Genomic DNA, 144,179 nt, shown 5'->3' on the forward strand with positions numbered 1-144,179 from the left:
AGTAAGTAATGATCGGAAAGGTGTCCGTCCATATATCATGTCTATATACTGGTGAGTGTGCGTGTATGTGTGTGCACGAAGGCACATATGTGCACGTCAAGGGAATTTAGTAATTCACAATACAGTCCAAAAATCTTTGCTGTCTTTGCCTTGCTCTTCCCTTGAGTGACACACGGCGGTGGTGAGGAGGCTAAAGGCTTCTGAGGCAGGGTCCTCCAAGGCCTGGAGGCTCTCTCTAGCTTCCTGTGTAATTCTCACCTCCAGACAATCCTGTTTTCATGGTTCCTTTCAACCCACACGGACATGAAAGAATGGGAAGTCACAGTCACTTGGAGAGACCACGTCAGCTTCTTGGTTCTTTTTTTTTTATTAATTTTTTTTAATTAAAAATTTCTGCCTCCTCCCCGCCTCCCTTTTCCCTCCCCCTCCCTCCCGCCCCACTCCCCTCCGCCTCCCTCTCCAGTCCAAAGAGCAGTCAGGGTTCCCTGCCCTGTGGGCAGTCCAAGGTCCTCCTCCCTCCATCCAGGTCTTGGAAGGTGAGCATCCAAACAGACTAGGCTCCCACAAAGCCAGTACATGCAGTAGGGTCAAAACTCAGTGCCATTGTCCTTGGCTTCTCAGCAGCCCTTATTGAACTCCTTTAGTGATGTGGCAGGATACAAGATCAACTCCAAGAAATCAGTTGCACTCCTATATACTAAGGATAAGGATGCAGAGAGGGAATTCTGAGAAGCTTCTTGGTTCTTACTGAGTAGAGCCTCCATCTCTGTCACAGTTACCGTTGCTGTGCTGAAATACCCCAACAGAAACTACTTCAGGGAAAAAGCATTGTTTTAGCTCGCAGTTGGAGGCTAAAGTCAATTGAGGTGGGGAAGTGATAGCAGCAGACTCCTGAGACCTCTCCAATCAAGAAGGCAAAGCTCTGGATGCAGGCACGGTAGTGTTCAGCTCACTTTCTCCAACAGTGTAGGATTCCCTTGCCCAGGGAAAAGTACTGCTGGTAATTTATATAGCTCTTTATTTATATAGCACAGCCCATAATTTATATAGCTCTTTCCATGCCAATTAAAATATCCAAGATAATTCTCACAGGCACATTCAGAAACCCATCTTCCAGAGGATTCGAGTTTCTGTAAAGCAGACAATTAAAAATACCACCCCCACCCAAACAGGCTCATCTAGCCTTGTCATTAGGCATGTGCTAAAGAAGCCATTGGAGGATTCTAGCCCCAATGATGGAGAGTGCTTCTTAGCTGAGGTCTCAGTTACCCTACACAGACTTGAGATGTCTAGACTGAACTGTGTGCAAATGGACTCAGAGAAACCATGATCACTATGAACTCACAGCTGCCTTATCACAGCAGGAGTCCAAGCAAGGATGGCCAGGGCATGCAGACTCTGATCACTGCTAAGGGCATGGGCTTAGCACTTGACGAGAATGTCAAGTCTATAATCAATTAGAATCATGCCACTTAGATAGGCAGTGAGGGAAATTAGTTATGCCACTTACATATCTGGAAAATTCATTTCTGTGGGCAACACTAATAACTGAAAGCGCTCTTCACAATGTTAACAATAGCCCATCAGTGCTTGCGAAAGAGTCATTGAAGCAAAACAAAATCACTCCCCCAAATAAACAAACGGTAAGTGGCTGTTCTGGTAGTCACATGACCTGGTTTGCCCAGGGTAATTCCACTTATTTCTACTGTCAAAATATCTTTTGTTTCTTAGCATATATCCTGTATTTCTGTTTCTTTATGTATTTTAAACAAAAGCATTAATATTAATATCAAATAAGCTATTCTGTTTGGCAGACCTTTGCTTAGGGTTTCTGGTGCAGTGAACAGTACTGACCTAAACTTGTGCTTTATGCGAGTGATTGCCATCTGTTCATGTTTTCAGACAGAACACACAATTACTCTCTTTGTCTCACAATCAGAATGAAAGACTCACTGATAAAATAAAGCGCAATAGGATATGAGCAGCAAAAGACAGCTTAGCCTCAGGGTGGAGTGGGACAGAGAGCGTGTGAGCCTCTGCTCTGTGGTCTATTGGCATCTGAGCCCACAGTACCCAGCTTCTGCTTCAACCTTCAGAGGCACAGACTCTCAGAGCTGATAATCTGCTGTGTTCCTGGGAAACAGGAAGTTGTTAGTTACTTGGATGAAGGAACTGGAAGAGTGCCTTAGGGATTTCATTGCTGTGAAGAGACACCATGGTCACAGCAAGTCTTGTAAAGGAAACATTTAATGGGAGTTACTTGTTTACAGTTTCAGAGATTCAGCCCACTATCATCAGGATGGGGAAAGTGGAAAACTGCAGGCAGATGTGGGTGCTGGCAGTGAGAGTCCTACATCTTGACTCAGAGGTAACAGAACATGGACTGACTGTCACACTGAGGGAAGCCTGAGAAAAAGAGACCCCCAAGTCTACTCCCACAGTGATACATTTCCTATAACAAAGCCACACCTCCTAACAGTGCCACTCCCTTTGGGAATCATTGTCTTTCAAGCCATCACAGCGAGTCTTAGCTGTCTACAGAAGTCAACTGAATGCCCTTGTTATAGTAGCTTTGTTATTTGTTATATAAAAACCAATGTGGGAATTTATTTATACATTGTATTCTAGTTAACTCTTTTGAATTTTTCAGTAAACCTTTCTGACATCAATAAGATCAAGATAAAACAAATAAATAGCAAATAATTGAGTTGGGCAAAGTGGTGCATGTTTATAGCTACTTGGGAAGCTGAGTCAGGAGGATGGCAAGTTTGGGAACAGCTTGGGCTACATACCAAGACACTGTCTTAAAGTAAAATAAAAATTAAAGTGAAATAATAAAACAAATAACTCGTTTGGAATCAAATAATAGGGTATTTACCTAATTTGGAAAAGGCCCTGGATTCAATTTTCAGTATCACACAAAGAGGAAAACAGGAAAACAAATCAAAGCCCATGTGTACTGGCTGGTTTCGTGTGTCTACTTGACACAAACTAGAGTCATCTAAAGAAACCTCAGCTGAGGAAATGCCTCCTTGAGATCAATCTGTAAGGAATTTTCTTATTTAGTGAGCAATGGAGGATAGCCCAGTCCATCGTGGGTGGTGCCATCCCTGGACTGCTCCTGGGTTCTATAAGAAAGTTGGTTGAGCAAGTCTATGGAAGCAAGTAAGTAAGCGACTCCCCTCCATGGCTTCTATATCAGTTCTTGCTTCTGGGATCCTTTTTGAGTTCCTGTCCTGAGTTCCTACAGTGATGAGCAACAATGCTGAAGTGTAAGTCTAATAAACCCTTTCCTCCTCAGCTTGCTCTCTAGTCATTGTGTTCCATCAAAGCAGTAGAAACCCTAACTAAGACAACATGTTTAGTGGAAAGGTAAGTAATTAAATCTGTTTGTCAATAATGATGAGGATGAGCATAATGTGTAATTCTTGAAGATGTTTATCATCAACCTTAGATGCAATTGCAGCATCACTGATTATGAAAATCCAGAAGATAAATATAGTCTGAGGATACATCAGTGTCTACTGGAGTCGTGGCCATCTTAAAATAGAGTACATAGCTGTCACCTAAATCAAACTAATCCCTTGAAATTAGTTCCTCTATTTTTTTCCCTCACAACATAGCCTACTATGTAGCCTAGACTGAAATATATTGCATATCCCATCCTGGCCTTGAATTGTGATCTTCCTCTCTCGCCTCTTGAATGGTGAAACTGTAGGAATTACATGAACCACCATGACCAGCCCAGTTTTCACATAGGCTATTAATGTGCTATCCCCATTAGACCATCAAAATCCCTGAAGCTTGCCTATATAGTTGGCATCATATATGTCACATAGAAGTTCAAATAAATAAGTTCTAATGGTTTCATTGCAAATCATCTGGGTATAGTGCCACTTGCCATTAATCCCAGTACTCAGGAGGCAGAGGCAGGCAGATCTCCAGGAGTTCCAGGCCAGCCTGGTCTACATAGTGAGTTCTATGACAGTCAAAGCTACAAAGTAAGATCCTGTTTCACAAAACCCAATAAGTAAGCAAATAAAAATAAATAAAAAATTTAATCCAACCCACAGGATCAGTGAAAAGCTTTTGGAATTTAATTTGTTAAAACTGAAATATCTTACTGCATTAAAGTTAACCCCATAAATTAAGTCTAACATTTAACATTAAGGATGTTTTATATATATATTGATGTGGATAAAATATCTGTGTGTTGACAGGGTCATAGGGAAATAAGGCTGTCACTGCTTCAAGAAACATATGGATGCTGTAGGAAAATGCTCTTGTACACTGTAAAGATTTGGTTTAATAAAATGCTGTTTGGCCAATAGCCAGGTAAGAAGTATAGGCAGGGCAACCAGACTAGGAGAATTCTTTGAAGAGGAAAGGCAGAGAGACAGTTGTCAGCCAAATGCAGAGAAAGCAAGATAAGAATGCCTTACTGAGAAAAGGTACCAAGCCACATGGCTAAACATAGATAAGAATTATGGGTTAAGTTGTAAGAGCTAGTTAGTAATAAACATGAGCCAAAAGGCTAAACAGTTTGTAATTAATATAAGCCTCTATGTGTTTCTTTGGGGCTGAATGGCTGTGGGATCAGGTGGAACAGAAGCTAACGTCTACAAATAGCACTCATCATGGGGCTTGAACCCACGATTCTGAGATTAAGAGTCTCATACTCTACCAACTGTGCAATGAGGTGCATTATATATTTGTAAAGACTTATGAGTTGCTGGTGCCTAATATGATTATATTTTCTCATCACTAAAAAACTGAAGCTAACACAATTATGACAAAGTGTTGAATGAGGAGTGTACATCACCAAGGAAGTGTGTGCCTCCATCCTGCTTATCATCAGTGAGACTGATCATCCTCATAAATCCCCTTCAGTACTTTACAGTGTTTTTAAACTTAGAAAGATGAACCTTTTATTTTTTTATACTTCATTCAGAAACCATTGGAAATACTTAATGGAACAATTACATAGAATGCCAACAATCTCTTGACATTTTTTTTAATGCTGCAGTATCAAAAATTTTTCCCAGTTTTAGGTCATTCTAATTATAAATTCAAACTCTGCCAAGGGAAAATCATTGAACTTTAATATGACAAAATAACTACAAAAGAAAAACTGAACGAAGTCAATGAAAGAACCCATATGGTGTAAAAAATGTGAAATTCTGTGATTTTGTTTTGGAATATCTTGGATATGGCTTAACTTTTGATATTTTTGGTCTGGAACTCCTGTTAAATTCATCAGTATAGTTTTTCCACCCCAGGTATTACATTTTCACTTTTTAGACATTCACTTTGTGTCTTGCTTGTTTTAAAATCTTCCATAACCATCTTTGGGGTTTCATGATTTCTTTTATATTATTGAACAATAACTACATACATGTGATTTTGGAGACTGTTTCTATTGACTTAATTGGACAGTTTTGCTTGGAAACCCATATTAAGAACTTTAACTTCTTGGATACTTGATGCTTGTATACTGATGATACTAATAAGCTATATTCTGGGGCTCTGTTACTTGGAGAACATATGAACCTTTGGAAACTTGTTTTTATAGCTCTCTAGGAAAGGCCAGAGCAGGTTTTGTTCTAAACCTGCCCCTACCCCTCTGTGTTGAAAGAGAAGTCACAGCCTGGTAACTCCTCTGTACTTTGAGTGTTAAATTTGTTCCAAGGTTTTTCTTCCAAGTAGGGTTTTCACACAAACTACCTGAAGGCCTGATGTGAAAACTGTGGATCTCTGGAATATTCTCTTGTATGACTCTTCTTTCTCTTCATATTGCTTCTTTTCTTTTTATATTGAAAATTGTACGGCCGGGCGGTGGTGGCGCATGCCTTTAATCCCAGCACTTGGGAGGCAGAGGCAGGCAGATCTCTGGGAGTTCGAGGCCAGCCTGGTCTACAAGAGCTAGTTCCAGGACAGGCACCAAAGCTACAGAGAAACCCTGTCTCGAAAAACCAAAAAAAAAAAAAAAAAAAAAAAAGATAAAGAAAATTGTATTCCCTTAGCCTCCTCCATTCTGATTTCTAACTAAGCCTCCTATTATTCTCATTCAACTAAGCAAGCCTGCCACTCTCTAGTTCTGGTTGTCCCTCCCTGGAAACTCATCATAGATCGCATACAGGTTAGTCTTATATCAACTTGACACAACCTAGAGTTATCTGAAAGGAGGAACCTCACTTGAGAAAATACTTCCATAAGGTTTAGCTGTGGAGCATTTCCTTCATTAGATGAGCAAGCAAGTTAGCAGTACCCCTCCATCAGCCTTGCACCAGGCCCTGTTGTCAGGTTCCTGACCTGGTTGAGTTTCTGCCCTGATTTTCTTCCATGATGATCAGTGATATAGGAGTGAAAACAGAATAAACCCTTCTCTGCCCACTTTACTTTCGTCATGATGTTTTTATCCCAGCGATACCCTAATTAAGGCGGTAAGGCTGAGCAAATGTATTTCATCTTACCTTGAGCTCATTTGTTCCTCTTCTCTGTTGCATTGTTGTCCTGGTCTTATTATTGTTCAAAGTTCAAAATCTTTCCATCATATATTTTGTTCATTTTGAAGTTCCTTAATGTACAAGTAAATGTAGTTGTTACAAATTTACTGGGGCTGGAAGCAGAAGTTTCTGTAAATGGCTTGTAAACAGAATCAGTGGTATCCCAACCTTCATATGATCTTGTCATCAATTAGCGAGTTACCATTTAGGTTATTAATATTTTTATTTTTTAATTTTTTTTACTTGAAAAATATTACAGTTTGATTGTCTCACTCCTATCTTTTTTTTTGTCATTATGGAGATTGAACCCAGGGTCTTGTGCACGCTAGGCAAACACTCTAGCACTGAGCTATGCCCACAGCCTAATTATCCCGGTTTGGATGAGAAATTGTCAGTTACTCTAATTCTAGTATTTGCTAATATTTATTTATTTTGTGGTTTGTGTGTGTGTTTGCATATATATACACACACATAAAAGCGTGTATATACATGTGTGCATGTGTGAATGCATGCTATCTGAATGCCTCAGAGCTGGAGTTATAGGCAGTTGCAACCCATCTGATATGGGTGCATTCAACTCAGCTCCTCTGCAAAAAAAGTATGGGCACACACACACATGCATGCACACACACACACACACACACACACACACACACACACACACACACAGAGAGAGAGAGAGAGAGAGAGAGAGAGAGAGAGAGAGAGAGAGAATAGTATGTGTTTTTAACCACTGAGCCTCTCCCTTGCTCTAATATTTTAGTAATGTATGCTAATGTTCTTGATGTGGGAGGCCCTTCTGTATATGTGTTGCTTTTATTAGTTGATAAATAAAGCTTTTTTGGCCAATGGTTTAGCAGCACATAACCAGGCAGGAAATCTGAAAAGAAATATAGAGAGAGTGGATTGAGTCAAAGAAACACCATGTAGCTGCCATAGGAGAAAGGCACCAGAACTTTGCCTGGTAAACCACAGCCTTGTGATGATACACAGATGAATAGAAATGGGTTAATTTAAGATATAAGAGCTAGGTAGAAATAAGCCTAAGCTGTTGGTCAAAAAGTGTTGTAATTAATATACTTTCTATGTGATTATTTGGGTCTGGGCGGCTGGGAAACAAATAAGCAGTCTCCATTTACATGTTCTCTTCAAATAATTCATAGAATTTTAAGTTAAATTCTTTCTTTATTCAAAAAAATGATAATGTGTCAGATTTTTAGTTCTTTTCACCAGAATTCAATAATAACTTCAATAGTTACATTTTCCAATATCACCCTCAAAATGTTCCCAATTGAGTAGTTTTCAAAATGATCTTTGGGAAAATCTTTATAAGATATAAGGCAACTTGCTGAAGGCTCCACATAACATCAGCATTGCTCAGCTGCAGTCTCCTTCCCAGTACCACTTCTGTAATGTAGTAAATGCTAGGTGCAGGCTGAGAACAGCAGAGGGCAGAGGTAGATGCTGTCAGAGGGTCTTGAACCGTCTATGTGTATGTCCATCAAGAATGGCTATGTTTCATGTCTGACCATAAGTCATCAATGGGTTTACATACACAGCCCTCTCTGCCTCCGCATAGCACCTTCCTTATTTAAATGTAGAAAACACTTCAGTGTGTTTCCCAAAGGTTTTTAGTCTGTCATTGGATGCTTCTGTATTTAGTAGAAGGAATTATCACCTAAAACCCATGCTGGATACAATCCTGGGAGCTCTTGAGAAACTGCATTCTTTGTCAGGTTGTACAAAGTTACCTGAGCATGATAGCTTACTGGTTTTTCTGACTTGAGTACATGGTATGTACCAAGCACCAAATGAGGAAGTTTAACCTGTTATTTTATTCAGTAGTCACCAAAACTCAACAAAGTAGGCACTTTTGTTCCTCATGTCAGAATACTCAAATGAACAGAGGAAGCATTAAATAATTTTCAGCTCCTAAGAAGTAGGTCAAGAGCTTGAACTTAGCCAGTTGTGTGGTTCTGACTATAACACATATTTTCTTTCGCATGGCACTTGGTGGCGGAGCAACATGGGAAACTCTGGAGTTGTGGAAAGAATCCTAGGAACTTCAGACAAGTCTTCATGTCTGAAGTTTACCATGTGAGGTAGATGCACAGAAATTGGAGCTGGAGTGAGTGAATAAATAAGAATAGAGAGAAAAGATGGATGTTGAGGGCCTAAAATGGATTATTGAGACAAAAAGCAGCCATCAGAATGTCACGGTGAGATTTAAGTTGCACTGGGCCATCATATTTGGAGAGGAAGTGCCCTCCCCCACCCTTCCCCAGGCTCATGCATTAAAGCTTGGTTCCTACTTCTGGCAGCATCCAGTGTGGTGAAATGGGGGAAATGCCTGCTTCTGTAGGAAACTGCTTTCATTTGATTCAGATTAAGAGTAGACTATCGGAAGGTGGTGAACTATGGAAGACGAACGAGGCTTGAGGGAGGAATGAGGTTCCCTTTGAAGGAGCTCTTTCCCTGAACCCTTCCGTTCTTCCTTCTCTGCTTCCAGACCACCATGAAATGAGCTGCTTTGCTGTGCCATGGTTCTCTTTTAGTGATGTTCTCACTCACCTGAGGCCTAAAGCAATGGAGTCAGCTAGCCATGAGTACACGGTATCAGTCATACCTCTGAAACCATGACCAAAATACAGATTTCCCCCCTTTTAAGTGTTTTTTTTCGTTATTTTTTTTATCAGAGATCTATCATAACATTAAAAACCCACTAACATCTGTGTGAGTCTGTAATTAGTTTGAGAAAAGGGTTTGTCCTTATTAGTGTTTATGTTTCTAGGGCTTAACTCTAGTGGCTCTGACTGCGGAGAAGAGAGTGTTTCCAAGGTCTCCATCAATAAATGCTGTCTGATGAATAGATGGCTCGTTATGTGATTTTATTTACAAACCTAATTTTATATTCACAGAACTCACAGTGCTAATCCAGAACTGATGTTTTCCAGTCAGGTTAGCAGCTGCACATGAATCTACTGATATGTTAATTATCATCTGTGACCCCACAGCCTTGCAGTCAAAGCCCCTCTGGCTACTCAGAGGATGACCTGGAGGGCCTTCCACTGTAAACGAAGTCTCCATCGTTCTGTTTACCAACAAAGATTCAGTAGTCAGATGTGGGTGGGGCTGAAAACCCACTATATCAAAGAAGCAGAGAAGCAAAACCAGCTGACCTGGCTTTTTTGGTCACAGACCCAGCAAGAGACATGTTTCTTCACTCATGCCGAAACCAAAAAGACTCCCCAAACTCAAGTCCCTCCCCTTTCCATTCTGTGCGTCTTGCCCATCCCCATCGCTGGTTTTTCTATGACAAAGTCCAGTCGGCTAGCCCCTGGCTCCAACCTCTGATTGAGGATAAACTTTATTTAACAGTCTCAGAGTGTTACAGTGTGATCAAAATTCCCACAACATAGATTCTGCCTTCTGTTTGCTCCCGCAACCCCCTCTTTTCCATTTTGTTGATCTTTGAAGTCCTTGATGGCATCAGTATCATCCAGGCAAAGAAACCTCAGATATTCAACCATCTCATGCATCTGTTGGCTGCTACACATTGTAACTGATGCTGTGGTTTTGGGTAGCTTTTATCCTCCATGAAAGACCTGTAGTCTTGATGGAGTCTCACACTCTTTCCAGCCACACGAATCCCTGAATATTCTTCATTCTTATTGAACCCCTCCAGGAGTATGATCTGCTGTCATTTCTCTTGTGTCTTCCCAGGAGTCAAAACATTTCTGATTTTTCCTTAACACAACTGTAGGCAGCACAGACTCTGTGGGGCTTTCCTCAGGTGCCACAAAAGAATCATCCTCGACTGTCATCCTGACACCATGCTTCCAGAATCCATAGGCTATAGATACCCTAGGAGACAGAGCATCTTTGTCTTTGTTTAGAATCACATAGACTTATTCAGAGTTAATGGAAACCACATTCTTCAGTTTGAGGATTCTCTCGACTATTTTGCATGCTGATTTTAAATCCACAATGATTCTATCTCTTTCAGGTTTTAGAGGCAAAATGATAAATTCCTATTTAAGTGTGATAAAACCTTACTTTTTAAACCCCTGTATTGGTATTTGCCTATCAGTTGGAACTTGTTTTATTTAACTTCATGGTATTGTCATTTGTATGGTATGTATGCCAACATACATAACTTATTTTCCCAATAGCATACATTTGTTTTATCTTTTTAGCTATAGGTTATTTTTGAAAATAAGTTTTAGCAAGTGCAAACCGCCTATAAATGCTAGTGCTCTTTAAACATTTACATATATCCCAACAGTGTATATTGGTTTTGCGGCCTTCCATCAACCTTTGCCGTGAACAGTTTCTTTGTGAATGAAAAATAGCAAATTTTATGCTAAATCCTTATTTTGTAGGAAAACCATTTTCCCCAGAGCAATGATAATTTTAAAAATGTCAAGAACTATTGTTCAGCAATAGGCATGACCTACTTCTTTCAAATATTCTCGCTACTCTAAGATTCTAGAATGACAATAGAATTGGGACAATCTTTAGAAGTTCATGGTAATTAGGTTGCAGATGCCTTTTTTTCTTTAAACACAATGGGGAAAAGAGTTAGATGCTATGTGGCATGTGTCAGTTAGCTCAGCTACATTGTAGAACAAGTTTAATATCAAATTACATATGCTGCCTACCTGTGACCTTATCTGACTATATAAAATAGTCCCACATTTGGTAAAACAAGGCTAAGTTAAAAGATTGGATACAACAAACTCAGATTTGATAAGTAGTAACATGTGACATGTCTTTGTCTAATAAAATTTCTGAAAGATCCACACACATGCTTCAGAGATACAGCCTTTCTTTTCTTTTGTTCAGACTGTGCTGTCGAAACCTTGCCTCTGTTACTGTGAGGTCTGTATTGTCATTTCTCGACACCATTCTCCTTCCTTTCTAAGTTTCTTCTTTCCCATGGGTTCTACATGTCTTATTTTCACTTCTGATCCAAGATTGATATTTTCTCCAATTTTCTAAATGTTTTAGAAAATCCAGTGTGACCCATATGGCTTATTAAAGCATAAGAATGAACCCCCCCCCCCCACACACACACAAGTTTTAGGTACTCTGGGGATAGTTAACTTACAAATTGATTTTGAAGAGTCAAATGTTCTCCAGATTATAACAATTTAAGAAACTCATCAGAGGTAAATTCATCCGAGGTAAAAGGCAAAGGAATGAATGGACTGAAAAGCCGTAAGAGGTCTCGAAATTGGAGCCTAAAAACTAGTTTTTCTATAAATGGTTTATCAGTTGACTGTCCTGTTTAATGCATAGGAAAGGTTTAGTAATGGAATATTCTGACATACTACAATACAGTTGTCCCACTTCCCTTTTTCAGACAGGGTCTGTGCAACAGCCCTGGCTGTCCTGGAACTCACTTCGTAGACCAGGCTGACCTCGAACTCACAGAGATCTTCCCAGGTCTGCCTCCCAAGTGTTGGCTGCCCTACTTTAAGCAGGTGCTTTCTGTATATCCAGTATCTTAGACTCCTTCACCTCCAGTCTTTCACCACACTGCTGTCCTGTCAGGAAGGAATGTCAGGTATAGTTGAATGGGGTTGAATGTTGTCCTCAGGATTTAACCCACTTCCTTTTTCGCCTGTGAAGTTCAGTTTCTGCTCCATATCAGACCTAGCATCAAATTTACTTGTCTTGCTGTTTCATCACTAATTATTTCCTTTCCCCGGAACTGTTAACAACTGAGAGTTTCCAATGGGGTAACCATCCTTTCAAACTAAAATTGCGATGATAGCAAAGCATTAGGTAAACAAAAATCAAGTAAGCTTACCCATATTAGAGAACACACTTAGGGAAGTTAGTGCTGCCTCAGAGAGCCAACAAATTGCCTGGCCATTACCTGAATAGCTGAAGGTGTACCAAATGATAAGCACAGTTCATAGGGTATTACTGAACATTGCTGGTACTTCGCTGGGTTCCCTTTGGCCCATCCTTTAGCGTGTATGTGCTAAGTTCTACCCACTAGTTCCTTGTGATCTTGAGAACACCCCTGGACTCTTGGCATACTGTTCACTGGAACTTTGACATGGCACCCTGCCTACTTCAGACTACATGTAGGTAGTTGGGAGAATTGGGCCAAAGTTGAAGTGTGGGGATTGCAGTTGTTATGAAAATTCCGGTCAGCCTCTCAGGAACAATTTTAAGTAGGAAATGATGTGATTAGATTCTTAATAAAATAATATCAGCGTGCCTTATTTTATAGAACCCTGGAAATTTCCGAGACTTTGAAGTCAGTTTTTCTCCAGACTTATCCATATATGTGCCTTACTTAGAGAAAATCATAGCTTCACTCTGTTTTTAACAACAATTTATGGAGTTTCATGGGATAAAAAATTCCATTGTCCTTGAAATTCCATCTTTTCCTACCATGAAATTAAAAACAAAATTTTAAATCTCATGCTCAGCAGACTAAACCCTGCAGGTTTTGTTACGTTTCCTTTGGCTTTATTTTATTTGGAAATAGAGAACAGTCTGTCATCGTTGTCAGGATAATGGTCTTTCATTCCCTGGAAAACTATTATTATGTTGACTTCTCTTGAGTTGACAAAATAATTCCCTTTGTGTAATTCTTTCCTTTCTGACTATTTAATCATCATGCTATTTTCAGATTCTTTTCAAATCCCCTTTCTTTCTTACTATACACCCTAGAAAAACATATTAAGTGCTTTCCATACCCTAAATCAGTAACCAGAGCTTGTATTTGCTAGTTCCCCTGAACTCCCTGGAAGGTTCCATTCTGCTTTCTTCTGAAGAGGTGCATTAATGCCTGTGTTTCAAGTGTCTACTACTCAGTGAATGAATAGCTGAGGGAAGAAACACAAAAGCGGTGTGCATGCATAGCTATTTTGCTGAATATATTTTCTGACTTTCAAAAAGTAGAATTGACCTGAAAATAGTGTTGCACACACTGGCACTAGGGAGGTGGAGGCTGGAGGATCTGGACTTCAAGGTCATCCTCAGATACACAGTGAATTTGATGTTACTCTAGGATAATTTATCAAAAACAGAAAAAAAGCACCATAAATATACCATTTTATCTTTGAACTAGTAGAATCATGGAAGGAGAGGCAACTTAGGCTATTGCAAAAAGCATTCAAGATTCAGGTTTGGATCTTATCTCTTCTTTCTTCAACCTTTAGTAGGGTCTTACTCAAGTGCCTCATTTTGAAATTTCTCCTTTTTGCTAACAAAATGGATATCTGTGGAAGAGTTGTGGAAACTGTTTTGAAGATGAATATCACAACTCTATAGTCTAGACTTTTACCCAATGTCATCAAAACTTTCAGTTTCAGGAGAACCTAAGATAGTTTGGTGGTTTGAAAGAAAATGGCTACCAAAACAAGCGGCACTAATTAGGAAATGCGGCCTTTTTGGAGGAAGTGTGTCACTGGGAGGCAGGCTTTGAGGTCTTTTATGCTCAAGCCATGTCCAGTATCACAATTGCTTCTGCTGCCTGTAGATCAAGATGTAGAACTCTCAACTTCTTTTCCAGTACCATGTCTGCCTGTGTACTACCTTGTTTCCCACCATGATAATGGACTAAACCTTTGAAATTGTAAACTAGTCCCTATTAAATGTTTTCCTTTATAAGAGCTACCATGGTCATGGTTTCTATGCACACCAACAGAGACCTTACCAGTCTAGGCAGCAAGGCTTTGACTTTCTGGAGAGGATGATGTCTCAGTAGTGGCTCTGATTGAGAGCTCATTGACTTCCACAAATTTACTAATTCATTCATGATAATTTGTGCAGTTAGCTACTGGGTTTATACACTGTACTGTGAATATCTCTGAACAGATCACAAACAAGTCCTTTGATCTCCAAGAGCTTCAGTTTCTATATCATTAACAAAATGAGAAAGGTGGAACAGAGGATACAAAGGTCACTTTTAAAATTTCGTGATTCTGGCATTTATTTAGATGAGATCATGAGAAACTAGGGAAAGGAAGTAAAAATACTTGCAATAGCTGAGATACAAAGAAGGAGCAATGAAAGTACGCATTTAGGGGTTGAGATGGAGCTCATTTGGCAGAGTGCTTACCTAGTATACATGAGCCTCTGAGCTCAGTCTCCAGAATAAATTTGGTATGGATCAGGAATATCATATTGCAGAGGAAGAAAGCCAATGGACCAGTAGTCCAAGGACAGCTTTAGGTACATAGTGAGTTTGAGGTCAGCTTGAGCTACATGAGACTCTGTCTCAAATATAAAAGCAAAAAACAAACATAACAAAGTAAGCCCAGGATAACTTTCAAGAAAGATTCCTATAGTTAAACTCAATTTGAAAAATAAGGAAAAAAATTTTGTTCTTTTAAGATATCTTGGGAATTTGGATTTCCCCAGAACAGTCTACAAAATACATTGGCATTTCAACCCACCCATGCACATAAACAGCATGCTCCTACAATTACTTCTAATTATGCTTGCCTGTAACCGTTGAACTAGACATTTGGTTGTAAGAAGAAAGAAAGAAGGCTGTACCTATAAGGCGGATTCAGCTGGGGATTGGAGAAATGACTCGGTGGTTCAGAGCACTTGCTCTTACAGAGGTGTAGCATGATTAATAAAAAACCCGGAACAGAAATTGGGGCTCAAAAGAAGGTCAGAAAAGCAAAACAGCCAGCCATCGGCTCTTACTTCTACCTCAGTCTGAAGTGGTGATCCTGCCTCCAGGAATTTCAGAATGAGATTGTGTGTGAGAGCTGTCTCCTCCTGTTTTACATTCCTCTCTAGGGCTGGGGTTAAAGGCATGCACTACTATCGCCTGATTTCTATGGCAAACCAGGGCGGCTTTTGGAATTAAAGGTGTATGTCACCACTGCTTGGTCCATAAGATTGATCAGTGTGGCTGTTTTACTCTCTATGAACTCTAGGCATGCCCATACATACATGCAGACAAAACATACATACGTATAAAATAAATTACGAAATTAAGAGGCTCGATATATGACTTCGATGTTAAGAGGCCTGGCTACTCTTCCAGAGGTTCCGAGTTTAATTCCCAGCACCCAAATGATGGCTCACACCCATCTGTAACTCCAGTTCCAGGAGAGATGACCTCCTCTTCTGGAGTCTGTGGGCACTGCATACACATGGTGAACAGGCACACAGGAAAGCAAAACACCTATATGCATAACATTCAAGACAAAACAAAGGCAGATGACAGTTGATAGTGGCAGTACATGCCTTCAATCCCATCCCATGGGAGGTAGAGGCAGGCAGGTCTCTGTGAGTACAGGACTAGCCTGGTCAACAGAGCTGTTGTCAGGACAGCCAAGGCTACACAAAGAAACCCTGTCTTGAAAAATTAAGCAACCAAACCAAATATGAAATTAAGAAAAAGAAAGGTTCAACAAGTTGAGATGAAGGTGATTAACAATGCTACTTCTTTTCTTTTTGTGCTTATGTATTTTATATTAGATAGGTTTATTTTCCAAGAGTGGGATTATTTTCTACAAAGATAGATTCGCCGGGACCCCTGTTGAGAGACAAAGCATTAAAACCCGTAGTGTGCTTTCTTTTACCTTCTGTACAGCTTAAACAGCCAAGAGAAATTGCTTCATTTTATCTCAGTCTACTATTATATGTTGTTAGACAGAAAATGTACTTCTACCTAAAGGGGACCCACCTTTCCTTTTTCGTTCACTGGTAATACCCATCATTCAAATATACACTAATTCTCAGCAATATGACTATTAACCCAAGAACTTCGTTTTCCTTCTCTACAAATTTGATAATCACACTGTGAGAAAATACTGTATACATTGCACATATAAAAATATTGCGAAACTATCAATGGTTACAACATTTATGATGATATAGAAGAAACAGAAAACAAACATTAAAATTAAGAGTATGCTAAGACTTTGCTGAAGTAGACACCTACACTATTTTCCAGGGCATGTTCTGGCAGAGAAGGATGTGGTATTATCATGTAGCAAGTGTGAAATCTCTACCCTAAAACTGAGTAGATTAGATAGTTCAGCAGGGCAGTCTAAGGTAGCTGAAATTCATCTAACAATCATACAAAGACTTACTTACACATTCAAGGCTCGAATTCTGCCTCCTACTCTCATTAGATACGCTACCCAGACAAGTTTATTTGAAACCTCTGTCCCCTAGACTTCTCACCAGGAACATGAAGACAATAACACATAGCTTATTTGGGGGATTAACTAAAACGACACACACAAAACCTGTGGCTTAGGTCTGCCATGCATTCTGTGTTCATTTGTATGCCCTGCTCCCATTCTAAAGTTACACTGCAGAGGAAAGGTCACCCATTTTTCTAACAAAGAGATTCAATTATGCTAGTGAGCCTATCAAAAAATGTTATTTTTTAGGAATGGTGGAAGCTTATTCATGAGTCTATTATTTCTCTTACCAAGAACTATCCATGAAACTTGGGGCTGAAGATTTTCCATCAGTTTTAATTACCAATGAAACAATGTAATAGGAAAAACCAAGCTCGGAAAAATGTGATTAGTGAATGCCCTTCCCCCCCCCCCCCCCCGTATTGTCACTTTTTCCTGAACACAATAGTCCCTCTGTGGATTTCTCCTCTCCTTTGCTGCCAACCGATTCTTCTATGTCCCTCCTTTTCTTCATTCATATTTTCATTGTTCCTGACCTCCTACCCCTCGAGCTCCATCACCAACAACTCTCTTGAAGCTTTATTTGTACTTCTTATGATGAGGTCCCACGACACCTGTAAAAGGGTCTGTTGCCTGGGTTTCCTTTGCCTCAGTGTTCGTCCAACTGTGTGAACTGGTAACATGGAGAAAAGCAGAAGAGGATAGGGTGGATGGGAGGAGGGCAGGGGATGATAGAGGAACAGAAGGAGGTATAGAAGGCTTGCCTTTTCATGTGTAAACTTCCTATTCAACGAATAGGGGCAGTAAGAGATATCGGAGACTTACATAGCAAAGAAACAGGAAGCTTTTAGCTATAATGACAACTGTCTGATGGCCCTGTTTGAAGGGAGCTAGAGAATATGTTAAATTACATGTTATCTAGAACCCATTTCCCAGTAGACGTCAGTGGTGGAAGTTACCAACACCTATGTCCCAGTAGCGTGAAACCATCTTAATTCTCCAAAGGAGAATTTATCTCATTTCCAGACTTCCACACACGCTACTGCCTTCACCTGGTGTCAAGGAGGAGCTGGAGTCAAAGGCCCTTCAGGGTCCCATGGGTTGGAACAAGAAGTGCTAGACTTCTGTTTCCTGTCAGGGTCGTGCTCAGTGAGGCCATCAATGGACTGGCACCAGGGCTCTCAGGGGCCTGAGGCTGGGGAATAAAGCCTAATAGTTTCCCTATAAAGCTATGGTCAAATGTTCCAGACAACGAGATGTGAAATGCTTTGATTACTGTACCGGCATTTACCTTGCAAAAGAGAAGTGAGAGCTGCTCGGAGCACCTGCTGTCTGATGCCCTTTATTGACTTGTTTTCTTCTTCTCATTTGAGGTGCATATAGGGAACTATGATAATAAGAAACTTGTAGGCTTGAGTCACCAGCCCTTGCAGCACTCCAGACCCATTTTTTTTAATGCCCTGTTCTCCATGTTGAGATTCCAGGAAGAACAGCTTGTTTAGTTCATTCTGGAGTAAACCCTTTCTGTGTGTGGCTATTACCCTTCAGACTTAGACCTACACAGCATTTCTCTGGGATAATGTTTCTGTCCATCCTTCAAAGGTTTAGGTGTTGCTGCTCTGTCCCCATTTGGCCTAGCACTCTGTATAGTTCTAGTCCTGATACTTACTGCTTTTATGATAATTGCTGGTTTTATTGATTTTCTTCTCTGCTTGCCAGCAAGCTCTATGAAAAAAAGAAATGCTGTGTTTTTTGTATCATCTAGAAATATCCCTATATAAATATATGAATATATAGTAACAATTATAAAATTGTGCATTGTTCCCCAAACCCAACAACTGACATTAAATAATCAGAAAAGTAGAGAAAATCAATGGCATTGTAATTCCCTGAAATTCACTGACAAATGTGTTTTTCCAAGGAATTGCTATAGTGTCAGACACTAAGAGAGGTCAGGAAGGCAGAGAACTGTGGGTATATATGGCTTCTGGCTTTGGAATGAACAGGGTTTCTGAGGAGAGTCATTAATGGCTGTGGTAGAACAGGGAGAAGAGTCCAGAGGGAGAGGAGGGAAGGGAAGTGACCCACCAGGTTAGCCCTGTGGATCCCTGTTTTTTCAGAACCTGGAGCTAGATGATGAGAGTCGTGAGAGTAGTTGTGGGTGTGTCTCCATGTGTGTTTGTCTCCATGTGTCTGGGTTATGTCTATGTACCAATTTATCTCTATGTATGCATGTATGAGCCCATGTTTCCCCATTCATATTCTCTCTCTCTCTCTCTTTCTCTCTCTCTCTGTGTGTGTGTTTGTGCATGTGTGCATAAAATGCTTAAGTAGAACAGATTTTAAATATATTCCTAATTCAAGAAAAGAATTAGTAGAAGGATCTTTAGTCACACCTTGGACCTAGTGGGAAGAAGAGAAAATGAAGTTTCTATTTTTTGCCTGTGAGAGTATATAGTAATAATGTCTTTGTTGTCATATTTTATTTCTACCTCCATGTGTTGATTAAATAGATTAGTTCCCAAATTACTGACCATATCATTCCCTTGCAACATTCTTTCCTTTCTGTAGCTCGATTTCTAAAGATTTGGGAAAATGAGGCAACATTTCAATGCCCGTGATATTCTTTGAGTTTCATAAAGACAACAAATTAACTTCTCCATTTTTACATGAAACAATTTCCATACTACCTGGTAAGAAAAATCTTAAGAGAAACTTGAACAAGTGATCAAGTGATACATTCATGCATTGGAAGTAGAAGTCCACTCAGGCATGCCATAAATAAATTTAGAACAGCCAAATTAAAAATGTATAAGATAATAAAGTTGAAATGTGTGCTCTTGGCTTGAAACTTTTGATATTGTTCATTTAAAAGAACCTTGGCAGGATTCATCAAGAACTGCTAAAGAATCCATATTAGAAAGAGTCAGTCAATCTGTGTTTCATCACTGCCTAAATTGCCTGGTGACATGGAGACTTGCTGAATTTATATTTGTTAGAATACAGTGCAATAAAAAACCTTTCGAATAATGTCTTTTGTAAAAGAATATCCCTGCTCTGAAGAAGTGATTAACCATGAAAAGGAGAAAAAAGAAAACCCTCTTCTTATTGCCCTCCATTTGAAATACTTTCTCAGTGGAGCTAATAAAGACATATAGGCAACAACTTCAAAGTTGGGGAATTAGAAGTATTTTCACTGAATAGTCTTTCAAAACATATATTGAATAGAAAATATAGGCACATGCAAAACACTTAAACTATGGAGAATAAAATTCTTTTGAAAAGAAACCTTCTGTACCTCTCTTCCCAGTCAACAACTTCTCGTGTTGGAAGTAGCCTCTTACATGAATAAGTTCCTTGGGGTCTTTCTGGAGACATGTTTTGCCCTTGAAAGTATTTACATATTTATAATTTCTCTTTCATGAAGTAGATTTACTTTGATTTTCCCCCCTCCAGAATGGCCTTTAAGTTTAAAGATTATATGCAAGATAATCGTGAGCATCCTTTGTTTTCAGACCAATGAGTCAGAAATGACCAGTGGTACATGTGCCCTCCCTTGCCTGCCATCCATCAACATGTGTGGACATTTCTGTTTTCTGCTGGGCCGAGAGGAAAAATAAGGAAGGAATTTGGGTTGTGGAGGCTGTGGCTGTGGGGAGCTAAGGATAGGAGTGGCTTTGGCCCAACACTAAGTTGTACTACCCATGCCAAGAAAAGGAATGGTCAGGAAAATAATGGCGCTCTTTGAGATTTTGCTTTTGAAAGGGGAGGGTATTAAACTGATTTGAGGGATTATGAAAAGTAGGAGATGTCCCAAAGTTAATTTCTGTGAAAGAATCACTTTAGAGGCTTGGTTAGCAGATGCAGCATGCAATATGTAAGGAGAAGACCATTTCCTCTGTTTCCCCTTGGAACCCAGCAATGATCTGACACCCTTCAAATCTGGAAACAGAGAATTTGGAAAATTATAGGTGAGAGCAGGAAAGGACGGAAAACACAGACACCACACAGTTATAGACCGGGCTGTGGCCATGTGTGAGACACCGTTTTTGGCTCCCTAAAATATCTTGGGGACACTTGAGGTTTTGAAGCTCATGCCAACATAATTTAGACATAAGTGGAACGCAAGTGTGTTTTAGACAATTGGGTTTATATAAAAATGGAAACTATTAAATATAGAACATATGCAATATGTTATAGAAAAGTTTGTATAAATAGAAGTTTAGGTTTCAAAACAGTAGACACCCACCTATTTTAAGTTGGAGTCATGTAACATGGCTTCTAAGTAAGAATAGGAGAAGCTCATTCATAGTCTCCTTATCTTAAGCAGGAACATCCAAGCATGAGAAGAGGGTTGCAGAGTGACTTCTTAAGATGCTTTTTTGCAGAACTGTGCTGAGGTCCCATCACTCCTATAAGGGCAAGTTCTGACAGATGCCTGCCCCCCTCGTCAGGATGGTTCTTCCGCTGGCATACTTTCATAGCCAGATAAGTATTTCTTCAGGTTGAAGTGGACCAGTGTCTGAATCTCCTAAGGAATCTCAAGTGTGAAAGATTGTCAGGGCAGCTGAGTCAGAGTGGTTATATTTGGGACTCTTCCAGAACTCTCAGAGTTGGGCTAAGATGAAGTATGCATTTTCTGTGAATGTGTTGTAGGCCATGGATACAAGGGTCAGTCTTGTATTTTTAGGTTCTTATAGATGATGAGTTGAAAGTATCGTTACATTGCGAGAGGTTAAGAGAAGTGTGTTACTAGGTAGCACCTGGGGCCAGAGATAGTCAGGTGTTTACTAAATAAATAATTATCTTTAATTTTGTGTGTATATGTATATGTTTGTATAGTTTATATGTACAACCTGGGTTAAGGAGTCTGTCAAGGCCAGAAAGGGTCTTGTATCCCTTGGATCTGGAGTTACAGATGGTTGTGAGCCACCACATGGGTCCTCTGTAAGAGAAGAAAGTGCTTTTAATCACTGAGCCCCTTAGGTGGGTGTTTTGTTGAGAAACAGGATTTGCAAGATAACTCTTAGTACTATCAGCTGTAAATGAATGCTAAGCCAAGGGTGTGCTGCTGTTCTACAAACACAGAACCTCTGCTCTCTTAATCCTTGTTATCACTCTTGGCTGCACATCTGGAAGGCCAGAAATTTTGGAGGCTCTCAAACATGATGGAGTGAGGGAAGAAGAGGAAGGAAATCCCAGGTGAGAACAAGAGGAGCTTGCTACAGTCCATGGTGAGGGAAAGACTTCAACTGCATGGGAATAAACGTCGTAACTGTTGCGCAACTAGTAGTAACTGCAGTAAACAGAAGTTTTTATTTTTCGCTTAGCAGCAGGGGGAGAAGATAGCTTCACTAAATACATCAGGGCAGTGCTAAAGGTGCACATCCCTGTGAGCTGTCTGTGACAGGTGGTGCATGCCTGTTGACAAAAAGAGAGACAACACAGAGGAAATCCTTGTCATTGTCAGTGCTTCTATTCTCTTTTCACGGGTCCTTCACTTAAGAGCTTTTCTTTTTTTGCACTGACCATTATGGCTTCCATATCATTTCTTACCCGAATGCTGTCAGACTTCTTTAATTCTCTTGGGTATTGTCCTGGCCAGTATTTCTGCTTTTAGCAGGCTGCTTTGCTCATTATTCATGAATGACATTGGCACTAGTTCTCATATCACTGTTTTCTTCTTTTCAGGAAGTACTTCATGAAGGGCAGGGTAAGAGTGCCATCCTCTGGGTTCCATAAATACCAGTGAGTCATGGTGGCCATATTCTGACTGCTCAATAACTTTTAATTCACTGGAGTTTTTTCGGTGACCCCTGGACACAGAGAACTCTTAGTTGACAGTGTCCAACAAGAGTCACTGTGGATCACAGAGCTAAAACAGGTCATCAGTTTGGCAGGTTTTAAGGAACCACATTAGAAATCCCTGGGAACTTATGAATATGAAATCATGGTTCAAGAATCAAGTTTTAGCTTTTCATCTTGACTTCTGGGCTTTTGTGTTTGTGTGTTGGCTTCGCAAAATGACTTTATGAAGTAGGACAGTGATGCCACCCACCCACTACTGAAATCAAAGGAATAACATTTAGCAAAGTCCTGGTGTCAACTAAGTACAAGTCATCATCATCGTCATTGTAATCCTTACAGATTTTATTTTAAAAAATTCTTTTTTTTTTATTTTTTATTCAAAAAAAATTTTCGCCTCCTCCCAGCCTCCCATTTCCCTCCCCCTCCTCCTGCCCCTCCCCCTCCCCCTACTCGTCTCCCCCTCCCTCTCCAGTCCAAAGAGCAGTCAGGGTTCCCTGCCCTGTGGAAAGTCCAAGGTCCTCCTCCCTCCACCCAGGTCTAGGAAGGTGAACATCCAAACTGGCTAGGCTCCCACAAAGCCAGAACATGAAGTAGGATCAAAACCCAGTGCCATTGTCCTTGGCTTCTCATCAGCCCTCATTGTCCGCCATGTGCAAAGAGTACGGTTTTATCCCATGCTTTTTCAGTCACAGTCCAGCTGGCCTTGGTGAGCTCCCAGTAGATCAGCCCCACTCTCTCAGTGGGTGGGCGCACCCCTCATAGTCCTGACTTCCTTGCTCATGTTCTCCCTCCTTCTGCTCCTCATTGGGACCTTGGGAGCTTAGTCTGGTGCTCCAGTGTGGGTCTCTGTCTCTATCTCCATCTATCGCCAGATGAAGGTTCTATGGTGATATGCAAGATATTCGTCAGTATGGCTATAGGATAGGGCCATTTCAGGTTCCCTATCCTCAGCTGCCCAAGAAACTAACTGGGGACATCTCCCTGGGCACCTGGGAGCAACTCTAGATTCAAGTCTCTTGCCAACCTTAAGGTGGCTCCCTTAACTAAGATTTGTGCTTCCCTGCTCCTCTATCCAACCTTCCTTTCTCCCAATCATCCTTTTTCCCCAAGTTCCCCCCATCCTCCCCTTCTCACTTTTCTTTCCCCATCTCCCCTTACCTCCATCCCACCCCACCCCCAAGATCCCAATTTTGGAAATCAGTATGGCTGTTTCTCAGGAAATTCGGGATCAACCTACCCCGGGACCCAGCAATACCACTCTTGGGAATATACCCAAGAGATGCCCTATCATATGACAAAAGCGTTTGTTCAACTATGTTCTTAGCAGCATTATTTGTAATAGCCAGAACCTGGAAACAACCTAGATGTCCTTCAATGGAAGAATGGATGAAGAAAGTATGGAATATATACACATTAGAGTACTACTCTGCGGTAAAAAAACAATGACTTCTCGAATTTTTCATGCAAATGGATGGAAATAGAAAACACTATCCTGAGTGAGGTAACTCAGGCCCAAAAAGATGAACATGGGATGTACTCACTCATAATTGGTTTCTAGCCATAAATAAAGGCCACTGAGTCTATAATTTGATATCCTAAAGAAGCTAAATAAAAAGGTGAACCCAAAAAAAAACATATAGTTATCCTCCTGGATATGGGAAGTAGACAGGATTGCCGGGTAAAAAATTTTTATCTGTGTTCTAGGGCTCTTAAATGCCTCTTCCTCTCCTTTTTCTTTCTTTCATCTTACCCTTCCTTCCTGTCTTCTTTCCTTTTCTTCTCCTCCTTTTTTTTTTGGTCAATGATCTTTTTATTTAGAAGCATTTTTCTTTCTAGTGCAGTGGTTATCATCCTCTCTAACACTGTGACCCTTTAATACAATTTCTCATGTTGTGGTGACCCCCGACATAAAATTATTTTCATGGCTACCTCATAACTGCAACTTTGATACTGTTATAAACCATAATATAAATATTTTTGGAGATAGATGTTTGTCAAAGAGGTTGTGACCCACTGGTTAACAACTGCTGTTCTAGTGCAGGGATTTGCCACAAACCATCCTTAAAGACAGATTAAATGATTTTCAAATAATAATACAGAAAACTGTCCCCTGTGACACACAGGATCCAACTCCCTTCCTATTACTTTAATAGTAAAGCTATAAAAGGGAAAGAACATGACTGGTGTGGGGAGTCCTTCTGCATGTGTTGCTTTTATTGGTTAATGAATAAAGAATCTGCCCTGGCCTGAGATAGGGTAGAATAGAAGTAGGTGTGGAAAACTAAACTGAATGCTGGGAGAAAGAAGGCGGAGTCGGAGAGATGCCATGGTGCTGCCAGAGGAGAAATGCAAAATGAAAGTTGGAACCTTTCCGGTAGGCCATAACCCTCATGGTAAAATATAAAATAATTGAAATTGGTTAATTTAAGAGATAAGAGTGAGCTAGAAATATGCTTAAGCTATTGGCCAAGGAGTCTTTTAAATAATATAGTTTCTGAGTGATTATTTTGGATCTGGGCAGCCAAGAACCAATGAACAGCTTCCTACTACACATGACTGAGTTCTAGCATATTACATCAGTAGGATGTCTTCAGATTTCAAACTCTCATTTCACATACTTGGCTCTTTTTCATTTTGCCACACTTTCTTACGGATTCATTTCGGAGCACATGGAGAGGTTTAGGAGACATTTTTTTTAGATTTTTTTTTATGGTGATAGTAGTTTTGGATTCTTGCTGAGAAGCCTACACTTCCATGGGAATCCTCAGTCTTCTCCAAAGTATGTTAGCATTAGAAGCTTCTATGTTTCTCCTTCTTTCAGGTAGAACTGGGATGCCTAGTTTGCATATTATTGATGTATTTTAGACCCTGATAATGGGATAGGATGAAAAGTAACATCTAACGGAATAGTTCCTTGTATCATCACATTGGTGAATTGAGTCTTTGGGAGGTCAGATGTGGACCATGTCTTTCACAAGGATTTGAAAACATATAGTGAAGAAATGCAACCTTTTTGGAAACATGCCAGTCTGTTTCTAACTTGCTTTGGTTTCATGACACTAAATTGGAGTGTCTCATAAGGGGAAATGAATATGTTGGGATCAGTACTTTGAAATTTTAATAACTTAGTCTTTTGGTTATAGGTTCTATCTCATGGACTTAGAAGGGTTATACCATTTAGGAAAACGGGATAAATGCATTCAAACTTTTTCTCAGTTTGGTGGGTGACTGTCAGAACTTGTGGATAGATGGGGGACTGTGATAGATTTTTGTGTTAACCCAATAGTGCTGCTCCTCTGCTCGCCACTGCTTTTAGTTTAAATTCTTGTTTGGCAAGTATAAATTAAAGTAATGACAATAATGGTTATAAGTTCTCATTTTCACTGTGTTTCTCAAGAATAAGGATTCTTGGGTTAATCAACTTGCAGTTTTGAGACCTATCTCTCATCTACCACATGTGCTATAACAGGAAAGAGCATCAACATTCAAGGGCTGAATACTTTTGCTTTTGAGCGCTTCTTCCTACTATTCAAAGATTTCTTTGAGTAGCCTTTTTTTTTTTTCAATTCAAAATCTGTTTAGTCATTCATGCATGAGAAAGAATGAAACTTTCTATGGTGTTTTAAAAATTTATTTTGTATTCAAGCATTTCATTGTGCTTCTTTAAACCCCAAAGAGTCTGCAGGAAATTTTTCAGCAGCAGCAGAAACATGTATACATTATAAAACAATGAGACCAACTACAAGGCTGTCAGTACCTAGTTCATTACCAGGACTGATGGGCTGGCTAAATTAGCTTCACAGAGAGTTTATGTGTGGGCAGACGCAATACTTTATAAATGCTCTACTAAAGTAGGAATTTAAATAAATGAGCATTGAGGTAACATAGTTTTAAAATTAAAAGATAAATGCTATAAGCAAGCAAGCCTAAAACACTTTTGTAGCTAACAGAGGAATTTCAGAAGATTTTTTTTTTTTTATCCCTAATCAACTCATAAATACCAACAGCACAAGGAGAAGTTCAAGACTCCACTCATGGCAAAGGATAAAAAGAACCATGTTTAGGTATAAAAAGTGATAGTTTCTCATAATCCTTATTGTACACACAGAAATAAACACACACACACACACACACACACACACACACACACAATGTCCCCCAACAACATCCAAATAAAAGGCCATGCCACTACAATATAAATTGTAGCCCTTTCCGTTGTTAAGGAGCCAACTACAAGACTTTATTTCTTAGTTTTTATTCTGGGGAAAACAGAAAACTCCATACCTCCTAGAAAGGGAGTTAATTTAAAAAATAAAACTATTATATAAGTTTGTCAGGGAAGAGAGATGAGGCTCCATTGAGGGATTGCTCAGATCTGTGGGAGACCATCTTGATTGTTAAGTAATATATGAAGGCTCAGCTAACTCAGTACATCCCTACGCTGGTGATCTTTGGATATATAAGAAAGATAGCCAAGAATGATCTTGAAAGTGAACCACAAATAATGTAATGTCTTTCCACTTTTCTTTCAGATTCCTGCTTGAGTTCCTGCCCTGACTTTACTCAGTCATGGACCAACATATGGACACATGTAGGCGTAGGCTGCTTATTCATTTCCCGACTGCTCAAACCTGAATAACAACACAGAAACTATATTAATTACAACACTAATAGCTTATGCATATTTCTAACTAACTCTTACATCTTAAATTTACCCATTTCTATTAATTTGTGAATCACCACAAGGCAGTGGCCTACCGGTTCTGGCTGGCTTCTGGCTTCTGTCTCTTTCGGCAGTAATAGGGTGTCTCCCTGACTCTGCCTACTTTCTCTCTATATCTTTGTTCTGATTTCCTACCTGGCTTTACTCTACTAAGCCATTGGCTGAAACAACTTCTTTAATAACCAATGGTAATAAAACATATTCATAGCATACAGAGGGGAATCCCACATCAGACATATAAGCCAAATAAGTCCTCCCGTAAGTTGTTTTTGTCTATCCATGGTGTTTAATTATAGCAACAGAGATAAATAAAGACTATTTCCACATAGGCCTCATTTCATAATCTCATCCAAAAATCCTCCTAAAGGTTTATCTCTAAATGCTTTCACTGTGGGGTTAAAGCATTGACATGTAGATTTTGGGAGAAATAATCAGCTTCTAGTCCCTTACCTTACCCTGACTTAACTGTCTTACCTTTGATATGAGAGATGAAGTATTCCCTTTAAGCAATAGCAGGGATTCTTGTGTTTATAATTTTGAAAGGGAGAATGGTAACTGGGGAGAATTCTCAAAGCAGGAAAAGCCAAATAGTGGTGCAGTGTAGTAATAGGGGCGGCGGGGCCGCGTTCCCCCAGCACCCCGGCCGCCTGCTCGGCTAGCTTATGCCCCGAAATAATTACACACAAACTGTATTCATTTAATCACTGCTTGGCCCTTTAGCCCTAGCCCTTACTGGCTAATTCTGTTATCCCGATCAACCCATCTCTAATAATCGGTGAGCACCGGTCTTACCGGGAAAGGTTCAGCTTGTCTAACCTGGCGGCTTGCTTCATGGCGTGTGTCTGCCCGGGAGCGGGGCATGGCGTCTCTCTCAGGCGTCTGCTCCCGAGAGCAGAGCTGTGGGGTCTGACCTCACTTCCTCTTCCTCCCAGTGTTTTGTTCTGTTTACTCCACCCACAGGACCAAGCAGTTTCTTTATTGGCCAATGACCTTCCTCCATCATTTCCCCTTTTTCGGTTTAAACAAAAAAAAGGCTTTAACTTTAACATAACAAAATTACATATAACAAAACTGTTATCAAGTAAAAGTTACAATAATCTTTATCATAACTAAGGAAAACTATAACTATAACTAACTATTCTTAATTCCATCAAAGACTCCAGAAAGATACAATACTACCTAAGCAAACAGGAAAAAAGCAACTTTTAAAACTCTAGAAATGACAGAGACATCTCGCTACCTGGACAGTCACCAACCCCGAAAGATCTCACCTTAGGCAAGTTCAGTAGTCCTCTCTCTGCGGGTTCTCTGTGTCCAGTTTATGCAGTAGTCCAGGCAAGAGCAGTTTCTTGCCCAAATGGCTATCAAACTCCATAAGGTGCCTCTTCGAGGCCCATCTTCCTCTTGAAGTAGATTGGTGCTGCCAGGAGCAGTGTCTCATTGTCATGAAAAGTCCTCGGTTATTAAAACATTAAATGTCCTATTCTGTAATCTTTGAAAGACATGAAGAATGTCTATCTAAAATATATCTCTATATATCTAGAAAATCTAACTAACATGACTACAAGCTTTACTATTATTGATGATTATCCATTAACAACCTACATTTCTTAATTATACAGTACATATTTAAATGAACTATACAATCACAATACCTAAATCAAAATCAGAAACACTTATATATATAACAAAATTGACCTTAAATCTCTATCAATAAAGCAAAATCTATACTAATGTAAATTATACATATCTATATCATATACCCCTTAAAATGTAAAAGAACGTTTATAAACCATATTTGGGAATATGGGCGCAGTTTTTTCTCTCTAAACTGCTTCCTGCTGAATGGGGGCGTCGTTAATTAGGTCTTTCATGGTATAACCTGTGTGCTAGTTTCATCTCAGTTGGCAGTTGAGCGAAGCAATTTTTTGAAGGCGTTCACACCAACCCTTCAGGAGGGCGTGGTCCATCATACCAAATCGGAATAGAAGAAATGAACAGCGTCTCATCCTCTGTGAAAACAAAATAAGAAACTCCTTTCCAAAGTATCATGTCCTTAGATCCAAATTTTAAAGTCAAGGCATTTTCACAATATGTATGTTGGATTAGTTCAGCAGCATTTATAAATAAATATCTTTTAGCATCTGTTGCTCCTTCCTCAGCATTTAAATAATTCAAAGGGAGCATAATAGCATACAGTATCAAGATTCTTTGTGTATTTTCCATCTTTGTGCAGCTTTGTTTCAACCTCTATTTCGTTTATTTTTTCTTTTAACTCTTTGCTTTTTGAGACAAGTTCTCTGTATCTTTGACCTGAAGTAACTCTGTAGACCAGGCTGTCTTTGAACTCTTAGAGATCCGCCTGTCTCTGCCTCCCAGGCATTCGGGATTAAAGGTGTACACTACTACACCTTGAACTCACAGAGATCTGCCTGCCTCTGCCTTCTAGGCACTGGGATTAAAGGCATGTGCTACCACACCTTGAAGTCACAGAGGTCTATCTCCCTCTGCCTACCAAGTGTTGGGATTAAAGGTGTGTACCACACACAACAACTCTCTTCCTTTTTTTTTGTTACTTTAAGAACTTCAACTTTTAGTCTGCATGTATTTTTAACACACTGTAAACCATTTAAAAATTTTCTTTGTCTTTGAATCTCTCTTTACTGTATATCTCTCTTTTTCTGACCACATGAATCTTTAATTTACCAAGCAATATCAGCAGGATTAAAGGTGTGGCTTTGCCAGCTAGATCCAGTCCATTCCTTAGCTTTCCAGCCTCATGGCGGATATACAGGCTGTAGCCATGTTTACTGCAACAACTGTATGGCATTTTAAGGTCCCTGCCAGCAAGTGAGCTACAGCAGACAACACTCAAGTCCTCTCTCGGTAGCCAGCCCTCCTGCCTCAAACAGTCAGAGTTTGCCCTGGCAGGATGGCCCAGAAAGCCGGCATTTTTAAATGGCGCAGCTTTTTTCCTGCTAAGGCTGAAAACCGAAAAGCATGCGTTCAGCTTTTCGTCAACACCGTTTAATTGTTTCGTGGCAGGCCCTCTTAATGAGCTGCAGGCTTTGCAGCTAAAGCTGAGTCAGGAAGCCTCTCTTAGATGAGGCGCTTGCTTGCCTCTAACAAGCAGAGTAGAACCGAGAAATTGCTGCTACCAAGAAACCAGGCACAATGCTTTCATTTTGTTCTAGAATTACTTCCCAAGCTGTCTCAGGCTTTATGTGGAAGCAGTTGTCCACGTGGGCACTTCCTCTTCCTCCCAGCGTTTTGTTCTGTTTACTCCACCCACAGGGCCAAGCAGTTTCTTTATTGGCCAATGACCTTCCTCCATCAGTGCAGTTTTGAGAAAATTGCCCAGGCTGGTTAAGGGACCCCCAAGCCATAGTTTCCCACGTGAAGAATCCTGCATCTTGTCACCAGGAAGACATATACCACACTCATGAATCTCGAGGAGGTCAGGTGAAATTCATACATGGTGATGGTGGTAGGAGACACAGAAGGGCTGCCTCTGGGCTGTCAATCAGCTCTGCTACTGCAGAAGATTTTCTTTTAAATCCAAGTCACACATTTCCATGGATGCCACACTGCGCTTCCTATCCTGTGCAGATATACTTGACTCTACAAGCTTGGAAGCCACTTCCCCATGTTTCCAATGGGCTTGTCTTTGAGAAGAAACCCAGAAGAGGGACGTTAGCGGGGTGAGGCAGAGCACAAGGCTCCGCAGTCGGTACATTGGTTCACCTCACTAACTTCATTTTCTGGTCTGCACCTTCCCCAGGTTTTCTCATCATTCCAAATCCACACTCACCCCCCACCTCAGCTTGAACCGTGCAGGTCAATGATTTATCTGGTGGAGGAAGTCTTCCTTCACTTGAAAGCCTTGGTGATCGTAGTCTTCCTACAGGGTGACTGTGACTGCACATTCAAGGCTATAAAAGATAAAGGGGGTGTCAGGAACACCTGCGGAGGTTGGTCCTAGTTTTGTGATATTTGGAAATCATGATTAATATGGGATTCTAAGTGTGTGAGTGAGTGGGTCTCTGATAGCATCTTCCTTCTCTTGGTTTGTCCTGTCCAACTTTAATGTGATAGTTTTCTTTTATCTTATATTTTATTTTGTTGTATTTTAATGTATCTCTTTGAAGCCTGTTCTTTTCTAATGAGAGACAGAAAGGGAATGGATCTGGAAGGAAGCATGTGTTACAATCTACTGACCTGATCTGTGGCCTGGTTACCCTGTCCCTTTAAGAGATAAGCCCCATCCACTCCCAATCTCTTGCTTGGATCTCCTGCCTCCTCTCCACCCTGCTTTTTTTCTGTCCCTCTTCTGAAGAGGTAACTACTGCTTCTCTCTCTTCCCCCTCCGTCTCCTCTCCCCATCCCTTTCTTTTTCCCCTACATTACACACTAAATAAAACCTATTTTCAAACTCTCTCTGCATGGCCTGTGTGTCTGTCTGTGAGTCCACCCACCAAGGGAACCTCCGAGGCCTCAGTTGACCTGCCACCACCTTTCACCCCTTGTGGGACCAGCCTCGGGTCATTTACATTCCTTTATAAATGATAACATTGGTGCACGACACAACCAGGTTCTCTCCACATTTCCTTCTGCCCGTGGGTGGGCGGGCTGGCTGAGAATGCGTGGGGACCCTGGAAGCAGACCATTTTCCAACATTCTGTACCTGCACCATCGCTGCAAATGGTAAGATTCCCTTCTCCAAGTTGGCTTTTGCTCACATTCATCTCTGGTTGTTCCCCACGACTAAAGACTGAGATTTGGCACCACTGTCACCGCCACTGTTTGGACATTTTGTCCTCTATCCAACCACTCAGAAGTGGTCCTTTCTGGCCCCCAATACCTGTACCGGCAGATCTAAGGAGAGATGGGGAGAGAAACGTGAAAAGGGGAGGATGGGGGGAACTTGGGGAAATGGGATGGTTGGGATAAAGGAAGGATGGATATGGGAACAAGGAAGCATATATCTTAATTAAGGGAGCCATCTTAGGGTTGGCAAGAGACTTGAACCTAGAGTGGCTCCCAGGTGTCCAGGGAGATGTCCCCAGTTAGTTCCTTGTGCAGCTGAGGATAGGGAACCTGAAATGGCCCTATCCTATAGCCATACTGATAAATATCTTGCATATCACCATAGAACCTTCATCTGGCGATAGATGGAGATAGAGACAGAGACCCACACTGGAGCACCAGACTGAGCTCCCAATGTCCCAATGAGGAGCAGAAGGAGTGAGAACATGAGCAAGGAAGTCAGGACCACAAGGGGTGCACCCACCCACTGAGACAGTGGGGCTGATCTACTGGGAGCTCACCAAGGCCAGCTGGACTGGGACTGAAAAAGCATGGGATAAAACCGGACTCTCTGAACATGGCGGACAATGAGGGCTGATGAGAAGCCAAGGACAATGGCACTGGGTTTTGATCCTACTTCATGTTCTGGGAGCCTAGCCAGTTTGGATGCTCACCTTCCTAGACCTAGATGGAGGGGGGAGGACCTTGGGCTTTTCACAGGGCAAGGAACCCTGACTGCTCTTTGGACTGGAGAGGGAGGGGGAGAGGAGTGGGGGGAGGGGGAGAGGAGTGGGAAGAGGGAAAAGGAAATGGGAGGCTGGGAGGAGGCGGAAATGTTTTTTTCTCAATAAAAAATAAAAAAATAAAAAATAAAAACTGGCTTGGACTATCACTCAACCCTCGCACAATTCAGGAGATGTCCCTGATTAGTTGCCTTTGGGTTTTCGCCTTTTTCACATTTTTAGCCATGGAAAGCAAACCATCATAAACTATCCATCCAGCCGCCCCCATGGTGTCTTTTACAGACCTTAAAACCTCTGCCTTACTTACAGATTCCTAACGTTACCCACCTTTGCCCTAACAAGTGACCTATGTGCCCTTAAATGACAACCTAACAAGGGAGCTTTCTAATTACTATCAGCAAACAGGACTGCCGGTGTCCCGCCTGCATCTCACGCCTGTCTGCTTTTTCTATTGCTGGGCTGCCCCATTCCCACCCACCTCAGAACGCTCTTTTTCTTGCTCATATTTCTTTTCTTGTTCCTATTCCTTCTATTCTATCTCTGCCACCATTACTGCTGGTCCTGCAAAAACCGGCAAGATTAGTCAGATCTGCAAAGCAGCTGTTTCCAGTTCCAGCCCTCGCTCCCAGTTGCATCTGGCGGCACAGCGGCTCATGTTGCTGAGTAATTGTCCTGTCTACTTCATGTATGAAGGAACGTTTGAATGGTGTGGCCACATGGAGGTAATTCTGTTTTAAATGTGTGTTCAGCACGGCCTCTATGTCTCTCTTGTTAATTGTATCTGTTTAAAATTCCCTCTGTGGCTCTGAAAACATGGTTTCTCTATACAACACATGACCATCGCCATTTTGACTAACGTCAGGTGACCTCATCACCATCTTGATCAAGGGCTGGGCAAATGATCAAGTCCCACCATCTTTACTAAGGTATTCATTCCCTAGACTCAAAGTTTACTTATGTTTCTGTCTCCAAATTTCTCTTATTAGCTCTGCTACATATGTGTTTTGTGTAATGGCATGCTTTCGGTCCAGCCCACCAGAGCATCCACCTCTCCCAACTCCAGTTTTATATGTGTGTGTATATGTGTATTCATGTGACTTGAGTTAACTGTGTATAAACAGAAGTTGGCTTTAACTCTGTGGAAGAGTAAAGAAAGGAAAACCATAATCAGAATATTTTATGTGAGAAAAAAAATCCAAGAAAATGAAAACAAGAAACACACACACATAATACCACAACCACCACCTCCACTATCACCACTACCATCACCAAGCAAACCTATTTATTCAGTAGAGGTAAGAATAGTCTATTTGAAATCTTCCACACTGTAGCATACCCAAGACTTCATCTTGACAGAAGGAAAGGATTCCTGACAATGGAGCTCAGCCATTGAAGGCCATGACAAGAATCTTTTGGACAGATTTTTTTCACTCTAAGTAGGTTAGTGGGAAAGGTACTCAGCTTCGTCTTCCGACTTTGAGTTCATCATGGAAGCTCCATTACATCTCTGTACATTTCTTTGTACTAATTATTTGCTGAAGAAAAAAAAAGACTGTAAAAGGTAGTAACAAATGTTTGCATATGGGAAGACCATGGCGAGTCTACTGTTCTTGTAGATGACCACGGAAATCAAAGCATGTTCATTCTTGGCCAGTGTTACAATGTGTCTGGCCTACTGGGATGTACCATGTTCAGCACGTGCCATATTACCCATTAAAAAGCCCTGCTTCATGATGGCCCCTTACGTCTGTTCCCAATAAGCTGCTGAAGACGCATAAGCCGAAGGTCTGACTACATCACTATTTCCGGAAACCACAGTATATTTTCTGGCAATTAGGCACACCCCATTCATGGAGGCTGAACCCCAAATCAGCCTCAGGCCGTTGCTGTAGAATTGGCAAAAAAATGTCCAAGGAGCTGAGGTTTTGTTTCAGGGCCTTCTTTCCCATCTCACTTGCTTCTCTAATCCCCTTTCAGAGGGAGGTGGTGCCAGAATGCCACTTCCTCCACCACACATTGGAAAGCAATGAACTTCTCCGTGTTTATCCTGTGTCTTCCGAAACCAAGTAGCTCCCGTTCTAAGACTTTCAAACAGAATTCAAAACAGTGCTCTTGGAGCAGAATTTCAAGGGAGGCCCCTGCTCAGTCCGCCAGCTTCTTGGTTTTCAGTCAAAGGAACTCCAGCTTTAGCCTTTTGAAATCTGGTTCAAGGAAAATACCAATCTCATACTAGTTTGAATCGCATTTCCTCTGTCCACACAGCTTCTATAGCCTTGCCAGAAAGAGCACTTACCCCTCTACTTCCTGATTAAAAAATAAAAAAATAAAAAAAAACTGGCTGGCCTATTTTAATATGCTAATTATCTCCATCTGTAAGTGCTTCCTAGCCTTTTTAGCTTTTTTTTTTTTTTTTTTTGGCTCAAACTTAAATCCCATCAATTCTTCCAAGTGGGCGAGGGTTAGGGGATGGGGGAAGGATTACAGCCAGAAACCAAGGTGCATAAAGATAGAACGGAACCTTTCGATGGCTAAAAATGAATGTGGGCATCACACTTTGATCAGAATTTCAATCCTAAGTATTTTTAAAGATAATGAATTTGTGTGGACTTGGTTTTTGAGCTATGAAGGACGAGGCCCAGCATACTTAAATCAGGAGAGCCTTTCTTAGTCTCTCCCAGACATGGAAGAAAAGCAGCACGTCATCCTGGTTAAGACTTCGGGCTTTGTACGGACCACAACTATATTCTGCCCTCAGACCATGTCTTTAGCTGTAGAAACTGCATGGGCTACCACATGAAATCTCATACTGTGTGAGGCAGAAAATAATAACGTCCTTGGGAAATGAACTACATTTTCAAAATAATATGTTTTCTTTGGCCGCTTGGAATTTGTTTTTAAATTCGAGAGGCAGGATTCAGGCAAAACTCCATCCTTCTCAGCAGAAGCAACACTTCTTATTTCCTGCTTGGGCTGGAGAAAGATAGACCAAACAAAGATTGGCATCCGCGATTGACATGTGTGTGAGCATAGATAGCAGTTTCAGAATATTTGTATTTTATCTATTTAATTTTTATTTTGAGATAGGGTCTTACTTCGCAGCCCTGGCTGGCCTGGAGCTCTCTATGTAGATCAGGCAAATGTTGAATACACAGAGATCTACCTACCTGCCTCTGCTTCAAGTGCTGAGGTTAAAGTCTTGTATCCACTGCCAGGCCTGGCCCAGGTTCAAAGTCCTTGAAGCTGTTTCACAAGAAACAAGCTTTGATTTTCTTGTATTTAAAAATCATATAACACATTTATTCCCACTGTTTTATAAAATTAAAAATAAATCTGTTTTTCGCCAATAGTTAAAAGCATAAGAATTATATATGCTAATGAGTATAAAATAATGCATTGATAAATCCATACATTAAAAAATGTTTGTGTATGGTTAAACATGTCTGTCTCTTCAAACTGTTGTTGCTTTATGGTAAAAAAGTATTCAAAATCCCCACCTCTAGTTTTTTAAGATGTAGTACGGATGTAGTTTTTCTGTAGATTGAGTTACCTTAATGTTGAACAACACATCAGAATTTCATTCTTTTTGCAAACTGTAGCTTAGTACTTGTTGGTCAGTCTTTCCATGGCTTAATCTCCCTTTATGCTGCCCAGCCTTTGATAATTATCATTCTTCTCAAAACACCACATGGAAGCGAGACCATGTGTTCTTTGTCTTCAGTGCCTTGCTTCTTTCATTTACTTACCATAATGTTTTCCAAACCCACTCACGCTCATGCAAATGACAGGATTTCTTTCTTTTCACAACCGCTTAATCTACCATTGTATACACGCGCTGCATACATGCCCATTCCTTAATATACTTTGAGGTTGTTTCTGTTTCTCCGTTATTATAAATAGTGTACTGACTACTTTTATGTCTACTTAGCACAAGCTAGAGTCCGTTTTGAAGAAGGAGACACAGTTGAGAAAATGCCCTTTCCAGACTGGGTTGTGGGCAAGCTTGTGATGCATTTTCTTGATTGAAAATTGATGTGGGAGGTCTCAACTCACTGTGGGTGGTGCTATCCCTGGGCTGATGGTCCTGGATGCTATTAGAAAGCAGGCTGAGCAAGCCATGAAGAGCAAGCCAGTAAACAGTGTTCCTCTGTGGTTTCTGTGTCACCTCTCCCTTTCAGGCTCCTAGCCTGAGTGTCTGGCCTGATTTCTCTTCTCGATGACTTGGACATGTGAGACAAAATAAACCCGTTACTCTCAAAGTTACTTGTGTTCATGGTGTTCTTATGACAACAGCAGAAAGCCTAACTAAGACAAGTGCTGTTGCAGTAAGCTGCACTGAGCTGCACATATTTCTTTCTGATCTCTTTCTTTATTCTCTCCTTCCTTTATCTCCTTCCTCCTTCCATGATTCTTCCCTTCTTCCCTCCCTGTCCCTATCACTTGTTTGTATACCCACTATTTGAATTGCTGGGCACAGGACATACATGGTAGTTTAATTTCCATTTGGGGGAGGAGCTTGCTTCCATACTGTCTTCTATAATGATGCTATGAACTTAGCTACCACCCACCCATCAGCACGTGTCATCTGATACAGAACGAGGACAAGGCTGTGGTGATATCTCATTTAGTTTTGCTTTGTATTTCTAGAATGGTTAGCCTCGTGCTGTGTCTTTCTTTTGTTCAAGATGAACTGGCTTTTTAGACTTTTTGTGTGCTTTTATACACATTTTTATTATTTTTCTAGTTCTGTGAAGAACATCATTGGAATTTTGATAGGGTTTGCATTCACTCTGTGGAAGACAGGTTCTACCAGAATCTTACTACTTATTCTCCTTTATATGCAGGGCATGGCTTCCCATTTGCCTGTAAACTATCTGATTTCTCCATTGATGTCTTATAGTCTTATTGGCACAGAGATTTTGCCTCTTTGGTTAAACTTATTCCTAGGTATTTTATGTATTATGAATCTGTATTTAGGATTGCTCTCTTTTTCTCCCCCTACCCTTCTGTGTATATGTTTATGTGCATGTATGTGTATGTATGCACACATGTAGAATCTGAGTGTCTTCCTCTGGCTCTCTCCCCTTTATGTTTTAAGATAGGGTCTCTTACTTGAACCTGAGGATCACCATTTTGGCTATACTGTCTGGCCAGCAAATCCCTGGGATATGCTGCCTTTTTCCTTTGCCTAGCACCAGGGATGTAGGTGCTGTCACTCCTAGAGTTCACAGAATCTGGAGTTCAACAACTGGACACAAATATACTCAAATATATTATTATTTTTAAAGCTCAAAATATATAAAAGTAAGTACATGGAGTAAAGTAAACTAGTTTTTATTCCATTCCCAGAGATGACTATTGGGAACAACTAGGCAACCTTCAATTTCTGCATTTCAAATTATCCATCTATCATCTACCTACCTACCTACCTACCTACCACCTACCTACCTACCCATCTACTTTGCTGTTTAGTATAAACAGTGGGCTGGACACTATCTCCTCTGAATATAAAGCATTTTCATTTTGTCATATATTTTTGGAAGGTTTATTTTGGGAGGTGGGGAGATGGCTCAGTTGGTTAAGTGCTTGCTGAGCAAACATGAAAATCTGAATTCAATCCATGAGAATGCATAACAAAATCAAGCATAATAGCATGAATCTGTAATACCTGTGTTGGGAGGTGAAGGTGGTGAGCCTCGAACTCACTGACCATCCTGTATAGCTGAATTGTTGAGTTCTAGATTGAGTGAAAGACCATATTTCAAAGAATAACATGGAAAGAAATTGAAGAAAACTGTTAAATCTGACCTCTGACCTCCATACCTACAAGCCTGCATGTGTGTGTGTGCACTCATGCACGCACATACACACACGGCAGGAACATGTGCATGCTTATATAGGGCAGAAAGAATCTACTGTTTTTCAATTGTATTTATAAATTAAAAAAATCTTCATCAGTAACAGGCAAATTTAATGAAAAGTCAAATTAAAACCCTAACAGAATACGTACAATCGCAGGCGTGTACTCCCTCCTATTGAGGAAGTCTTCAGTCCAATCAGACAGCTGCTGCTTAGCACCAAAATACAAGGGCTACCTTTGTAGCTTTGGACATATCTTGCCATGTTGGTTATCTTTGCATTTTGTAGGTATCACCGCTGGGCAGGAGTACAGGTTGCTTTCGTGCCTTGGCGGATTGCATAGCACTACACAGTGCTACAAGAGCTAGTCCCCGGGAAGGAGGCTTTCACGTAAGGTCCATCTTCATTCCTCCAATTCCTGTATCTCAAAAGTGTGGTGTCGTCAGCAAAACAGATTCACTTTCAAATTCTGGGAGGCAACCAAGGGCAACTACAATAGTTTATTGTTTTAAGGGGTCTCGTGGACTCTCCTGACCAACTGCTTGAAAGGAGGTTCCTCGTGCCTGGTTACTAGGGTTTGTGTTGTGTAGACTATGGTTCTTGGAGGGAGTATTAATATAACGAGAGGCACAATTTTGCTAAACTGTGTATACTCATACCCTTCGATATGTTATACATAATTTTAGGTAAATATAAAAATACAATTTCCTGTGCTTTTTCAGACACCCTTAGTGTTATTTATATTTTCTCCACCCCCTGTGTATTTTCCATTCCCCCTTCAGGGTTAAAGCTCCCCCTTTCTATTTCTCTCATTTCTCCCTTGATAGCACCTGCAGCCTGCTGTTCTCCTCTCCAGAGTCCCTTCTCCCATTCCACAAATCACATTATAAATAACAAAATGCTCACTCTTGGGTGATAAGTTCTGATTAGTCTAAAACAGCTGTGAGCTATGGAATATTATTCCTATGTTTAAGTCTGTGACCTAAGAGCTGGCCTATCACATATAGGTATCTTCTGAGGGTTCTAGCAAGATGTTGTTTCTTCTTAAACAGCATAGATTTTAGGAGGAAACCTTTTTGGTGGCATCCATTTTGCTTTCTTCTTTGACCACAATAGTGTGAGTGTGTAAGATTCAGAACTGTGAAAGGCCATGTTGAATCATCAGGCAACAATGTGAAGGACAAAGACCACACACAACAGAACAAAAAATTGAAAATAATTTTATTCAAGGACAGAGCTGAGCTATGGAAGTAACACTAGTGGTAGCCTGAGACTTTCTGCCCAAATAATTGCCGCTATCCTGTTTTCAGTGGCTTTAACTCAGTAATGCTGATTAACCTTAAGTCATTCAAACTGATGCCAATATTAGGTATACTTTTAGTGTACTGAAAATATATATTATATACATAATGCTTATATATAATGTTTTACAACATTATAATAATTTAGATAGCATGAAATGTACAGTTTAAAGTCTGATCAAATTGTGTGGCAAGTCCAAATGTGAGTTTTTCATCAAATACAACCTCTCAGAGCTCAGGGAATCCCACAGAAGAGGAGTTGGAAAGATTGTAAAACTCAGAGGGGCTGGGGGATACCAGAACAAGTTCCCCTGACTCAACTAAGCAGGGTACATATGAGCTCATAAAGAAGGAACCAGCAAGCATGGGGCCTACCTGGGTCTGTACCAGTCCTCTGAGTATATATTATAGCTATTGGCTTAGTATTTTTAGGGGACTCCTGATGGTGAGAAAGAGTGGGTCTCTGACTCTTTTTTTTTACATTATCTTTCTTTTTAAAAAAAATTATTTATTTATTGTGTATGCAGTGTTCTGTCTGCATGTATGCCTACTAGTCAGAAGATGGCAACAGATATCATTATAGATGGTTGTGAGCCTCTGGAAAGGCAGCAGGTGTTCTTAATCTCTGAGCTATCTCTCCAGCTCAGGTCTCTGTTTCTTGTGCCTGCTCTTGGGACTCTTTTCCTCCTGTTGGGCTGCCATGCCCAACTTTGATATGATAGCTTTTGCTTCATCTTATTATATTTTATTTTGTTATGTTTGGTTGTTATCTCTTAGAAGCCTGTTCTTTTCTAATGAGAATCAGAACGGAGTGGATCTACAAAGGAGGATCCTAGCGCCTAGTCTACAGCTGAGCTATATCTCCATCCCTTTATGTTTGAGAAGGGTTCTCACTGTGTAGCTCAGGTTTTTTTTTTAAATTTATTTATTTATTAAGGATTTCTGCCTCGTCCCCACAACCGCTTCCCATTTCCCTCCCCCTCCCCCGGTCAAGTCCCCCCCCCTCATCTGCTCGAAGAGCAATCAGGGTTCCCTGACCTGTGGGAAGCCCAAGGACTGCCCACCTCTATCCAGGTCTCGTAAGGTGAGCATCCAAACTGCCTAGGCTCCCACAAAGCCAGTACGTGCAGTAGGATCAAAAACCCACTGCAATTGTTCTTGAATTCTCAGTATTCCTCATTGTCCGCTATGTTCAGCTAGTCCGGATTTATCCCATGCTTGACTTTTATTCTTGTTCCTCCTGCCTTCCTCCTGAGGATGGGGATCACAGTGTGTATCACTATGTTTGGCAATAAATACATTGATGAGAAAATAATCGCGCTTTGGAGTTTTTTCTTTAGGAAATATTGGGAGCAAGGTTGCTGCTCTGTACCTCTTAAAGTACCTTCTTTCATGTTGTCTGAGAAGGAGCTAATCTATCATTTTCTCTTACCTGCACAGTTATGTGCACCCCTGGGCAGTTCTGCAGTCAACCATATTCACAGCCTCACAATGCAGCTGCACTTTGTGTTGGAAAACCAGCATCAGGTTGAGCAGTCATGCCTCATGGGGGCCTGAATAGCATTGTTCATTACAACAGGTCTTGGGTAGAGGCTGTGCTATCAAGGTACTGACTGATCCTCTGGGAGTGTGCACTCAAGTGTTCTCAAATGCATTTATATTTTTGCTTGTCTTGTATTATGAGATCACTTAATGTGTCAGGTCTCTTCTGAATAAGGCACCTGTGATCTAGGCGTAAGGGTAGACAACTCTTACCTATGCTTCAATTTAGTAAGACCATACATTATTTTCCAATGATGAAAACATTTTAAATTTGTGCTTTTTATACATGCCTTTGTTACTTTTCTTAATGCTGTGAGAAAGTATCTTACAAAAGCAACTTAATGAAGGAAGAGCTATTTTTGCTCTCAGTTTGAAGGTACATGCCATCATTTCTGGGAGGTCACCGTGGCAGGAGCGTGAGGCAGCTGGGCACATTTGTTCACAGTGAAGAGCTAGAGGGAGTGGAATGCTTCGCTTTTATATTTAGCTTTGTACCCAGCCCATGGAAGACTACCATCCACATTTATGTGGGTATTACTTTGTAATTACTTCAGTTAACCCAACCTAGAAGCTACCTCAGCGCCATGGTGAGAAGTTTGACTTCTGGTGACTTGAGAGCCTGTCAGGTTAGCAATCAATATTAAGCAGCAATTAGGCAATCTTTGTCTTAACAAATTTTGCCCATGACTACATTAGTGTAGAGTCTAATTCAGCTTGAGTTTGCTATTCTCTCTGATAGGAAAGGCTTCCTGCATGTTTACCCCTCTGAGATGTTTGGCAGGAATGCATAATATGTTCTCTTGATAGATTCTATTTGTATTGCAGAGCAATTTAAACATACATGTGGATTAATATAAAAGAAAGGGCCATTGTGGACTCAAACACCAGATGGATTCTATATAAAACCTCATCCTACAAGGGATTTGTTTTGGAAAGATTCAATTATCCAAAGCATGGTGACACATTCCAATTTGTTGCTAGAGCTTTGGTTCTCATAGAATTTGTTGCTTTCTTTGGTGCCATTACTCAGTACACAGGATGCTATTAAATTGAGCACAATGTTGTTATTCCTATTTTGTATTATTACACATTTTATATGACTGCTGAATAAATTGAAATAATATTTTAGCTATAGAATGGCTGTGTTCCTGGCAGTTTTGGTTGGCTTGTAGAAAAAAAAAAGTCTATATTTGCCACCAAACTCAATCCTTCAACTGCTAATAGATTCCTGGCTATTCATCTTAATAGAGTTTGTCCTGTATGCTCAGAGAAAGGGTGAAGGTGTAAAGTCTATGGAGCTGGCTAAGCTCAGCATCAGGGAATGATAGTTCCTGTTCCACCTCTTGTGCCTTGGCCTACGTCATCCCTGCTCTCATCCATATGGTAGGTTTCTGGAAGATTTCCAGGTCATCTGAGTAACTGGGTCATTTGGGAAGGTCATGGAAGTAAGCTGGACACTGTCACCAGGTGATGTACTGGGATGTGCCATCATTACCAGATGCTGTGCTCTGTAAAAGTTGTCAAGAAGGACAAAAATAACAAAAAGAAAACAGAAAGAGAAAGAGAGAGAGAGAGAGAGAGAGAGAGAGAGAGAGGACGAGGAAGAAGAGGAGGGGAGGAGGAGGAGAAAAAGGAGGGAAAGAAATAAATGAAGTCAACATTCCCCCATTCAGAACTCTTACTATTGCCTGTTTATCCAGCAAAAAATGAAATCTAGGAGTCTTTTTTATATACTGATCCTATTTATTTTGTATATAAGCCAGATGGTTTCACACCATTTTAATATTACCCTTCCCCTCAAAGATGAATGGGTCAACATTGTGGTTTGACTTGGTATATTGGTTACTAGTCTCCTCAGTAAAACAGACTCCTTTGGGAGCTGGAGAACTGGCTCGGTGGTTAAAAGCACTTGCTGCTCTTTTGGAGGATCTGGGTTTGGTGCTTGCAGAGGACCTGGATTTGATTCCACATGACAGCTCATAACCATCTGTAACTTCACTCTCAGGAGAGCCAATGTCCCCTTCTGACTTCCTCAGACACCAGTATTCACATGGTACACAGACACACATGCAAAGAAAACATTCATACAAAATTAATAAAATAAGTAAATCTAAAAGAATAAAAAATTAAAATCTTTAAAAAAGACAGACTACCAAATAAAAGCAATTTAAGAAAGGAGGAAATGGATTATATTGGCTCAAAATTTGAGAGTATATAATAAATCACAATGGGAAAAATTTGGCCAGAGGGGCGTGAGGTGGCAAGTTATAATGTATCTGCATATGGTGTATAGGGAGAAGAACATTGGAGCTTAGCTAGCTTGTTCCTTTTCCATCTTCAATTCAATTTATAACCTTACTTGTGGGATTATGCCACTCCGTTAAGTCTCCCTGTAAATGCCTTTACAGATTCATCCAAATATGTACTTCACTAGTCTTTCCCTCTCTCGCACCCTCGCTCCCTCCCTCCCTTCCTCCCTTTCCTCTTCCTTCTTTCTTTCTGAGAGGAAATCATGTATCTCCGGATAGCTCCAAACTAACCGTGTAGCAAACCATGACCTTAAATCCTTAACGTTTTAACCCTCTTGCTCCCACCCCTCTATTCTTGGATTATAGGCACGTGCACCACAGCTGTGGAACTGAGCCAAGGGTTTCATGTGTGTTCTGTAAGCACTTTACCAATGGAATTTCCTTCCCACTCCCTACCTGGTCCTCCATCTCAGTAAATCAGCAGTGTAAATTATCCATAACACTTAGTTTGGAACAGAACTCTGAAAATTGGTAGAAATAATATTTACACATTGGAGATAGATGGCAAAAGGCTAGCCGGTGGTGCTTAAATGGTTGTATGTTTGATTTTGCTAGAGAAAGTCAATAACAATTAGTTTTAAAAAAAAAGGAAACTAAATTAAAAAGCAATGCGTATGCTCTCATCTTTGGGGAAATGTGAACGACATAAGGCGAGAAGCAGGCATTTTGTTTCAACGTGCTGTTCATGGTGCCACAGGAGGTAGAGAGGCTGCCCCTGCACAGCAGATACACAGCACAGCACAGATACCTCTGTGTGGCACATCACAGTCTGAAATCTGAGACAGCAGACCACTACAGAACATTAGCCTATTCCAGCGTCACACAGAGCCACCACACCTACCTTCTGAATAGGTTCCCTTTCCTCTCTTGTGTGAAAGTTTTGGTAAAAACAAAACAAAACAACAAGTTGACTAAAGACAATGATGCTAACTAACTGTCAAGTTGAGACTCAAATTCCCAATTAGATATTCAATAGACCTTTAGTTCTTTTTTTTTCATGTTCTGTGTTTAACTTCTTATTTTTTTATTGAAAGAAAAAAAAATTCCCTTCTCCTCCCAGCCTCCCATTTCCCTCCCGCTCCTCCCACTCTTCTCCTCCTCCCCCCACTCCTCTCCCCCTCCCTCTCCAGTCCAAAGAGCAGTCAGGGTTCCCTGCCCTGTGGAAAGTTCAAGGTCCTCCCCCCTCCATCCAGGTCTAGGAAGGTGAATATCCATACTGGCTAGGCTCCCACAAAGCCAGAACATGAAGTAGGATCAAAACCCCGTGCCATTGTCTTTGGCTTCTCATCAGCCCTCATTGTCCGCCATGTTCAAAGAGTCCGGTTTTATCCCATGCTTTTTCAGTCCCAGTCCAGCTGGCCTTGGTGAGCTCCCAGTAGATCAGCCCCACTGTCTCAGTGGGTGGGTGCACCCCTTGTGGTCCTGACTTCCTTGCTCATGTTCTCCCTCCTTCTGCTCTTCATTGGGACCTTGGGAGTTCAGTCCGATGCTCCAGTGTGGGTCTCTGTCTCTATCTCCATCTATCACCAGATGAAGGTTCTATGGTGATATGCAAGATATTCATCAGTATGGCTATAGGATAGGGTCATTTCAGGTTCCCTATCCTCAGCTGCCCAAGGAGCTAACTGGGGACATCGCCCTGGGCACCTGGGAGCCCCTCTAGGTTCAAGTCTCTTGCCAACCCTAAGATGGCTCCCTTAATTAAGATATGTGATTCCCTGCTCCTCTATCCAACCTTCCTTTCTCCCAATCATCCCGTTTCCCCAAGTTCCCCCCATTCTCCCCTTCTTACTTTTCTCTCCCCATCTCCCCTTACCCCCGTCCCACCCCACTCCAAGTTCCCAATTTTTTTCATGGATACTCTGCGCTGTCTTGTATAGTGTGATACAGTGTTTACCGTTAGTATATATTGACTGATAATTGCTTCTATTCCCAGGTTCCTGCCTCCATATTTTATTCACTGTCCACCTCATATTCACGAACAGAGAGTGTGGCACCATTTATCTAATACTCATGAGGGCAAACAGGGACTGCTCACCACTCATAGTCCTATAGCTCTTCCCTCCCATGACCGATTTTCCCCTTGTAGCTATTATTTGCAAAAGCATTATACTTGTACTCCTTAAACATTAGGGTGTTAGCATTAATGCCAATAGATGATTAGATAATCCATAACTTGAGAGAGAATAAATGTTTGGTAAGACATGAAAAAATAGAGGTTAAAATTTTGCCCTATGCAGAAGATAATAAGTTGACAGTTAACCACATTGCATGGACTCAGGAAGAAACTGAGTAAATGATGTAAATTTGTAACCAGGGACGCAGATGTCACATAACAGAAAGATGTTGTGCATATCAGAAGACCATATCACTTTGAAATCTGCACCTATACCTCAGCTTCCATGCTTTCCAGTAATAACCATTTATCTTGTTCTCTAAGAATTTATTTTTTCTTTAGAGATTTAATTTATGTTGCGTGGAAGATTTTTTTTAATGGTTTGTGTTTATATCTTCCAGACTCTTTGATGTGTCGAAACCAAATGTGTCTGTCTGGCCTTTCGGCAGAATTAGAATTATCCTCAAGAAAATTTAATGATTCAGGTTTGCTTTAATACAAGAATAATAACATTTTTCATCTACCGCCATCTGCTCCGCCCTTGAGCTTTTAAACCCATCTGACTCGTGTACCTTTAGTCCTCTGGGAAATAAAAGCCTCTTCGTTTGCCACAGTGGTCCTGGCTATGGCTCCATCACCAACTGTGAACATGGGATGACTGCTTTGGTGACTTTTCTTCTTTGTCATCCATCACTGGTTTCATCATCTGTCCTTGGTTTTGAAGGTCACTTAAAGGAATTTGGACTTCAGGTGTTTTCTACAAGCTTGGCTTCCATTCAACCAAGATCTTCAGCATCTGGGTCTTATAAGTATAGCATCTTGTCTCTTTTAGTTTCAATTTTTCAAGACCCAAACTTACCATGAACATCCAAATAGGACACTGATGTTTTTACCTGAAGAATATCATACCAGGCATTTTGGGGGAAGGGTCACTTGTTTGTTCCCAGCCGCCCGGCTAGCTTAGACCTAAAATAATTACACAGAAACCATATTAATTAAATCACTGCTTGGCCCATTAGCTCTAGTTTCTTATTGGCTAATTCTTAGATATGAATTTAAACCATTTCTAGTAATTTGTGTATACCACATGGCAGTGGCTTACTGGTAAAGTTTCGGCATGTCTGACTCTGGCGGCTCCATGGTGTCTCCCTGACTTTGCCTTCCTCCTCTCTTGCTATAGGCCAAGCCAGTTCTTTATTCATTAACCAATAAAAGCAACAGATAGACAGAAGGGCCTCCCACACCACAGGCAATTCTGAGGTAATTTGTGTTTGATTCCGGGTTCAGAATAATTCTGTGTTTGTAAAGTGGTGAAGATAACTTTTCCAGATGGGAAAAAATTCAAGCTTTAAAAAAAGCACGATGTTGAATAGTGAGATCGAAAATTGTAGAAAGCTTTATCAGAAATAGTTACAAAGATAAAGAATGTGGTCCATTTTCTAATCTTTGGAATGGTACATTGCATGGTCAAGAAAGACTGTATTTTCTGCTCTGAATTCATAGGAACAAGTACATGATTTTACCAAGAGATGGCATATGTGTTCACAAGGTACTTATATAGCTCAGTTTTCTCACTTGAGTTCAGGCACAATGTGCAAAGGCTTGGCTGATACTGTTTTGCATACAAACCAGAGAATGCCAGTGGTTCAGAGACACCAATCCCGACACCTACTGAGGTCTCTGCTACTTCACCATCAGACAAACAGAAAAAGATGCTAATGCTTAGACTGCATTAGGGCTTGAGATGATTTCTACAGAAACAAACAAGAAGGGAGCAGGCTTTCCGAAGCTTACGAAGCGTGGTTCAGAATAAAGGACAGGAAATAATGTTTGTTACTATCCCCAGGGAATGACTGGCGAAGTAAAAGAGCTGTGTGTGTGTGTGTGTGTGTGTGTGTGTGTGTGTGTGTGTGTGTTGGTGGAGGTAGAGAGAAATAATACCCCTGCATCCCATTTTTCTCATAGGAGGCATGAGTTCCACCTTGAAAGTTTGAGGGACCTATAGTTCCCTTGGGTTCTAGGCAGGCAGGACTTCTGTAATAGTATAAGCAGGACTTCATGGTAAACAGGTCTTCTCCAAGAGGGCTAGCTGTCTAGTGCCGCAAGGGCTTAAGGATTCTCCGAAAGGGCTAATTTATCCTGCTAAGACAAGGTAGTGCCAGTCTCATAGAAGGCTGAAATTGAGTTCCTTTCTTCAGATAGCCAAAAGACTCAGTTGATTTTCTAGGCTACCTCAGAGAGATTCCGAGTTATTTTCAAGTAACCTTGAGTGTTACACCAGATCTCCTGAGTTGAAAGAGCCAAATGATTAGACTCACAGAAGCTCATGCAGTGGGGCTTTGTTTTGCTTTAGCTTCATACATGTATCAGTCTTATTTCCCCGCAGGAATCAGGACCTGGAAATCCTTTGTGCGATTTGTGGGTGGATTATACCATCATTGCAGCGCTGGATATAGCAGCTTGTGCTACTAGGACGTCACAAATTGTACAGAATATGAAAGGGGACGATAGCACATAATTTTGGTTGTTTATTTATATTTTTTTTCTCTGACCGATCCATGACATGCTTCAGTCAGACTCCACAAAACTCGGTACTTTTTAACTGCAACCATAACAAAGTAACTTAAGCTTCTGCCCTAAAGAAGACTTTTTTCTTTAATTAGGAGGCCAACTAAATAGTATTAAAACCTTCTGAGAACCATATAGGACTGAACACCACAGGGACTGTCTGTCTCTGTAGTTCTTCCCTACTCTGTATATTGTGTTTATTTCTTCAGTAGAGTACTCTGTGTATGAAAATACATCTTCCCCAAGATTCACACTGGCATCATTGCAGATTTCTCCTCACTGAATAAAAAAAAACCCAAAACAGAAAAAAAGCACTTTTCCCTTTGTTCCAATAAAGGAATAAATTTAGGAATGGATTCTAACTGACACACATGGAAATTAGTGTCCATATAGGAAAAGTAACAAGGAAAGATGCTGGTGTGACAGGAAGTATGTGTCTGGCGCAGGATGGAGGCGCACAGGGGAAGACAAAGTGGAAACCCTGGCATCACAAAGCAGAGGTACCTAGCAGGGACCTGGCACAGTCACTGTGTTGTGTAGCTGTTTAAACTCTTCATTCAGAACCCGCCTCCACAGTAACAGGAGCTTTGTCTATCAAGTCCACACACTATGCTTGCGTTTGTACAAAGGCAGAAGCCCCAGAAGAAGGGATTCTCAAAGCAAGACCTTGCTATCATTGAGAAGGCTTCCGTCTCCCCTTGGAAGGCAACATCTCTTAAGGGGTTAAATTTTTCTGCATGGTTTTCATTTTCCAATTTTGTCTTCTGTTGGATGGCTACAGCTTTAATTTTATTTCTTCGGAGTGCATTTAAATGTCCATGAGCTCAATTAAAATTTCTTTCTTTAATGTTTCAAAACAAACTTCAATCATATTTTTCCACGAAGACAGTTTTCCTAGCAGTCCCTGAAGCTAGGCAGTGTTTTTCATAAAATATTTGAATTGCAGATGAAGCTATGACACAATTCTCTGAAACATTTGGATTCAAAAATGCTCACATGTAAGCATTCTGCTAATTTTTTTGAACTTGGGGGTGTGTTAATTAATGAAAAGGAACAAGTCCCTGTCCACTTGAGTGGTACGAGGTATGAGACTGAGTGAATGGTGAGTGAGAAAATAACTGCGAACTTGAAACCAAATCACCGTTTTCCAAACTTACCTAAGCCACATTCACATAGAATACCAAAGCTCACATATTTTGGGACCCATAAACAGAAACAAGGACCCAGACCTTGGATAAGGCCTTCTTCGGTACCACTTGGGCACAAATTTCTTACAAGCTTTAAACAACGTGCTTACATTCCGGATGACTTAATTCTCTCGTGAGATCCAGAAGAGATTTGGAGCTAATAGTGTGAAGAGCCAAGTCTATACATGTTTACAATGAGAACAAAAGGGATTCAATTAGGTAAGACCATCGTGACCATTGTCCAATTTCCCCTTCCCCCCCCCCTACTTTCTGATTTAAGGGGCTTGGTATGGTTCATCCGGGCACTTTGTTAACAATTTGCATTTTTTTAAATTTTTTTTATTTTTATTTTTTTTGCAAAAACTTCTGTCTCATCCTCCGGTCTGTCGCATGCGGCAGTTAGAAAAGGCAGATGCTGCAGTCAGGGCTCTGCCGCCCTGCTGTCGGGAGTTGGCCGTATGAATGTAGGGGCCAGGCTTTCCTCGTCAGTACTATGACAAGCAGCTGGGCGCTTGCCTATCAGCCCATCTGCCAGCGCCAAGCAAAAGCACATAAGTATTTCCTAGGCAATGCAGGGACCATGACAAAGATAATGAGCTTGGGTAATGAGGTGCTCTTTCCCCTCAGATATTTTAGCTTTGCGGAATATTTATTAGTAAGAAAATACCATGAAAGAAATTTGAGCATTTCAACAGACGTATATGATTTTTTTTTATTTTCTTTTTGGGAAGGCTGGCAACTTGTAGTAGAAAAGATACCTTTCAAAACTGGAAATGAATATTAGGAGTCATTTGATTTCTCCTCTTAGATGTATGAGCTGCAGAACATTCCAGACAAGTGTTATCCAATTTCGGTCTGAGCTCCTTCTTGTGATAGAAAACAAGCCTTTTTGGTAACAGCATAGTTAGGAATGTTAGAAATGAAGTTTAGAAAACAACAACCACACTTCCCAAAGGTGTTTCTGGAGAAAGATGGCTAGAGGAAGTCCATCACAGCCTCCACTTTGCTCTGTGATTCAGTCAGGCTCTTCTTTCTTTGATGGGGATACTTCTTGGAACATAGGTTGTTAGATCAATTTAGAGATCTTCCAGACGCTATAAGATAGCTAAGAGCTTCTCTTTGAGAACAAATTTGGGAACTTTTTTAAAAATGTAGATTCAAAATTGGATGGGGTGGTTTCAACCTATAACCACAGCACTCAGCAGGCTGAGGCAGGAGGTCATTCATGGGTTCAAAGCTGGCATACATGATATAATAGAAAGTTTTAGGTAGCTGTAACTACAGAATGATATCATGTTATGAAAAGCCAACCAACCAACCAACCAACCAACCAGCTAGCCAGACAAACACCAAAAGAAAAAAAATTTGTGGATTTAAATACCTCTAAAAATGGCATTAAAAAAAAGTTTCCATACTAGAAAAAGCTGCTACCTCCTATGAGTATATAAGTAGTAGTTGAAACCGAGAAATTATAGACTCCAACTTGTTTCTGATGAACATTGAAAGGAAGAGACTATAGTTCTACATTGTCCTTTCCCATTCATTTGCTATTTTCTCACCTCATTAGCCAACATTTACATATGGCACCTTCCTAATTCTAAAATACAAAATCATTTGAGATGCCCAAAAATCTGGAATATTTTTGGCACTAATAATTCTTCATGTGGAAAATTCCATGATACTAAACATTGCTTTATGTACCAACTTATTTAAAATATTATATAAAATTACATTAAAACTATGTATATAAAGTACGCACAAGACTTGAATGAATTCTTTGTTTACACCTGGGTCCTAGTCCCAAGGCATCTCATTATATAAATGAAAATAGTCCAGAATCTAGAGAAATAAAAGTCCCAAGTGTTTTATATAAGAGACATTCACCCTCTAATGAATTATCCTTACTTTAATACTTAAAATCCTGACTTGAATATTGTTTCAGAGTCCAAAGCACAACCCATGGGAACTGCCTCTTGATCATGTGGACATTGGCAGTGTCGCTGGACACGCTGACTTTCTTGTGCACTCTAGCTTACCTGAGGTAGCAGATGCTGTCATGCTTCTCATGTTCCTCGCACTCACCTTTAGAGCCATACCCAGAGCCTGTCACTGGGGACACCCTGGCTACACATACCTAAGAGTGGCTAACATAGGTTGCTGAGGCCAGAACATCATCTGGGGATGATGGGAGATGAAGATTAGGTATTCCAGTTGCCCAACTGGCAGTCAGTTTGCAATCAGATTTCATGGGTTGAACTGGGTGAGCAGTTTGTTGGATCTCTCCTCTGATGCCTCGTTCCCCAACCAATGACCCCAACACCTGCTTCTTGGGGAGCTCAAAATAACACATCTAGAATAACCTGAAAACACAGAGACTGTATTAATCATGATTTTCCTTCCTACTTCTTAACCGAAAGGAATTAATGTGTAGTGTGTTTACATTCAGTTATAGGTAGAGTTTGATTAAAACAGACCTATAAACATAAAAAAACTGGGTCAATAAATCTATGCTCTCCACTCTCAATGTGATGTTGGCCACTCTTTAAAAGATTCATAACTTTGTTGAAAACATCATGAAGAGAGAATCATTGCTCGGCTTCTGTGGTGTGGAATGGCATTCATTACATTATAAAGGGCTATTTGCCACCTGCTTCCCTTAATAGTGGGTAACTCAAAGTCAACTGTGATTAGTAAATACATAGTGAATGTCTAGTCTGTTATAGGCATGGTGGACAGAGTCAGCTCTATTCCTGCTGCCACACGTGGAAAGAAAGAATCTAAGTTAAAGAGAAACACAAAATGCCCTGAGTTCTGATTAGAGAATGTTTATTTATGGGCCAAAAGTAAGAATAAGAATCAGCTTTGTCAAGAAGGGAAATCCAAACTTCTCGAGGATCAGGAAGGAAAGGTGGGTATGGATGAATGTGATGCACGCCAACACTAAACTATTCAGTATAACTAGTGTGCCAAAGCTCACTCTTGGCTACAAAGGGGTAAAAGGTGATCCATAGGAAGGTATAGATGTATTTCATTGAGAGAAGAGGAGGGTTTTATTAGGCCTCTGTTACATGCTGGTAGTCAAAGAGGAATGATGAAGAGATAGCTATGCTTAAGAATTGAGAAAGGGGACATCCATTGGACCAGGTCCAAGAGAGCAACCTCTGCTGGAGCAGGCCTGAGACAGCCACCTCCGTAGGATCAGGCCTGAACCAGTGACCTCTGCAGGAGCCGGCCAGAGTCAGCGACCTCTGTGGGAGCAGGCTTAAACAACATCTGTGATTGCAGAATGGCCTCTGAGAGTGAGGAGCAACCTCTGGGAACGCCGAATGACCTCTGTAGTGACTGGAACCGTGGCCCTGACTCCAACATGAAGAGTAACCATCTGAGCCTTGTATCCACCAGAGAAATGTCCCCAACTTCACCAATTAGAAGAAAAAATGGGTAGAGAAGGTAAAACACATTCAACACCACAAAGAGCAACATGACACCAACAAAAACTAGAGACCCTAAAACAGTAAGACTTCAACACAGTAAAACAGTGAACACCTCAACACAGGTGAAACCAAAGAAAATGACCTAAAAAATAACTTTAGGAGGATGTTTGAGGCCCTTAAAGAGGAAATGAAATATTCTCTCAAAGAAATGGAGGAAACCACAAACAGCTTCCATCAGTTTTAGACAGGCACCACTTGCATTACATGGTTTCAATTGTTGTGTTAGTCACGGTTACACTTGACTCCATCTGACAGATTCCAAACATGTATGTGATTTATCTGACTCAAATAGAGATAAGGATAGGAAAATCAAATCCCCATGGTACTCCAAAGCCTGTTCAGATTCTTGTCCCATCATCCTTACTGGGAAACTCATATTTACAAGATTCCCATCACACTTTCCTTATTCTTGATTACAGTCCAGATGAGAGTAAAGGGAAACTTGGTTTACACAAAATTAGCAATATCATCGTCTTGTTCAATATCTTGCTTGTATCTTGCATTGGTAGACTCTCATACCATTGATTGTCTCTGTATCACATGGTCTTTTTCACTTCAAGGAAACCCAAGACTTTGAGAGTATAGCTGCAAGGATTAACACTCCCAAATGTAGAGAATTTCAACGATACTGAAAGGCAGCAATCAATGCACCTATAGACATCTGAAGAAGTATCATTAGACTAAAGAATGTATGAAGAGAACAAGTTCAATAATATTCAAAAATGTTTTCTGAAAACATTCATCTATGAATTAATATAAAATAAGGAAAGCAGGAAGAAATTCTGGGACTGTGTCTATAAATTCAACAGCTGCTAGTGTTATTGAAAGAGACTTTTGCTTGTGTGGCTTATGAAGTCAGAGTTGAGGATCCTGAAACCATCTCATTTTATTCTCTCCCAGAAGCACTACAATTTGACTTCAATTTCAAATGTAAATTTTAGAATCGGGGTCAATTAAGCTCTGTAACTTGCAATTCTGTGTAAAATGTGACGTATTTAGTGGTGCTATTAAAAATATTTAAAAACTGATACAGCCTGGGCATTATCTAATCAAAATACATGTCAGATGCTAAATAGAAAAAAAAAAAAGACATGTTGGCTGGATATCACTTCTGGATCTAATGCATTCACCTTTGAATGTTTTGAGGGTTTTTTTTTTTTTTTTGAGGTCCCAGAGTCAGTTTTCCTCCATCGCTTCTCAGATGATTCTCTTTTTCAGTCAGGATGATAATTCATTTGTATAAGACAGGTAATGGAACAGGTGAGTGTCCCCTGACTTCTGTGCTGTCTCTAATACACATCAGTCATAGGGAGTTCAGTCGCAACATTTTTGTAAAAGCTACAAAGTAATTCATCCCACCAAAGCAAATGTTTTTTTTTTTTTGTAGTGATATTTGTTTGTGTATTAACAAATAAGCTTGCCTAAGGTCGGAGTGCAGAGATAAGTCACTAAAGGCCAGGCAGTGGTGGCACACACCTTTAATCCCAGGACCTGGGAGACAGATGGATCTCTGTTAGTTCAAGGCCATTCTGAGCTACGTGAAACTGATCCAGTCTAATAGAGAAACAGCTCACACAAAGGTGATCCCAACACTTGTGAGCCAAACATTAGAGAGGTGGAGACAGGAGTGATATGGCGGGGCTGAGAGAGGCATATAAGGCAGGAGGAAACAGGAGGCATATAAGGCAGGAGGAGAAAGGAGCGCGATACGGTCTGAGGAGGCAGGCTGAAGTCAGGGTCACCCATTCGTTCTGGACATTAGTAGAGGTAAGAACTCTAGTGGCTGGCCTCTCTGCTTCTCTGATCCTCCAGCTTTCACCCCCTGAAAGCTGACTCTACTACTAAGTACTCTACTACTAAGGCCAATTGAAATTCATGCTACAGTTCTTAGCTTGGTGTATTTAAGTATTGGCGTGTCAGGGTGATAAAAAAAACATGTATTTAAAGCATTTTTATTGCATGTCTAATCAGGAAGTACAAGCTGATTTTTAACAATGATATCCAAAGGCATCAAATGAGGTATTTTTAGAAAACAGCAGGACAGTTTTTATGTGAAATCATTAAATCATACATTCTTGCAGTCAACAGGCATTAAGCTAATGACTGTACTAATTTACACAATAACCTCTAAGGATTGTGAAAAAGTGGAAAACACAAATCTCCGAAGCTTTTGCTTATAGCATGCTTGGAAATATCAGGAATTTAGGAGGCTAGAATAGATTAATGTGGTCAGATGTGATCAATAGTGGAACCACAAGGAAGGAGACACAGGCAGCTACTAAAACTATCAATGTGAGGTCGCCTGGAATCCTGCTGATGTGGGCAAATTGGTTATTTTAACATTGTTAGTAGGTACATGACCAAGCATGACTGATTAATTTTCAGAGAATCTATACACACACCAACACACACACACACGCACACTCTCTCTCTCACACACAAAAGTCAAAATAAAATATAGTGTTATAAACGTGGCCAACAGTCCATAACAGACGCCAGCATCCTGGTCATTACACTATACCCCAATTTTTCAAAACTTTTCTCCTAGAAGAATCATGCAAGTGGTCTCTGTATTATTTCTCATGACTGATTTCCAGTGGACACAAGTGGTCTCTTTGTTACTTCACACAACTGACTGCCAGTGGTCATCTTTCTTAGTAAAATTTTCTATTAAAGAATTCTAAGAAGTCAGGCAGTGGTGGTGCATGCCTTTAATCCCAGCACTTGGGAGGCAGAAGCAGGTGGATTTCTATGAGTTCAAGGCCAGCCTGGTCTACAAGAGCTAGTTCAAGGACAGGAGAAGCCCTGTCTCAACAACAACAACAACAAAAAAGAATTCTGAGAGCCTGTGTTAGGAAAAACACAAAGTAGACACAGAAAAGATAGGAAGAAATTTCTCAGAGATGATAAGAGAGGTTAGAAAGTAGGGAAACAGCCGAAAGACCTGAGATAGTAAGGGACCCTGGGCACAGTGGGGACAGCAGAAGTCAACAGTGCTCTCCAAGTATTAGAAAGTCATCATGAAGCTGGATACCTCAGATTCTGGAAGAGGATATATTGTATTTTCTTTTTGTAATATCCTTTGATTGATGAATTTAAAATACATGCTGACATCACAGAAGCCACCTCAGGTATGCCTCTGTCAGTACAGATTTGACTTGAAGACAGGCTATATTTTGAAGGTCAAGATAAATAGAGAAAAAAAATTTATCAGTATGTATTAGTTACATTTTTTGTGATTGTGATACAACACCCACAGACAACTTAAACGTAGGGTTTATTTTATTCTTCATAGTTTCAGAGAATTCCGACAATGATCACTTGGTCCCTCCACACATAAGCAGGACATTATGGAAGTAGAGCAAACTCACTTGGTGGATAGGAAGCAGAGAAAGGAGAAGAGCCAAAACAACATGTATCCCAGGGACACACCCCCAGTGACTCACCTACTTTCTCCAAAGGCCCCAGCTTCAATTTTTTTTATCACTTTTCTTTCCATCTGTCTGTATATTGTAGGACAGACTTAGGGGAAGACTCTAAGACAATCCTTTGATAATTTCTGCATCTGACCAGAAGAGGTTTTTAATGAATTAATTTTGCTAATCGGGCATGGCTAGGACCAATGCTGTGGCTAACAGGCTCTGCCTCTATGAGCCATGCTCACCACTTCAGTTCCAGGGATGCAGCAGGTCCATGTTGTCATTAAGCAAATTGTAGCACTCTGCTCACAAACCCTATTTAATTGCTTTGTAGCCAGACCTACCAAAAGATCTAGAGTCATTCATGCCACCAGCATGAACCAGGAAGCTGAACAGCTAATAAAAGAAACAGACCTCTGATGGCCGCCAGCAAACAGAATCTATCTGAAAATATGTGGCTACCAAGAAGCTCCAATTGATTCCTGTTTTTGTGGGTCAAGAAACTCTCTGCCTTTTTTACTTTCTTAGTCTTTATGTAGATATATGCTGCTGAGTGTCGAGTGCCATTATATAAATGGAGACTGTTCATTCATTTCCCAGCTGCCCAGACCCAAGTAATCACATGAAAACTATATTATTTACAACACTGTTTGGCCAATATCTTAGGTGTATTCCTAGCTAACTCTTGCATCTTAAATTAATCCATTTCCATTAATCTGTGGCCTACCTGTAAGATTCTGGAATCTTTCTTTTTTGACAACTACATGGCCTCTCCCTGACTCGCCTCCTTTCTCCCAGCATTCAGGTTAGCTTCCCTGCTTAATTATATTCTGCCCTGTCATAGGCCCAAGCAGCTTCTTTATTAACCAACAGTAATAAAGCATATTCACACTATACAGAGGGGAATCCCACATCAAACTTCCTCTTATTTTGAGCAATAGAGACACCAGCTGCTTTTTTCTCCTCCCTGTCTCCTCCCTTTCTTCTAACCTGTAACAGATTCTGGGACACTGACTGCTCTCATCCCAAGATTTGTACATTATCACCAGAGAAACAGATCCAATTCACATTTTGTTCTTTTATTTTCCCCAGACAAGGGTCCCTGAGCACTGTACTGACTGGAGGTTGAAAGGGAAACATTCTCATCTCTCTCCACTTCAGAAGCTGGGGAAGATGGATATCTTATTAAGTCATATTTCTACTACTATCCAAATCTTTCAAATTTTTGACACAACCTTGATAAGTGTGATGGCTAAGAGTGATGTGTATTTTAGAACTCTTGCAATTCTTGTTGCACAGTCTGACAATTGACAAATATCCACTCTACTCTAGATCCCTCAGTACTCTTGGAAGTTTTCATGGTCATGTTGTTCCTGAATGGCTGGAAATCTTTTTTTTATCCCCTTGGGAAACATCCTTTTAAAATAGACAGTTTTCTTTTCCAAAAGGTTACATTAAGAAGAGGGTTTAGGAATGATGATGAAAAAAAGAAAGAAAAAGTGCACAATTATTTTTCTTATTTTAAAATTGACATAAAAATGTAAACTATTTTCCTTTGGAGTCATTATACATCTTATAATACTTCACGCTACTTGGCACTTGGCACCCATGGGTCTGGATGTCACACAGTCTGTATGGGACCTCAGGCATGGCTGGAAATCTTAAGAAACCTCCAAGATCATCGACAGGACTGAGAAATGGAAACTAGAAGGGAAAGCGCAACAGAATCTCTGCTAGGTCAGCTAAAATGGCATCATCTTCAAGCAGGATCCTTTCCACACTGTTAGATGCTGTCAGTACACAGATATGGATCAGATATTAGGAGAGAGTTGAAATTTATAACAGACCCCCAATTGATCACTTGGATATTTTTAAAGCATGAGCACATCTCCATTTCCTCTCCGAAGCATTTACCTTCTGTTGTGTATGCAGGAAAGTATGAACAAAACACTAGTCTTATAAATAGCTTTTTACATTTGATGCACACTGCCAGCATTTGCTTCACACAGATTAGCATAACAATCTTTAAATAAAATATGCAAAATGGTGTTCTATTTCATATGTCATGTTAATTCTGATCCATCACATCATGGTAATTATAGGTTAGCAAAGAGGAGCCGTGAGAGTAACTTAATTCTACGTTTTATACCGCATCTATTGCATCTCTGAGTTGGCCTCCCGGGTTATGCTTGGACACTTACTGCACAGACCCTGGTCACCATGTCATCAAATGGAGGAAGGCAGTTTAAGCATTAGATGAGTGATTAGATTAGATAGATGGCTTTTGTGCTGTTCTACAGCTATGAAATCTACTTTTATATCTTTCGTGCTTCCCATGCATATTTTGTTAATGAGAAAGAAGATTATCTTCCATCTGCTTGTCCCATTTTGTACATTGCCCTTGATGGTTTTCTCCTGAACTGTACTCTCCAAATGAAACAACTAAAAATTTCAAACTCACAGATCTGAAGTTATCGGCTATTATTCGACAGCAAGCTCTATCTCTGTGTGATCATCCTTATAGAGACCCTGTTCATTGATGGAAACTATTAAATTGCAGGTATGCCATCTTCGAAAAGTTTCACGTATCCCACCTCCAAGATTTGACCTTTTGTCACAAAACATTTAAATTTCTGCTAAAGGAAGTATGTTCTTGGTTCTATTTCACATACTTAATAAGGCAAGAAATATATATATATTTTTTAACCTGAACAAGAGTGGAACTTCCAAGACAAGTTCTAGGTCACAGAAAAGGAGAGCAGGAGAGAGCGAGCGATAATTAGATGACGGCCCCAGGATACTCCCCACTTTCACTACTTCTACACCGCTGTGTGTCTACCCACCTCGCCTCAGTCCATATCAATGTGCATATACATTCTGATCAGGAAGTTAATCAGAATGTATTAGGTACGATAAAGGCAGAAAAAAAGGATTGGATCATTTATGACATCATTCTACTTGTGCAGTAAAATGAAAGTCATTTTTTTCAAAGCCACCTTTCACAAGCCCTAAAGTTACTGTATAATATAACTATTAAAAATTCGCTTTACAGTCAGATTGTGGTGCCCTTAATCCAAGTACCTGGGAGGCAGAGGCTGGTGGATCTCTGTGAGTTTGAGGCCATCCTAACTTGGTCTACAGAGTTGGCTCCTGGAGAGCTAGGCTGTTACACAGAGAAACCCTGTCTTGAAACCCCCCCTCCCCAAAAAAAAATCCTTTACAAATTTAATGTGTGGTTCTTATTACACATTTGTGAAAGCATAAGCAGAAAGGGTGAGACACGTTCTATTAAATTATTGATGTAATTCAATAGAATTTTTTTGTGCAACCATAAACATAAATACTAAAGTAAGAATGAAAACAACATTTACAATGTGACATTTTAAAAAGCATCATATAACATTGAGGGCCATCATATCTTTCTCATTAAAAATTAGGCGAAATTACGCCTGACAATATTACCATAGTAAAGATTTTATACTTGGAGACCTTACAAGAATCCAGTAGCTAATTCAAAAGGGCAGCACTAATGGAAATAATAATACTGGTTTATTGTTACTCTTGATCTGCAAATTTCAGAATATTGCTAGATATAAATTTTTGATTAACCCTAAGCACTGTCTAAGGGCTACACATTGTAAAATGAAAGCAGAGCTGACAGTTCTCATGTTAAAGTGACATGGAACACACACTATAAAGTCAGAAGGTAAAAACACACTTTAATGAGTTTAAAACAAAACAAAAGGAAAAGGCAGAAAAAAGCCCCAGTGTTTTGTAAGGATGAATATTTTGACTTCATCTTTCTGCAGGAAGCAAAAGAATGATATGGTTAGGAAGCTTTTACATTTAAACCTAATGCACATAAATATACAATAAAATTATTCAAGTTTGGGAAATATTATATATGTATTTTTACAGTGAAGGTATTTTAAAATATTTTTATTATATACACACACATGCAGCATGTGTGTGTAGGGGTGTCAGCATACCTACTATGTGTGTATAGGTCTGAGGACAGCTGTGGAAATTTTTCTTTCCATTCATTATATGGGTCCAGAGACTGAACTCTGGTGTTCAGATTCTGGGCATCACAGCACCAGCTAACTGATCCTGAGGATACTTGAAAAACCCAAGCTTATCTAAATTTTTATTGTAAATTATCAGAAAACTCAAAATTGCTAATTATGAGGAAGTCGAGATTTTTCCATAACTTTCAAATTATCATTACTGGCAAAAGAATATTATGGTGCTTCATTTGTATAAATTTGTTTCACATTCAGTAATGATTAGTAAATAACTCCATTTTATATGAGTGAATTCTAAAAAGTTAATTAATTTAATAAGCTCTGCCTTAGTATTATTTTCTACTTTAGCTGTTTATAGTTAAATAATATGAAAATTTTGTTGATAAAAAGAGATTTGCATTCAAAAATATTTAAATATATATCCTGTTGGTAGCACAAGGGCTTGCTGATGAGATAAGCCTCTGACTGTGAATTACTATCCTCTGCTAGGAAAGGTGATGCTTGCTGGGACTCCAGGAGACTGGGGAAGGAGGATCTAGAGCAGTTTTTCTTCAAGATGTGACCAAACGAAAACACAGATATTTACATTATGATTCATAACAGTAGCAAAATTACATTTTGAAGTAACAGCTAATGGTTTTCTTCTTGAGGATCATCACAGCATGAGGAACTGTATGAAAGGGTCACAGCATTAGGAAGTTGGGAACCACTTCCCAACTTTTGAGGCCAGTCTATCCTACACCATAAGTTCTAAGCCAGCCTGAGCAACGTAGTAAGAGTCTATCATTTTTCTTTTTGAGATTACAATATAATTACATCATCTCTTACTTTTTCTGCCTCCAAACCCTCCCATATATCCTTCTTTGTTCTCTTGCAAATTCATAGTCCTTCAGTCATTAATAGGTGAATTGTTGTTACATGCATACATACATATACATATATATGTATTTGAATATATACTCATGTACATACACACACACACACACACACACACACACACACACACATATAGTAAATACACCCTGCTCGGTCTGTATAATGTTACTTGTGTGAATGTTTTCAGGGCTGACTATTTGGTATTGGATAACTACTAAGCAATTGACATGCTCTTCCCTGGGGAAGACTGTTTCTCCCATTCTTGGGTATCTGTAGTTCTTTGTGTAGTGTTGAGACTTCATGGGTTTTCTCACATTCACGTTGGCATGCCTATTGCTATTGTTTTTGTTCTTCTGATGTTTAGAGAGTCCTGTTGGTGACAGCTTATGTTTGTAGCTTCTGATGTTACTAGGACACACAATTAAAGAAAACACCCTGGTCCTCTGGTTCTTATACCCTTTATGCCCTCTCTGAAGCAAAGATCCCAAAGCCTTAGGGAAGGAATGCTTTGAAGATGTATCCATTGGGACTAGGCTACAAAACTCAGCATTTTAATTGGTTGTGGTTTTCTTTAATGGTCTTCATCTATCGTAAAGAAAAGTTTCCATGATGAGGGGTAGGACTATACTCATCTGTGAGTGTAAAGACAAATGTTTAGAGCGTAGCTAAGAAATCTTGCTAGTTTCGTAAAGTGATGGTTGTAGGTTCTTCTCAAAGACCCATATCTGCAGTTCTCCAACAGTACTTCCCTTGGTTTCTCTGGAATCTGATGGTATCCCTGTTTATTTTTTGATGTGCTTGTTTTTCAGTGGTGAGATAGATGAAGAGACTGAACCCAGACAAGCTGTTGTTCAATCCAATTCCAGGTTAAAAATTATGATGTAATAGTTATCTCAAAAACATTACAAAAAAACACACCTAGAGTGATTTTAGAACCTGTTGTCCACTTTTAAAAGTTCAGAGTGGTTTGATGTGTCTTAACATTCTGGCATTTGGAGTGGGGATTGAGGACCACTGAGGATGTGGTGATGAGGAGAGAGGAGTGAGGGATGTTTAAATCAACAAGTGAGCTCTGATTTGATGGAGCAAGTGATGTAGGGGAAGTATAATAAGATGACCAGAAAGCAGTCTGAGTCTCGCTTTTGTAACCCTGGTCATATATGCATCACCATCCCTCCATGTTTGGTAAACAAGGATCTATTTGGAAAAAGCAGTGGCAAGCACTCTTGAAAGCAGCCATGGGAAAAAGTGCTACTCACGTGCTCCCATTTCTGAGGAACTTCTTTCAACATGTGAATGTTTTAAGTACTCAAATGGTATCAGTTTTACTTTTAGAGAATACTGGATTTTGATGCCATTGAGCTATGCATTCAAGTGACTTGGTGGCATTTGGTATTTGAGTTGCTGAGACTGTGATTCATCTGTTAAATATTTAGTAGACAGGTCTAGACTAAGATCATGAAAGCAGACTTTTGGCTCCATTGGACAATAACAGAAATAGAAATTCCAAGGCAGTCACTTAGAAATTTGTTTAAAAACATTCTCCAAGAATTACAGCCTCATTATGAGACAGCTAATCCACAATACCAACAATTCAGAAATTTTAAGAGAGAAAAATTTATTCAAACTTATTTAAATGAAGAAATTCTGCCCTGAAGCAAATGAACATGAAAAATACAGACAAAGAACAAAAGTCCAATGGGAAATTAAGCTAAAGAAATGAGCAAGGGATTTTCATTCAGAATGCACATGTTAAAGAGCCCTTAAACATGCAAACATAGTAAATTTTATTCATAATGAGATAATTGTAAATTTAAAATACACTGAAATAACATGTGTCAAAGTGTTTAAAATTCGTGTCTACTTGCGCACTGAGTTGACAAGGCTGCAGACAAATCAATGCCTCTCATACTCAGCTGGAGGGGGACACAAAGTAGAGCAATTCTTATGGAGAAAAATCAGTAGTAGTTACTTTCATTATTTTCTCAATTATTTCACTTTTGCTTTGCTTTTCCCTTTCTGCCATAACTACTATTACTAGCTCGGTTTTGGTCCCTACGTTTCCATAATCTATCTATATTTTATACTTTTCTCTTTCCACTTTCTTTGAAAACTGTTTTTCTGCTGTATTTAAAAAGTGTTATCCTGTAGGCTTATGCTGTGATCAGTGATAGCCCCCGAGTTCCGACCACCTTGCTTTCCCCAAAATTTAGCCATAGGTTTTGGTTGGACTGGGGGAGTCATAGTTTCTGGTCTTCTGTGCTTTCTGTCTACTGTGGCATCATGGTGACTTGAGAGGAAGAACTAGAACATTGGAAGGGTACAGTACATAATTAAGGTCCAAGTGATTCTTTTTTTTGTTTGTTTGTTTGGTTTTTTTTTGGTTTTTTTTTTTTTGTTTTTTTTTGTTTTTTTTGGTTTTTTTTGAGACAGGGTTTCTTTGTGGTTTTGGAGCCTGTCCTGGAACTAGCTCTTGTAGACCAGGCTGGTCTCGAACTCACAGAGATCCACCTGCCTCTGCCTCCCAAGTGCTGGGATTAAAGGCATGCGCCACCATCGCCCGGTGGTCCAAGTGATTCTTAAGTCCACTGAAAGGCAAAAACTCCTATTCTAATTTAGACCATTGCATGAGTCATAGATTCACAGGTTTTTGGATCCACGTTCAAATCCCAACTCTGTCAATAATTCATTGTGTTGGTCTTGACATTCTCCCTCAAACCTTTCCAAATGTCTTTGTTTGTCAAGCCAATGAAAAGAATAGATTTTTTACTTGCCTCATGAGTTACCATATGGAAAAGCTATGAATTCCATAAAACATTAATAAAAATAAGGTGGGTTGCTGTTGTTGAGACTGAGAGAAGGACACAATGGTAACGAAGAATCGAATGAGTGCTATTCCCATATAGACATCCTATTTTTTTTAAAATTGAGTTTCTCTCAACAGTCGTTAGCATGAGTCAAACAAATGTACTATCCATGCACTGCACTACTCTTTGTTCTTGTGGAGTCAGCCACACATGAGCACAGGCATAGCCACAAATAATCAAGGAGTTTGTCAAGGTTCTCATCCCAAACCCAAACAACTGCACAGGGTTATATGTGGCTAACTAGTGTACCTGCAACTACAGGGTTGTAGAAGGAGCTGTGAGCAGGCCTGCTTTTTGTCCCACCCAGCTCCATATGGCTAGCTTAGCCCCAGAAATAATAACATGGGAACTGTATTCTTTTAAACACTGCCTGGCCCATTATCTCTAGCCTCTTATTGGCTAACTCTCACATCTTGACTAAACCATTTCTAATAATCTGTGTAGCACCACAAGGTGGTGGCTTACTGGGAAAGATTCAACATGTCTGACCTGGCGACTGGCTCCATGGTGGCTGTCTCATTGCTTTCTTTCTCCCAGCATTCTTTTCTGTCTATTCCACCTATCTAAGCTGCTGTCCTATCAAAGGGCCAAGACAGTTTCTTTATTAGCCAATGAAAGTAACACATAGACAGAATATCCTCCCACATCACAAGGTAGTCAGCCAAAGAATAGGATGCAGTAGAGAATGTGTTGCAAATGAAACCAGAAGGGTTAGGGCCCTTGAGTGACAATAGACATTGATTTGATGGACACTGACAGTACTGGAGATGATGCCGCTCCAGCTCTCAAATACAGCAGTGACTTTAAAGTGATTTAAAGTCCAGTAGTATTTCTGGGGAGGTCAAAAAGATCAAGACATTGCCTCAGAGGTAAGGAAAACTGTCTGGTGACAATTAACTTTCTTAGCAGACTTAATAAATAAAATAACAAACTCACATTAAGGGAGCAATTAAACATTGTGTGCAGAGTGTCCCAGATATATAAAATTCAAAATAAGCACTACTCTTAAAGATTTCATGTTCTAAATATAAGACAAATCAGTTCAATATAGTGCTTCCTGGAGCCAAATGCAGAGCTAAACTGAAACAGTGATAGCCCGTTGTAGGAAGATTTCTACTGTTTATATATAGTAAATCCAAATGTTCCCCTTTCTTCAGTTCCAACCATTTCGATTCCTACACAGGCGTCTGAGTTTATCTCCTGCCAATTTTTAACAAGCCTAACAGTCTAGCAGAGAATGCAGACAGTATCAAGTCCATCCGTTGGCTATGTGAGTATAAGCTCAGACCTTAGCAGAAGATGAAGTCTCACAGTGCGGAGGTCCCTCTACCTCCTGCCTGCTGTTTCTGTCAGAGCGTAATGCAAATTGCAGAGAATGCACTCTCTAGGAAATGATCCCCAGGGTTCTCACTCGATTCCTTAAACTACTGCTTTAGAATTTAAATAGTGTGTCAGCATATGTTTGGACCGAAAGAAACAGCCAAACCTATTTCTACTGAAAACACTAGTTGTGCACGTGTGTGTGCACCTGCACGTGTGGTGTGTGTGTGCATACACTTGTATGAAAGGAGGTGAGGGGTCAGTTTACAAGATTATTTTTCAGGATGGCCAGTCCATCTTGTATTTTGAGGTAGACTCTCCTTTATCCTGTAGCCTGTCAATTATGCGAGGCTGACTGGCAAGAGAGCCCCATATAACTTCTTGTCTTCACCTCCCTCATGCTGGAATTCCAAGTGTGGGCCATTACTGGGCTTTTAATGTTTCAGGGACAGAACGTATGCATACATGCCTCATGTATGCATGGCAAGCTCTTTATAGTCTGTGCTGTCTGCCCAGCCCTTATCTGAGTATTCCTTTAGTTAAAAACTAACATAAAGCGCCAATCTTAGTTTGTTTCCTGGGTTGCTAGGGCAGAGTTCCTTTCCCCCACTTTGTGGGGATATTACTATAAGGGCACAGCCAAGGTCTGCTGCTGTCCATGGAAAATGCTTAGTGAGTTGACATTGTGAGGATTTGCTGAGCCTGTTTTGTGGGGGTCATCTAGTTCTTGGCGTAAGACTTCTGGGAACCAAACCCTTTATATCTATTTGATAATGAATACAAAAAATCACCAGCCCAAAGCATCAAGACTGCATTTTATTAGTACAGCTTTCTCAGAAGATACTCTGCTGCCAGACAACCACTGGTACTGTTTTTTACATTCTAAGCTGGCTCACGTAACCCCTGTGTGTCCCGGGTGTGTTATTATCTAGCACAGCTCTAAACTCGCTGTATCAAGCAATTTTTAAAATCTATCTCAGCAAAATGTTTCAGTTTTCATATCAATTGCAGATTACTTCTAAAGCCCCAAAGGAGAACTAGAGTTCTCAATCCTGCGAGAAAGAGCAAAAAAAATTGATGTCAATACAATGAAAATTATACTTATTGTCAAACATATCATGCACCGTGGTCTTAGAAAATCTCACCCCTATTCTTGTATTTATTGATGCTGTATTATAAGGATTTGAAGTCCTCTATGCAACAAAGCTGATTGTACTACCTATAGCTAATATTTGTCAATTAGCAGGTTCTGGTCAACAGAGTAAGGCTAAACACGGGAACTCATTTTATCCTTTTTTAATTTTAAATAACTGAGGAATTTGAAAAATAGATAGGACTGGCAACTTGCCCAGTAACACAAGTAAGAATAAGAGAGGCTGATGTTTTCAGGAGTCAGCAGAATGTGTTACATTTGCTGGTACAGATGGCTATGAACCACTGTGTGATGCTGGGAATTGAACCCCAGGTTCTAGATCAGCAACTCATCTCTTTTTTTCTTTCAGACTTTTTAAAATTGTTGCTTTCTTGGTGTTTTTGACTTTAGCCATTCTGACAGGTGTAAGATGATATCTCAAAGTTGTTTTGATTTGCATTGCTGGAGAGGCTGTGGAGGAACGGGTACCCTCATCCATTGCTGGTGGGAATGCCATCTTGTGCAACCACTGTGGAAGTCAGTGTTTCGGTTTCTCAGGAAATTCGGGATCAACTTACCCCTGGACCCAGCAATACCACTCCTGGGAATATACCCAAGAGATGCTCTATCATATGACAAAAGCATTTGTTCAACTATGTTCATAGCAGTATTATTTGTAATAGCCAGAACCTGGAAACAACCTAGATGCCCTTCAATGGAAGAATGGATGAAGAAAGTATGGAATATATACACGCTAGAGTACTACGCTGCGGTAAAAAACAATGACTTCTCGAATTTTGCAGGCAAATGGATGGAAATAGAAAACACTATCCTGAGTGAGGTGTCCCAGACCCAAAAAGATGAGCATGGGATGTACTCGCTCATAATTGGTTTCTAGCCATAAATTAGGGCCACGGAGTCTACAATAGGTGAACCTAAAGAAGCTAAGTAAGAAGGTGAACCCAAGGAAAAACATATAGTTATCCTCTTGGCTAAGGGAAGTAGACCCAATTGCCGGGGAGAAAATTAGGATCTTGGGGGTGGGGTGGGATGGGGGTAAGGGGAGATGGGGAGAGAAAAGGTAGAAGGGAAGGAGGGGGGACTTGGGGAATCAGGAGAATTGGGATAAAGGAAAGGTGGATAGGGGAGCACGGAACCACAATTCTTAGTTAAGGGAACCACTTTAGGGTGAGCAAGAGATTTGACCCTAGAGGGGCTCCCAAGTGCCCAACATGAGGTTCCCAGTTAGTTCCTTGGGTAGCTGAGGATTGGGAACCTGAAATGACCCTATCCTAGAGCAATACTGACGAATATCTTGCATATCATCATAGAACCTTCATCTGGTGATGGATGGAGACAGAGACAGAGACCCACACTGGAGCACTGGACTGAGCTCCCAAGGTCCCAATGAGGAGCAGAAGGAGGGAGAACATGAGCAAAGAAGTCGGGACCACGAGGCGTGCACCCACCCACTGAGACAGTGGAGCTGATCTACTGGGAGCTCACCAAGGCCAGCTGGACTGTGACCGAAAAAGCATGGGATAAAACCGGACTCTCTGAACATGGCGAACAATGAGGGCTGATGAGACGCCAAGGACAATGGCACGGGGTTTTGATCCTACTTAATGTGCTGGCTTTGTGGAAGCCTAGCCAGTTTGGATGTTCACCTTCCTAGATATGGACGGAGGGGGGAGGACCTAGGACTTACCACAGGGCAGGGAACCTGGACTGCTCTGTGGACTGGAGAGGGAGGGGGAGAGGAGTGGGGGGAGGGGTAGAAGGGTGGGAGGAGGGGGAGAAGGGTGGGAGGAGGGGGAGGGAAATGGGAGGCTGGGAGGAGGTGGAAACTTGTTTTTTGTTTATGTTTTTTTTCTTCTTTTCTTAATAAAAAAAAATTATTAAAAAAAAAAATAAATAAAATTGTTGCTTTGTGGATTTCACCGCATGCATCCCTGTATTATTCATCTCCCCATCCCTTCATAGCCCCACCCTTTGCCCTTGCACCCCCAATAAAATAGTTTAAAAGAAAAATAAAACAAACAAAAAGAAAATAACCCCCCAAACAAAGACAAAACCAAAGTAGCATTAAAAAAAAATGTCTCAGCCTGGAAGCTGTCATGTGACACGTGATCACATAGTATACCCTTTAGTCCACACATCTCTCTTTGCAGTGAGTCACTGGTCTGGTACAAGGCCACTGACTTCTGCTGCACCTTCGATTTTGGTCCCTCCCTGGGACTCCTGTTGGATATCTATACTCTTCTTGCCTTGTGTCATGGAGATCCTGCAGCTTTGGATCTACAGGTGTGGCTCTTTCACATGCTCCAGCATATCATAGATGGGGTGGATGTTGGCGTGCGCCAGCTCCTATCCCTGGTTTCGGGCCTAGGTGGTAGCTGGATCGGTCAGCCTGCCTGCCTCTGTTTATTGACGCCATCGGGACAAGCTTTCCAGTACTGCCTGGGCTAGTTCGCACAATGCAGCAGCAGGAAGGAGTGGGGACAATTCTGCTCTCTTGCCCTCAGGGTCAGCTCACGTGCACCCGTACTACCATGCCAGTTCTACGCCCCTCCCCCCCCCCCCCCCCCCCCCCCCCCCCCGTGGTGCAGTAGGTGGGAGGAAGGATCCTTTCTCCCTGTGCTGCAGCCAGTGAGGAGCGGGGCCAGTTCTGTGCAGTTCTATCCTTATTATCTTCAGTGGCAACAGGAGTCACAGATATCAACACAGACCCAGAGATGGCCCTTGGCAGTAGCCTAAGCCTGGATGATGCCATGTGATGAGGGACTGCCCTCTGCATGTTATGAATTTGCTTTATTACCATTGGTTAATAAAGAAACTTCCTTGACCTATGGCAGACCAGAATAGAACTAGGTAGGAAAACAAAACAAAGATAGAGAGAGAGAGTAGGCAAAGTCAAGGAGATGCCATGCAGTTGACAAAGGAAAAGGACACACTGGATCCTTACTGTTAGGTCACAGCCTTGTAGTGATACAGAGATTAATATAAATGGGTTAGTTTAAGATGTAAGACTTAAATAAGAAGCCTGAGCTAATATGCCAAACAGTAGTGTAATTAATATAGTTAATTACTATATTATAATTAATAGTTTCTGCGTGATTATTTGGGTATTGGTAGCCAGGAAATGCAAGAGCAGTTTCCGCTTACACAATGGCATCCACTGTCCGGGGTTTGTATCCACATGAGACCTATAAAAGCTTAAGAAAAAAAGAGAGGGCTTCTAGACCCACAAAACCCAGAGCCAAGCAAAGTTTCTTGGTAGCTGCATTTTTTAAAAGATATTCTCTATTTGCTTGTGGGAGCAGAGGCATGGCTTCTTTAAGAGCTGTTTTCCTGGTTCATGCTGGTGGAAAAAAATGACTGGCTCTTTTGGGAGGTCCCCTACAGAGTACAGTGTTACAAATTGCTTAATGGCAACATACACCCATTGCTGTGTCCCTGGAGCTGGGAAGGTGAGCGTGATTCAGAGAGGTGGTGGACATACCTCTGCCATGTTGGACTGGGTGGAGCCAGCAGGCAGGACTAAGAAATTGGTCCTTGCCATGCCCACTTAGAATTCTTAAAAAGGTGCTCATGGTCAGAAAATGATTACAGATACAATAAGAGAGATTCAGATGACATGGGCTTAAGAGAGAGAAGAAAGAGTACAGAGAGTCATAGATTAAAGGAGTAAAGATAAAATAAGTATTAAAAAGTAATAGGAGAGGAAGGGAGGGGAGCAGAGAAAACGTATAGCTCAATAAAACCAATAAAAAGAAATATATTTAGAAAAAAAGTAATAGTAATAAAATAAGCCACATAACCACAGGAAATACACAGAGAGTCTGGGTTATGGATATTATTGTGTTTTCTTTGAAATTTTTTACTGAAGAGAGACATTTGATTCTGTGGCTGCTAAGTTATATATATTTTAAAGGTATCTTGACTTCAAAATTTGAGTCTAAGAGCATATTACTTTGGAAAAGAAGTTCTGTTTTTGCTTCTACAAAGGACTAAAACCTGTGGATTGCTTCCAGGCTTATGTAATTTGATGGAACAAGACCTCCCTGGAAGGTCTCCATGAACCCTAAAAATACTTCACCCAACACACAGCAGGAAGCAGTTTGGAGAAAATGATACCCAGTTTCCAAAATGATTGTTTATAAATTTCAATTTTTATTTAAAAGGGATTGATTATAAGTGATTAATGGTCACAACTATTTTCTAAAAATAAATACGGAGATATGATATGTAAAGTGGATCTTGGTCTATTGACACAAATTTAAGGTCAATTTTATTACACTGTGTATAATTATTTCTGCTCTTATTTAAGGTTTTATATTTGTGTAGCTCATTTAAAAATGTAATTTATAGTTCAAAATTTAGAATTATAGTCATCTATAATAGTCAAACTTATAGTCATGTTGGTTAGCTTTCCTAGGTATATAGAGATATATTTCAGTTAGATATTTTTCAAACCTTTCAAAGACTTACAGAATATGGCATTTTAAATGTTTTAAGAACTTAGAATTCTTTCAACAGTAAGGCATGGCTGCTTCTAGCACCAATTACTTTAGAGAATTTGATGGACATTGAAGAAATTTGTTATTAAATTTGCCTTCAATGTGACAAAGCTAGTCATTTGAGCAAGAAACTGCTCTTGCCTGAACTGCTTGACAGTATGCTGTATAAACTGGACTTGTAGGACATCCAGAAAAATGACTGCTGAATTTGCCTAAACAAGATGAAATAGTCCTTTAGGGTCCCTGCTTCATGGAAGAGTTTGCCAGACATTCTGCAGGACACAGAAGAAAGTGACTGACAAACTGTCAATATAAGTGAAACAATCTTTCAAATTTCCTGCTTCATGGAAAAGTCTTTTGGATATTATAGGTCTGTAGGCTTAAGATGGATGCCCCAAAGTTACAGAAAAACTTTGGATAACTGTCCAGGCAGCAAGATATCTCTGTCAATTCTAGAGTTGTAGCAGTTGCTTACAATGCATGTCCTGTTTACTTAGGTTATATTATATCCTTCTGGGGTCTTTGAAGATTTGAAGACAGATAGTTATAGTTTTACTTAATTATGATAAAAGATAAATTAGATATAAAATTTTAGACCTACAAAGATAGATGATAAAGTACTTTTGGTCTTAACTTACAAAATGTAAATGGACTAAACATTGTAAATATGATTCTTGTTAATACCTGTTTTTATATGTATTCTTACTATGTTAAAGTTAAAATCTTTCTTTTTATTTAGACAGAAAAGAGGAGATGACGTGGGATTTCCCTCTATATACTATAAATATGTTTTATTACCATTAGTTTATAAAGAAGCTGCTTCAGCCTATAGCAGTCCAGGCAGAGAAACTAAACAGAGAGAGAGAGAGAGAGAGAGAGAGAGAAGGTGGAGTCAAACAGACAACATGTAGCTGCCAAAGGAGAAGAACAAGCCAGAATCTTCCTGGTAGGCCTCGTGGTGATACACACATTAATAGAAATGGGTTAATTTAAGATGTAAGAGTTAGTTAATAAGAATCCTGAGCTAATAGGCTAAAGAATGTTGTAATTTATTTAGTTTCTGTGTGATTATTTGGCTCTGGGCAGTCAGGAAATGAACCAGCAGCCTCCACTTACAATCATGGCCTATGGCACCAACACAAGCAGCTCAGATATGTATGGCCCCAGCAGTAGCACTGCTCTCAGGCCCTAAATGGCCCTAAATGGCCCTAGGTAGCATCACAGACCCCAGTTGTTCCATGGCTCTGGGCAGCAACACAGGCCATGGATATAAACACAGACCCTCACTGTGGTTGGACCACAGACCCAGACATTGTCCTTGTCCATAGCCAGGACCAGGCTATCACCATGGCCCACGATTGATAGAGTGGGTCACTCAGTTCAGCATGGATCCAGTGACTCTATGGCCCTTGAACACCAACATGGCCTCAGGTGGTGGCCCACATCTTGGATTTCTGCACAGCCCTCAACAGCAACAGGCACCTTGGATATCATCATAGACCCTGGCTGTGGCTGAGCCGCAGATCCAGGTATTGCCCTGCTTGCAGCTTGGCCCATACAAGGCCATGGCCCCAGTTAATAGCATATGTCACAGTTGATAGCAGGTCTGTATGGCCCTGGTAGTGGCATAGCCCTTGACAACAACCTTGTCAGAAGTGGTGGCCCAGATCCTGGGCATTGTGTGTCCTTTTGTGGCAACATGAACTACCACAGACCAGAACATGTTCCCTGGCAGCGGGCAGGGCCAGGATGTCAACATGGCCCTAGCTGGCATCACAAGTCACCCAAATTGGCACGGCCCCAGTATCAGTGTGGCACTCAAGCACAACAAGTTCCCCTAGTGTCAGCTCAGCCCCCAGGATCTTCTCAGTAGTTGATGGCAATAAGAGCCACCAACATCAACACAGACCCTAGCTGCAGCTGGGTCACAGAACCAGACATGTTTCTCAGCCACAGTCTGGGTCCCAACATCCTCATGGTCCAGGTCGCAACACAGGCTGCCCAGATCTGTATGGCTCCAGCAGCAGGCAATGCTCTCAACCCTTGAACAATTTCTCTATGCTCATACATTGGGTTTGATACCAGACAATGCAGTTACATATGTGTTATAATTTCTGCTATAAGTATGTTGTATAATAGTAGCTCAACATGCATATATTAAAATATGTAATAGAAATAAGGTTGTCACTGAAAAACATTAACTAGTTAATGTAACTAGTTACGTAACAGTAATAACATAAAAATTATTTAACATGCTTTCTTATGATGCTAATTTTAAAATTATTTCATTTTTTAAAATGTGAACCAAATACAAACTTATAACATAGTTATAAGTCCAACATGAAGACTTTTAATTTTCTGCCTCTTTAAATGACTTCATTTGGAATATATATTTTGAAAAGTTCAGTATCTACCTTAGTCTTTGGCTTATGCACAATTCAGGCATCACAATATGTAAATTCAACTGTAAGCAGATGCTTTACTGTGATATTCTATTGACCTCATTCAAACTTTGATAGTTTATCACAAAAGAACAATGCTAAATTTATTTCTGATATCTCTTTCCTATGGGATTTCTAAATATATATCTACATAGGAAATTGGATTATATTGTTTTTTTCTCACTTCCCACATTTTAATGTTAAGTACTAGAATTACATAATAAACACGGTTGTAGGTCCTTCTTGACAGTTAGCAGAATCACCACAGAATCACCTGTGAAATCTTCTCAGCTTGTTTCAAGACTAAGTTTTAAAAACATTGTTGATATAATCTTTCTGCTCCTACATCATTGATTACTGTACTTCATTACTTCCTTTTAAATACATTCCTTTGCACGTTTTTGTTTTTGTTTTGCTTTTGGACTAGGGTGTTTAACTTGCTTCAATTTTTGTTTCTTCTTTGGAGTCCATCTATATATCCCTGGTTGTCCTCACTGTGTAGACCAAGCTGGCCTTGAACTCAGAGATCAACCTGTCTCTGTCTCCCAGGTGCTAGGACTGCAGGTGTTCACAACCACACCTGCTACTTCTCACTTTTTAAAGTAAGCGTTTGTGTCTACACCTAGCTGTAAATACGATTTGTACTTTAATATGTCTGTGTTCACTTGCATGAGATTAAAGATTTTGTCATTCCCATTGTAATTTGCAGTAAAATTACCTGAAAGTGCATTTGTATTACTCTAAGAATGTTTGTCTTAATTTAAGTAGCTTTCTGCTGTTGATTTTATTTGAATTCTGGTCAGATGGTGTGCTCTACTGTAGATGACATTGATTCTTCCAAAATTACTAAGAATTTATGACCTAGAAAATAGTAAGCTTTTGTAAGAATTTCTTCAGATTTATGAGAGGAACATAGTTTCTGATGTGACATGTCATGTGTATATGTGCGGCATGAGATAACTCATGGATAGTGACTCAGTTCTGCTGCGGGAAGTCCTTCTGTCTATGTGCTGTTTTGCTCTGGCGGCACAGCCCAGGAAGCCTCGTTTTAGAGTGGCACAGCTTTTTTTTTCCTCCTATGGCTGCTGAGTCAGGAAAATTTCTCTGCAGCCGCCTGCTAGCAAACAGCAAAAGGCTGTGTTAAACTCTATCTTTGTGTCTAGAATTCCTTTTTAAGCCCTCTCAGTTTTTATGTGGAGTCAGTTTAGCATGTTGGGTGCCACTGTGTAGGAGGTCCTTTTGTATTTGTGTTGCTTTCGTTGGTTATTAAAGAAACTGCCTTGGCCTAGTTGATAGGGTGGAACTCAGGTAGGTGGGGAAGACAGAACAGAATTCTGGGAAGAATGGCAGTGTGGCAGATGGCATGGTTCTTCTGCCAGAGATGGATGCTGGTTAGACTCATGCTGATAAGCCACAGTCAAGTGGCAATACATATAAATGGAGATGGGTTAAACTAATATGTGAGAGTTAACCAATAAGAGCCTAGAAATAATGGGCCAGGCAGTGATTTAATTAATACAATTTCTGTGTGATTATTTTGGGGGTTAAGCTAGCCGGTCAGCAGGACTCGGCCCCTTTCATACCACAACACTGCTTTGGTCATATACTTATTAGATTTCATTGAACGAGTTTTTGTCATAATGCCATTTATTTCTCTGTGAGTTCAAGGTCATCCTGATCTATGGAGTGAGTCCCAGGACAGCCTGGAATATACACAGAGAAACTCGGCTTAAAAAAAAAAACAAAATAAAATACAATTTATTTGATATTTGTCAATTACTACTACCAATTTTATGAGGTTTTGTTTAGTATTTTTCAGGCCTATTTTAGAATGCCTTTAAGAATCAACATTCTTCACTTTCCCCTTTAAAATTTAACATAATTTCTGTTTTAGCTCAGTCAGTAGAGCATGAGACTCTTAATCTCAGGGTCGTGGGTTCAATCCCCACATTGGGTGCCATTCTGTAGTAAATGAGCTGTGGGCCAGCCTGTTTTTTGTCCTGCCTGGCTACTGCATGGTTAGCTTTACACCCGAAATAACAACACACAAACTGTATTCATTTAAACACTGTGTGGCCCATTAGCTCTAGCCTCTTACTGGCTAACTCCCACATCTTGATTAACCCATATCTAATAATCTGTGTAGCACCATGAGATGGTGTGTTACCAGGAAGATTCTAGTGTACATCCATCTTGGGCTGGAGCTTCATCGCGTCTGCCCTGGAGAGGAGAGGCATGGTGTCTGCCTCACCTCCTCCCAGCATTCTGTTCTGTTTACTCCGCCTACCTAATTTTCTGTTTTATCAAAGGCCAAGGCAGTCTCTTTATTAACCAATGAAAGTAGAAGGCCCACCTACATCACAACTGTGTGTTTTTGTAATTCTATTTTGAATCTTTCTATGTGGCTTTTATGTATGTCATTTGGAAACAGAATATAGAAGGGCTATTTTCATTCAGTTTGATAGTTATTATTTTTAGGGGTAACAGAAACACATATATTATGCATGTATATCACATATAAATATGAGATTATTGTTAATACAGTTTTACTCATTTCTATAATTTTAAAGATGTCTTAGTTCCCGTCAATTTCTATGTATTTCTTCCCCCCAATCAATGCATTTCCTTTGTTTACATTGTATCTTTTTCTTTACTCTCTAGAAGGCCATGGATGTCATGTAATTAAAAATTGTTAGTTTGTGGGCTGGAGAAATGGCTCAGCCAGCAAAGGCTAGACTCACATCCCAAAATTGTTAGATTTTAATTCACAATGAACTATATTCACTGACTATAAATCAGTAGTTTTCAATACTGTGTGTTCTCTTTTTACCAAGACAAAACACTAATCACTTTAGCTAGTTGCATATACATATATAATTTTAAAGTGAAGTTCCATATATAGACGTATAACAGGGCCGCAAAGCTTAATAGGTCCCCAGACCTTGGCACACCTAACTCCATGATGGAAATGATATTCAGTCAATTAAACAGAGCACAGATAGCACCACATGTGAAAGGAAAACAAGGCTAATCTATGAAAGTCCACATTATGGGAAAGTCTCTAAATATACCAACCTTGCTTTTTAGCTTCTGTAGTTCTGACTCCAACTAACAGTTCTTGTTAATTAAAGTATTAACCCAGAACATGTTTTGTGTGTGTGTGTGTGTGTGTGTGTGTGTGTGTGTGTGTGTGTGCTTAAACCCTCACCCTAGCTAAGACTCCTAGCAACAGTGGAAAGGGTGCCTGAATTGGCCTTCTCCTGTAAATCAGACCAGTAACTACCCTAATTGTCAACAGAAAGCCTTCATCCAGTAACCAAGGGAAGCAGATGCAGAGATCCACAGCCAAGTACTGGGCTGAGCTCCCAGAGTCCAGTTAATGAGAGTGAGGAGGCACTGTATTAGCCGGGGTGGGTGGTGATGGTTGTGGTGTCAAGATCATGACAGGGTAGCCCACAGAGACAGCAGACCTGAGCTAATGGGAGCTCAAAGACTGGACTGACAGCTATGGAGTCTGCATGGGACTGACCTAGGTCCTCTGCATGTGGATGACAATTGTGTAGTTTGATCTGTTTGTGGGGCCTCTAGCAGTGGAATCAGGACCTGGTTAGCAATGGGATCAGGAGCTGGCACATGGTTGTCTTTTTGGAAACTACTTGCCATGATGCCTCACATAACTTTGATGCAGCGGGGAAAGCTTGGTCCTTTATCTAGATGATATGACTTGGTTTGTTGACTCCCAGAGGAGGCCAGCCCCTCTCTGAATGGAGGAGGAGTGAATGGGTAGAGGATAGATGGGAGCAGTGGGGAGGGAACAGAAAGACAGGAGGGAAAGGAAATAGTGATTGGAATGTAAAATAAATGAAAAAAATTTAAAGAAAGAAAGAAAGAAAGAAACCTCACCTTGATAAGGACTGAGATCATGGGGATCCTGAACAGCCAGTATAGTTGCTGACTGACTGAAAAAAAGACTTTCTATTGGTTTGAACCCATGTCTGAGCAGTCTTTTCTGGTGAATAACCCACAACAAGAGAAAATGAATGATATTTATTCTTCAATCTGATTTCTTTCTCTTAACAAGTACATATATGTGTGTGATTTATGCGTATTCTCTTGGCTATAAGTAAAGGAATACAAGTTTCTAATCCTTGGAGTTAACTCTTTAAGTAAAATAAAAATGGTGATGCACAAGTGATATTAAAAAAAAACAAAAGCAGAAAGAGAAATTGATAGTCTTTCTTCCTGAATTCTGTTTTCCACATGTACTTTCTACCATCCCCAGCTCCGTACAGAATCAAAATTAGGTCAGTGAAAATGTTGCCATAGCATCTAAATTTTCTCTCTTAAGATGAAACCAAAATACTGACCCTTCTTAATGATCAAGGCATCACCTACCTATGAAATAATCATAAGATCTCAATTTTTGGACATGCTAGTAGAGTTTTCTGACAACTAGTTGTTCCTGGTATATTTAAAGAAATAACATTTATAGACATGTCAACTACTATATGTATGTTTATTAAAATCAACTAAACATAACCATCCCTTGAGATCCATGGGGGCTTTGTTCTAGGTCCCCTACAGATAGAAAGCCTATAAATACTCAAGTCTCTTATGTAAAGTAATATATTATTTGCATATAGCCTATGTATATCCTTCTGTATACTATAAATAATGTCTAAGTTGAATTTTGTTATAATGCATTGCTAAGGGAGTAAGGACAAGAACAAAATTTTTTACATGTTCAGTGAAGGCATTTTTTCACAAATATTTTTGGCTCATGGTTGGTTGACTCCATGGTAATTGGAATTTAGAGATCCTTACAGTATCTTTTTTTTCTTTTTTTGTAATATATATATATATATATATTAAATATATAATAATAAACAGACAATCCTTCACAGACTATGCATTTCTGAGTTCAAGAGAAGTTTTTTGACTCTTCTCTAAGTTTTTTATTTCAGTTTGTGATCAATAATGTTCCCCAGTATTCTAACCAGATAGTTATAGAGTTTATGAAGTATCGTGAATTTTTTTTTTGTGGAAATTGTTGAAGTCTCTGCTGTCCCATGAGATCTTTTTTGTGTATGCTCTTAGAACTTCTTTGCATTTATTACCAGCTTCTTTATTCCCTTTGAGCTAAGATTTGCTATGACAAGTGTGTTTTCATAACCTGACATTTAGGAAGGATGAAACTGTAAGTCCCTGCAGACTCAATTTCTCTGTCTTTTATTAGTCTCACTGGGGCTACATTAGCCAGTCAGAATCAGCTGTACTGAGAAGTAGGTTAGCACAGCTACTAAACATCCTTACACTGGTGACTTACTTTCTCTAACTGGCTCTTGTGTGGGGTCAAAAGACTTTGTTAGTCTGCATTTGGGGGGTAAATCTCTCAAGGAGGTCATTTCAAAATATTTCCTTGCTATTTAGGTTAGTTGAAGAATAGCTCACTATAGGACTTTGGTGAATCCAGGGATAGTGTGTTTTGTTGGTTTGTCATTTTCAAGATATTCCTTAAAAGAACTTTTAAAAGATATTTTTTTCAAATTGCCATTATCACAATGTTTTTTTTTTTTTTAGAATCTTTATATGACAGTCATGAAAATGACTACTGTGTCACCAGTGTCCCCAGTGACACCGCCCATTTTCCTGGTTTCAGAAGGGCACTGCAATCTAGTGGAAAGGATCAAAAAATCAGTTTCTCTATAGTTAATTCACTTTCATTACAAAGAACCCCATCCCTGTCCTTGGTGATCTACTGTTACTTTGAGTGACCACTAAAATTGTGGAGAGAAAATACATTAAGTTTTTGTTCATTCTATTTTTGAGACATCCTCTTGCTATTCAAATTATTATTTCCAGGGAACATTCATGGAAAGTGAACCAATATTTATTAACTATAATAATTTATAGTTAATAATTTATAGATAATTTCTTAACTGTATGGTGTTCAAACTTCGCCATTTGGAGAGGCAGTTCTAACACTTTTTTATTTATTCTCTCTCTGTCTCTCTCTCTCTATCTCTCTCTCTGTCTCTGTCTCTCTCTCTCTCTGTTTGCCTCTTCTGTCTTTCCTTGTGTGTACTTATGTGCCAATGCACAAAGGTGTAGGTCAGAGGACATCTTGGAGGACTGAGCTCTTTCTTTCAGCAATGTGGTTTTTAAGAATTGAATTCAAGTCTTCAAGCTGGGCATGTGACTTTACCAGATGAGTCATCTGCCCAGCCCTGCTCTAGGTTGAACAATACATGTCACCCATAGGCTTGTATACTTGGACACTCGTTCCCCAGTTGGTATTGCTGTGGTGGAGGTTATGAACGTTTGAGAGGTGCAGTGCAATCTTGAAGGAGGAAGTACATTACTGGGTGGTGTAATTTGAGGCTTTAGAGCCTGACCCAATTTTTACTTGCTCTTTGCTTCTTATGTGCAGCTGAGATATGATCTCTCAGCTCCCTATGCTGCCATGCATTTCTCACCAGTATAGATTTCTTCTCTAGAACTATAAGGCAAAATAAATTATCTATAAGTTGCTTGTCATCATGATATTTTATCACAATAACAGAGAAGTAACTAATATCAGCTCATAACAGTTCCTGAACCAAAGTTACATAACTCCTTTAGCTAGCGCTGACATTCCTGCAGCATGCTTATGAGACTGTCACATCAGATGACCAGACCACAATTTCCTGAATTCCAAGGATTCAAAACCTCCCTCTTCATATTGAGTGTTCCTGATGTATATCCACCCTCACTTGTGTGCTCAATTGTAGTGATATTTAATTTGCATTTTAATAAATAAAGTTTGCCTGAAGATCAGAGAGTAAAACAGCCCCACTGCTCAGCTTTACAGATCAAGCATTGTGACATACACATTAAAAGTAGCTTAGTACTTTGCCATAGAAACTTGGCAGTGTACACCTTTAACCCCAGCCCTAGAGAAGAATATAAAACAGGGGGAGCGGAGGGAGAAGAAATCACAAATCAAGTTCTTATGTTTGTTTTACTCTCTTCGTGGCTTTCTGTTTCTTGGTGACCTGTTCAGAATTTCATCCTCCTCTGCTGTAGGGTTTCTATGTTCCTCATCTTGACTGTGAGTGCCACCATCTTCTTCAGCATGGCTTTTCTGTTTCTCTTCAAGCTTCTCTTCTTCCTCTTCATCTACCTTGTTCTTTTGACAAAGAAGCTAAAAATATAAAATGGAAAAAAGAAAGCATCTTCAATAAATGGTGCTGTTGTAACTGAATAGCAACATGGAGAAGAATGAAAATAGATCCATATATATCACCATGCACAAAATTCAAATCCAAGTGGATCAAAGACCTCAACATAAAACCAACCACATTAACCTCATAGAAGAGAAAGTGGGAAGTACACCAGAATACATTGGTACAGGAGACCACTTCCTCACCATAACCCCAGTAGCACAGACACTAAGAGAAATAATTAATAAATGGGACCTCCTGAAACTGAGAAGCTTCTGTAAAGCAAAGGACATGGTCAACAAAACAAAACAATAGCCTACAGACTGGAAAAGACATCAAAATAACAAATAATCCAATAAAAATGGAGTATAGATCTAAACAGAGAACTCTCAACAGAGGAATCTCAAATGGATGAAAGACACTTATGGAAATGCTCAACATCTTTAGCCGTCAGAGAAAGCAAATCAAAGAAACTCTGAGATTCCATCTTACAGATGGAATGGCCAAGATAAAAAACACTTATGGCAGTTTATGCTGGAGAGAATATGGGGTAAGGGGAACACTCCTTCATTGATGGTGGCAGTGCAAAATTGTACAGCTGCTTTGGACATTACTATGGTGATTTCTCAGAAAATTAGGAAACAATTTACATCAGGACCCAGCAATACCGCTATTGGGTATATACCCAAAGGATGCTCAATCCTACCACAAGGACCTGTGCTCAACTATGTTTATAGCAGCATTATTTGTCATAGCTAGAGCCTGGAAACAACCTAAATGCTCTCAACCAAAGAATGGGTAAAGAAGATGTGGTACATTTACACAGTGGAAAAACAATAATGACATCTTGAAGTTTGTGTGCAAAGGGATGGTTCTAGAAAAAAAAATCATCCTGAGTGAGATAACACAGACCCAGAAAGACAAATACAATATGTACTCATTCATAAGTGGCTTCTAGATATAAAACAAAGAAAAAAAACCTACAGTCCATAACCCCAGACAACCTAGACAACAAAGAGTACTCTAAGAAAGACACACATGGATCTACACAGGAAGGAGAGAAATACAAGATCTCCTGAGTCAACTGGGAACATGGAGTCTATGGGAAAATGTAGAAGGGTAGGAAAAGGAAGGGAGGGGAGCAGAGAAAAATGTATGGCTCAATAAAAACAATAAAAAAAAATAAAATCCCCAAATCTGGCTATGTAACTTGCTTCTTTACTCTTCCTTTTCTGGATCTTTATAATTAGGCTCCATTCAAATCAGTTTTCTAAATATTTATTAAATTGTACAGCTTCATCCTCACATCTACTTTGCATTTTGAGAACCACAATCTTTCACACACATTGCTAAAAAGTCTTCTCAAAGTTATTTCATCCTTCAGCCTTCAATTTATCCTTTGTGGAACTAGACAAATGCCACAACACAAAATTGATGTTATCTAAAGATGTTCCAAATTCTTCAGGGTAGGTGGGCACGGTAACACCTACTCGTAGTCCCAAAACTCAGAAAACAGAGGGAGGAGAATAAACAGTTCAACGTTCTTAGCCACATCACAAGTTCAAGACCAACTTTGGCTCCATGATAACTTGATCTTAGTTCCTATTCTTTCCGATGAAATCCTTATTTCTCTAGAATTACCTTTAATTTTTTGTTATTTCTTCTTCCAGGAATTCAGTTTCTAAATTAAGTCCTTGACATCAAGCATCTACAATATTATCTCTGTTCATAGTCTGTCTGACCCTAGTGTGACATATGGAAGAGAGGTCTATGGGCAGCTTGCTTGGTTTTCTGGCAGTAATGTCCTGTGGCTTAGCAGAGGGGATTCCTGGGGTTGGGAACTGGATAATGGGAAGAGTGTGGGAAGGGAGGTTATGAGTGGATGGTCTGTGGAATCTATAGTTAATATGGGGGAGGGGAAGGGAAGGCTGTAGTTGGTGTTCTGTAATGAGGCAATGGATGAATCTGGGGGACTGGGTCTGGGGGAACAGAGAGAAAGCACATAATCTGCAGGCAGCCTACCAGGTTTTGTGGCCTTGTTCTTTTTTTAATGAGAGTAGTTCTTACTATTAATAAGAACTTGTTCTTGTTTTCATATTCGTAACAGTAGTCTGCTGTTCTATCTTGCTATTTAAACCTAAGCTTAATTTTTCTTCTTTTCTGAAATTCAATTTAGGCTCAGATAATACCCAACACTTACCAGACCTCTATAAAATCAGCAACTTATTGTACCCCTAGGGGAAGGAGTTCATAACTTAGCCTTTTAAAATATTTATAGTAGCATAAAAATTGTAGAAGTTAATACTCCAAATACTTGAGTTTTGAAATTACAGCTCAAAGGTCCTCTTCTCCCAAGAAACTGTCCTTGTGGGACTTTGACTGAAAATACAAAAATTCAGATATATAGAGAAGAAACATGATTCATTGGGAATGGAGATATTTCCTAAACATTTCTAAGAAACATTTTGTTACATTCTAAGAGTGAAGACAACTTTACCTTTTACTGTAGCTCACAGCAAAAGCTAAAAGTGGCTAAGTTAATATGTGTGGTCATGATTTGTGACTGCATTTGCTAACTAGCCCAGATTTACATCAGTGCTCTTTATACCAGCAGTCAAGTAATCAGGATCATTTCTATGGTGGGTTGGTGTGCTACATTATCTGTCTTAAGGAATCAAAAGTGTGCATGGAATTAAACGAGAATAACTTGACAATGAACATTGCTTTGGAACTAAATGAATATGCACACAGAACTGGCCCAGAAACAGACAGCATAGAGCAGAGACCTCTGAGAGGCAGAGATTCTTATATTCTCCTTCTTTTTTTCTCCAACCTTTTAAAAAATGTCTGAGTATAATCTGTGTTTCCTGGGGAGTCTGGTAGAGAAAACAATTACTCCTTTACTGACCATAGGATAGCCATCCTCTCTTATTAGTCAGGGAGATTCTCTTCAAATGAATAGGAGGTTTACGAGAGATGCAGGGCAGTCATTAACACTGCTAACAATGAGATGCAACAGGTGAGTCGGTTGATCACACCTGGGTTCTCCTAGGGCTGTGTGAAGGGATGAGAGGAAATACAGCAGGTGAGTTGGTGGGATCACACCTGGGTTCTCCTAGGGCTGTGAGTGTGGGGGGATGAGATGCAGCAGGTGAGTCGGTGGGATCACACCTGGGCTCTCCTAGGACTGTGTGAAGGGATGAGAGGAGATGCGGCAGGTGAGTTGGTGGGGTCACACCTGGGTTCTCCTAGGGCTGTGTGAAGGGATGAGAGGAGATGCGGCAGGTGAGTTGGTGGGGTCACACCTGGGTTCTCCTAGGGCTGTGAGTGTGGGCGGATGAGATGCAGCAGGTGAGTTGGTGGGATCACACCTGGGTTCTCCTGGGGCTGTGGGTGTGGGGGGGAGGAAATGACAGGCAGCAGGTGAGTTGGTGGGATCACACCTGGGTTCTCCTGGGGCTGCGGGTGTGGGGGGAGGAGATGACATGCAGCAGGTAGGTCATGTGCCAGTTGTCAAGTTATTGGTTTTGAACCCTAAATCAGTCTTTTTCCTGCTTTGTAGTACTGAAGACCAAGACTTGACATAATAGCAAATGAGATATATGATTGACTTCTGTCAATAAGCATGCCATTAGTATAAACAGAGGACACTGGGGGAGATGTCTTCCTCCTTTCCTGAGTGTTTATCGGAATATTTTTTCCTTCCACATCATCTTGGGTAAGACTGGCTGTGGATGGCACTCACCCTTCCCCATATCCCCATGAAGCTTATTAGTACCCCAGCTGGCCACTTCACAGGAAGTCAGGGCCGCACTTCAGAACTTAGCTTTTCGTGGACGTTCTGGAAGTGACTTCCTTGCAACTCTCCAGCACCTCCACGAGTGACTTCCTAGGAGGGGGAAGTTTGTCTTTATCTGGCTCCTCTGCTGCCTTCCCACCTAGTCTTGTTGATGCTCCAGTGAACAGTCTCTTAATGAGCTTCCCTGGCCTCCCATCAGCCAATCCCATGCTGGGAGCATGTCAGCAAGCCACTGTCACTCAGTAAACACACAGCTCCGCGCTGAGGCTAAAGTCTCAGCTGAGGAAAGGGGATCTTCACCTTCTGATCCTTTCTTGAGTTTCTGCCTCCATCTTTATAGACTGGATGTCCTGTTACAAGTCCATCATTCTGTTCATTGTAATTCCCTGTTCAAACTGACTGTAGAGTCTCAGATACAACAATTCCGGGGAGAGGGGAGGTGGGTAGATCACCCTTTCAAGACACCAACTCTTTTTCCTGCAATGCAGTTTTCGATGTGGTGTCTCTGCCTACCACAAAGACACCACAGACCAGAGTCAAGGAATTAAGGCTTCATCATTAGAGACCAGTTTTGCACTTTGCTGATGGGAGGGACAGGTGTTCTTTCAGAGAGTGTCTAGATGATTCTTCGGTGACCGTGGAAGACAAGCAATATAACCTACCAATAAGGAAAGTCCCATCCTTACAATTGGGATGGAACTAGACTAGAGAGGTACGACCATCTTTCAGCAAAGTCACTCTGTTCATGCCAGAACCACTGAAATAGAGAGCAAATGGGTGTCATTATGGAAACAAAGTAGAACAGTGACCTAGGGAATAGAAAACAGTACATTTCAAACCTTGCTGTAGTGGTTAAGTATCATTTACTTGATAGCAGTCATTTTAGGCATTTAATTTAAAAAGTGCTTACAGGAGGCAGACTTTTCAGACTAAAATAATAGAAACGGACCGTGTTTTGCCCTCTGGTACATCTGAAGCAATAATTAGGCCATGCTAATGAGTGAAACTCAGAATGGTCCCAAAGCAATTGATAGTACAATGTGCTCTGAGTTACTTTATTTATTAACAATCTCACGGAATCTGTTTCCCAGGCAGATGAAATTCTGAAGCATCGTGTTTTGTTATGTTTCCCCAGTGGCTTTTAAATGAAACCTTGCAGTATGTCACAGCCATCAGCGTCCTCACCATTACCATTATCAGCAAACATTCTGTGAACACCCGCTGGGTACACAGCACAGAGGGACTCATTTAGGGCAAAGAGCAGTAATTTCCTGCCCTTGAGACAGTAGAAGGGTAATTATTTATTCTGTATACTGCAGTCATGTACTCATGAAGGGACAGGAGGTCTTGGAACTGAACACTCTGACTTTTTCATGCAGTTTCATCCCCATTCAACAGTAACAGCAACATCAATAGATTCAGTCTTCTTTTTAAGGTTATAAAATAATGCAACGTTGATGCATTTCACAAGCGCTAAATAGAACATCAATTACAGGATGAAAACTAATGCTCTCCTAAAAATATCAATGAACATCTGTTTAATGCTTGCTAGTTGGTGTAGGGATAATTGTGTGCCGAGTTTATTCGAAGCCGTACTCACACGAATACAGTATTTCAAAGATGCAGACCTTGGAAAGGAGGCAGTTAAGTGTTCATGCCATGATCTAAAGCTTGGTTTTGCTTCAAAGTCTATGTCATTCACTGCTGCATATGGTACTTCCTAGTCTTGATCTTTCCATGTAACTCTTCTAGTGGATGTCCCTGACAACAAGGGATGGATTCTTTAACACCATGTTTCATATTCTTTCGTGTGTTTAACAGACTTATCTTTTAAAAACATAAATGGGTCTGGATAGGGTGGTACAGGTCTATAATACACACACCTGGGAGGCTGAGGCAGGGTTATCATGAGTTCAAGGCTGACGTGGAATATACAATTAAACTTTGTGAATGTACTCCTTAATGTATATCCAGGAAAGAAATGGTAGATAGATATTTTTGAATTGGCTTCATAAAAAGTCCTAAATATATTGTTATATGTGTGTTGTCCACATGTTTGATGTATGCCTATTCCATAAGTCAGAGACTTCTTTTGAAACATTCTAAAATTATTGTTCTAGATGGTTCCTTTGCTGATCTCATTTATAATAGTGTAGTAATCATACTTATATGTGTAAATTTTTAGAAATATGGAATTTGAGGAAAGATCCTTAGTATTGAATATATTCGGTGAAAAGTTATGTATTGCAATCTTTTTTTTTTCTGTACTGGAAAATGAACTTAGGGCCTTGCATGTGCTAAGTGAGTACTCCCCCACTGGATGGTACCACCACTCCTGCAGTGATATTTTTTGATACTTCTTTCATCCCCTAGAAGGCTATACTCTTGTCTAGGTGTTATTCCATCTTCAGTAGATATGTGTAATGTCTACTCAGGATGTGTCATTTGATTGTCATTTAGTCAACCGAATCTGTGTCAGATATGTAAAAAAAAATGTTATTTATTTTTTTTCTTGGTTTAGGACAAAATCAACTTCCTAAAACATTTTTCTTGTATCCTATAATAGCTTCTTCTCACAAAGACAGAGTTCAAACAGTCATTAATCTTATCTTTAGTTTTTGGTTCACTTAATAAGATAGCCACAGATCTGAAATCACAGTGATTTTGTTTTAAGGATTCTGGTAGTCACCTCTACTTTCCTTTGTTTAAAGTAAACAAACCTGTTGCACATATATTGATTCGCTATGTGACATGTCCTTGTGGCTCCCATGTATGGAAGGTTCTGAATTTACATAACACTTTCTCTTGTAGCAAAAATTATTGCACAAGATAGATAGTGACGAGTGGGCCTTTGTCAGATTCTTCCTGGATTTCTCAGAGTGATGCATTCATTGTTTCTTTTCCCTCCCACGATCCCTGACTTCTTCCAAGATAACTCCTGAAATAAAAGAGGTTGAAGAGCTGGAGTTTGGATGTTAGTATATCACTGCCTTTATGTAGCTATGGAGTTACTTTCGGCCTTGAGCAGCTGTGGAGGCGGGAAGTAAAACTTCTCTCGCGCGGCTTGGTGTATGGTTAACATCTGTCTCCTACATTTTTCTCAAGCATATATAAGTATTTGGAAATTAACCATAATTCCTTGGACTAGAAAGCATTGTGCTTGACATTTATAAAATTCAGTCATTCCCTTTGAAGTAGCTAAGAATAATAAGGAAGGACAATTAATTGGCTTTTTTTGCTCACTAGAAGGAACAGGCTATGTCAAATAGCAGGCAAATGACAGGTGTGTACAATATTATCCTTGCCTAGGGGACCAGCCTCCAGCAGCACAGGGATCAAAGGGAAATCCGTAGCTTGGACAAACACTAGGCTTTTCTATCTGAGGGGGTTGGGGGAGAAGACACTCACACTCTCTCTCTCGATGGTTTCCTTTATTCTCTACTCGTTCGTGTTCTGTGTTCTTTCATTGTCAGTTTAATAAAAAAAAGGCACTCCAAGATGAAATTTTTGAGGCCTATGTGACTGCAGGAAGGTCCAGGTTCTTCGGATGCACTGACCTAAACCATACAAAGGCATATCTATTGATTGTTACACCAAGTATTTCCTCACACCAAGGTCCCTAGCTTTGACTTATGTGTCTCACTGAAGGAGACCATCACATGCCACCATGACTCTAGTCCTTTATTGTGCCCTGTGTGCAATACACAGTAATGCAAGGGTCTCAGGTATGCCAGAGGCATCTTGTGATCAAAGTCATGGGATGACCACAAGGCCCCCTCAGGAAAACAGCCACTGTTTTGTACAAGGATTCTTCAAGGTCAAGGTCCTTTTGGAAAAAAAAAAAAAAACAACTGCTCATTCCAATATCCACCCCATACAGTGACTCTGCTAAATTCCCACAGAGTACAGGGGAAAACATATTTTTCATCTTTCTTACATGATTAAACACAGTCACCCCAATAACCCATATACATTTGCATCTAAGTACCTTTTTACAGATTAACAGAACATGAGCAAACAGGAAAGCATTTTTCTTCACAGTCATCTCTGTTGACAGGCTGCATATTGGGGTTACAGAGAAAGAATCAATCATTTTACTATTTATTTTGAAAGTTAATATTATAAGGAATCTTAAAGGAATCACAAACATAAACGTTTATACATTAAAAAAAAACCCAAACAATCAGTTAACTACTTTATATCTTTAGGATCAATACCCACTCTTTAATAGATTTTTATATCAGGAGAGCGAGGTCAGAAATGGGCACAGGAATTAATCATCATCTTTGATCATCAACCAATCCTAGCAAGGAAAGTATGTCAGCCAGCAACCGTTGGGCTGCTTTGTATGTTTGACCTCAGCTGTGTGTCCTTGCGAACTTTAGATTGTTTTCTGGGGTTTTCATCTTAAGGATATGATCAAAACATCTAATCTAACCTGAAGTCATTTTAAGGCCTTGTTTCAGCTAATGATGCGCACTGAAACCGGTGACTGCATCTTTAAGCGTTAACGTTAAAAGAATTTGAGTCAGCCTGTCTCTGGGAACAATTGTTTATCTCAATCATTAACTTGAGCTGTAATCTATGCAGCTCCTTAAGTGAAATTCGTAGGCTCTAGCTGTGTAGCATTTCCTTGTATTTACTTTTATTCATCAAAACTCTGTATAAGCTAGCATTATTATAAGTAGACAGTACAGTTTAGGGAGGAATCATCTTCATAATAAGTCACAGGTAAAAATGCCCAGCAGAATGGGATGTTTCCATGAGACACACCACACTACATTACAGGTAGTAGAGATCTCAGGACACCCATTTACACCATGCCAGACACCAGAGACAGATAGCAGCAGCAAACATGTAAAAACACAGCAGAAGCAAAAGACATTTAAGGGTCTGTGGTCTCAAGGTCTTGTCTGTTCAAGACTGACCAATCAGAGAGTTTCCTACTAGTGGGCTGGCACCTTGAACTTCAGTTGCCACATGCTGCTTCTCTGACATGGCCACTGACATAATATCACAGATTTGCTTATTGTTTCATAAATTACTTTTTTCAGGCTTATATATACACATAGTTTAAAGTTTTGTTTTGTAGCAGCACACTCTCTTTTTTCTATTTTTATTAAACTTTTAAACTCTCATTTTATATACCAAATTCCAGTTCCCAGTCCCTCCCCTCCCCCATACTCCACCCCCCATCCACTCCTCAGGGAGGGTAAGGCTTCCCATGGGAAGTCACCAAAGTCCAGCATATTGCTTTCTCTACTATATCTAAGCTAAGCAAGGTATCCCTTCAAAGGGAATGGATTCCAAAAAATAGTATAAGAAGTAGGGATAAATCCTGGTCTCACTGTAAGTGATCCCACAGTATGCCTTAGTCATAAAGCTGTCACCCACATTTAGAGAGCCTAGTTTGGTCCTGTGCTGGTTTTCCTGCTGTCAGGCTGGAGTCTAGGGGCTCCCATTAGCTCAGGTAAACTGTTTCAGTGGGTATCCCCATCATGGTCTTGACCCCTTTGCTCATATTCTCACTCCTTGTCTTTTCAAAGGGACTTTGGGAGCTTGGCCCATTGCATCTGCTTCCATCAGTTGCTGGATGACGGTTCCATAATGACATTTAAGGTAGTTATCAATCTGACTATAGGGCGAGGCAAGTTGGGGCACCCTCTTCACAATCGCTTAGGGTCTTAACTGGGTCCTCCATTGGGAGTGTGGAGAGGGGTGCACCTGCCAGGATCCAGGTGTGAAAGTTAGAGAACAACGTTACGCAGCGGATTCTCTCTCATCTTTATGTGCACTAGGCATTGTACTTGAGGTGGCAGGTCTGGACAGCAAGTCTGTTCACATACAAGACATGTCGTGGACCAATATCAAGCTCTATAAGAAAAACAAGAACAAAAAAACAACACAGATTTCTCAATTTTTGGAAGCAATCTTCGCATGAAATTTGGTAGTTATTTTGATATTTTCTTTTCTTTTTGTGCCTTTTCAGGATGTTTGTCCTTCAGGCTGCATTTACTGACTTCTCTGTTTTTTTGTTTTGTTTTGTTTTTCGAGACAGGGTTTCTCTGTGGTTTTGGAGCCTGTCCTGGAACTAGCTCTTGTAGACCAGGCTGGCCTCGAACTCACAGAGATCCGCCTGCTTCTGCCTCCCGAGTGCTGGGACTAAAGGCGTGCGCCACCACCGCCCGGCTTTACTGACTTCTCTGAATGTCTCTTCATGCCCTGTCCCTTCCATCCCTTAGTACCCTTTCACTGCATCAGCACAGCTGTGCAAACAGACTATAATAGCAAGGTAGCAATGATTCGGCTTCCTTTCCTGGGGTTTTATTTATTTAATTAATTAATTTATTTTGCTGTTGTTGTTGCTTCTGCTGCCCTTTGCTTAATTTTCTATGCACGTTCCTTGTCTTTGCTACTAATTCAACCCCACTGCCCTTGGCATATATATTCCTCTTTACATTTGGATCCAACTGTATCCTGTCCATTTTATCTTCCCTAAGAAGTTGCTTCTACTTGCTCCCCAAGTAGATGGTTGATTCAATTTCACAATGCCTCTTTGTTCTGGACCTTTCATTTCCTCGAGGTAGGCTGTCCTGGACCCGAAGAGCTTCCTTCCTTTTCTTCTACCCTGTTCTGTCAAGTGGAGCATTCAGAGCGGGGCTTTTTGAGGTAGAATGCTTGGGGAGTCAGTGTTCTGAAATTCACTCTTCTGAGGGCATCCTTATTCTCTTCTTGCTCTCAGTCAATAGTTCGATCGTCACATTTTAGTACTTTGTAGATGTTAGTGATGATTCTATACAATTTAAGAATATTTTGATTTTCATTCATTTACAAATTTTTTCTTTCAAATACTCAGCTCTTCTCTTCCAAGTTATCTGCAGTGTGGGTCTGCTTTTTTTGTGTTCCGTGCAGCCTTTCAATGGGCTTTCTTAATGGGAAAAAGTTCATATAGCACTCTTCTAGAGATGATTTGATTTATTGGCCATTTGTTTCCTTTTGAGTCTGTGTGTCATTCAAATATTTAATTTTTCAAGTCAGCACTCAGCTTTCTTTTATATTCTATATATATATATATATGCCTTTTAGCACTAATCTTAGATTTACTCAGCATTTATGTTTCCATGCATTTTATGTGTTACAATTATTATGTAATAGTATATATTATATGCTTATTAAAATAGTTATATTTAGTTGTTAGCATATTGAACGTAGTCTAGACATAATTTTTTAAAAAAGCCTCTTTACTTTCAAAATATCTCTTTTCATGACTAAAACACATTCTGGAAGGAGTACAGAGGGAGTGAAATAAGATAAAGTGGGTGGTGAATACTATAAAAATACAATAAATATTTATGAGATTTTCAAAGAATAAGTCAGTTAAAATGCAGATCAACAGAAATAGAACCAGAAGATGGCTCAGTGGATGAAGGCCCTTTCTGTCAAGTCTGAGGACTGGATTCAGTTCTCACAGCCCACAGGGTAGAAAGGAAGAACCGGTACCCAAATTTGTTTTCTGAGCTCCATACACATGCTGTGACACTTGTGCACATGTATGCATGCATGCATGCACACACACACATGCACACACACACACACACGCACACACACACGCACGCACACACACACACGCACCCATGCACACACACACACCGACAGTAAAAATTAAAACTGTGTTCTGCTGCTGATTTGTGAGTAGGTAATGCTTGTGCTTGCTTTGTTTCCTTCGCTGCTTGAAGATCTTTATTTTATTCACTTTTAAAATTAAAAAGAGATGTATACTTCTCTGTTCTGATCTCAAGATTTTATTATGCACCTTTTCTCTGATGCCTGCCAGGCTTCATGTATATGTATCTCCATGTGGGCAGCAGAGAGCTGGTTGGCAATTCTTCCATAGTGGGAGAAAATGGTTTTCACTAAATTGTCAGGGCTATGTGGTTGGAAAACCCCGATGTCACTAACTTTCTCTTTTCTTACTACAACTGTGATCTCAGAATCACTGGAGAGGAGTCTGCGCCTCCTCCTCACAGGTCTGAAGCCAGAAAAGAAGGTACACTGGGTAGAGAGGATGCGTATATTTTAGCACACAATGTACAGACAACAGCTCTCACTTCTCTGGATTTTCTCTCTCTCTTTGCATCAGTAATCTGTGGAAAAATTGTGTGGCTACCTCATAAAACTAGGGCAATGTAAATGAGTCAACATAGGTAAATACTTAGAAAACACCCAGCACATAGTAATTACTACACAAGTGTAGCTGTCATTATTTCCCCTATTTGAAAACCTACTGATCCTACAGCAAAATAAATAAATAAATAAACAAATAAACAAACAAATAAATAAATAAACTATTTATTTGTTTTTTTTAATTTACATCCCTGGGGATGATGTTTATGAAAGCATGACTATTTACTAACCAAGCAGACTCTCCTACTTTGTTGGGGAACGGACAGAGAGGCTTGGGATTAGGAGATTAGTGTTCCATCTTCCACACAGGCACATTGCTCTTCTGTACTTCCACGAAATGTTGCCATTTATTCCTGAAACTTTGGTAGATTTCAGGATTGTTCTTGGTTTTCCATGCGGTCAGCTTAGATTTCATCTTAGCGACAGTTCTATTTTCTTTTTCCTCCTAAAGTTGCATTACTATTTTCTTTTCCCCCATTTTTCACATTTTTTATGAATATGCATCTTCAAAATTATCTTTATTATTGCTTGAATGAAATCAAGAGGAAATAAAAATAAGTGGTACGTGACACTTTTCATCCCTGTAACAAAAGTATCTGTCATAAACTCCTTAAGAGAGGTTTATTTTGATTCGGTTTCAAAGATTTCAGTCCGTAGTCTTTAGCTTGTTGACTCTGGACCCATGAAGAAACAGAACAACATAGTGGTGGGAATATGTGGTAGAAGCTGCTCACCTCATGGTGGACAAGAAGCATAAAAGACCACATTATAAGAAGCGCTCAGAAACATACCCTAATGATGTACTTTATCCAGTAAACTACACCTTTTAAAGTTTTTCCACCTTCCAAAATAGAGTCATCAGGTAGGAATCAAGAGTTAAATATACAAGACCCTGGGGGACATAGCATGTCTAAGTTATAATAATGTTTGTGTTCCATCACTATTTTTATCCCAAAGTGCAACATTGTGTGTGTGTGTGTGTGTGTGTGTGTGTGTGTGTAATAACTCCAACATAAATGCTTTCGACTTACTCATTTCTGTTGACTGTTTTCAGATTGTAGAACCTGAGAATGTAAGGCTGTACAACCACTTCTATGACCAGCATCTTGTCGGATTCAGGCTATTCTTTTGCTTGCCTTTCCATTTGCTCCTAAGAGATAGTGTAATAAATGAGGGGTTGAATATGGTAATAGGAGTAAGGAAATATATTCCATTCTCTCCAATATCTTCTAATATTTATTGATACTACATTGCAGTTTTGCCATCATTGGAGAGGAAGTTTTCTCTTGTCATGTCCTATTTAGTTGAATGACAGCTTCCCCATGGTTAAGGTTTTTTTTTTCAATTTTTTATCTTCTGAAACTTTTACATTGACAGGCGGATAGATTACCCTGAGTAATGATGAATGAAGAATACTGAATTGTTCTCATTCCCATAGATATCACTTTCAGGGTACATTAAGGGCTGTATCATACTTTAAAGAAATTGGTTAGTAGGTATTGATCTTGGCAGTGCTAACATATGCTAAATATGTGACCTTGATTTCACCTAATTTCTTCACTTCAAACTAAAATAGCTGTGATTCACTCCATGGCTGATTCTGATATGATGAGTAATTTTTCAGGTTGCAAAAACTTGCTTGAATCGGAGACTGAATTCAGAGTTTAAGGGAAAATCATTCATTTAAATATATGGAGGAAAATTCTCAGTATGACCCGAATCCTTGCTCAGCTGATGATATTTATTTCAAAACAAAGAGTGGTTATTAGAAAAGAAAATCAAGAGACAAGACATTTATAGCAGGGAAAGGTAAAATAATACATGAGCAATAAGTTGCAAAGAAAATGACAGAACTACAGTATACATTTTGAGAAATAGAGGAACAAAGTTACTGCTGAAAAAAATGAGCCTGTTTCCAAAATTAATTTTTTCTTTCTAAGGTTACAGGGGATTTAAAGAGAACAGTGTCTAAACATCAGATATGGAAGCAGACAATATATAGACCTTTGTCCATGCCATATTTTGTTTAACACTTATGATTTCTTGATGGCATCATATGATCACTTTGTTCCTCTATATCAATAATATTTCACTGTTGCATTATGCTTTTTCACAACTAATGGGCATTTTATTTTCTTTAGTTTTTTTCTGCTAATGATATTGTTATGAGCACTTGTTTTTGTATGAATGTATAATTTCTTCAATTTTCAGCATTTCCAGTAAAATGTTTGTGTACTACTTGGAAGACATTTTCAATCTTTAGAATGGATAATATCTTTTTAAAAGATCATAGTAGCTTTCCCAACCAATTATGTTGCTTTTTTCTATCAACTGAATTGACTATAAATGTGTAGGTTATTGCTGGCGATGCTCTAAATGCCTATACTCACAATAGCACACTGCCTTGTTAGTGCAGTTTGCAGTTTTGAAGTCAGATAAGTATATCTTCTTTATATTTTTTTGGAATCATTTGTCTACTTTAATTGTTTTTAAAAGTCTTTGTAAGTATGTGATGGTCTGGGCTGTTTGTTTACTTTTTAAAAATTAGGTTGAGCTTAAGTAGGTATTCCACTGAATCTGTAGATTCATTTGGGAAGAATTGCCACGCAAAACACTATTGAGAATTCCATTCTATAGGCAAGGTCTATCTTCATCTTTATGCAGTGTTTCTTAAAAACTTCCCAACAATTTTTTGTAGTTTTATTGAACAGGATTTGTGAACATTATGCTTGTTCCTAATCTGTGTATGATATAACTGATGCACTCTTCAACCCACAGAAGCTGTGGTTGCCTGCCTATGATCACTCCAGTCAAAATGAAAACACGGATGGAGGAAGGGCTCCATGGGACTCATCCTAACAGAGTCAATTGAGAGCTGATGGTCTCTGAGGGAGAGTAACTTGCTGGATATGGGAATATAGCTGCTGATCATGCATCAGTCAAAAGCTCTACAACATTGACTTAATTGGACTCAGGGGGCTACTAGTGATGATGATGATGATGATGATGATGATGATGATGATGATGATAAAGGACATCAAGTTCAGAGAAAGGTGAATTGGTGTTTTTCAATAGGAGCTTGAGGGAGTTAATATGGGGTGGGTATAATCAAAGTACAGTGCATATAGGCATGAGTTGGCTTCATCCAAGAGATGCAGGGATAGTTCAACATATGAAAATCTATCAAAGTAATCCACCATATAAATAATTTGAAAGAAAAAGCCATATGATCATCTCATTAGATGCTGAAAAAGCCTTTAACAAAATCCAACACCCCTTTATTATAAAGGTCTTAAAGAGATGAGTGAGAAAAGGAACATATCTAAACATAATAAAAGCAGTATACAGCAAGCCGACAGCCAACATCAAATTGAATGGAAAGAAACTCAAAGTGATCCTATTAAAATCAGGAACAAGACAAGGATTCCTCTCTCTTCATATCTATTCAACATAGTTCTTGAGAAGTTCTAGCTATATCAATAAGACAACAAAAGAGATCAAGAGGATACAATTTTGCTATTTGCAGATGATATGATAGTATACATAAGTAACCACCAAAACTCTACCAGGGAACTCTTACAGCTGATAAATACATTGAGTAATGTGGCAGGATACAAGATCAACAAAAAACATCAGTAGCCCTCCTCTATACAAATGATAAAGAAATGGAGAAAGAAATCATAGAAACATCATCCTTCACAATAGCCACAAATAACATAAAATTTGTTGGGATAACACTAACTAAAGAAGTGAAAGACCTGTGTGACAAGAAAGAAATTGAAGAAGATACCAGAAAAAGGAAAGATCTCCCATACTCTTGGATGGGTAGGATCAACATAGAAAAAAATGGCAATCCTAAAAAAAGCAATCTATAGATGCAATGCAATCCCCATCAAAATCCCAACACAATTCTTCACATACCTTGAAAGAACAATACTCAACTTCATATGAAAAAACAAAAACCAAGAATAGCCAAAACAATCCTGTACATTAAAGGAATTTCCAGAGACATCACCATCCCTGATATCAAGCTCTGTTATAAAGGTACAGTAATGAAAACAGCCTGCTATTGGCATAAAAGAAGACAGGTTGGCAAATGGAATGGAATTAAAGACTTGAATATTAATCCACATACTTATGAACACCTGATATTTGACAAAGAAGCTAAAATTATAAAAAGGCCAGCTGGCCTAGGTCTGAAAAAACATGGGATAAATCCGGACTAGCTGAACATAGCGGACAATGAGGAATACTGAGAATTCAAGAACAATTGCAGTGGGTTTCTGATCCTACTGCACGTACTGGCTTTGTGGGAGCCTAGGCAGTTTGGATGCTCACCTTACGAGACCTGGATAGAGGTGGGCAGTCCTTGGGCTTCCCACAGGTCAGGGAACCCTGATTGCTCTTCGATCAGATGAGGGAGGGGGAATTGATCGGGGGAGGGGGAGGGAAATGGGAAGCGGTTGTGGGGACGAGGCAGAAATCCTTAATAAATAAATAAATTTAAGAGACATTAAAAAAAAAAAATAAAAAAAAATAAAATGGAAAAAAAGAAAGCATTGTCAACAAATGGTGCTGGTGTAATTGGATATCAATATGTAGAAGAATGTAAATAGATCCATACTATCCCTGTTCAGAAAACAAGTCCAAGTGGTTTTTAAACATAAAGCAAAGGAAACCAGCCTACAAATCACAATTCTAGAGAACCTAGGCAACAATGAGGACCCTAAGAAAGACATACATGGATCTAATCTACACAGGAAGTAGAAAAAGATAAGATCTTCTGAGTAAATTGGGAGCATGGGGTCCATGGGAGAGGGTTGAAGAGGAGGGTAGCAAAGAAAAATGTATAGCTCAACAAAATCCATTAAAAAACTTAAGTACAAATAGATTAAAGACCTCAATATAAACACGAGTACACTGAACCCATTAGAAAAGAAAGAAGTGGGAATTAGTCTTCAATGCATGGGCACAGGAAATCACTTCCTAAATATAACTCCAATAGCATAGACACTGAAAACAACAATAAATAAATGGGACCTCCTAAAACTGAGAAGCCTCTGTAAAGCAAAGGACACTGTCAATAAGAAAAAAAGGCAGCTTACTGAATGGGAAAAGATCTTTGCCAAGACCCCCCATCAGACTGAGGACTGATCTCCAAAATATATAAAGAATTCAAGATATTAGACATCAAAATTCCAAATAATACAATAAAAACGGGGCTCGGATATACCTAGAGAATTCTCAACAGAAAAATCTCAAATGGTTGAAAGGCACGTAAAGAAACGTTCAACATCCTTAGCCATCAGAGAAATGCAAATCAAAACAACTCTGAGGTACCATCTTACACCCATCAGAATGGCTAAGATCAAAAACACCAATGATGGATTATGCTGGAGAGAATGTGGAGTCAGGGGAACACTCCTCCATTGCGGGTGCAAATGCAAACTTGTCCAACAACTCTGCAAATCAGTATGGTGCTTTCTCAGAAAACTGGAAATCAACCTATCTTGAGACCCAGCAATACCACTCTTGGGCATATACACAAAGAATACTCAAACATTCTACAAGGGCATTTATTCAACTATATTTATAGCAGCATTATTTCTAATAGCCATAACCTGGAAACAACCTAGATTCTCCTCAAATGAAGAATGGATAAAGAAAATGTGGTATATTTACACAATGGGGTACTATTCAACTATAAAAAAACGACATCTTAAAATCTGCTTGCAAATGGATGGAACTAGAAAAAACTATCCTGAGGGAGGTAACCCAGACCCAGAAAGATTAGCATGATATGGACTCATTCATAGCGGATACTAGCTGTAAAGCAAAGGATAATGAGTTTCAGCCAATGACCCCAGAGAAGCTAAGTAATAAGAAGAACCCTAATAGAAACATATATAGTTCCACTTGGAAAAGGGAAATAGTAGACAGATCTCCTGAGAAAATTGGGAGCATGGGGGTTTGGGGAAAGGGAGGGATAATAGGAGAAGGGGGGGGAAAGGAGGGGGAAAAGAACTTGAGGGAACTGGATAGTCGAGATGGTGGAAGAACAGAGAGAGAGAGAGCAACGAAAGAGGTGTCTTGATTGAGGGATCCATTATGAAACTAGCAAGAAACCTGACACTAGATAATCTACAAGGATGACTCGAGCTAAGACCCTAAGCAGTAGTGGAGAGGGTGTCCAAACTGGCCTTACCCTGTAGTCAAAGGGATGACTATCTTAAAAGTCACCATGGAACCTTCATCCAGCAACTGGTGGAAGCAGACTCAGAGTCATAGCAGAGCACTGGACTGATCTTCCAAAGTCCAGTCGGAAAGTGGGAGGAGTGAGAAGACGAGCAAAGAAGTAAGACCATGATGGCAATGAATATCCACCTGAAAGAGCTTACCCGAGTTAGTGGGAGCCCATGAACTCTGGCCTGACAGGGAAGAAACTGGTATAGGACCAAAGTAGGCATTCTGAATGTGGGTGACAGTTGTATGGCTGTGGCCGAGTGTAGGGTCACTGGCAGTGGGACCAGGATTTATCCATACTGCTTGTACTGGCTTATTGGAACCCATTCTATTTGGGTTCTTGCTCAGTCCAGATATAGTAGGGAGGGCCTTGGTCCTTCCTCAAAGCAATGTGCTAGACTTTGTTAACTCCCCATGGGAAGCCTTATGTTCTGTGAAAAATGGATGGGGGTTGAGATTGGGGAGAAGGTGAAGGAGGGGAGGGAGTGGGAATTGGGATTGGTATGTAAAATGAGAAAAGATAGTTTTTTTTAAATATTTATAAAAGAAATAAAAAGAATAAAAATGTTATTATTTTTCTAAGCATTTTAGTTTTTTGATGCTATTATGAATGGAATTGCTTTCTTATGCAGACTTTTGATTATTTATTACTAATGTATATATATGTAATTATTTGTGTGTACTAATATTGTGTTTTCTAACCTTTCTATGTACACTTACTGAATCTATTTTTTATATATAGATACTTGAAAAGTTTTGTTTTTACAAAGACCATGTCATCTGATCATAATTTGAATTTGTTTTTCTTCTGTTATTTCACTGACTAGAATTCTGTGCCTAGCTCTGTCACAGCAGCACCATGAATATTAACCAGTACCATGTAACAAATGATGAAAATGATATAGCCAAATATAAACTGATACACGAAAACGTCAATAATTTCTAAAACAGGTAAATACCCTAAGTGTCATCACAGAGCCTTCATCCTGTACCTGATGGAATCAAAGGCAGAGATCCACAGCCAAAAGCCAGACTGATCTCCAGGAACCCAGTCGAAGAGAGGGAGGAGGAACTATATGAGGAAGGGAGGTCAAAATCATGAGGGGGTTATTTACAGAGACAACTTAACCAAGCTCGTGGGAACTCACAAAATCTAGACCGACAGCTGTAGAGTCTGCATGTGCCCGAACTAGGCCCTGTGCATATGGTAGACAGCTGTGTAGCTTGGTTTATCTGAGGGGCCCCTGGCAGTGGGACCATGATCTATTCCTGGTGCATGAACTAGTTTGTTGAAACCTATTTCCTATGGTGGGATGACTCTCTCAGCCTTGATGAAGTGGGGAGGAGCTTGGTCCTGCCTCAACTTAATGTGCCAGGTTTTGTTGACTTCCCATGGGAGGCCTTACCTTTCGGGAGAGTGGGTGGAGGATGGGCTGGAGGGGAGGTGAGGGGGTTGGGAGGAGGGATAGGAGGGAGAACTGTGATTGGAATGTAAAATGAATAAAAAAATAAATAAACCAAAAATAATTTCTGAAATAGTACTTGTGGTAAGCACACTCATTTACTCCCAGTCTTCAAAATGTTTAATTAAAGTTGTCACTTTCTTTCCAGAATTATATATAACACACAGCACTTGTCATATTCTTTAAATCTGAGCATCATGAAGGGAAATACGAGAAACACGAGAAGGATGAGAAAGAAAACAGAGGGGGTAATGACTGGCAGTGGAGCATGGTCCAGTTTATGGGCAAAGTCCAGCTCCACTGCTGGGTCATTTGAAGTCATCGAGTCATTGTGTCATTGAGTCATTATGAGAACTGAATCACTGTTCTCATAAAAACACCGATGGAGACATTAAACAAGTTCTTTGAAATGGAAGGGTACAGCATTATCATCCATCATTCCCGGTGGGCCCTACCAGAAGTCCTTGAACTGTAACTATAACAAATTACGATCTTCTCAGTTAATGTAGACTCTTATTTTGAAATGTGAGCTTCTACCTGCTTTTTGTATTATAAAATAAACGCCTGAAGGATAGAAACTAGTTCTGTCATTTCTGGTTTTCTAAAACATCCAGCACACTGCTGCAAATAACAGAATGCCTTAATCTTTTCTAATAATGATAAATTTAACAATACTCTCTTATAGAAACTCCAGCATATATGGAGACTAGGTCCTCTATCACTACAGGACTATTATGTCATACAAAATTCTGGCCAAGAGAACAAAAGTAGTATTTTTAATTGTGAATCATGAGAATATGATTGGAACTCAGCCTAAAGATGCTCTGCCAGGAATGTAAATATGTAAACAACGTTGAAATATCTGAGTCAAATGAGGAGTGGGCTAATACTAGAAGCATGTAGGCTATATCTGGAACACAATCTATAAAAATAAAGATGAGAGACATACCAGCAAAATCAAATCTACAATCCATACTCCCTACTTAGGTCACACAAGGCTGGGTCACCAACAAATAAAAATTTCCAAGTAGAGATATAGACAGAAGAAGGTGGGGAAAATCTGGGAATGCATGCCGAAGCCTTTGGGTGATAGTCAGCTAGTGGGGACATCATTCCACTGGAGGTAGCCTAGGAACCTCACCTACTGAAGACTTATGAAGCAGAAGGAGTGAGGGTTTTGATAGTATTTGATGCAAACTGATAGCAAAGAAATACTTTTTAAAAATGATTTCCACTGACTTTTACTGAAGGCCTTTCTGCACTGATATGTACTACTATTATTATTGAATAAAATTTATAATTTAAAAAAGTTTCAGATAGCAGTAAAATTTAGAGGAAAACATGGAGATTCCAAATATCTCCTCCTCCATGTATATACAAGTAGCTTCATTGCTGATATTTCCCAGAAAGATAATAAATTTGTTACAAATAATGAAACTTATATACATATTATTATCATTCAAGAACCAGAGTTTAAAAAAAAGAAAAAAAAAGAACCAGAGTTTAATCCAGAGTTTTTTCTTTATGCTGTATATTTAATGGGTTTTAACAAATGTGTGATGACATGATTCTATCTTTTAGTACCATAGAATTCTTTTTTCCTGCTGTATAATTAATGTACTGTTCCCTACTTCACCTCTCGTACACTTTAACCTCTGGTAACCACAGATCTTTTTATTATCTAGGTAGCCTTGACTTTTCTAGAATAGAAAACTTTGTTGAAATTCTAGACTAGTCAATATTTTCAAATTTACTTTTTCACACTCATTCACAGGGACTTCAACTGTTTGCCTAAATATTTTTATAAATTGATAGCTTATTTTTGTAGTCCTGAATAATATTTGGTCACATATGGAAGGATATCTTGATTTCTTTCAAGATTTAGGAACAGTAAGTAAAATGTTACAAACTTATACATGTAAGTTTGTATGGTCATTCGTCTTCAACTTTTTGAGGGGGGTGGATACCAATGGATGCTCTGTGGTGGGCTGTAGATGTGGGACAAGAATATTTAGCTAAGATGAGTATACCTGACTTTTGTAAAGTTACTGTCCCATTTTTCTTCTGCATCAGTGTTGATTGAGTATTGTTGAGGTCCACATTATTGTTAATGCTTTGTGCTTTTAGTCTTAGGGATTTTAGCCATCCTTGTAGATCATTTCTCCACTTTCAACAATCCTCAGTCGCTTGTTATTCTTTGTCTAGGGTGGGGGCCCATGAGATTTCCTTATTCTATGTTAGCATATCTATTGGTGTCATCCTTGATTATGTCTTGTTTAGGCAGTTATGTTCTTAAAACTTCACGGTGTAGCTGTTGCCCAGTTTTTAATTGGGTTGTTTGTATTTAAATTATTGAATTTTTAGAGTTCCTTATATATTTGAATAATATTCATCTATCAGAATCATCCTTTACAAATATCTTCTCTTGATGTGCGACTTGTCTTCTTATCCTCATGACATTGTCTTTCTCAGGGAAGAAACTTAATTTCAGAGATCTTGGCTGATAGTTTTTCATTGTTAGCACAAGAAAAAGTAATTGAGTTCTCTATAGTAATTTTCTTCTGTTATCATATCATAACTGCCTATTAGCTCAGGAATTGGTTTATTCATTTAGATTTTCTATATAATTAGTCATATTATTTTTTAAAAAACTGATTTTTTTCATTAATAACAAGACCCTTTTAATTCATCTTGTTCTCTGTTGCATTAGGTATGATTCCCTTTACTTTTGAAAGGTGATTTGGTTCTTCTCCACAACACTGTTTAAAAAAATTCACCCTGATTTTATTATGAACACAAGATTTCTGAAACTAGATGTTATTCTTTCCAGTGTTACTTTACAAGGTAAAGAAGTTCTTTTTCCCTACATGACATCTTTTAGATTCTGCCTTCTTTTCCCCAACATTCAGTTTAGACCCCCCCAACCTAGCTCTACTCTGCCTTATCACAGGCCAAAGCATTTTCTTTATTCATTAAACAATTAAAGCAACACATATAAGAAGGACTTCCCACACCATTTAAACATCAGTCTAAACAGAGCTTTATATTTATGAATATATTCAATAACAATGGCTTGTTCTTCTTTGGCAAAACACCAAATGACAAACGATGCCAATACCATGTGAGGGCCTGGAGGACCTGAGGGCTCAGGATTAGATGGTTCCAGCACCTTCTGGGAAGGATTCCACAGCTGTTTCAGGGGCTGAGGTTGCAGTTGTGGTCACTGTCAAAGTAGAGACCATGGCCATGATTGGGGCTGCGAGGTTAACTGGTGGTGACTACAGCTTAAGACAAGGAGAGGATCATATCATCAAGCTGGGCTGCCTAGTCAAAGACATGAAGACTAAGTCCCTGAAGGTCATCTCCCTGCCCATTAAGGAATCCGAGATAACAAACTTTTCCTGCTAAGATCCCTAAAGGATAAGGTTCTAAAGATCATGCCAGTACAGAAGTAGACTCTGGATGGCCAGCAGAGCACATTCAAGGCTTTCATTGCTATTTGGGACTAGAGTGGTCATGTTGGTTTGGTGTTAGGCGCTCCAAGGAGGTAGTCACTGCCATCTGAGGGCTCAACATCTTCGTCAAGCTTTCTAGTATCCCTGTGCAGAGAGGCTACTGGGGGAACAAGACTGGCAATTCCCATACTGTTTCTTGCAAGGTGAGAGGCTGCTGTGGCTCTTTGTTGGTGCATCTCATTCCTGCCCCAGAGGCACTAGCATCGTCTTTCCTCCTTTGACCAAGAAACTATTGATAATGGCTGAGATTAATGACTGCTACACATCAGCCAGGGACTGTAAAGTCACCCTGGGAAACTTTGCCAAGGCCACCTTTGATGCCATCTCTAAGACCTACAGATATCTGACTCCCAACTTTTGTAAAGAGACTGTGTTCAGAAGTATCCTTATCAGGAATTTATTAATCATCTTGTGAAAACCTGCACCAGAGTTTCTGTTCAGAGGACCCAGGGTCTGACTGTAGCTGTCACAGAGGGGGTGTTTTGTCAGAAAAATTAAGTGAATTAAGTCTATTAAACACACACACACACACACACACAAACAATCTTTGTTTATAGATAAAATCATATATATGATCACTAAAGACAAATGATAATTTTCCAAAAATATCTATGAACTTTGAAAGTTAAACTCAAGAGAGGAAATTTCTGTCATCTCTGTAAACCTTATTTAAGCCTTACAGAAGACAGTATTTTAAGTTGCATTAATTAGCATTCTTATCCTCTTATTTCATTTCTTGTAAGTTCTTATTTAAAACATCTGGAGAGATGGTAATGATGAAATCAATAACCTAGATTTCTAAGAGAAAATCAGCCACACAAAGCAGGCACCCATATCAGCAGGCCACAGCTGAAGCTCTGGTCGTATTTATGCCTCTAAGTTCCCGAAAAGACTCAAAAGAGGTTATAATAACAAAGCCCTCTTCACCTGGCTTTATTTTAGGAGAGGCCACTTGTTTGTTCCTGGCTGCCCAGGCCTAAAATAACCACTCAGAAATAGATCCCTCCCCTCCTTTTTTAAAAAAGCTTTCTATTAATTAAAAAAGGTTTATGTAGCCCCAACTGACCTAGAACTCTCTATGTAGACCAGGCTAGCCTCAGACTCACAGAGATCTACCTGCCTTTGCCTCTCAGGTGCTGGGCTTATAGGTATATTCTACCATACCTTGTCAAAAGCACATTTCTTAAGATTTAAAATAATTTGCGTCAGAGGAAACAATATTCTGAAAAACATACAGCAATTTTTCAAGGCTTCCTGTTTAGTACTAGGGGCTGAAGGCCTTGGGCCTGAGTCAATTCTTGGTGTGGGATTCCCTTCTATATGATGTGAATATCAGTGGTTAATAAAGAAGCTGTTTGGGGCCTGTGATAGGGCAGAACCAAGTTAGGCAGGGAAGACTGAACTGAATGCTGGGAGAAAGAAGGTGGGGTCAGGGAGAAGCCATGTAGCCCCACTGGAGACAGACAGTGAATGGAACCTTGCCAGTAAGCATGTAGTGATACACAGATTAATAGAAATGGATTGTGTAAAAGCTAAGCAATAAGAAGCTGAAGTTAATAGGCCAAACAGTGATTTAATTAATACAGTTTCTATGTGGTTATATGTACTTTATATCCTCCAGTTGGTGGTCATGTGTTAAGTCTCTGCTGATCTCATTCTGTGTACATTGTTTCCCCTGGCTCCCAGGCATGGCTCTTCTTTTCTTGACTGTACCTGTTGTCTTCAGTGACGTTCATGTCACTACTTTATTTGTGAGCGATTTAAAGGCTTGATGCATTATTTACTTTATGTGTTTGTTTTTTTGTTTGTTTGTTTTTCTCCAAACACTTAGAAGCAGCATCTTGGAACCATATTAAACCAAATTCTAGCTCACATTGGGCGCCATTTGCAGTAAAATAGGCGGCGGGGCTGCGTTCCCAGCACCCCGGCCGCCTGCTCGGCTAGCTTATGCCCCGAAATAACAACACACAAACTGTATTCATTTAAATACTGCTTGGCCCTTTAGCTCTAGCCCTTACTGGCTAATTCTGATATCCTGATCAACCCATCTCTAATAATCTGTGAGCACCGGTCTTACCGGGAAGATTCGAGGTCCATCCTGGCTCGGAGCTGAATTGCGTCTGCCCAGGAGAGCGGAGCATGGCGTCTCTCTGAGGCGTCTGCTCCCGAGAGGAGACCTGTGGAGTCTGAGCTCACTTCCTCTTCCTCCCAGCATTTTGTTCTGTTTACTCCTCCCACCTATCTTCTAACCAATGAGGGCCAAGCAGTTTCTTTTTATTTAACCAATGACCTTCCTCCATCACATGACAACTCAAGCCAAATGTGCCATAAAATCAGGTTGATTTTATTCATCCTATGAGAGTGTTGAACTGACATTCTACATTGTCTAGGACACACATTAAATTCATCACCAGAGATTTTTCATTTAGTTGTTTTTGTTTAGTTTTGACATAATATATTGTAACATAGCTCAGGCTGGCCTCAAAATTAAGGTTTTTGCCTCAGTCTCCCAAGAAGTGTGGCTACACGTCTGTCTATGCTGCTATTCTAGGCTTATTAAGAGTTTGGAAGAGTTGAAAGCATTAGTGACTTAAACTTTTGGTATGTTTCAGGGTCCTGACAGAATGTTATGGCACATTTCATTTTTTTTTCTCTTTGGGAGTGGCAGCTTGATGTAGAAAAACTGTCATCTTTTGCCATGTCTTTCATCAGCTCTATATTTTCAATGCTCATAAAATCCAAGGCTCAGATTCACAAAGTCGAGTGAATTGTTTGATCTTGGATTTTACCTTAGACTCTGGATTCTTGATTTTCCCTTACAAGTTCAGGACATCGGTTGAACCAAAAATATAATTTAAAATATTTTACCTATTGTTTTTGGTTTTCAGAAATACACTAAGTCTGGCATAGTACAAAACAGGAATTGTATTAAAGACTGAAGAGTGACAGGTCATTTTTATCGCTCTCACTGAGAGTTATTTCAACTCTTTGCCTTTGGCAAAATAGGCACTGTCTGATAATCTTTTGTACGTTTTAACATTCTTCAGGTGTCAGAACAGAATAAGTGTCAAGCATTCCAGTATACTGATCGGGGAGCTCAGCCAATCACATTTTGCTTGGGTGTGGTGACCTGGTCCCCAGGGAAGAAAACCTGGAGATTCAGGTACGCTCACTCTCTGCGCACAGTGTTCGCCTGACCCATTTGGACATCGGAACTTTTACTCTGGTTGGGTGAGTTTCCCTGTTTTTCAATTATTAAATTATATCTATTGTTTTGAGCTGGTCTGTTTATTTAAGCATACCAGTCGAATGTGCCTTCAAGTATACAATGTTTGCTTATATGAAAATATCCTATGTGATACAGTATGATGTACAATGAATATACACAATAAAACTGTAAAATAAATAATAATAAAATACCAGCAATAAAATAACAAAAATGATGATGATAATGTTGGGGACTGAGAGAGAGCTCAGTGGTTAAGTGTTTTTTACACAAGCATCCTGGAGTTTAGATTTTCTAGAACCTATGTAAATGCTGGGTGGGAGTGGCAGCCTCTGTAATTCTAGCCTTCTGAAAAAGAAGATTTTGAGAGAAAATTTGCCTGCTTTGCCAGATTAGCTGTATCTGTATGTTCTTGGTTTGATTAAGAGACACTACCTATGGCCTCATTCAATGCTAGTGCATTTGACTCCAAGAGACACTTACAGTGAATAAGATGTGATATGAAAGGATGAGTCTCAACACCAACTCCAGGCCACTGCAAGTGCAGCCATGCACATATGTTGACATACATATGTGCCCCAAACATGCAAACATGCTCACATCTACAAACTGGTAAAATAAAGGAGGAAAACAAACAAACAAAAAAATGAAGTAGCAATGATTTGCTGAGGAAAACTGCAAAGCAGGAACAAGCAGGGATCATTCACACAACGTCAAAAGATAGAACAAAGAAAGAGAGGTTTGGTAAGAAGTCCTGATTGTTTCATTGCTTCTAGAACATCTCATCCATATCAAGGGGTTCCCCAGAAAACCCTTGGAAAGGAGTTTCACTGTGTAGAAATGGCCATGCTGTGTACCACCTGCACCTGATACTCACTCTAGTATTCAGCTGAGATGTTTAGTAGTGATCAGATTGTTTATACGTGATTACATATATAAACACAAGCACATTTTAGTAATGAATGTACACCTATAGAAATGGCTATCATACTCCATTATTGGCTGGAACTACCTTGGGGGACTATTGTCTTAGCCTCCATGCTACAGCAGCTCCCCGTGGTAAAGGAGATGGATGCTGTCAGCTTAATGCATTTCACAAAAGAAGAGTTCTCAGCCTTCCATGGATGCATGCTGGGCTGCCTGTCCCAAAGAGCTTGCATTAGGCTCCCTTGTATGTTTTTACTAGAGTGCTTCATGTTTCCCCTGCAAATGCCTTGGACTTAGGATACACTGAATGAGCTCTCATTTTCTCTGAGTAACCTTACCCCTGAGTAGTCATTTGTATCCTAGCCATTTTATATTGCAAAACCTTTCTTATTAGCATATAAATCATTCTAAATTTAACCTGCATTCCTACTAGAAAAGGCACAAGTTCTATTTCTCCTTTAGCACTGTAAAAGCTAATGGATCTCTCACCGACTTTTCATTTCCTCCTACTTTCCTGTTATAAACTGCAAATATTGATTCTCAGTGCCAACCATTGCTTTCCTTGCTCATGCTTCTTTCCTTTCTAAGTCCATGCAGCCATCTTATAAAAGGTACTAGATGGGTGTTGTAAGGAGCTGCTAGTTAGTTCCTGGCTGCTCAGCCCCCAAATAATCACACAGGAACCATATTGTTTAAATCACTGCTTGGCCCAATAGTTCTAGCTTCTTATTGACTCTTCTGTCTTAATTCAACCCATTTCTAGGAATCTGTGTATTGTCACAAGGCTGTGACTTGCCAGGTAAAGTTCCAGCGTATGTATCTGGTGGGGCTACATGGCTTCTCTCTGACTCGGCCTCCTTTCTCCCAGCATTCAGTTTAGTTTTCCCCATCTACTTCTGTTCTGCCCTGCTCTGCTCTGGGTTCAAAGCAGTTCTTTATTAATCAATGGTAATCACAGCATACAGAGGGGAATCCCACATCACAAACAAGATTGCAAATATTGACTCTCAGAGTCAGTCATTATATAGACATAGCTGATCACACTTATCCACCAAGTCATTTTGGGCACCAAATCTATCATTATTTGAACTCTATTCATGAAAACACAAAGTCCAACTTTAGTATGTTCTGTAACTATTAGACACTTTGGGCAATTTCATTTAAATTAGTTCAGAAGTCTAAATTCTATTATAATGACAGTTATTTAAAATTCTCCTTTAGAGTTTTAGTTTCAAATGTCAGACCAATTAAATAAGACATTTATATAGTTGCTTGCATTCATTACTGAATAATTTCCTTAATTTATAACTATTTGCAAAGTACTTTTCTTAATTACTGACCATGCAGCAGCTGTGCTATAATCTATAGGTTTTTTTTTTTTGTTATTTTTAGTTACTGGTCTTAACGTATTAAAGTCTCGTACTAATCATGATGAATTTTAAAAATAAAATACTCCCTCCTATTTTTAATGCTTTCAAAACAAGAATTTATAGAGAAGACAATTTGGAGGAAAAGGCTTTAATTACATTAATATGATCTTTTTCTTTTTTAGATTACATAATTATTATTTTTATCTATTTTATTTCCAATCAGTAGAATTTAGAATTTTTTAAGCATCAATGAAATAAGCTCATGTTCACTAATTTATTCAATTTGTCTTTCATTTAGTTCCTTGTAATTTGAATTAAAAGAAAATTTTCTTCTCTTGTGGGAATGGGTTTGAGAATAGATTTTAAAAACAAATATTTAAAAAATAGAGAATAACTATTTTTATAGAGAGTGCTCAGTTCCTTTCCTCCCATCGTGTCCCATTCATATATGATGGAAAATTCCATGAAACTTTTAAAAAATGTATTTCAAAAATTCTTTCTCATACTGATTTATGTCCTTAAATTTCACCATGGACTGCTCAGAGCCCAGGTCTGTCACCACAGTTTCATGTGAGAATTGTTCTTGTTCTCTCTCAATATTTTGTTTAAAATTAGACAGGAATTTTGACAGTGGGGGTTAAACTGTTTTGTCTTTACATTGGCAAGTGTGGAGAGTGGGGATAATAGCAGGTAATGTGGTAGACATGAGTCAAAGGACCTCTCATGAGATGATGATGGGGGGTCAACAGCAAGAGCAGTTTTAATAGGTTCTGTAATAAGATGAGGAGTGTGATTAAAAATTGCTGGATCCCAGCTACAAAACAAAATCATTACAACAAAGAAATTACTAGAAGATCCATGAAAAGGGGACAATTTCATGTGTCGCTCTGTGATGGCTAATTGTGGTTGTCAACTTGACTGAGAAGGTGATATGTTAAGATCCTTGGATTATTAAGTCAATATTTTAATAAAATCTAAAAAGTGGTTTTCAAATATCAGCTTTTCACAGATGCCTATGACCTTCATTTCTAACGTCTTCCATAAAAAATTCTATATCTCAAGCACTAACAGAATGATTTATAATGTATTTTGACCATCTGAAGATCTTCAGAACATCTCCAAAAACAGCTATCCTCTAGGAGGAGAAGAAAATGGTATCTCTTCCAGAGGAAGTAGCGCTTCTTAGAAAATTGTAATGGTTAATATTGATTTTTAGTTTAACTGGATCTAGAAATGCTTTGGAGACAAAGCTTTGGGAATATCTGTGAGAGATTACCTACATTAGGCTAATTGAGATTCCCATTAAATATGGGTAACTGACATTCCCATTCAAGGTTGCATCAGAAGGGAAAAAACTAACTTAGTATAAGCTAAGTGAGTCTGAGCTAAGCATCATTGTCTGCTTCCCGACTGTTGAAGCGATGGGACCAGCTGCCTAAGCCCCTACCACTGTGATAGACTGTACCCTCTACCTGGACCAAGCCTTTTTTGATCCATTTGGATTAAACCCTTTTTTTCTTAAATTAATTTTGTTAGGTATTTCATCATAGTAGTCAGATGAGAAACTATGATGGAAAATTTGTCCCAAGAAGTGGAAATGTTGCTGTGATTAACTTAATCATATAGTTCTTGGACCTTTGGAATTGAACCGGAGGTGGAAGAGTTTGGGAATTTTGATTAGAAAACTCTTTTAATACTGTAAGCAGAATTTAATGGTCCTTTATCTTAGAAACTTGGAAAATAAGAATGCTGAGATAAATGAAGACAGTAGAGACTTGACGTACAAGGCTTTAGAGAGGAATTGGGTTCTAATAGGAGTTGGCTAGGAACTGCTTGTATGATCTTATGGCAAATACTCTAGATGAATTCTGTTCATGTCCTGAAAATGTGAGTGTGGTTGGATTGAAAGACAATGAGCTAATTTGTTTAGGGCAGGATATTTTAGCACAGTATCAAATGATAGACTGTGGTATAGTTGCTGTTCAGAGCTCCTTTTCAGATTTACAGTGAGAGACCAAGCAAAAGGTGTGAAAAGGTGACGTTGAGTCAGGAAATTTGTGTGAATAAGTTCAAAGTTCAAACTTTCCTCACTATACTCCCACTCTTCCATTTTAGAATGGTGATATTTCTCTTTGCCATTTTATATTGGAAGTGTGTAACTTGTTTTTTTGACTCTATAGTTAAGACATTGCCAGAGTTTCAGAAGAGACACTTCACTAAGACCTTTGAAGTGTGGGAACTGTTGAAGCCTATGAAAACGTTTGAAGTTGAGCTGAGTGTATTTTGCATTCTCAGATGGCCATGAACCTGTTAGGGACAAAGAATGGAAGGGTGTGGCTTAAAGTGATGTATCTGGGTATTAAACTGAGAAACATTGCACTTGTGATGGTTTATAATGACTGTATGTTTGATTGAATCCAGAATCACATGGGAAATAAATCTATGGACATATCTGTGAGGAATTTTCTATATTAGTTTAATTCAGGTGTGAAGACCTACCCAAAGCATCCATGACACAATTCCATGAGCTATGGTCTTGAGCAAAAGATAAAAAAGGAAATCACTGAATGAGCGCAAGTATCTCTTTCTTCCTGACCGTGAAGTGATATAACCAACCACTCTTACGCCTGCTGTCACATTTCTCCTGCCACCATGAACTGCAACCCTGAAAATATAAACTAAAACAAGCCCTTCCTTTCTTGGGTTGCTTTCGTTAGGCATTTTGTGGAGCAACAAGACCTGTAACTGATACAGACACATTTAGAGCACTTCAGGTCTCTGCATCATCTTCCCAAGTCTCCTTAGGTCAAGAGGGTCAGAAGTTTTCTAGCCAAGTCACAACTATTATTAGAGATGTGTCTGGATTTGCATCATCTGTTGGGCAGAGTTCCCTCTCACTCAGGCAGAAAGGAATCCAGTCTACCACCTCTGCCTCCTGTTTCTTGATAAAGAAGGTTTAAGTTGTTGGTTTACTGCTTTGAGTTCCTATAAAGATTTCACCAGGTGGAGGAAACAGATAAATTGTTATTTAATCTCTGAAAATCAGACTGATCTGACTATTTTGATCTGACTATTTTGGTGGTCAAAAAAGCGTCCTGAGATCCGCCTCCTGTACTTGGCCCATTGAGAGGTCTTATGTGACTTAATTATACAATGAGCTTTACTCTTTTTTTTATTTTTTTGTTGTCTTTATTGAGCTATATATTTTTCTCTGCTCCCCACCCTTCTTCTCCCCTCTGCTTCTACCCTCTCCCATGGTCCCCATGATGAGCTTTACTCTTTCAGTTGTCCTGAGTACAGGAGTCAAGTAATATATATTCTTTGATATTCTATAAGAACTCAAGTGGGTCAAAGTAATTTGTAGGCATAGAATTTTGAATTCAAAGCATGCCCCTGACCAAAAAAACAAGCAAACAAAAGCCAAAAACAAACAACAAAATTGGCACGAATGATGCTTAATTTTTAGGTCAAGACACACCACTTTGTTTTACTTTCAAGGAACTAATCTAATGGTAGAAATGAGCCACTTTTATAACTGTTAATAGGGAAGATCTTACAAAGTTCCATTTATGAGAATGGACTTCTGGGGTGTGGACTATCAGGAGTGATCCTAAGCAGCACATAATTGAACCCTCTCTCCATAACCCCTTTTTTTCAAGGCTCTGGGGCTAAGACTGAGCTTAGGGTATATAGGTAGTGTGATCATTCCAGATGCCTTTTGAAACTGTGCTCATCACTTGAACCTGGAAAATGATGAATGCATTTAAGACAGCCTGTGTATAGAAGCACACTGTTCTTACTCTCCAAACTATATGAAAACGGACTAACCTGTATTTTCTATTAAGCCTCAAGGCATGTTTAAATACATTTGGTACCAACAACTTTATAGAGCTGCATCAACATAAGTTCACCTTCATGCCATAATTGAATTGTGATAGTAATATTTTGTTGTTTTTAAGAGGCAGGATGAAAAATTGCAAATGAATTTCACTGTCAACACTTACTGTAACTAACTTACGTTAGAACTATTCCAAGAATTCTGAATCTCTTCTCAGTCAGTACTAAGCAGTTCTAAGCTGACATCCACTGTTGTCAGGAAGTGATGTTTACTGTTACAGTCTCTACAGACACAATCCAACAAAAAGCTATAGCGTTATTGGTCTAATTTTTCAGTATTATTCCAATGAAAGGCCATAACTTAGCATAAAGTTTAGTCAGTAGGATTAAGACTTTTAAAACATTCTTTGCTAATCCTATAATTGTAATATTAATTCAGATTATTTTTGCAAAGTTACTCATAAAGCATTTGTTAGTCCATCTGTCATCATTACTAGCTATGTTTGCTCAAGCGGGCAAACCTTATGTCACCATATAAATCAAATGGGGTGTGCGTTTGTCCGTAGGTAATACTCAATTTTTATACATCAGAACAGATGTCATTATAAAGACTTTTGAAATAGTGACAACTTCAAAATTGCTTGTGAGTTCATATGCAGTTATTATGAAGGAATACTATCTATCTACTAAGAGGCAAAACTACATATGGTTGAGCTACTGTAGTCAAACAGAGATGACCTTTATGCTAAAATAATTACAAAACTACATGTCTTGAAATAGTGTAAGTTTGTGTCTTTCTTTAGACTGAAAGTTTCTGAAAGCCAAGGACCATTCATTAAGACATAAATCAACGTTCCCTAGCATAGTACCTAGCACACTGTAAAAACTCTGAAAAAGTTTGTGGGATAAAAGAATTAAACTCTTGGTGAAGAGCAAGCTTTGTCACACTAAATTTATAAATGGGAAGAGGTGTTATGGAATGATGAATATAACCATGTTGGTACTGGGATACTGAAAAGGACTATTGGGTTTGGAGAAAGTACAGTGTAAAGCAAGGATGTTTCAGGTAGGTGACGGTTTTCATAAATCAACAATAAACAAAAATAGACAGACATGAGTACAAAGTCATCTGAAATCAAGTGGGATGGTGAGCATGAGGTGTTTGGATGACAGAAAAGGGAATAGTTGATAATTTATAATTAATAAAGAATAAAATGAAACACAATATATTATCTGTGTCCCCAGTGAATTGAAACAATGTATAATAATAAATGTTATGTATGATGAGATAGACATTAATCCATTGGTCATTCAACTAACCATTTCAAGTTGGTGTTCAGTATTGTGTTGTAAGAAGATTCCATGTTTGTTTCCCATACACCCTGAAGCTCAGACCCAAAATAATAACACAGAAATTGTATTAATTAAATCTCTGCTTGGTCCATTACTCTAGCTTCTTATTAGCCAACTCTTACATCTTAATTTAACCCATTTCTAGTAATCTGTGTATCGCCACAAGGCTGTGGCTTACCAGGTAAAGTCCTGGCATCTGTGTCCAGTGGGGCTACATGGCTTCTCCCTGACTGTTCCTTCTTCCTCTCAGCATTCAGTTTAGTTTTCCCCTCCTAGTTAATTTCTACCTTGCTATAGGTTCAAAGTAGTTTCTTTATTCATTAATGGTATTCACAGAATACAAAGAGGAATTCCACATCAGTATTGTATGTTGTAAGCAAATTTGTCAGCATTCACATGGTTGAAAGGCTTAAGAAAAGAGCTTAATGCACCGAATTTAGTGTAGAAAAGATAAAGTATTGAATTCATATAGATACAAGGTGAATCAGGATGCTGGAGAATTAATTTAAGGGTAATATTTACACGCAGGACAATTTCATAGCTGAGAAATCCTGAACCTCGTGACAGACTGCTTGCTCAGTTATTTTGAGAGGGTAGAAAGGAGAGAGACTTCAGCACATGCAAATTGCTCTAGGTAAAGGTGGATGCCAATGCTGGCACTTCTTTGATCACAGGAATTGTGTATCAGTTTTCAGTACTGACATCAAGCACAGCCCTCATACAGAGTAATAGCAGTTATTTGAGGAGCAAATGAGGAAGTGAACAAATTGTTGTAATACTTGTACCATAGTTCATACTCTGTTGCTATGCCTGACTACCACAGACTGGGTAACTAATAGAAAATTATTCAATTTGTAACTCTGGGATAGAGATGTTGCATGTTATTGAGGTTCTTCATTATAGTATGGACTCTTGGAATCTGGGGACAGCACAGGGAATTACATGGTGAGGGGTACCTGTTAGAGATGGAGGCAAACTGACTTATAACACCCTTAGTTATTTTGAGATAACCCATTCACTAATTCACTAATCCATGAATGAAATATTCCATCCACATGAGCAGAGCCCTCAACCCAATTATCTCTTGATGATTCAACTTAATCCCTTCTATAAATAACACACAATTTGTATAAGAGCTCAACATGAACTTTGGTGGGAAGATGCAAACTATAACAACTATCAGGTGCAAAGTCAAGTTCTGTGTCATGGAGTGGGACCAACACTTACAGGTTTCTAGTTATCTATATTAATATATATTATTTAATGATGTAGCCTTATATCTATGTCCCTGTGCACCAGTGACTACACAGTGACCTAATGAAGGAGACAGATATACATATATGTTAATACTATGCCATATTTTTATATTCTGCACATATAAGGAAAGAAACAAATAAAATGTGAGGAACATGAAAAGGAGGATGCATCTATGAAAGTCTCCAATGCATCCTGGCCAAGAAAGGGAGACAGTGTTGGAACTATGTGCTGACTCTGTACAATTCTACCTAATGGAAGTATAGCAAGACAGCACTCCTGGCTGAGCAAGGTGCTGGAACATGGTCAAGGAAGAGCAAGTGTAGGTTCTGACTACATAATTGTAAGTTGCACATAATATACAATAAGACAAAAGCAGAGCTTAGTGTGTGATTTTGGGGTCAAACTTTTCAGACCTCAAATATTGCTCCAATGAACTTGGGCTTTATTTTCTGGGAAATAATGATCTGGAGAAGAGAAGGGGGATGGATAAGTACCCACATTTATCACAGTGTCTGGCTCCTCTCCTGCCATCTTTGTTGAAGGGATACTTTTACTACTGCTCACCGAAATCATGGACTCCAACCTTATTTCAGTTTTACTGATTCTGGTTGTGATTACATCTCTTGCAGAAAAAAGTGAACATGGTGTGAGGGTGGGAATCATCATAAAGGTCCATTGAGTTAAACTATTTATTAAATAAATTGAGTAATAAAAGAATTGAAAGGTTTTGAGAAAATAGACTAGAGACTGTACCTGGCAGGCTAGCTCACCATCAGTTTTCACAATTTTCTTATACTTTCCTTTCTTAATACATTTCAAATGGAAAAGGCAATGCATTAAATACCGTTTAAAGGTAAAATATTTGATGCCTGTCTTCCAACTTCTACTTGCCTCTAAATTTAATATTTATAGGCGGGTATATGTGAATTTCTAGACCTGGTCCTTCTATTCATACAACCATGTGAAGACAATAGCCTTCTGTATGTGTAAGGTGTCATCAGTATTTTTAATAGGGTAGCCGCAATATCACATGACCTTTCCTAGGTACTTCATAGTAGAAAGTGAGCTCTGCTGTCCCCTCTTATAAGGATACCGATAACATTACATGCATTCCACACTCATCTAATTACCTATCTAATGTAACCCTGATTGCATTCTAAAGTTTGTAGTTCAAAATATCTCACTGAAGACTGGGGCTTAAATATGTGGCCTTTATAGACATAATTCTATCTATATGTTATGTAGTTTTTCCTGGGAAGGCATGAATGAATATCACTGACATAGACCATAAACATCGGAAGTTTTTAGTTTACCTAAAATAATTTTTGCTTTTAAGATGAGCCATTATCTTCTGTTAGAAAGCTCTATCTGCATGGAAACCTGTGCTCCGCTTTCACAGCTATGGGTCCCCAGCACAGAACCTTTCCTGTCATTGCTGCTTTTAGTTAATTTTAGACATTGGTACTAATCTACAAAATATGGCAAATGACAGTTTTGAGGCCATGTTGTTTTGACAAAGTGTTCACTAAAATTATCTGTCTATCTACCAGCTGTCTGAATCTTACTTATCTAAAATCCAGGGTTCCTGTGTGAGTCACCAGCTCTTTTAAAATGACTAATTTATTCTTTGTTTTCATTTAAAAATAATCAGAGTGACAGCACAACTGTTATAACCAACATGATCTAAAATCCTCTTTCTTCATCTCTTTACAAATTATTACCGTCAAGTTCTACTGGCTGCATATCATTTACCGTGTTCACTCAAATATGTGCTAAAGACCTGAAATTTCTCTTTGTTTTCCTTGTCGGCCCTTGGCTTCCTCTTTCCATTTTCCTCATTTAAATTCTCCTTCCTCTTGTAAATTAAAATACATGGGGTCGTATAATCACTATCTTTCTTTCCATGTTTCTGGGAAAAAATACTTAAACAAAATCAACTTAAAGGTTGAGAGGTTCATTTTAGCCCATCGTTCAAGGGTACGATCTGTTATAGCAGGGAGTCATGGAAAGAGATGGAGGAATTGGTCATATAAGAAACAGAGTAGGGGCTGGAGAGATGGCTCAGTGGTTAAGAGCACTGGCTGCTCTTCCAGAGGTCCTGAGTTCGATTCCCAGCAACCACATGGTGTCTCACAACATGTAATGAGATCTGGTGCCCTCTTCTGGCATGCGGGCATACATAGAGGCAGAATGTTGTATACATAGTAAATAAATCTTTTTTTTTTAAAAGAAACAGAGTAATTAATGCATATACAATAGCAATCAGTTTGCTTATTCCACTTTGCATCATCCAGAATCCCCCACCCAGGGAATGGTGCCATCCTCAGTGGGTATATTTCCCTCTCAATTGTGGTATTCAAGATAACTCTCCCATGGACATGCTAACAGACCATCTACACAATGCCTCTTTGAGACTTCCTTCTCAAGTAACTCTAGATTGTGTCAAGGTGGCAAAAGTGACTATCAAACTCATTTGCTATGTTTACGGTTGTCTTAGTGAGAAATATCAGTATCGATATGAGTATATAAACATATGTGTATTTTAAGAACAAAGAAAGAACCCAAGTGAAGAAATATTTTAGATTCTTAACACTTAAAATGTTCCATCATAGCAAAGTGGGGAAAACTCTATATAATTATGTGGTATGGTTGGTTCATCATTGTAGTAGTAAGTCTCTTAATGTTTATGGCTGCTGGCTCATTCTTACTGGTTATGTGTGAAGCAAACGATTTCTACATTTCTTATATTTAAATTTTTACCCTTTAACAGTGTATTTTAGGGGACAAAAATAAATTGAGTAGAATTAATTTGCCAATCTTTTCTATCCTCATGATGCTTTCTATGGCATGAATAAAAATCAGTTTCTACCACATGCTGTGAAGATATATTCTGATTTTATCACAAAATGGTAATAATTTTGCATGGAATTGGTTTGTATAAAGAGAGAGCTAGCCATAACCTGCAGTGCTTTGCCTGCTTGTGTGCCCCGTCATCTGACTTTCAAATGTACACATTATCTAAAGAGTGTTGTCTGAAAAGCAAATGCATAAGAGGAGAACAAGCAAGAAAACCCACTCAGTTACTTCACTAAGCATCAGGAAATAAATATCTAAACTACAGAGAGATATAATTTTACCCTGGTTAGAACAATTATTACCAAATAGGCAAAAATAGCAATTGCTGATAAGGATACAGAAATACATCATTAATAGAAATATAAATAACTTATAGCCATTATAGAGACTAGTAAAGAAGTTACAAAAAATGTAAAGAAACCAGTCAGTCAAACAAGCAAACACACAACCTAGAAACAGAATTAGCAATGTTACTCTGCAATCTTACGTTTGGATATAAATATAAAGAAAGTCAAACTGACATATCAAAATGATTTCTTCATCCCCATATGTACTGTAGAACTGGTTATAATGATTAAGACATGGAATCAGCCTAGGTATCCATCAATATATGAATACATAAAGAAAACAGCTCAGGTAGGCAATGGAATATTATTCAATGCAAAGAAAATGCTATATAAATAGATATATGTACATTAGAATATTATTAAGTTAACAAAGAGAGTGAAATTTGTCATCTGCCTAACCATGGGTGGATTAGAAGATATTAAGTGAAATAAGCCAAAATAGAAAGACAAATGTCATATGATCTCTTGCAAGCAGAGAAAAGAATAAAATTCCCCATGTGTGAAAAGGCAGGTGTTTAACAGGCCCAAGGATACAGTTAGTGAGAAGGCGTAACTTTTATCATTTCCATAAAGAGTGAAAAGCTGTGGTGGCCTAGATAATTATATAGTGGAAAGAGAGAACGTTGGATGCCCTAGGCACAAAAAATGATAACTGTTTGAGGAGATATATATGTTATTTACTATGACCTAATAATTACATGTTGCATCTATGGATGTCTTGAAATGCCATATTGTATCCTAAATATGTCTCCAACTATGTCAACTAGAAACTAAAAATATTGAAAATAATCTATCATTTACAAAATGATTAAAGTTCTTTCCACCTTGAGTTAAGAGTTTAAAAATGGATATTGATTTTGTTAAATGCTATTTCTGTACTTGAGTTTTTAACGGATACTCCCTCAATCTGTTACAAAGATAAACGAGATATTATATCAACCCTGCTTATCTTGAATAAAGTCACTTTGATCAAGATGGTTCTTTTTGTAAGGGACTGAATTCAGATTGAATGTTTTGTTTCAGGTTTTTTGATTACTTTGAAAATTATGATGCCTCATAGTGCCCTTACTGGTGTAAAACCTGTGTAGTCTGATAAACTGAAGATATAGTTATTCTATTTTAAACCTTTGAAGTTTTGTATATTTCCTTATTATGTGTCTAGAAAGTGCATCATGAGTAATGACTCATCTTCATTGCGAGCTTGTCTGGAAACACAATGGTGTATGTGTGACTACGCAGGGTTTCCAGAGCAGTTTGACTAAGGAGGAAGACCCTACACCAGGGACTCGAGTCCTGGACTGAATAAAAAGATACGATGGGAGGAAATCACCTGAAGAGCAGCATTTGTCTTTCTCTGCATTCTACCTACTCTCTGTAACATCCACCTCACAGTCCTGTTACCATCCCTTTCTTGTCAGAATGGGCAAGGAATACCCTCAATGAGCTAAAATGAACCCATTGTCAGTATTTGGTCACAGCAGTGAGAAAAGTAGCTCATACATCATGAACTGTCAGTGTAAATGACCCTTTCATGGGACATCACTGTAACTAGATTTATTTTTTAAACACGGATTCATTCATTACGTTTTATGCCTATAGGTTTTGTATTTTTTATTTTAATTTATTTTGGTAGATATGGAGGTTTGATTTATAATGGTCCCCATAAGTTCATGAATTTGAATATTTGGTCCCCAGTTGGTGGAATTGTTTGGGGAGGATTAGGAGTTGTGGTCTTGTTGGAGGAGGAGTGTTATTGGGTGTGTAGATATGTGTGGAGGAGCATGAATTGAGGTTTCAAAAGTCTTTGCCATTCTCACTGCTCTCTTTTTCTTTTGTTGGTGGATCAAGATATAATCTCTCAGCCACGATTCCAAAACCATGCCCACCTGCCTGCTGCCATGCACCTGCAACAATGGTCATAGACTGTACTCACCCTCTGAAACTGTAAGCAAGCCCCAGATAAAACGATGTTGTTTATAAATTGTATTGGCCGATGGAAATAGAAAACACTATCCTGAGTGAGGTAAGCCAGACCCAAAAAGAGGAACATGGGATGTACTCACTCATATTTGGTTTCTAGCCATAAACCAAGGACATTGAGCCTATAATTAGTGATCCTAGAGAAGCTCAATAAGGAGAACCCAAAGAAAAACATATAGGTATCCTCCTGAATATTAACCTTCAGCAAGCGATGAAAGGAGACAGAGACAGAGACCCACATTGGAGCACAGGACTGAATTCGCAAGGTCCAAATCAGGAGCAGAAGGAGAGAGAGCACGAGCAAGGAACTCAGGACCATAAGGGGTGCACCCACACACTGAGACAATGGGGATGTTCTACTGGGAACTCACCAAGACCAGCTGGCCTGGGTCTGGAAAAGCCTGGGATAAAACCGGACTCTCTGAACATAACGGACAATGAGGACTACTGAGAACTCAAGAACAATGGCACTGGGTTTCTGATCCTACTGCACGTACTGGCTTTGTGGGAGCCTAGGCAGTTTGGATGCCCAACTTACTAGACCTGGATGGAGGTGGGGGGTTCCTTGGACTTCCCACAGGACAGGGAACCCTGATTGCTTTTCGGGCTGAGGGGGGGGGGGGACTTAATTAGGGGAGGGGGAGGGAAATGGGAGGCGGTGGCTGGGAAGAGACAGAAATCTTTAATAAATAAATAAATTAAAAAAAATTTAAAAAAAAATAAAAAAATAAATTGTATTGGCCATGTTATTTTGTCACAGCAACTGAAAATTAACACAATCTGCTACATTTCTTACTAATCTGTTCTATTTAATTTTAAAAATCTCTTTGATACTGATTTCAAGTCTGTCTCAATGCCTTTTCAAAGACTGATAAAAATAAAATCTAGGTATAGTGGCACATGCCCTTAATTCCAGCACTTGAGAGGCAGATGCATGTCTATCTCTGTGCATTTGAAGCCTGCCTCGTCTATATAGTGAGCTCCAGAACAGATTAAGCTACATAGTGAGACCTTGTCATAAAAAAGCAAAACAAGAGAAAGGCTTCTTCCTTTCCTCTGACGGCGGCCATCAGGTGAGCCAAGATGGGCGCGTACAAGTACATCCAGGAGCTGTGGCGGAAGAAGCAGTCGGACGTGATGCGCTTCCTGCTGAGGGTCCGCTGCTGGCAGTACCGCCAGCTGTCCGCGCTGCACCGGGCTCCCCGTCCCACCCGGCCAGACAAAGCGCGGAGACTGGGCTACAAGGCCAAGCAAGGTTACGTCATATACAGGATTCGCGTCCGCCGTGGTGGCCGCAAACGCCCAGTGCCCAAAGGTGCGACCTACGGCAAGCCTGTCCATCATGGTGTGAACCAGCTAAAGTTCGCCAGAAGCCTTCAGTCTGTTGCTGAGGAGAGAGCTGGACGCCACTGTGGGGCTCTGAGAGTCCTGAATTCTTACTGGGTTGGCGAAGATTCCACATACAAATTTTTTGAGGTTATCCTCATCGATCCATTCCATAAAGCTATCAGAAGAAACCCTGACACCCAATGGATCACCAAACCGGTCCACAAGCACAGAGAGATGCGTGGGCTGACGTCTGCAGGCCGCAAGAGCCGTGGCCTTGGAAAGGGCCACAAGTTCCACCACACTATTGGTGGCTCTCGTCGTGCAGCCTGGAGAAGGCGCAACACTCTGCAGCTCCACCGTTACCGCTAATATACGTAATGTTTGTACAATTCATACCCAATAAACAATTTAGAACCGTCAAAAAAAAAAGCAAAACAAAGCTAAAGGATTAATAGGAAAATAAACATTTCTAGTAAAACATTACTTCTTTTGTATCACATATGACTATCTACCTAATTTCTTTGCAAATATTAATAGGTAATACCTTTAAAGAAACTCAAGTTGAAAGAATTTTATTTCTCTGACCTCAAAAGCTAACACTAGCACCAAGGCATAAGAAGCCCTCTTATGAGTTGTTGGTAGAGGTTTTCTAAGAGACTACCAAAACGTTATAGGCTATTGCTGCTGTCTATGATTGCCTCCTGGAGGTGGATGGCAAGTGCCTGTTGCTGCAGACACCATGTACTTCAGACACAGGGCTCTGCATTCCAACCTGAAAGCCTCCTCCCTGAGAACTAGCTTTTACAGTACCAGAAAGCAACATGCTAGTCTCTTAAGGAAGGAAGCACAATAGAAACAGAAGAAACATAGCAAAACTCTTTTTATGAGGCTACAATAATCCTGGTATCCAAACCACAAGAAGACATACTAAGAAAGAGAATTACAGACCTATCTCACTCATGAACATGATGCAAAAATACTCAACAAAATATTGGCAACCCGAATCCAAGAACACATCAGAAAATCATGCACCATGATCTGATCAAGTCAGTTTCATTCCAGAGATGCAGGGATGGTTAAACATATGAAAATATGTCAATGTAATTCATCATCAAAACATGACCATCTCATTAGAGGCTGAAAAAACCTTTGACAAAATACAACATCCCTTCATGATAAAAGTCTTGGAGAGAGCAGGGATGCAGGAACATACCTAAACATAATAAAGACAATATACAGAAAGCCAACAGACAGAATCAAACTAAATGGAGAGAAACTCAAAGCCATCCCACTAAAATCAGAAATAAGTTAAGGTTGTCTACTCTCTCCATATCTATTCAATATAATACTTGAGGTTCTAGCTAGCCCAATAAGACAACAAAAGGAGATCAAGGGGATACAAATCAGAAAAGAAGAAGTCAAATTCTCACTATTTGCTGATGGGATGATAGTTTAAATAAGTGACCCCAAAAATTCTACCAAGGAATTTCTACGACTCATAAACACCTTCAGTAATGTAGCAGGATATAAGATTAATGTGAAAAATAATCAGTAGCCCTCCCTTATAAAGATGATAAATGGGCTGATAAAGAAATCAGAGAAACATCACCCTTCACAATAGCCACAAATAGCATAAAATATTTCAGAATAACTCTAACCAAACAAGTGTAAGACCTGTGTGACAAGAACTTTAAATCTTTGAAGAAAAATAATTGAAGAAGACACCAGAAAATGAAAAGATCTCCCAGGCTCTTGGATAGGTAGAATTAACATAGTAAAAATGCCAATCTTCACAAAAGCAATCTACAGATTCAATGCAATGTCCAACAAAATCCCAGCACAATTCTTCACAGACCTTGAAAGAACAATACTAAACTTTATATGGGAAAGCAAAAAAACCCAGATAGTCTAAACAATGCTCTACGAAAAAGGAACTTCCGGAGGCATCACAATCCCTGACTTCAAACTCTAATACAGAGTTACAGTACTGAAAACAGCCTGATATTGGCATAAAAACAGACAAGAAGACCAATGAAACCAATTCAAAGACCCAGATATCAATCCACACACCTACAAAACCCTTAATTTTGGCAAAGAAGCAAAAAATATAAAATGGAAAACAGAAAGCATATTCAACAAATGGTGCTGGCATAACTTGATGTCAGTATGCAAAAGAATGAAAATAAATCCATATCTATCGCCATGCACAAAACTCAAGTCCAAGTTGATTAATGACTTCAACAAAAAAACAACCACACTAAACCTCATAGAAGAGAAAGTGGGAAGCACACTTGAATGCATTGACACAGGAGACCACTTCCTAAATATAACCCCAACAGCACAGACACTGAGAGAAACAATAAATGGGACCTCCTGAAACAGAAAAGCTACTGTAAAGCAAAGGACATGGTAAACAAAACAAAAACGGCAGTCTATAGAATGGGAAAAGCTCTTTACCAACCTAACATTTGACAGAGGGCTGATCTCCAAAATATACAAAGAACTCAAGAAATTTGTTATCCCAAAAACAAATAATCCAATTTTAAAAAATGGGGTACAGACATAACCAGAGAACTCTCAACAGATAACCAGATGAAAGACACTTAAGGAAATGCTCATCATCCTCAGCCATCAGAGAAATGCAAATCAAAACAACTCTGAGATTCCATCTTACACCTGTAAGAATGGCCACAATCAAAAATATTGGTGACAACTTATGCTGGACCGGATGTGGGGTCAAGGGAACACTCCTGCATTGCTGGTGGGAGAGAAAACTAGTACAGTCACTTTGGATTTCACTATGGCAATTTTTCAGAAAATTAGGAAACAACCTACCTCAAGACCCAACAATAACACTTTTGAGTGTATATCCAGAAGGATGCTCAACCGTGCCACAAGAACATGTACTCAACTATGTTCATAACAGCATTGTTTGTCACAGCCAGAACCTGGAAACAATCTAAATGCCCTAGACTGAAGAATGGATAAGTGTGGTACATTTACACACTGGAGTACTAAACAGCAAAATAATAATAATAATAACAACAATAATAATGACATTTTGAAATTTGTGGGCAAATGGGTGGATCTAAAAAACATCCTAGTGAGTGAGATAACCCAGACCCAGAAAGACAAATATCATATGTAGTCACTCATAAGTGGATTTTAGACATAAAAACCCAGAATTCACAACCCTGGGGAACCTAGACAACAATGAGGATCCTAAGAAAGACATACATGGATCTAATATACATGGGAAGTAGAAAAAGACAAGCTCTCTTGAGTAAATTGGGAGCATCGCGACCATAGGAGAGGGTAGAAGGGGAAGGAAGGGAGAGGGAGAAGAGCAGAAAAAATTACATAACTCAATAAAAACAATAAAAAATAACATACATAAGATTATACAGAGTTTTAAAGTCTAGTTTCTTGAGTTCTCTATATATTGAGGAGCAGAAGGAGGGAGAACATGAGCAAAGAAGTCCGGACCACGAGGGATGCACCCACCCACTGAGACGGTGGAGCTGATCTATTGAGAGCTCACCAAGACCAGCTGGACTGTGACTGAAAAAGCATGGGATAAAACTGGACCCTCTGAACATGGCGAACAATGAGGGCTGATGAGACGCAAAGGACAATGGCACGGGGGTTTGATCCTACGTAATGTGATGGCTTTGTGGGAGACTAGCCAGTTTGGATGTTCACCTTCCTAGATATGGACGGAGGGGGGAGGTCCTAGGTCTTACCATAGGGCAGAAAACCCTGACTGCTCTTTGGACTGGAGAAGGAGGGGGAAAGGAGTGGGGGGAGGGGGAGAAGGGTGGGAGGAGGGGGCGTAGGGTAGGAGGAGGGGGAGGGAAATGGGAGGCTGGGAGGAGGTGGAAACTTGTTTTTTTTTCTCCTTTTCTCAATAAAAAAAAAGATTATACAGAGTTATATAATTTATACATTATTCATATACAACTGGGAGAACTCCCACATATCATACCATAATCCCACAGCTGAAAACAGCTAAAGAAATGGGGCTGTACATGCAGACTCCAGTCAGCGTTCAGACACACGCCCATAGCCTTGTGGAGTTTCACCCCGTTAGAAATGGTTCGTAGCAGGTAGAACCAAAGACCACCTAACACACTGGGAATCACGATGGCTTCTTGTTTGTTTTGTTTTGCTGCATCTTTAACTGAAAACTTAAAGGCAGCGTTTCCAATGTTGCATTGGGGACATCTCACAGAAGGATCCCGTTGATCAGGTCGAGCTTGCTGGTTACTGTCTATGCTTTGAGAACTATTTATTTCAGTGTATCGTTTCACAACAAAATTAATCTTTTATAAATAACATTTGCTCTACTAGAAAAATCCACACTATTCTTAGTCTAGACAAACAGTAGTGATAAAGTGTAACATAAAGTAGTGTATGCAGAACTTCATGTGCGCATTATGCTTCAGGATCATGCACAGCAGCTCCTCCTTTAGTTATGATTCTTGGGGGTTCTGTTCTTTCTATTACAATACTAACTCATGAAAGAGTTCCATTTCAGCAATGAGTTACTTCCTTAAAAGTTATTTTATTAATTCTAATGGAGCCCCCAGACTTGAATAAAGTGCTCTTTTAAGTATTGAAGTATTTCATTTATGTTCTCTATTGGTAATATGTAATCTTATTTTACTAGTTACAGTTCTCCAGATAAGTATTAGGACACACACACACGCACACAATTGTGGGCATTATTTATTTGTTTTACATTCCTGAGGACTGAACATAGAGTCCCACACCTGCTAGGCAGACAATGTACCATTGATCTATATCCCCAGTCCTAGAGGCATTTTTTATTGTGAGGAATGAACTTTTGTGAATATGGAAGCTGAAAAGCCCTAAATCCTGCAGTTGACTAAGTAAACTCCCAGGAGAACCTAAAAACTCATGGAGAGTAATTCTAGCAGAGGCATTTTATGCAGATGGTATATATATATGTATATGTATATGTGTATATATATATAGTGTATTTCCATAAGACCTTCCATAAGAATATGATTTATTCCAAGACAGAAGCAGAGTAGTCAGACTGCTACCAAGCACTGACCAATCAGGCTGAAGAGTGGTGCCATACTGGAACTCAGTATTTTTCTCAGCTGCTAAGAGATTTGTCCCTCATCAGTGACTGTAGACAGGACAGCTGGGGCGAATAGAAGTCCATGTTACTGTGTCTATTGATAAACTTCATTCTTACCTTCATAGTCACTTTGCTGATGAGTCCTTATAAAATGACAGTAAAGAACATGGAAAGAATCTGGCTGCTATTTACAGAATAAGTCATCCAGCTACTTAATGCTAAAAATTGTCCTCTGAAAAGTCATTCATTGGTGAATATTCACATGGGAAAATGAATATATTTGTGGGGTTAATTCCCCATTCAGAGAGGTCTAACCTTACTTATCTTCCCCAAAATTTTCCCATCAATTTTTCAATCATGTTCTTTCCATATTACTAAAGATCAGCTGAATCATTGATCATGGTCCATAAATAATTTGTATATGATCATATTCTTAGCTATTTCTATTTTAAAGCAAAATGAACAGCTAAGTATCCTAGTTGGTGTTCTGTTCACTGGGTGTATTTTCCTTCTTTGTCATTGTATGAAGTGTTGCAACACAAGTGTGTGTAGGTATAAGTGGGACCCATCTTTCCTCCCTCTGTCAGCTGATCAAAGGGAGTTTCCCCAAGAAGCCATACAAATAAGGTAGGAATAAAAGGACTTTGTAGCAGGAATGAAATCATGCATAGTAGAGCTATTTATTTGTGTACCTGTGCCTCTACGGCTTGGTTAAACCCATTAACATGGCTCTTCTTTGATGTTGGAATGCGGCTCAATGAGTGTATTGCATGGGGATAGAGCATTCATGGTCACAAGAAGATGCTCAGGTCTCATAGAAGCTTGACACATCATTAAGAATTTAGACTCTACTAAAGCAGAGTATCAATCCAATATGCATTTCACAAAAGGATAACTGTAATTTTCAGAAGATGCCAGGGTCTTGAAGAAAAATCTTAAGGACATTCAAGGTTATTTAGCGATAGGGACTTGGCAAAGGGTCTGAAGAGCACTCACACCACTGAATCTGTCACATCATGTGATCAGAGTGGTAAGGCAGTTTTCTTTTCTTTTGGGGGGTCGGGTTTGAGATAGGGTTTCTCTGTAGCTTTGTGGCTTGTCCTGGAAGTAAGTCCTGTAGACCAGGATGGCCTCGAACTCACAGAGATCTGCCTGCCTCAGCCTTCCCAAGTGCTGAAATAGTAGGCATGCACCACCACCTCCCAGCAAGTAAAGTAGTTTTCTAGCCTGTTGTAGAGCCTTCTTCAGACATTGATCCCACTCTTCCAATGACATCTTCTTTAGGTCACTTGGAAATGACTTCAAGTAATATCAAGTAAGGACTATGTTTCTTTCAAAACCAAAGAATCCCACTGTTCACTGTTCCTCTTACAGTTGTAGGAGGGACCAGATGAAACACATCATGCTTCACTACAGAGGGTACATCTTGATAGGGAAGATTCCCACTGTCTCACAATCACATGTTTTACCAGTAAGTCTTGAGTAGTTGATATTTATTCCTCACTAGGTCGGTCTAATCATGCTAATATCATCAATATAGTATCCTACAGAAAGGAAAGATGATCAAGTCATTGTGAACTAATGGGCTCCAGGGTTGATACACTTGAGGTATCAGCGTGCAGGTGGATAGACAGATTTTTTCCAGCTGTAACAAGCCTTCAAGTGAAATTCCTTTTCAAGGTTATGTTGTAAAAACAATTTGACAGATAACCAGAATCGAAAGATGTGTTAATTAGGTGAAAAATAAAACATGCCTGGTTGCATAGCATCTTTAGTTAAAGTTGACACTTGGTGAACTTTACAGTTATATTCTCCAAAATGCATCTATCTTCTGAACACATTAATTAGACCCTTTGAATGTGGGTACAATGAGAATCATGACTTTGCAGCGTTCGTTTCCTTGATGGTAACACTAGTCACTGCCATCCCACTCCATGACTGCAGTCTTGATTTTGGTTTACTTATTAAACCTATTTAAAGCTTTTGTTTAGCCCTTCCTGCAATAATATTCCTTATTTTACAAGTTATGGAATGAATGCGGGTGTTCTTCCAGTTTCTGGATATGCTGATTCTAGCTATGTCTTCCTAAACTGGGGAAACACCACAGGATGTGTTTGAGAACCTACTGAATTCATTATAGATGCATTTAAACTACAATTCTGTTGATGGCATGAACTTTGTAAGTTGTTTCTAAGAGTAACGGACTGGTTGTAGCCCCACAGTCATATTTTGGGGTCTATTGATATGAGTATGAATTTAGAGCTAGACTTCAGAAGTCTCATTAGTTCCCATTTGCTAATAAAATTGTCCTGGTAAAAAGTCATAGATCCCTTTGGGGGAAATTTGAGGGGGAGATTCAAACTAATTCCTTTGGAAGTCTACAAGACACATTTTAAAGGGTTTCCATTTTTCCTTTCACTGAGAGTGTGTTAGGTCTATAAATTGACTGAAGATTGAAAATTTATTGAGAGTCCGTGACTTTCTGCCTTTATGATTCAGGGTAGACTTGTATGTATTCAACTTAGAGATTTTCTGTACATACAGATCAGCTGAGAACTGAGTAGGCTTCTTTTCTGTTTCAAATTTAGAATCACCATGAATAACCAGCAGCTGATGGAGTACATATGCTAGGGTCAGGATGTTTGGTTGCAGCCTTGAGTCTCTTCTCCATCATAGCAACTATGCTTTGGAGGTTCAGTTTGACCACTTTGCCCCTTCTCATCTCAGGATATGATGAGTGAAGATGCCACACAGAAAGTGAAATAAGTCTACCTTACTGAAAATAATTACAGAGCTTTACAAGGAAGCCAAGGCTCCATTCACACTCAGAGTTATTACTCATATAATAATGTCTCTGGACTCATGAGTGTAAGTGAAAATGCTCAAAGGGCAAATCCACTTTAAAATTTTTATCTCCCAGCCTCCAAAACTTCCTCTAAACTGAACAAAGGTATTTTCAGTTCACTGTGGAACCACCTTTGGCCTATGTTTCATCCAAAAATCCAATCAAAGTGTTAGAGCCCTTTATACTTCCCCAACATTACAACACTAAATGTAGTATCTCTGCTTAGTGGGCCCAAATTTATAACAATGAGCTTGGACTGACCTAACTCTGCATCTTTTCCACCATTTTTCTATATATATGTAGTATCCATTCTTATACAGGTGTCTCAGACTTATCTCTACATGCATTTAAGATGCAAATAGTTATTTTATAGTTTTGTATACTTACTTGTGGACCACATATTGTACCTAATCTTCAGTAACTTGCCAGGACATGTGTCTAGCTGTAATACTTGAAGCAAAGAAAAGTGATGAGTTAATCCCAAGAATCAGTATTACCTGAGGTTCCTGCTTCAAAAGAGTAGAGTGACTATTAAGGCTTATTTGGTCAATGGAAGTTAATCCTGAGGACAGGAAAGAGAGCATTCTGTTTTAGGATAAGCTCTTTGAAAGTCAAACTAGTCTATCGGGATTTAGAAGCTCAGTGTTCTCAGTTTCATCAGGATCGTTTCAAAAACTCCGTCCAATTTTGAAGAATTCTATTATTTCTGAATCAATGCTCTCATGTTAAAAGCAGGCAGAGAGACTGGGAGTTGAACTTCTAATCCAGTCAGTTCATAGTGAGATTCTCCATTTGATCTTCAACAATAAGAATTTATTTCAAGGCACACACACACACACACACACACACACACACACACACATATAGTAAGAGGGGCTGCCTGTTGTGGTTTCTGTCCTGCCCAGTTTCCACAGCCAGCAAGTCCCAAAGAAAATCACACAGAGGTCTCCATAGTTTATAAACTGAATGGCCCATTAGCTCAGGCTTAGTATTAGCTCTTATAACATATATTAACCCATTATCCTTATCTATGTTAGCCACATGGCTCAGTACCTTTATCAGCGGGCCACGTCACATCCTGCTTCTTCCATGATCTGGGCAGGACTGCCAAGGGAGCTTCCTGCTTCCCAGATTCTCCTATTCTCCTTGTCCTGCCTCTACTTCCTGTCTGGTTGTCTGACCTATACATCCTGACTGAATAATGGCCAATCAGTATTTATTTAAAACATAATTGACAGAATATAGAATTGTCCTACACCACATACAGATGCTTTCAGGCCTATCACAGTCTTTGAGCTGGGCACCAGAATCCAGTAATTCATCCTTTCCTTTCTTTATTTTGTCCATTAACAATAGAACCAACTATTCGAGGCCAGCAAAAAAAAAAAAAAAAAACAATAGAACCAACTAGCCAATCTCAATATAATTATTAATTTGTCAGCAATTTTAATATTATCATAGTCTTTCAGATCCTTGCTTCTTATGAACTGTATACAAAAGTGTGTCTCAGGACTACCAGTGTAAGATTTACCTCCATGAGCTCTTCCTATTACACAAGCTATAGCACATAAGAAGCAAGAATCTGAGAGCCTATGGTAATATATTAATCATTTCAGCCATTTTATGAAACAAATAGTCTAAGTACTTATATAGGTTATAAAGCACAAAGAGGTTAGGAAAATTTCCCATATTCACATATGTAGGGAAACAGTACTGAATTGAATTGAGACAGCCTGAGTATAGTCTATGCCAAGTATAAGTGCCTCTAATTCAAAGATATCTCCTACAGAAAAATTCATTTTTTTGTGACCAGTTTTATGTGAAAAGCTATTTTTAAATGCATTATATTAGATTAACTTTTTTCTAGTCTTCGCAAGTAACTCATTATTAGAAAGCAGCATTCATTGTACAAAGGAAATTACAATGGTATATGCTCAGTAGTGGATATCTGCAGGAGTCCAAGCCCAGGAAAGAACTATTCACTATGTCCTTTAAACATGATTAGAAAACTAATCTAAAGTTTATGCTTTGATTCTGAAGGTCATCAGAGCAGAGTGAAGGGCAGGAGAATGAGGAAGATTGCAGGGGGTTGGGCATTAATGTCAATTAAATGGCATTTAGCTCTAAGAAGGAAATTAACAGTGTATTTTTAGGTTCTTGGCTTTGTGTACCAATTAATGAGACTGTGTCTTTCTAATAACCCATGCAAAGCAGTTCATCTATTTTGATAAACAAGTTGAAATCACTGTAGAAATTCCACTAAAGCTCTGAGAGAGCTAATATTTAGAGAACAGAGTCTAAAATCTTCTAAACAATTTAAGCAACAACAAAAATCTCAAGAAATAATCAAGGTGACTGTCTTGGAATACTCTCTTTTTGGTTGCTTTTATTGGAACTATATGACCTCTAGGAATGAAGAAAACTTTATCTTCATTTATCTTCCACTGTAACCATTTTCTAGCGTATACTAAAGAGAGCATTTAGGTATCTGTCAAGTTAGGTGGCAAAACGACAAAGTTAGGTTAACTGCAATGTGTTCCACTTATTACAAGGAGTATGTAAAACCTCTGAAAAAGTCTAACAAAAGTGCTATTCTATTAATGGCAGTTATATATAAATCAAAATGCAGAACTTCTATATCAAATGGCTTTTCTTCTAGTTCACCTGAAATCTTTCCTTTTACTTCGGTACTATCAGCCCCACTGAACAAATCATCCTGTCCTTTCTCATCCATCACTACAGATCGTATTGTATGCCATATGCATGGAGGCCATCCTGTTCTGAGTCATCATTACCATCCACCTTCCCTATTGCAAAGGAATTTTTCCTTAACTTCTTTGCCACAGGCTTTGAAAACCTTAGGAAATTTTTTCAATACTTGTTTACTTCAAACTTCTAACGATTTTGCATTATATATTTACATTATACTGTGAGTTAACCACAAGCTATAGACCTTGACACCCGCAGCACTACACCTGCCTCACAAACTTCAGCTTGTATAGATGTCCCCTCCTGTCTTAGGGATACTATCGCTGTGAAAAAACACCATGACTGAAAACAACACAGGAAGCAAAGGGTTTATTTTGATTATACATCTACATAAAAATTCATAATCAAAGGAAGTCAGGGCAGGAACTCAAGTCAGGAACCTGGAGGCAGAAACTTATGCAAAAGCCAGGGAGGAGTATTCTTACTGGCTCATTCCTCATGTCTTGGACTTGCTTGGGCTGCTTTCTTTGTGATCCCAGGACCATAAGTTCAGCCATGATCCTATTCACAGGAGATTGAGCCCTTCCACACCCATCAACAATTTAGAAAATGCCTATAGCCCAGTATTAAGAAGGCAGCTTTTCAAATGAGGTTCCTTAGTTCAGATGACTCTAGCTTGTGTCAAGTCAGCGTGAAAACTCATCAGGACACCTCCCAATTTGTTATCTGGTCACGGAGTCATTCTGTTCCTGAAGCACCTAGTCCACTCCTTCCTTATGACCTTGGCCCCTTCTATTTCCTTTACCTAGAAAGTTCTTACTCTGGCTTTTCACAATAATCATCATCATCAAGATTTCAGCGGCATCAGTTTCTTAGCAAGTTGGTGTCCCTTAGCTGATTCCTGCCTTCAGGTTCACCTGGTCATCTTTTCTGTATGCATGTACACATGGATGTCTCTCTTTTTCTTTGTTCAAGCAGATACTAACCACTGGATTTGGTGCCCATCCTCTCTAGTGGTAATGTTTACTTACCACTGAAATAACTACCTGCAAATAAATCACATTCCTGGGGACTCAGAATTAAGACTTCAACATATGAACTTTAGGAAGATATAAGTATTTGGAAGAAATTAGAGTTATTGTTGAAGAAAAGTGTGAGGCCTATGCTTCAAGGAAGTGAGGTTACTTTTATGAAATCACTATACATATTATTGGCATATTTCTTAAGATATGAATAAGCTTTATAAATTTATCTCATAGTTTTAAACATTCCAAAAGTAGCTTTATATTCCATGGCAATTTTCAGGGTAAGGAAACTTTCTACTGTTCTCTTTAAAATTTTCACTAGATACTATAATGAATTCAGGTCCACTCTACTGATAAGTCAGTAATTAAGAAATAATTAAGAAATTAATGACCACAAAAATAGTCTTTCATATTTGTAGACTATGGTTACAATTGTTGACGTAAATCCACAATGAACTGTCACTCAGAAAAAGCAACAGCAAAAGCAACAACCAAAACACCTGATTAAAATCGAGAAAGGAAGAAAAAATGGATGTCAGGGCTATTCTGATGATGTGGAACCAGATGCTGAATACTGATATTAAGGAAAAGCAAGGAAGTGAGAAGACAGTGAGGCTTCTATCAGAAAAGGGAACAGAAATCTAAGTCAGGAAAAAGCAGGTGTGAGATGATACAATACACATAATGGTTGGACTTTTGCCTGCTAAGATCACTTCCCTCAATATACTTGTTTCTAGGAATTTCTTAACTTAGTTCAGCACAATACAATAACACTATTCTATAATAAACTGAATCCAAGAATCACTGTGAAGGCTTTTCTGTAACACATAACTAAGGAAGAAAGGAAAATACATCTTCATTTCAGTATGTGTCTGAAATAGGAATATTTGCTTTCATATATTTTAAAATAGGGTGTAGTGTTATTTTATTTGTATTTTAATAAGTAAATTTTCCCTGAAGATCAGAGAATAAAACAGCCCTATTGGTCAGCCTTACAGACCAGGCAGTGGTAATATACACCTTTAATCCCAGTAGCCACACCAGTTGCTATTGAGACCAGGTGGTGCATGCCTTTAATCCCAGTGGTGTACGCCTTTAATTCCAGCCTTAGAAAGGATTATAAAATGGGAGGAGACAGCTCACAGTGACAGTCTCATTCTGAGATTTCTGGAGGCAAGGTTGCTGTTTCAGACTGAGGTTGAAGTAAGAACCAGTGGCTGACGGTTTGCTTTTCAGGTCTTAAGGGTAACACCCAATTTTTCTGTCTGAGGTTTTATTAGTTGTGCTTCATTTATCATTAATGTGGGATAATTACATGCACATAAAACATGAGAGTTTAGGAAGGGCTCTAGACATAAAAGAGCAGAGTTAAGCATAGCTTCTTGGTAACAACATTTTCTCGAGTGGTCTCTGTTTGCTAGAGTCAAATGTGTCTCATTTAACAGAGGCTTCCTGACTCAGTGTTAGCAGTAACCAGTGCACAGCTCTTTTAAAAGGTCCTGCCACCAAACACTTAAATGGTGTTTATAGCAGCCACTGACATGCTTCTTGGTGGTGGTATGGATTGAGTTGTGGTATAAAACCTGGCTCCTGCTAGTACCTCCACCATGAAGCTAGACTCTCAGAAAGTCAAGGAGTGGGGCAGATCAGTCACCAAATTTGCAGCTTTAATTCTAGCCATATTACTTAGCAAATAAAAGACTCATGTGGTGAGAAAAAGAGAGATATATGGTATAGACAGATTCAGACAAAAGAAACCTCTAAACAGTTTACAGTATATTTAAAATATACATAGTCTTGGGAGAAAAAAGAAAACAGATAGAGAAAGTCCTTAAAAGTCAAAAAGAGAGTAGTTGGGTGTAGTGGCACACACCTTTAATGCCAGCACTTGGGAAGCAGAGGCAGACAGACCTCTGTGTGTTCAAGGGCAGCCTTGTCAATAGAGCTAGTTCTAGGACAGCCAAAGATACACAGAGAAAACCTGTCTCAAAAAAAAAATAAAAAATAAAAATGAAATAATAGAGTAAAACTAAACAAAATAAAGTCACATAAAGATCAAAAATACACAGATAATCAGGATACTGTAAGTTATTATGTTGTCGTTGAATTGTTTGACTGCTGAGGAAGGAGCAACAGCTGCTAAAAGACATTTAATTATAAATGCTGTTGGATTAATCCAACATTTATATTTTGAAAATGCTTTGACTTCAAAATTTAAGTCAAAAGGTATATTACTTTGGGGAATAGCTTTTGCTTTTGTTTCCACAGGAAATGAGAGGCTGTGGATTCATTCTGGTTTAAGAAAAATAAGCTTTGATCAAGGAAGATCTGGAAAATCTCTGATAGGAACAGTTGGCTCAGATGATCAACTGTTTTAGAGCACCTCTGTTGCAGTTTCCTCTGAGTTTTACATCCATATTCAAGACTGTTAAGATGATCCAGTCTCACAGAATACTCTGGTCAGGACGTGACGATAATCCTAAATTTTCTTCAGTTCCTCATAAGATTATCAGTGCCTCCAATCAGCAGGACGTAGCCTAGAAAACTATGCTCACATTCCCCCTAAGAATGGATTATGGATGTTTGTCTTTATTTACTGTGTTGGTTAGAAGTTGTTATTGATAATGGTCAGGAAGTAAGCTAAACAAAGGAAATTAGATTCAAGATTTTTGTTTTGGAAAGAAAAAGGAGGATATAGATATGATCTTATTTTGTAAAAAAGGGGGATAGATATGAAAGGATAAAAGGGTAGATTATTGATTCTACTCTGAAGAGAAAAAAAGGGAGGATATAGATATGATAAGATAAAACAGTAGATTATTGAATCTACATTTAAAAAGTAACTACTAGATTTAAATTGAATTGGACTTTGTATATTGTATACAAATTTTATATATTGATACAAATTTGAGATTAATTTTCTTAAAACATACTGTACATACATTTCTAATCTTTTTCAAGGTATTGTGCCTAGACAACTCATTTAACAATATAATACAAATTTTTAGTCCTTGAATATTATTGTTACCAACTGTTTAGGATAATATGGAAATATAGGTTAGTAGTTAATCACCTGGTATAATTGAACTTGTAGTCATATTAGGCAGGTTTTTAAGGTCAAACAAAGATATATTTTAGATAGGCCATCCTCAAACACTTCAGAGAGCTACAGAATATGGCATTTAAGATGTTTTAATGCACTTATGACAACTTATGCTGGAGAGGCTGTGGGGAAAAGGGAACACTTCTGCATTGCTGGTGGGAATGCAAGCTGGTACAACCCCTTTGAATGTTAGTGTAGTGATTCCTCAGAAAATTAGGAAACAACCTTCATCAAGACCTAATAATACTAATTTTGGGTATATATTCTAAAGGATGCTCAATCGTGAGACAAGAACATGTGTTCAACTATGTTCATAGCAGCTTTGTTTGTCATAGTCAGAACCCAGAAACAACCTAAATGCCCCTCAGCTGAAGAATGGGTAAGGAAAATGTGGTACATTTGCACAATGGAGTACTACACAGCAGAAAAAAATAATGACATTTTGAATTTTGCAAGAAAGTGGATGGAGGGTCTGGAGAGATGGCTCAGAGGTTAAGAGAAGTGACTGCTCTTCCAGAGGTCCTGAGTTCAATTCCCAGCAACCACATGGTGGCTCACAACCATCTGTAATGAGATCTGGCACCCTCTTCTGGTGTGTGGGAAGTTGTACACATAATAAATAAATTAAAAAAAATAACAAAAGCTTAAAAAAAAAAGAAAGTGGATGGAGCTAGAAAACATTATTTTGAGTGAGGTAACCCAGACACAGAAAGACAATTATCACATGTACTCACTCATAGGTGATATTTAAACAAAAAGTAAAGAAAACCAGCCTACAATCCACAATTCCAGAGAACTTAGACAAGAATGAGGTCACTAAGACCAACTTACATAGATCTAATCTACATGGGAAGTATAAAGTAGAAAAAGACAAGATCTTCTGATCAAATTGGGAGCATGGGGACCTTGAGGAAGGGTTGAAAGGGGAGGAGAGAGGCATAGAGGGAAGCAGAGAAAAATGTAGCACTCAATAAATATCAATATAAAAAATTAAATTACAGAGGTGAATAAATGGATGGAGGCAGGAAAAAAATCACACCCAGTATGGTAAAGCTCCAAGACAAATATGATATATTTTCTCTTTCATGTGAATGTTATATTTTAAGTCTTCCATTAGGATAGCACTGAGGTTGTGTGTAGAATAAGGGGCATGTTTGTAGATAGGGACTCCTAAGGTAGAGAAAATAGAATGTATAGTTGTTGAAATACAGGGAGGGAAACTAATAAATTGAATAATCAAAAAAAAAATAATATAACCAGTTTTCATGTAACTCATATCCACAACTCATCCTCACATGTTCAGTTAAGCATTCTAACACTATGTAACCCAAAAGACATGTGAAGTTGATACTTATATGGTAAATAGTAATGGTATACAATAAATTACTGTTTTTATCAGGGCAAAAACCTTTGTTAAGAAAAATGATGTTTTAATAACCTAGGTTCTTCTATTTTATGACAATGAGACATGTCTGCTCCTGGCCGCATCTATCTACTTCAAAGAAGATAATGGACATTGAAGAAACCTCATATGGAATTTACTTTCTTTGTGGCAAAAGTAAGGCAATGGGCAAGAAAATGCCCTTGCCTTGACTGCTGACTGTAAATGGAGATTGCTCTTTCATTCTCAGCCACCAAGACTCAAATAATCACACAGAAACTATATTAATTAAAACACTGTTTGGCCAATAGCTTAGGCATATTTTTAGCTAGCTCTTACATCTTAAATTAACCCATTTCTATTATTTTATATTGAAAGACCCTCAGGGAGGACCTTCCCTCAGGAGGAGACCCCTAGACCCAAGAAACAGTCTGAGAGCACTGACTGCAAATGGCAAGAGGTTGCTTTATTGAGAGTACACAGGTACCTGAGGGCGGCAGAGTCTATTCGGAAGACTTGCACACCCCCAGGCTAGGTAGGGGGTCTTTTATATGGAAATGGGTGGCAGAAGCAGGCATACAGAAGCAGAGGCATGGTTACAGGGATCCCATTGGTCCTTTCAAATGTGGTGAGGGGTTTACTTGAGGACAAACCCCCTGGCTCTTGGCTGGGGACACAAACTTCTGATAACAGCTGACTAGGCTCTATCTAGGGCATATGCGGTCTTTCCCAGAACTCTTCATTCCCCTCCTAGGCCAGATATCTGACTGCAGATATCCTACTTGGCAGCCTAGGAGTACTGACCTTACCCTGAACTTTACTTGTTTGTTTTAAAGCCTTGCAAAATGGCGTTATAGCAGCTAAGCTGGGGTCTTTCAATATCACAAGGTTTGTGGTGTTACATCTTGCTTCTTGGGCAACTATATGGTGTTTGCCTCTTTTGGAAGGTACACAGAATCTCTGAATGAACCTTCTCTCTCTCTCTCTCTCTCTCTCTCTCTCTCTCTCTCTCTCTCATCTCTATCTTTTCCAGCCTGGCTATATTCTGCCTTTCTATGGGCCAAAGCAGCTTTATTCATTAACAAATAAGAGCAACACATACACAGAAGGATATTCTATATCAGCTAACAGTATATTGTCCTAATTAGACAATCAGAACTCAGAAGAAGTGACTGCCAAACATTGTCAAGACAAGAAGGAACAGCCCTTCAAAATATCCTGCTTCACAGAAAAGTCTGTTGGATATGTAAGGCCTGTAGGTTGAAGATGGCTGCCTCAACATTGCAGAGGAACTTTGGGTGACTGTCCAGACTTTCAGCTGTTTCTGTCATTACTCACATTTTTGGAAGTTGCTTGTTTGCATTTCCTGCTTACTCAGTTAATATTATTTCATTCTTGAGTCTCTTTGGGAGTTGATGATTACATATAGTTTACCAGATGCAGAAAGCAAGCTATGATAGAAAGTAAATTGGATAGAAGATTTTGAACTCACCAAGATATGATAGATATGGAATATTTTCTCTGAATTTGTCAGATGCAAATGGACTAGACATTGCTGATGCATTTATTGCCTTTATATATTATATAAAGTCTTTGTACTTTGTATATAGTTTTTCTTATGTTAATTATATCCTTTTTATTTTAGACAAAAAGGGTAAATGTAGTGACATTTCATTTGTATTTTAATAAATAAATCTTGCCTGAAGATCAGAGAGTAAAACAGCTCCATTGGTCAGCCTTACAGACCAGGCAGTGGTAACACACACCTTTAATCCCAACAGCCGCACTAGTTGCCATAGAAACCAGGTGGTGCATGCCTTTAATCCCAGTGATGCATGCCTTTAATTCTGGCCTTAGAAAGGATTATAAAACAGGAGGAGACAGCTCACGGTGATAGTCTCATCCTGATATTCCTGGAGGCAGTATCACCATTTCAGACTGAGGTTGAGGTAAGACCCAGTAGCTGGCTGCTTTGCTTCTCGGGTCTTCAGGTTGAACCCCAATTTCTCTCTCTCTCTCTCTGAGTTTTGATTAGTCATGTTTCAATAAAGATACTCTATTTAACAGTAATTTTTCATAATAGGCTAACATTTCTCACATTCCTAAACTCTCAGTGCTTCAAACGAGAAATGTTTGTCTGTTATCACACCTCTCATCCGAATCGGGAGAGCAGAGAGCTGGGCAGTCATTTAGGAATATCAGTCCTCTGGCCATGGAGCTTCATCCTCTCTGAGTGTTCTTCTCACTTCAGTCCAACTCACAAGAAAAGAGGACGAGTCAGTGGTCAGGGTGTATACTCATCTTCTACAGGATTCCAGTTCAGTTCACAGCAGCCACATCAGGTGGTTCACAAACACCTCTGACTCCAGCTTCAGGGGATCCATGCTGTCTTCTGGCCTCCACAGGCACCTGCACTCACATGTACATTCCCACAGGCAAGCATCCATGTGCACACGGGGAAGACACACACACACACACGTGCACATGCGCACACACACACAGAGAGAATTAAAAAAATAAAATAAACCAACAAAACCAAATATAATGAAAAATCTGAAATGAGCACATTCGTCACTGCTTAAACATATGCTTTGATAAGTTTTTTATTAGACATTAATACAAAATATTCTTGGAGTGATAATGTAGGCTTCTAGTTATTTCAAGGTCGTCTTCCTCAAGTCACCTAATTAGTGAAGTTGTTAGCCTGAGATTAATCGAGAGAGTGGAAATCTAAGATGTGCTAATGTTAAGGAACACGTCTATTCGCACTAATAAGTACTTCATACTTATTATTTTTTTCCTTCTCACACTTTTTATAATTAACTAAATAATTTGTGTTCTTCTGATTTGGACTATAGCTTTATTAATGTCACTGAGTTGGTGTCAGCCTGCGTCAACGACAAGATAGCAGGAACAGTATCTGAATCCTGCTTTAGGAAATGGAAAGATTAGAAATACTATCTTTGTCCTAGAGCTTGTTATTTCTTGAAGGTCAGTGGAAATGTGTGGTCCATGAAAGAAATCATCTTACAGGATGGTTGCTGATGGAAATGTTTACGTGCAAAGGATATGTGGCTGCATGTACCCCTGGGATACAAGCCACATTCCCCATTGACCAGAGCCAATTACCAGTAGAAAAATAATGTAATGGAAGTCTTAACCACTTTTCTAGGGACATGTCATGCCATTCTGAGGCATTACTGGAGAAATTACAGTTCCATAATGAGCCTCATAATTCATGTCAGCCCCAAGCCTTTTCATTCATTTATAAATGTTTTAGAGCGCCATGATTCATAATGCCATGAGCTGGTTTCCTTTCAGAACTGTCATGCTCCCATTAATATGAAACCATTCCTGCACCTTGCCAAGAGACAAACCCTGCAGTAATAGATCATAAAGGTCAGTGCTCCCCTGGAATTGTTATAGTCAAATTTTTATAAGTGCAGTGTGAATATGAAAGAAAAGGCTTTTGTAAAGAAAAAATATTGAATGCTGAAAAGATAAAAAATAAACACAAAGAAGTATTGCTATACTAAAATGTCACCTTAAACTCATTATCAATTATTAATATAATATATATATATTTTATTTATATTTGAGAACTGTTATGGTCTAGAAAGTAAATCAGTTATAATTGTTTTTTAAAATATATTTTGAAATTTAGATGTGTGTATATATGTCACATATAAATGGGAGGCCTGAAGAGGGCATCAGGTCCCCCAAATCTCAAGGTAGACGCAGTTTGAGAGCTGTCTGATATAGGCACTAGGAACCAAACGATGTCCTCTGGAAGAACAGTAACTGCTCTTAACTTTTAAACTAACTCTCCAGACCTAGTTTTAATATTTGACACAATCTTAAGATAAAATTGGCCATCTAAACAACGAAACCTTAGAGCAAGAAAAGAAGTTCTTTGGGCATTGTTTTTATTCTTATGTTTTATCTCTGTCTTAATAAATGATGTTTACAATGCAATTCCCTCTTATAAACCTCCTCCTAGGAAATCACATTTCCAGCCAATTAAAAGGTTAACTTACTAAGCATTATTCTACTAAACAAAACAATTAAAATAGTTCTTAAAAGCATCTGAAGTTTCGTAACAGATGGTGTGTTGTTAAGGTATGGGCGTCCTTCCATTCAAGATGCCTTATCTCCATGGCTGCTGTCTTCTCTGGCAGTACTCATTACAAAGTCCATTCGCTTTACACCAAGGAAGAGTGATTATTTTTCTGAATCACATTATGGCATAAGACTGATGCTCTGTAGAAATGATTGTGATTCTCTTCTATTCAGCAAAATCCATGGTACCCACTTACTGTTTGAAAGACTCATAAAATGCTCTATCTTGTTAGAATTCTTAAGACATTTTAGATTCAAGCAGAAAGTTAGCAATGGCCGTAGATGTCCTGCCACACAATGCTGGTCATTGGGCTCTTCTGTCAGCCCTAACTCCTTGCACTTAATGATGGGAGATCTTGACTTATGGCGTTATCACTGCCTTTTGTTTTAACAGAAAACCTGATTTCTCTTGTTAATTCTAATTGATCACCTTTCTCCAAAGGTTGGTCTCAAATCTGGAAGTTCTTCTCCCCAGCTTTTTTACATGACAGGCCACCTAGTATTTGACCCTGGCTCAAAAATGGAAGCTTTTCTGCTGATCGACAAACATCTATCTTGCAATACCAGCATATGAACATTCAGTCGCAAAAAAACGGGATTTTGGTTGAATACATGATAGAACATGATGAAGCTGAAGCAGAATGTCTGATTTCACCATAACATCAAGAAAAATCATAATAGGAAAGTAGTAGAATAAATAAGAAGAAAGAAAAGCATAGATTGAAGAAAAAGAGAAGACAGGCTGATTTTTTTTTAATTTCCCTAGGTATTTTTTAATCCATTATTTTTTTCTCTAAAATAAGGACACATAGTTAGAAAAATTTAAAATATCAGGAGTCAAACGAATAAGCAATTTAGGGTGCTGATACTAGTAAAGATAGTGCAGATCTCCCCCTGAGGTTAGCTTTATTCTCTTTACTTCACTCTTCTTATCTGTTCATATTTTAAATTAAGCAATAGTGCTTTCGGCTCTCTATAAATGTGTTGTCACAGTTCATTCAACCTAATGAATCCCAGTAGTTATCTACTGGGTGACAGCTATGGGTACATGTTGGAAGGCTTATGACAAGCCAGGAGAGTTTTAGAATCATTTTCTCTGATTAAGTAATCAGCTGTCTGAATCATCTGCACCATCTATGTATTCTCACCGTTTCTGTTTTACAAATGACACATCCGATGTACAAAGAAGTTAAAGCATTTGCCCAGATTCACACTCTTATTGTAGCATCCCACCCAGCATTTGAACGCAGGCAATCTGTTGGTAAAGTCTATACCCACCTATTTAGCTAAGCTCACATCAT

General features: G+C 39.3%; 1 protein-coding gene across 1 annotated transcript; it reads left to right on the forward strand.

Moving 5' to 3' along the window:
- The first annotated feature begins 122,297 nt into the window (after positions 1-122,297).
- Positions 122,298-122,970, forward strand: LOC121463428 (60S ribosomal protein L15). Its single transcript, XM_041675653.1, has one exon. The coding sequence runs from the start codon at positions 122,341-122,343 to the stop codon at positions 122,953-122,955; it is 615 nt and encodes a 204-aa protein (XP_041531587.1). The 5' UTR covers positions 122,298-122,340; the 3' UTR covers positions 122,956-122,970.
- The last annotated feature ends 21,209 nt before the right edge of the window (positions 122,971-144,179 follow it).

This window comes from Microtus oregoni, unplaced genomic scaffold (assembly GCF_018167655.1).
Source record: "Microtus oregoni isolate MIOR12 unplaced genomic scaffold, Mior012 000026F_ref0000081, whole genome shotgun sequence".
NCBI classification, from domain to species: domain Eukaryota; kingdom Metazoa; phylum Chordata; class Mammalia; order Rodentia; family Cricetidae; genus Microtus; species Microtus oregoni.

What these genes read in the sequence shown, in the direction of transcription:
- LOC121463428 (XM_041675653.1), top strand. Translation starts at nt 122,341, where the DNA reads ATGGGCGCGTACAAGTACATCCAGGAGCTGTGGCGGAAGAAGCAGTCG.